Source organism: Hemitrygon akajei, chromosome 11 (genome assembly GCF_048418815.1).
Source record: "Hemitrygon akajei chromosome 11, sHemAka1.3, whole genome shotgun sequence".
NCBI lineage: Eukaryota > Metazoa > Chordata > Chondrichthyes > Myliobatiformes > Dasyatidae > Hemitrygon > Hemitrygon akajei.
Window position 1 is genome coordinate 135165626 of NC_133134.1, and position 121896 is coordinate 135287521.

General features: G+C 39.5%; 2 protein-coding genes across 3 annotated transcripts; one reads left to right on the top strand and one right to left on the bottom strand.

The window, feature by feature from the left end:
* The first annotated feature begins 61643 nt into the window (after window positions 1-61643).
* LOC140736035 (serine incorporator 1-like) lies at window positions 61644-86506 on the top strand. Its single transcript, XM_073061729.1, has 10 exons — window positions 61644-61802; window positions 66703-66864; window positions 70977-71170; window positions 71852-71931; window positions 74386-74523; window positions 76105-76274; window positions 78108-78198; window positions 81539-81731; window positions 82144-82371; window positions 85648-86506. The coding sequence occupies exons 1-10, from the start codon at window positions 61764-61766 to the stop codon at window positions 85784-85786; spliced, it is 1434 nt and encodes a 477-aa protein (XP_072917830.1). The 5' UTR covers window positions 61644-61763; the 3' UTR covers window positions 85787-86506.
* Window positions 86507-90905: 4399 nt separating this feature from the next.
* Window positions 90906-115859, bottom strand: ttpal (tocopherol (alpha) transfer protein-like). 2 transcript variants are annotated; one of them, XM_073061730.1, is made up of 5 exons: window positions 115763-115859; window positions 110329-110806; window positions 104891-105084; window positions 100918-101028; window positions 90906-98710 (listed from the first exon to the last, which is right to left on the bottom strand). In XM_073061730.1, the coding sequence occupies exons 2-5, from the start codon at window positions 110795-110797 to the stop codon at window positions 98432-98434; spliced, it is 1053 nt and encodes a 350-aa protein (XP_072917831.1). In that variant the 5' UTR covers window positions 110798-110806; window positions 115763-115859; the 3' UTR covers window positions 90906-98431. The 2 variants fall into 2 exon arrangements, with proteins under 2 accessions (XP_072917831.1, XP_072917832.1); XM_073061731.1 differs by lacking the exon at window positions 115763-115859 and adding an exon at window positions 114804-114927.
* Between the last annotated feature and the right edge of the window lie 6037 nt (window positions 115860-121896).

The following is a 121896-nucleotide window of genomic DNA, read 5'->3' on the forward strand; positions in this document are numbered from 1 at the left end:
AAAATGAGACAATGTTTTTCAGGACCATGGTGTTACATGACACAGTACAAAAAATTAGACTGAACTACGTAATAAAAAAAAGACACAGAAAAAGCTACACTAGACTACAGACCTACACTGGACTGCATAAAGTGCACAAAAACAGAGCAGGCATTACAATAAATAATAAACAGGACAGTAGGGCAAGGTGTCAGTCCAGGCTTCAGGTATTGAGGAGTCTGATAGCTTGGGGGAAGAAACTGTTACATAGTCTGGTTGTGAGAGCCCAAATGCTACGGAGCCTTTTCCCAGACGGAGCATTTCCTTCATAATGCTGTTTCTTTTGCGGATGCAGCGTGTAGTGTAAATGTTCGTGATGGCAGGAAGAGAGACCCCAATGATCTTCTCAGCTGACCTCACTATCCGCTGCAGGGCCTTGCGATCTGAGATGGTGCAATTTCCGAACCAGGCAGTGATGCAGCTGCTCAGGATGCTCTCAATACAACCCCTGTGGAATGTGATGAGGATGGGGGGTGGGAGATGGACTTTCCTCAACCTTCGCAAAAAGTAGAGACGCTGCTGGGCTTTCTTTGCTATGGAGCTGGTGTTGAGGGACCAGATGAGATTCTCCGTCAGGTGAACACCAAGAAATTTGGTGCTGCTTACGATCTCTACCGAGGAGCCATCGATGTTCAGCGGGAAGTGGTCGCTCCGTGCCCTCCTGAAGTCAACAACCATCTCTTTTGTTTTGTTCACATTAAGAGACAGGTTGTTGGCTATGCACCAGTCCGTTAGCCGCTGCACCTCCTCTCTATAAGCTGACTCGTCATTCTTGCTGATGAGACCCACCATGGTCGTGTCATCCGCGAACTTGATGATATGGTTCATCAAAAGGCACAAATACACACAGCAGGGGGGCGGGGGGGGGGGGTTGCAGAAACTGTGGAACAATGATGGTTGTAGCCATGGACTAGAGCCAGTAAGAAGGCGACCCAGAAAGGTCTGGTGAACTTGAGGCAGTGGGATGGAGATCCATCAGTTCAACGGTTGTGGAACTCTATGAGAGTCAGGAGCTCCAAATATCTAACAGTGTAGGAGAACAAGCATTGCTTTTGAAGAAGACCACGTGAACATGGAGATTTGAATTGGGACTACAAGGAACGCGTGGCCAGCAGCGAAAACTCCTTTTTAAACTGGTATTATATTTTCTATTCTTTGACTGTTCGTGGAAGGTCAAGAAAACTTAGTAGGTGTGCACAGGTATTTGCTTGTATAAGTTCACGTGTTCTTCTGTTGAGACAATAAAGGTAGTTGTCGGTAATTACAGATTCTCTCTGTGCCTCTCTGATCATTATTAAAGGGCTGAATCTTGTAACAATCCACATCCTCTTTAAATAGCCGCAATGTCTAGCCTCCATAATTCTTCAGGGTACAGAATTCTAGAGATTCACTGCCCTGTGCGATAAGTTACTGTGCATCTCTAACACAGTAACTTATCACACAGGGTAGTGAATCTCTTAAGCTAGTGATGTGTGGGACAAAGATAGCATGGGCTTGTCAGTATTTGGAGACAATGGTATATTTGAAATTGTCTGAGGTCTGGTGCTCATTTGGAAAAATGCTGTATTGATAAGAGTCCCTATCAGTCCCACAAAATGATCGCTAGATTATCTTGTAACAACGTTCCTTGTTCAAGAGTCCCTCACAAGTGGAAACATCTTGCTATCTACACTGTCATGCACCTTTAGTTCAAGTTCGAATTTATTGTCATTCAACTGTACACATGTATACAGCTAAATGAAACAATGTTCCTTTGGGATCGAGGTGTAAAACAGTATATATCACTTTATATGTACCATATTATTTATTATTACTGCCTGTTACACTGCTGGCACTTAGCAGCAATGAAGTTCCTCCCATTCTGGTGGTGATCAGGGCTTCCTCCATCATGTCAGTAGCTTCCTCTCAGTTTTTGCTATTGTCAAACATGCAAATCCCGGGTGGAGTCTCAGGAATACTGTCGCACTCAGATTTAGAAGGATACTTCACTGCTGTTTCCATAACAGTTTTGTTTACCTGTCAGGGTTGTTAGCCCTAAGCTGAACCCCCAAACTTGGAGGACCAATGGACCACTGGACCACTCAGTCTGTCCTCTACCCTTTGACCTGTTTAGTATCAGTGATGCTACCAAGAGCCAAAGCATAAAGTCCTGACTCCAGCCAACATAGCTCTCTGGGTCATAGAGGCACGGAAGTCTCCAATCCACAATAATGTTGTGGACCTCTTGGAGGATGTCCACTATATGATCCAACAAAAATCACCCCCCATTCTTCCAAACTCCAACACACATCATTCTCTGTGCACCCCAACGTTCCAGACATGGCAATTCAGCACACTGCTGGGACGAGGGGCTGAATATTCCTTTTATCAGATATTGCAATTTAAACCAGCCACAACATGATGCACTGAGCACTGCTTTTGTTACATTTGAATAGGGTTACCAACCTTCCCCATAAAATCTTAAGTGAAGGCTAGTTGTATTTTTATAAAGAAAAACTGAGTCTATATTGAAATAGACTCAAGTAAAATTGAAGTAGAATGTTGACAGTGTATGTCAAAGGATGTCATTTTTCCCTTGTCGGACAGCAGTGGAAAAATGAAGGTGTTGAGATGGTTAGGAATTGCACAAATGAAAAAGTGTAATGTGAATTTGTCTATATAAATCAATATATCAACCATCTGGATGATGATGTTGTAAAATGGATCTGCAAATTTGTAGATGGCACCAAGAATCGGGGTAGTGGACAGTGTGAAAGACTATTGCTAATATTTAATATTTCAATAACATTTGAGTAATTTTGTTTATATATGTTGATTAAGCATTTTTGTTTATTGAATAATTCATTACACATTATAAGTATAAATACATGAATTACATACGTCATCACACTACCAGGTGATATGTGCGTGCTTCACCAAAAGTAAGTTCGAAATTAGATTCATATCTTTGGACTCCCATATCTTCGTTTGAATTAGTTTAATGTTTTGAAATTACAAAACATAATATTATGCTTACTCAAACAATACAGTTACAATATTACTCAAATACAATTAAAATATTTAACACACAATAGCTATCAAAGCTTGCAGCACGATCTGGACCAGCTGAAAAAATGGGCTGAAAAATGGCAGGTGAAATTTAATGGAGACAAGTGTGAGGAATTATGCTTTGGGAGGACAAACCAGGGTAGGGCTTAAGTAGTGAGTGAAAGGGCACTGAGCAGTGTGGTAGAACAGAGGGATTTGGGAATACAGATTCATAATTTCTTGAAAGTGGCATCACAAGTAGGCCGTGCCTGCTGCATTCCTTCAGCATTTTCTGTGTGTTCCTCTTGAACATCTGCAGATTTTCTCATGTTTATTGAGTCCAAGAGTTGGGATGTTTTGTTAAAATTGTACAAGACATTGATGAGGCCTAATTTGGAGTTTTGTGTCAAGTTCTGGTTACCTACCTGCAGGAATAATATTAATAAGATTGAAAGAGTGCAGAGAAATTTTACAAGGATTTTGCCAGGACTTGAGGACCTGAGTTACTGGCAAGGATTGAACTGGTGAATGTTTTATTCCCAAGAGCTAAGGAAAATGAGGGGAGATTTGATAGAGATATATATAATTATGAAGGATATAGATATGGTAAATGCAGGTAGGCTTTTACCACTGAGGTTGTGTGGGACGAAAACTAGAGGTCATAGGCTACGGGTGAAAAGTGAAATGTTTAAAGGAAACATGAGGGGAAACCTCTTCACTCAAAGGGTAGTGAGAGTGTGGAATGAGCTATCAGTGAACATGATGGATCCAGCTATGATCACAATGTTTAAGGGAAATTTGGATAGATACATGGATGGGAGGGGGACTTAGGACTCTGGTCTGGGTGCAGAACAACCAAACTAGGCAGAGTAATAGTTTGGCATGGACTAGATGTACTGAAGGGCCTGTTTCTGTGCTGTTTTACTCCAGACAGTATAATCCCTAAACAATGCAGTATGAGTGTCCCCGTATTTGTCCTGTAGCCTTTATTTTGTGATCATAACTGGCCCTGCCACATATGTATCAGTTGCTTTGTAATGGCATTCAGCTTTTGTTTTTCAAAACAAAATTGAAAAAGGCTGAATATGAAAGTAAGAGCAACCACTGATACTGGATTTAATTGTTTTTTTTCTGAAATCAAGGACATTAAAATGGATTTCTGAGTTCTAACAGACAATAAAAAGGTTGACAGAGCAAGGGCCACAAGTTTATTTAAGTTCCCTTTAGTATTATAAACTGGCTACCAAATACATTTCAGGGTTTCAAATGCAAACACGAGAAAATCTGCAGATTCTGGAAATTCAAGCAACACACACAAAATGCTGGTGGAACACAGTAGGCCAGGCAGCATCCTGACCAAGGGTCTCGGCCTGAAACGTCAACTGTACTTCTTCCTATGGATGCTGCCTGGCCTGCTGCGTTCCACCAGCGTTTTGTGTGTGTTGCTCAGGTTTTCAAAGAATGAATTTTCCCTTCTGACTTCTTCCATGTTCCCAGCTTTCCAACGGAATGAAAATGCAGGCGGCAAGGCGATGCAAGCAATGCATTACCCACAGTTGCTATCATTACTATTCCAAAGTCAGCCAGCATGAGAAACCTTCAGAACATGCAGCAGCCTGACAACAGTAAAAAGGTAAAAGAATAATGTAGTCTGAGACTCATATTTATGGTCTTCTAGCTGAGAGAAATTTAATAACTTAATAGCCCAAGTGAACTCTATAGAGTGGAGTACATTTAAGATCATTTCAAATATGGTACAGCTGAATTGATTCTAAATACAGATAACTTCATGCAGAGAGAATGTAGCCCTGGGAAATGTAGCTGTACTTTGTGTTAGGAAGTTGATTGCTATTTAGAAACTAAAGCTCAAGTTACAGCAAATATGATGGTGTTTAAAAACTTCTAATGCCCTCATGGTGCCCAAGAACTACTGCCAAGACCCAATGTTTTTAAGGTCAGGAATGTCTTCCATTAACTTGCATAAATACACCTTGTTGCTCAGTTTGTAATTTCCACTAGTGGAAATCTGTACATTTGCAAGTTTCACTAAGCAAAACTCTCACTGCACTAGATAGATATGCATTTTTATACACAAGTAGAATGCAGAGCTGGAAATTAAAAGGTATTTAAAACTGCACAGTGCCCATGGGTATATTTTTCAAGAAATCATTTTTTGCTTGGATCAGTCTTGGAGTTTTGCCCAGTATTTTGTATTCCAGCACAAAATATCATTTCCCAAGGCAATGTAAAACACAAATGCTGAACTATTTAAAATGAGCACCCACAATTGACACTGTGGCCTCAGTTGTGCATGGATTCATCATTCGTGGACAACATTCTGCCTTTTAAAAGGAAAATTCTTATTTTCTTTTCCCATAAGACCATACAATATAGGGTAAGAATTAGGCTAGTTGGGACATCGGGTCCTCATGCAGTCCAATGTTCTCTTCTTAATACATTTTTTACTCATTTGTTCACTCTAATTCATGTTCCTTTCCCCTTGTTCCTCAGCTTATGCTTCATCATTCAAATCTTGAGATATACAGATTTATCTGTTCCTTCCCATGCAACCACATGCCCCAATACTTCATACAAATTATGCAGTATGTCAGATGAGGAAAATGGGAAGATAAGCCTTACTCCAAATAATTGAAGGAAATGTACTCCATTGAAACAGACCAATTTACAATTGAATGCTCTAGCTCAAAAATACTTTGCCGTCCAACATTGATCCATCAGCATACCACGACTGGTTGTTAGCACAATAGGGCTCTGGACCAACCCAACCATATTACAAACAAACAGAACATGTCTATATTGTCATTACAGCATTTCAATAGTAATTTGCTGTATTTGACAAATCTTACAATTGTTCATGTCCAATTAGATTCACATTTTATATTCTGTTTTCACTATTTTTTTCTTGCTTTTTGTGTGATTTCTTTCTTTTTGCACGTATGGGGGAGGAAGGTTTGATGTTTTTCTTTGAACAGATTCGTTCAATGGTTCTTCTTTGTTTCGTGACTGTCTGTGGGGAAGTAAATTTCAGGGTTGAATACTGCATGCATACTTTGATAATAAATACTATGAATGTTGGTCACAGAAAATTTAAGACCTTTCATCAAGTTGTGATGCATCCAAATTAGGAAGGCTTTGCTGAATGCTTCAAATGTTGCATCATAAGTACAAGAGGTTCTGCAGATGTTGGAAATTGAGGAGTAACACAATATACTGGAGGGGAATAAAGAGCCAATGATTTGGGCTGAGATCTTTCTCTGCTGTATGAGAACTTCGGAGCTTAATCTCAGCTGGAATGTGAGTATTAATGTAAACAAGCCTGGTTAAGCTTTCAGCTAACAAATTTTCTTGTCCAATCACAGTCCAAAAACAGTTCTCCGTTTCTATAACATATCAGATCAGAATCAGGTTTATTATCACTGGCATGTGACGTGACATTTGTTAACCTATGTCCAACTCTGGTGCGTATGATACTGTACAGGCCATGTGATGAGTCAAGAGAAAAGAAAAACAGATTAATATGTACTAATTGCAAAAATGCTGCAGCACTACTTGATTTAGAAACATAGAAAACCTACAGCACAATATAGGCCCTTCAGCCCACAATGCTGTGCTGAACATGTATTTACTTTAGAAATTACCCAGGGTTACCCATAGCCCTCTCTTTTTCTAAGCTCCGTGTACCTATCCAAGGGTCTCTTAGAAGACACTATTGTATCTGCCTCCACCACAGTCGCCGGCAGCCCATTCCACACACTCTCTGCATAAAAAATGTACCCGACATCCCCTCTGTACCTACTTCCAAGCACCTTACAACTGGGCACTCTCGTGTTAGCCACTTCAGCCCTGGGAAAACGCCTCTGACTATCCACAGGACCAATGCTTCTCATTATCTTATACACCTCTATCAGGTCACCTCTCATCCTCCATCACTCCAAGGAGAAAAGGCCAAGTTCACTCAACCTATTCTCGTAAGGCATGCTCCCCAATCCAGGCAACATCCTTGCAAATCTCTTCTGCACCCTTTCTATAGTTTCCACATCCTTCCTTTAGTGAGGTGACCAGAACTGAGCACAGTACTCCAAGTGGGGTCTGAACAGGGTCCTCTATAGTTGTAACATTACCTCTCGGCTCTTGACCTCAATCCCACGGTTGATAAAGGCCAATACATGGTATGCCTTCTTAACCACACAGTCAACCTGTGCAGCAGCTTTGAGTGTCCTATGGACTCGGACCCCAAGATCCTCCACACTGCCAAGAGTCTTACCATTAGTGCTATATTCTGCCATTAAATTTGTCCTACCAAAATGAACCATCGCACACTTAGCTGGGTTGAACTCCATCTGCCACTTCTCAGCCCAGTTTTGCATCCTATTGATGTCCCACTGTAACCTCTGACAGCCCTCCACAACACCCCAACCTTTGTGTTATCAGCAAATTTACTAACCCATCCCTCCACTTCCTAATCCAGGTCATTTATAAAAATAACGAAGAGAAGGGATCCCAGAACAGATCCCTGAGGCACACCACTTGTCACTAACCTCCATGCAGAATATGACCCGTCTACAGCCATTCTTTGCCGGGCAAGCCATTTCTGTATCCACAAAGCAAGGTCCCCTTGGATCCCATGCCTCCTTTCTTTCTCAATTAGCCTTGAAAGGGGTACCTTATCAAATGCCTTGCTGAAATCCATATACACCACATCTACCGCTCTACCTTTATCAATCTGTTTAGTCACATCCTCAAAAAATTCAGTCTGGTTCGTAAGGCCTGACCTGCCTTTGACAAAGCCATGCTGACTATTCCTAATCATATTATGACTCTACAAATGTTCATAAATCCTGCCTCTCAGGATCTTCTCCATCAACTTAACAACCACTAAAGTAAGACTCACTGGTCTATAATTTCCTGGGCTATCTCTACCCCCTTTCTTGAATACGGGAACAACATCTGCAACCCTCCAATCCTCCAGAGCCTCTCCCATCCCCATTGATGATGCAAAGATCATGGCCAGAGGCTCAGCAATCTCCTCCCTCGCCTCCCACAGTAGCCTGGGGTACATCTTGGTGACTTATCCAACTTGATGCTTTCCAAAAGCTCCAGCACAGCCTCTTTCTTAATGTTTATATGCTCAAGCTTTTCAGTCCACTGTAAGTCATCCCAACGCCAAGATCCTTTTCCGTAGTGAATACTGAAGCAAATTATTCATTAAGTACCTCTGCTATCTCCTCCGGTTCCATCCATACTTTTCCATTGACACAATTGATTGGTCTCACGTCTTATCCTCTTGCTCTTCACATACTTGTAGAATGCCTTGGGGCGTTCCTTAATCCTGCTTGCCAAGGCCGTCTCATGGCCCCTTCTGGCTCTCTAATTTCATTCTTAAGCTCCTTCCTGCTAGCCTTATAATTTTCTAGATTTCTATCATTACCTAGTTTTTTGAAACTTTTGTAAGGTTTTCTTTCCTTCATGACTAGATTTTCAACAGCCTTTGTGCTCTATGGTTCCTGTACCTTACCATCCTTTCTCTGTCTCAATGGAACGTACCTATGCAGAATCCCACGCAAATATCCCCTGATCGTTTACCACATTTTTTCTGTATGTTTCCCCGAGAACAATTTATGCTTCCAAATTCCTGCCTGATAGCCTCATAGTGCCCCTTACTCCAATTAAACGTTTCCCTAACTTGTCTGTTCCTATCCCTCTCCAATGCTATGATAATGGAGATAGAATTGTGATCACTATCTCCAAAATGCTTCCCACCGAGAGACCTGACACCTGACCAGGTTCATTTCCCAATACCAGATCAAGTACAGCCTTTCCTCTTCGAGGCTTATCTATATATTCTGTCAGGAAACCTTCCCAAACACACCTAACAAACTCCACCTCATCTAGACCCCTTGCTTTAGGGAGATGCCAATCAGTATTTGGAAAATTAAAATCTCCCCACCATGACAAAAAATATTTTAATACAAAGCAGATTCTGTGCATTACTAACCACATCCGGCAAGAGAATGCTTGATCTATGGTCCAAAGTAAACAAAGTTTTCAAATTGCAATCCGGTTAATACAAAGATTGCCAGTGACAGTATGACCATATGAACTGCCTTTGTCCCAGACAGGGCAGCCATCCAAACAAGCTTCAGTTTCAGAGTTACTGCTTTCAGAGGAGTAATGAATTAGGAATTGCAGTTAATGACCAGAGGAAGACGTGCAAGTCATAGCAATTATGGTGTAATTCTTTGGATGTGCATTTCTTTACCATTCTGTTGAGTTTTTATTTTAAATTCCATCTGTAACACGGGCATCACTGACAACCACAGCATTTAATAGCTATTTGTTAATGTCCTTTAAAAGGTAACAGTAAGGTATATTCTTGACCTACTGCAGTTGTTGTGTGTTGAAGATAACAGATTTGATAAAATTAAGTGGATAGGCCATTATAGTAGGAATTTGAAGATTAGTACTACATGTCTGAACAAGTTTTCATCCTCTCTTTTTCTGGTTTCTTTCCTAAAAGGTTTCACTAATCCAGAATTTATTACTTTAATCCCAGATTAACTACTGTAAAAAATTCCCCATCTTCCATTGAGGGATTTAAATTTTACCTGAGTCTTTAATAATATAATTTGGAGATTGGAATTAAGTGATGTGAATGTTTTGCTGATTGATTGTGGTATAGTTAAACAATTTGGGCAAAGAAGTGGCAGATGGAATACAGAGTCGGGAAGTGTACGGTCCTGCACTTTGGTAGAAGAAATATAAGCAAAAATAATTTTCTAAATGCATAGAAAATTCAAAAATTTGAAATGTAAAGAAATTTGGGAGTGTTTGTGCAGGATTCCCCAAAGGTTAATTTGCATTTTGAGTCAGTGATGAGGAAGGCAAATGCGATGTTGGCATTCATTTCAAGAGGACTAGAATATAAAAGCAAGGATGAAATGGTGAGACTTCATAAAGCACTGGGTGAGGCCACATTTGAAGTGTAATGTGAGTAGTTTTGGGTCCCTTACCCAAAAAAGGATGTGCTGACATTGGCGAAGATTCAAAGGAGGTTTACAAAAGTGATTTCAATATCGAAAGGATTGTCAAATGAGGAGCGTTTGATAGCTCTGAGCCTGTCCTCCCTGGAATTCAGAAGAATGAGGGGTGACCTCATTGAAACCTATCAAAGGTTGAAAGGCCTAGATAGAGTGGATGAGAAGAGGTCATTTCCTGTGGTGGGGATGTCCAAGACCAGAGGACACAACCTCAGAATAGAGGGATGTCCTTTTAGAACAGAGATGAGGAGGAGTTTCTTTAGCCAGAGAGTGGTGAATCTGTGGAATTCATTGCCACGGGCACCTGTGGAGGTCAAGTCATTGGGTATATTTAAGGCAAAAGGTTGATAGATTTTTGAGTAGTCAGGGCATGAAGGGATACAGGGCGAAGGCAGGAGATTGGTACTAGGCAATGGATCAGCAGCCATGATGAAATGGCAGAGCAGACTATGGGCAAAATGGCCTAATTCTACTCCTACATCTTACGGTCTTATGAGGGTGATAATTAGTTAAGATAAGATTCTAAGAGGAGGTTAGAATGATGCAGGGTGTAATAATGTGAAGTAATTAATCAAAGATTGATAACAGCAGACAGCTTGCAGCCATTGCTTATTAGTAGCATGGCACATTTCCAGCTGAGGAAGACGCTCACTTCTCATAAGAGTTGTGCAACAAGTAATAGTGCACAGCAGGTGAATGTGTTTGGTACTCTAGTTGACTATATTGAGCTCAGAGAATGCCAGTATAAAGAAAAAATGATGAATGAATCTGATGTTCTTGAACATATACAGATTGGCAGGTAGTGACAACATTCCCCATGATTAGTGACGTCAGGATTTCAGTTCATCTCAGAGGATACCCATCTGACATGGCAGTTACTGTCATCACTGCATGGATTCCACTTCTGTTACTTAAACACTTCAATGGATCCAACCCAACTAATGCACGTCTTAGCCCAGCAAATGTAATGGAATTTCTGGAAATAACATGGTTACTTGCCAAGAGAATGGACATATTCTATTAATGTTCTTTGTGCCTCTACTTCCTCATCTTCAGCAAGCAAAGGGTCCAAGATACATGGTCTTAAGAAAAGGCTGAAGCCTTTGCAAATATGTTCATTTGGAAGTGCCAAACCGACAGTCCATTAAGGCTTCTTCTTGAGATCCCCAACATCACAGACGCAAGTCCCAACGACTTGCACCCAGACCATAGCTTTCTATACTTCTCATCCATGTACCTATCCAAACTTCTCTTATATGTTGTAATTGAACTCACATCCACCACCTCTGCTGACAGCTCATTCTACACCCACACCTCCCTCTGAGTGAAGAAGCTCCCCCTTCAGGTTCCCTTTAATACTCACCTTTCACATTAAATCTATGACTTCTAGTTCTATTCTCACCCAATCTCAAGGGGAAGAAATACCCTGCACATGTTTACCCTATCTGTACCCCTCATAATTTAGCACGCCTTATTCTCCTACGCTCAAGGGAATAAAATCCTAGCCTATTCAACCTTTCTCTATAACTCAGACCCTCAAGTACTGGCAACATTCTTGCAAATTCTCTCTGCACTCCTTCAAGATAATTGATACCTTTCCTTTAGGTAGGTGACCAAAACTGCACACAATACTACAAATTCATCCTCATCAACATCTTATACAACGTCAAGACAACATTTGAACTCCTTTATTCAGTGCTCCAGTTAATGAAGGCCAACATGCCAAAAGCTCTCTTCATGGTCCTATCTACCTGTGATGCCATTACAGCAATATGAATTTGCCGAAGTCAGTGTTTCAACAGTTGGCCAGATTTGTGGGAAGTGATGGCAAAGATTAGGATTTTGCGAATATGAGAGAACGCAGATGTAGCAAACCCACTAGCAACTATTTAGAAATTTCATAGAGCACAAAGTTCCCTTAGTTTCTCAGTGCTTACCCCAGGAAGTCTACAACCTGCTCCAGGTTTAATTTGGCACAGGAATCTTACTGAGAGGTGAATGCTTAAAAGGTTTCCGTAATTTTTAAATTGTAATGCTTTTAAATAAAGTTAAGCAACATACTGATGGAAATATTTAAATTTTGTAAAGTATCTGAATGCTGCAGAACTGTCAGAAGCAGTCATGTTTTAACAGTTTGACAGCCAGCTAAGTCGGGATCATGCCTTTGCAAGCTGTTGCATTTCCCTTCCATCATATCATGGCCAGTACTTGTTCTAGGGGCCCCATTGCCATGAGTTTGAATAGGAAATGCACCACAAGTGGGAATTTTCTGTGGACAGGCTGCTCTTCAAGTGGCTGCACATTCTGGGCAATATAATTGGTAACACAAGATAATAACTACTGAGGCACATGTCATTTCTGCAGGAAGCAAAATGACAATAAAACAATGGCAATCTTTACAAATCCCTAAGCTAATGCCACTTCATATTTACAGTGCTGAAATCCTACACAAATTAAACTTGCTTGTGACAGGAACACAATGCCTTTGACCGAATGGAACTGCACAGGATTCAATAGTGAGCAGACTTTCATTGTGTTTGCTAGGGTGTTTGGATGTATGCTAGGAGGTTGACACACAGCTAATCCAAATAATTACTGAGTTATCTAGAGCTGCAGTTGGGACTTGGCTAACCTTCATAGCAAATCAATATCATAAACAAAACTGCACTTACAATTTTCAAACTGAGCAGCTACTTGGAAAGCAGAAGAATGATGAAATTTCCCTCAAAGTTCTTTCTGCTGATACTAAGGAAACCATCTCTGTTTTCAAAATGAGCAAATCTCAGGTCAACCTCACAGGATTATTCCAATTGAGCAGAACTTTTCAGCTGTTCATAACTTTAGGGATTTGTGATCAATCCACCTACATACTGATTAATTGAACCACCCCTCACTATTGCTTCCAGATCCCATTGAAAATTGGTGGGGTTATTCAAATCAACTAAACTTATTGGAGATCAACCAGTAGTTGTAAGGCTATGACTTCTGACAGGATATGAGGCATACATGCTGCCTATGATTTTCACCAATAACAAAAAAACAAATGTCTACAGTACCACCTTAAATTTGAGAAATTCTTATGCTGACATTATATTTTGCAATGTATATTTCTGTAGGAATGCATCTTTCCACATGCAATGAATCAGTATAGATTATTGATCATGTTCATTTGTGGGTCATGACAAAAGCAGACAGTTAATGATGTGATTAGTTAACCCAAAGGGTGTAACCAGAATTGAAAAGTAATAATGTTATGATAAAGCTGCCTTGAACCTTGACTAGATCACACTTAAGAGCATACCATTTTGGATGCAGTATTATAAAAAGGGCTTCCTTAGGGTTGTTATAGCTGGGGGGTATTAACGGGGACAAGCTCTCACTAGCTGTTAAATGCTCCCAATGGTGTGCACCTCAAATAGCTTCTGACAGCCAAGACTGGCTCCTGGCCTTCACGTGCGGCTTAGTTACCAAGCCAGACAGAACCATTTCTACTGACAGAAGGGGAAAAGATGAGTTATTGACACTTGAAAACCAGTCACTTTGTGCAGATGGGGCTTGTTAGCCATGGTTGGCAGCTTATCTAGGAGAAGGAAAACTCTGATCTCAAACCTCTGCTGCCTTGTGGCTATATCTACTCAAGGGGAAGGCTTTGGGAGAAAACACAGAGAAAAATCTGGAGCTGGAGGCCCTAAGGTAGTCCTACATTGAGTTCAATGTTGACTGGCAACTCCTGTGATGCTGCTGGTACCAAACTGTATCAGTCTCTGCCGTTCCTTTGGGTTCTTCAGTTGTGTGGGGAGCGGGAACTTGCCTCGTGGAGTGAGTTTGCTCTCCATATCGTACTGCTCAGGCTTGCCTATCTAAGCAGCTAGGATGTAATATCCATGGTCAACTCTGACCAACGGAGGTCTCACACTCAGATTATAGAAAGGCTAAAAAGGTAGAGGAAAGAGAGCACAGAAAAGATTTACACAAATGTTACCAGAAATGCATATAATCAGCAAAAGATGAACAGACTGAATTCTCTTTTTCTTAAGACTGAGTGTTCACCCAACAAACATCTGTAAAATAAGAGCTTTGTTAGGGAAACAATTTCCCCTTGTGAGGATGAGCTTAACTAGAGGCTATCGTTATTCTGAAAGGTCTAAAGGTAGATAAGTCAGCTGGACCAAATGGACTACACCCTAGGGTACTGAAAGAAGTAGCTGAAGAGATTATGGAGGCATTAGTAATATTCTTTCAAGATTTACTAGATTCTGGAATGGTTCCTGAAGACTGGAAAATTATGATATGACTCCATTATTTAAGGATGGAGGGAGGCAGAGAAAGGAAATATATAGGACAATTAGCCTGACTGCAGTGATTGAGAAGATGTTGGAGTCCATTATTAGGGATGAGGTTTCAGGGTACTTGGAGGCACATGATAAAACAGGCCAAAGTTAGTATAGCTTCCTTAAGGGGACATCTTGCCTGACAAATCTTTTGGAATTCTTTGAAGAAATAATAAGCAGGATAGAAAAAGTCAGTGTATGTTGTAAACTTGGATTTTCAGAAGGCCTTTGATAATGTGCCGCACAGAAAGCTACTTAACAAGATATGAATGCATGGTGTTGCAGGAAAGATACCAGCATGATACAAGATTGGCTGACTGGGAGGACACAAAGAGTGGGAATAAAGGGGGCCTTCTCTGGTTGGCTGCTGGTGGCTAGTGGTGGTCCACAGGGTCATTGTTGAGACTACCTCTCCAGGTTGTATGTCAATGATTTGGATGACAAATTTGATGAAGTTGTGGCCAAATTTGTGGATGATACAAAGAAAAGTAGACAGGCAGGAAGTGTTGAGGAAGCAGGGTGTCTGCAGAAGGACTTAGTCAGATTGAGAGAATGGGCAAAGAAGTGGCAGATGGAATGTAGTGTATGGTAGTGTTTGGTCATGTAATTTGGGAGAAGAAATAAAAGCTTAGTCCTTTTTCTAATTGGAGAGAAAATTCAAATTCCGAGGTGCAGAGGGACTTGTGAGTCCTCATTCTGGAGTCCCTGAGTGTTAACTTGCAGGCTGAGTTGGTGGTGTTATGATACCAGCCCCCTCCTTTGTGAGAATTGCAAGAGCCCTAGTGAAAGGGGGGTCAATGACCCGAGAGAGACAGGCTGAATGGACACAGGAAATGGAAAGACAGCGACGTGCTGGATACCGCATTCCACTGGGACAAAAGCTGGCGACTGTGGCATTGTTCTCAGGAGACACCTGGGAACTGCAGACGTGCCAACTCGCAGGGACATTGTAAAGCCCTCGGGCAAAGTGGGCTGGTTGAGAGAGAGATTGCATCACCTGCAACCTGATTGACACCTGAGATCCCGTGAGGCAGTATAAAGAAGGGTCTGAAAGAGGACGACCCTCAGACGCACCAAGGAGACACCAAGAAGCACGATACCGCTTCCCGTGGGAACGGGAAGCCATTTTGAAGTAAGCCACGTGCGTTAAATTCCGAATGCGGGGTTTGTGGCTGGAACCAACGGAGGATCGCTTTTAACTAACAACGGGGAAGATCGCTCCCCTGATTCCATGGATGTTTTGGGCAAGTTTTTCCGTTTATCTCTCTCTCTCTCCAACACGTGAAACCAAAAAGGGAAAAGCCTGCAGACTTCAGAGTGACTCTTTATATTTCCAATTGGACTCAGTATTATACCCTAGACAACGAAAGAGCTTATTTCTGAGTGATTATTAATGTACCTGCGTTTTAGATTGAGTATTGACGCATGTTATCTGAATGTTTGTATTAACCTTAATTTTTGTGCCCCTTTATTAATAAAACTTTTGAAAATAGTACCATCGGACTTCAACTGACATATCTATCTTTGCTGGTAAGTGAAACCAGTTACTGGTTTCATAACAGTGGTAAGGAAAGCAAATGCAATGCTAACATTTATTTCAAGGGGACTAGAATATAAAAGCAAGGATGTGATGCTGAAGTTTTTTATGGCATTTATAAGGCACAGGGCTATGTGCTTAGTCCCAGCTCTACTCACTTTACACCTATGACTGTATGGCTAAGCAGACCTCCAACATCATAAGCAAGCTAGCTGATGACACCACTCTTGTGGGCCATATCAAAGGTGGTCAGAAGCCAGCATAATGGAGGGAGACTGAAATTTTGGTGGAGTGGTGTCATAGCAACAACATCTCACTCAGTGTCAGCAAGACTAAGGAACTGATTGTAGATTTCAGGAGAGGGAAACCAGAGGTTCATGAGCCAGTCCTAATCGGAGGATCAGAGGTGGAGAGGGTTAGTAACTTTAAATTCCTGGGTGTTACTATTTCAGAGGACCTGTCTTATACTCAGCACATAAATGAAATTGCAAAGAAAGCACAACAACACTTCTACTTCTTTAGGAGTCTGTGGAGATTCAGCATGACATCAAAAACTTTGACAAATGTTTATAGATGAGCAGTGAAGATTGTATTGACTGGCCGCATTACTGCATGGTTTGCAAACACCAATGCCTTTGAATGGAAAATCCTTCAAAAAGTAGTGGATTTGATGCAGTATATCACGGGTAGAGTCCTTCCAAACACTGAACACATCTACATGAAAGTCTGTCATAGAAAAGCAGCATCCATCAGAGATTCTCACCAACCAGGCCATGCTCTTTTCTCAGTGCTGCCATCAGGTAGAAGATGCATGAGCCTCAGGACTTGCACCATCAGGTTCAAGAACAGTTACAACCCCTCAACCATCAGGCTCTGGAACAAAAGGGGATAACTTCACTCACTTGCCGATCCATTGAGATGTTTCCACAACCAATGATCTCACTTTACCTTGTTATTTCATGTTCTCATTATTTATTGTTATTTATTTATATTTACATTTGCACAGTTTGTTGTCTTCTACACTCTACTTGATCTTTCATTGATCCTGTTATAGTTACTATTCTATAGACTATATGACTGCGGGAAAATAAACCTCAGGGTCGTATGTGGTGACATATATGTACTTTGATAATAAAATTTACTTTGAAATTTGAACATTGATCAGTCCACATTTGGGAGTATTGTGAGCAGTTTTTGGCCCCTTAGCTAAGAACAGATGTGCTGGCATTGGAGAGGGTTCAGAGGAAGTTCATGAGAATGATTCAGGGAATGAAAGAGTTAATGTGTGAGGAGTATTTGATAGCTCTGGGCCTGTATTTGGAGGAGATTAGAAGAATGAGAGGGGATCTCATTGAAACCTATCGAATATTGAAAGGCCGAGATAGAGTGGATGTGGAGAGGATGTTTCCTATAGTCAGGGAATCTCACAGAGGGCGCAGTCTCAGAATGGAAGGATGCCCATTTAGAACAGAGATGAGGAATTTCTTTAGCCAGAGGGTAGTAAATTAGTGGAATTCATTGCCACAGATGCTGTGGATGCAAAGATGGGTATATTTAAAGTGGAAGTTAATAGGTTCTTGATTAGTCAGGGCATCAAGGGTTACAGGGAGGAGGCAGGGGAATCAGGCTGAAGGGGATAATATCAGCCATGATGGAAAGGTGGAGCAGACTGGATGGGCTGAATGGCCTACTTTTACTCCTATGTCTTATGGTCTTATTATAACAGTCATTTGTACCACACTCAGCTCAGGAAAAAAAATTACCCCTTTATCCAAAGAACGATGAAAATTCCAAATACTCTATATGATATTTTTTGCCACATAGAGAGATTTGCAGCAAATAGGAAATGCATAAAGGGAAGTTGGGCAAGCCAACAATGTAGAAGGAATAATAAGAGCTGTGCTGATAGATTCAGATAGGGAAATATAAGAAAAGGTTTGACTGGAGCATTGTTGTGTCTATCCCTTGAGGTCGAGGATGATGGTCTTCGTTCCGTTTCCACAGAGCGAAGACGCCTGTGCGTGTATTTGTTTAACGTGTACTTGATGTTGCATTCCAAGAAGCACACGATACTTCACAAATCAACCAACTGATTCCAATGGCATGGAAACCACGACGACTGGAACTGATGGATTTGTTGCAGCCTTCATCCACCTTCACAGCTGCTGAGTTTGAAGTAACTTCATCCGCCTGTTCCACCATTGAGATCTTGGTTGGATTTTTCTTTGTTAGGGACCTCACCCATGACCTTACTGCCATGGGTGACCCTACCAGGAGCATAGCTCCAGACGGCGTTGCTCTCAGGATCTCAGGACCACACAAGCTTCTCCACCACGACAAGGTGACAATCCACGGAGAAGACTGGAGCATCAATGCTTGTGCTGACTGACTGGATTGAGTGGTTTGTTTCTGTACCATATTCTGCGTAATCATCTATAATAAATACTGCAGCAACTCAACATCACACACCATGTCAATTTTCCCACCTTAAAGGATGAGGGCAGCAGGCAAATCATATGTCACCTACAATCATGTCTTCAAAATATTGTCAGTATTTTTGTTCCTTCTTTAATGCCAGATCAGACTTGGAACTTGCTAACAGTATTATACTTGCACCCTCACTACACAACTGCAGAAACAAGCTCTCCACTATTTCTCAAAGTCAATTAAGGAAATTACAATGACTATTAGCATTGAGAATCTCATCAAGAGAATGGATTATAAAACAAACAGTTGACACAATGGAAGACTGATCTGTAGACCAAAGCAAAAATATTTCCAACAATATATCTCTAATATAATTACCAGGTTCAGTATGCTATTCTGCACTTTTAATGGGAAATCAGTCAATCCCCAACATTTCCAAATCACTTATAATTACTTCCTAACACAAGGTTACTGTTCGCAATACCACATGTCCTCTTTAACTGCCACTGCTAATACACATCCTTTTAAAATGAGGCTGCTAAACAAGATAAGCCCATGATATTACAGAAAAAAATAGACAGAAGATTGTTTGACAGGTAGAAAGCTAAGAATGGGAATAAAGGAGGCCTTTCTGGTTGGCTGCCGGTGACTGGTGGTGTTCCACAGGGGTTGGTGTAGTTTCCGCTACTTATCATGTTATAAGTTAGTGGTCTGCATGATGGAATTGATAGCTTTGTGCCCAAGTTTGTGGATGATACAAAGATAGGTAAAGGAGGTAGAGAGTCTGCAGAAGACTTAAACAGATTAGGAGATTGGGCGAAGAAGTGATAGATGGAATACAGTGTTAGGAAGTGTATGGTCATGCACTTTGGTAGAAGGAATAAAGGCTTAGACTATTTTCTAAATGGGCAGCAAATTCGGAAATCAGAGGTACAAATTGACTTGGAAGTCCTAGTTCTGTATTCTTTAAAAGTCAACTTGAGCTTGAGTCAGTGGTAAGGAAGGCAAATGCAACGTTAGCATTCATAGACGACTAGAATATAAAAGCAAGGATGTAATGCCAAAAAAGCTTATAAGGCATTGGTCTGACTACATTTGGAGTATTGAGAGCAGTTTTGGGCCCCATTCCTAAGAACAGATGTGCAGGCATTGGAGAGGGTCCAGGAAGGTTTACAAAATGGCCTTATGAATGAAAGGGTTAACTTATGAGAAGCATTTGATAGCTCTGGGCCTGCCTGTAATCACTGGACTTTAGAAGAATGAGGGGGATTTCATTAAAACCTGCTGAATATTGAAAGGCCTAGATACTGCACATGGCGAGAATGTTTCAAATAGTGACAGAATCTAGGGCCAGGTGGCACAGCCTCCGAACAGATGGACATCTGTTTATACAGAAAGGAGACAGCGTTTCTTTAGCCAGAGGGTGGTGAAACTGTGATACTCATTGCCACAGACGGCTGTAGAGGACAAGTCATTCAGTGTTTTTAAAGCAGAGGTCGATTGGTTTTTGATTAGTAAAAGTGTCAAAGGTTACAAGGAGAAGTCAGGAGAATGGGGTAGAGAAGAAAATCACATCAGCCATGATCGAATGGCAGTGCAGACTCGATGGGCTGAACAGTCTAATTTTTCTCCTCTCTCTTATGGTCTAACTGTTCATCAATAATATCCATAAACATATTCCAGAAATGGCCCTATCCTAATTACATAAGCCAGATTAACCTACCTCTAAGTACCAGATTTGTGCCCATTACAAATGCAGATCTTCTGTACGTACCATCGCACGTCGTGTGGCATCACTCGATTCCATAAATTGCCTGAAAGTCTCTCTTTTATGTGACTTAATTCACACTGACTATATATTCTTGTATGATGCTGTGATGTAATAATTGCCCTTTGTGACCCAAACTTGACATACAGGTCCTCAACATAGGCATTCCAACCTATTAAAATACACTTGGAAAGACAAATTCTTACAGAGATTATGCTCGTTCATTTTAAATCAGGCATTTATAATGACATTGCATTATGGCAGTCAGTATACCTCATGGCACTAGAAAAATACCACCAACACCAACTCCATAAAAGTCTCCAAATTCGCTGTGAGAGCATACAGACTAACATCTGGGTCTTCAACCTGACCAACGTCACTGCCATTGCAGCCAGAGTTAAAATTAGTCAGCAAGAAATCAATCATCATTCATGTGCCTGACATCAGACACTTCAAACATAAGCTTTAGTCAGAACTCTGCTGTGGGAACCAGGCAAAGGAAAAAACATTAAAACATTTACAAATGTGTTCAAAGCCTCCACAAATTAAAAAAAAAATGCATTGTGCATACTTACTCCTAAGAATCTCTAGCCCATAACTACACAAAGGGCAGAAGGAATATTCAAGCAGCTATTGAGAACTTCAAGGTCATGAACTGGGAAAACACAGAGGTGATGATATGTAAATAGCAAAGGAGCAAGCTAGCTCTTAGCCCATCTGTGGGGAACCTATGCTTCCAAAATGACTTCATTAGCTAGATCAGAGTGAGTGGGAGTTCAGAGTAAAATACAGGTGAAGGCATCCTTGATCTGTACAATTAAAACAGCACAGAACCAGGTCGGTTAACCTCCCCTCATGCAACAAATCTACTATCCCGGGATAAATAAATAAATGCGGTGTACTTTTGCATCATTCCTTCGATCATTTGGTAGAGGTAAATAGTTTAAGGACATATGAGAGACACTTGATAGGAACATGGATGAAACAGAAATGGAGGCCCATGTGAGAGGGAAGGATTAGATTAATCTTAGAATAGGTTAAAAGGTCAGTACAACACAGTGAGCTAGAATGACCGTACTGTTCTGTGTTCTGAGTGCAACCTTCCTTGAGTAGGGAGACTAGAACTGACCTCAATATTCCAGAGTTGGTCTTCCCAGGACCCCAGATAACTGGAGCAAGACACCTCCACTCTTCTATGCAAATCCTCTTTCAATAAAGGCTAGCATACCATTTGTCTTCCTAGTTGCTCGCCATACCTGCAGAATAATCTTCAGTAATTCAAGTAGAAGTGATTCATGCAAATCTCTCTGAACACATTTCAATCTCTGAGCCTTAAAAAAGAAATCTGTTTTCCTAACATCTTTCCACAAAATTTTTTCCCTCTGCCACCTTCTCACCCATTCACCTAACCAGGCTATATCCCCTGATGCCTCTCCACATATCTGCATGATCTACAAAGCCACTATCTTTGACTCAGCAGCACACATGGTATCTTCATCCAAACCATCCATACAGAACGTGAACACCTGGGGCTCTAGAACTGATTATGGAGCCACTAGTTGTGGTGTACAATGGTCTACTAACATATAAAATAGCCTTTTTTAATCCACTTTTGCGTCAGTTAATTTTCAACCTCTATCAGGATACTACAGGGTATTCTAATTTTGTTTAATACGACTTTCTTGAACACCCCATCAACTTGTTCACTATCATCTATTCTGCTAATTAGAATTTCAAAATTCGAAACTCTAACATGACTTTCCTTTCTTAAGACCATGAAGTCACTTGATAATTTTCTAAGTGTCTAGTTACAACTTCATTAATAAGAGATTCCAGTATTTTCCCTATTATTAATCTCAGGCCAACTGATGTGTGGCTTTCCAGTTCCCCCCCCCCCCCCACCCCCACCAAGTCCCTTCTTAAAACATAGTTAACACTTTCTACTTTTTAATCTGTGGGAAGCCTTGTAGATTAATGGAATCTTGGGAAATTACAACACGTGTATGTAGTACCGTCATAATCACTAAAAGTCAGGTCATCAGACTCTATAGTGAGGAAGGTCAGACTAACCAAATATTCTACAGAGAGTTGAATGTTCTATTCTATGTTCTAAACCCTTCCAATTACAACATTTTGTATCACTTGCAACACACACACAGAATGCTGGAGGAGCTCAGCAAGCCAGGCAGCATCTATGGAAAAGAGTAAACAGTTGACGTTTTGGGCAGAGACCCTTCATCAGGACTGGAAAGGAAGAGAAGTCAGAATAAAAAGGTGGGAGGAGGGGAGGAAGAAATACAAGGTGGCAGGTAATAGGTAAAACCAGGAGAGGGGGAGGGTTGAAGTAAGAAGACCGTAATCCAAGGAGCAGAATTAGGTCATTTGGCCCAGAGTCTGCTCCACCAGTTTGATCCATTTTTCCTCTCAGCCCCAATCTCAATTCTCACTAAAGAGCTGGGAAGTTGATTGGTGAAAGAGATAAAGGGCTGCAGAAGGGGGAATTTGATAGGAGAGGACAGAAGACCTTGGAAGAAAAGAAATGGGGAGGAGCACCAGAGGGAGGTGATGAGCAGGTAAGAAAATAAGGTGAAAGAAGGAAACAGGACTGGGGTATGGTGAAGGAAGGGGGCAATTACCAGAAGTTCAAGAAATTGATGTTCATGCAATCAGGTTGGAGGCTACCCAGACAAAATACAAGATGGTGCTCCTCCAACCTGAGTGTGGTCTCATCATGGCAGTAGAGGAGGCCATGGACTTGAGTGTTGGAATAGGAAGTAGAATTGAAATGGGTGGCCACTGGGAAGTCTTGTTTTTTGTGGCAAACAGAGCTAAGGTGCTCAGTGAAGTTCTCTCCCCATCTACGTCGGGTCTCACCAGGTAGGGACAAATGGAGAAGGGACTCACGGAGGGAACAATCCCTGCAGAAAGTGGGGGGGGGGGGGAGTGGAAAGAGGTGGTAAAGATATGTTTAGTGGTAGGATCCCTTTGTAGATGGTGGAAGTTGCAGAGAATATAAATGACCTGGATGAGGAAGTGGAGGGATGGGTTATTAAATTTGCTGATAACACAAAGGTTGGGGGTGTCGTGGATAGTGTGGAGGGCTGTCAGAGGTTACAGTGGGACATTGATAGGATGCAAAACTGGGCTGAGAAGTGGCAGGTGGAGTTCAACCCAGATAAGTGTGAAGTGGTTCATTTGGAAGGTCAAATATAATGGCAGAATATATTAATGGTAAGACTCTTGACAGTGTAGAGGATCAGAGGGATCTTGGGGTCCAAGTCCATTAGACACTCAAAGCTACTGTGCAGGTTAACTCTATGGTTAAGGTAGCATATGGTGTATTGACCTTCATCAATCGTGGGATTGACTTTAGGAGCCGAGAGGTAATGTTGCAGCTCTGTAGGACCCTGGTCAGACCCCACTTGGAGTACTGTGCTCAGCTCTGGTCACCTCACTACAGGAAGGGCGTGGAGACCATAGAGAGGGTGCAGAGATTTACAAGGATGTTGCCTGGATTGGGGAGCATGCCTTATGAAAACAGGTTGAGTGAACTCGGCCTTTTCTCCTTGGAGCAACGGAGGATGAGAGGTGACCTGATAGAGTTGTAAAGGATGATGAGAGGCATTGGTTGTGTGGATAGTCAGAGGCTTTTTCTCAGGGCTGAAATAGCTAGCATGAGAGGGCACAGTTTTAAGGTGCTTGGAAGTAGGTCCAGAGGAGATGTCAGGGGTAAGTTTTTACGCAGAGAGTGGTGAGTGCATGGAATGGGCTGCCGGTGGCGGTGGTGGAGGCTGAAATGAAAGGGTCTTTTAAGAGTCTCCTGGATAGGTACATGGAGCTTAGAAAAATAGAGGGCTATGGGTAACCCTAGCTAATTTCTATGGTAAGGACATGTTTGGCACAGCTTTGTGGGCCAAAGGGCCTGTATTTTGCTGTAGGTTTTCTATATTTCTAGAGTAAAGTATCAGATGGAAGATAGGGTGGTAGGTAAAGACAACTGAATCCTTCTTGCATTGCCAGCAGAACTCCATTGTACAGATTATTCTTCATTTTACATTTTTGCAATAATACCATTTTCAAAAATGGCTGAACATGATATTTCAGAAAATGATATTGAGAAACAAAAATAATAATTTGATGACTGCTTGTGCAAAAAGGCAAGCAAAGAAATTTGAGGAATTTCATACGTCCATGAAATGTAGTTAATAAATGCCTTCAAACATTGAGGAAAAAACAAATCCCTAAATTTGAAGCCAATTTTGCTATTAAGATTTTAAAGTTAAAACAACAAGATACAAATGGATAATCATGCTTAAAATCAATGAAAACTGGGCATGTTTTCAAAAAGAATGACCTAATCTGCTAAGTGGCAAAGATGAAATTGTACAGTTACTTCTACTGGTTTTAAGTTGTCCAAAATGAAATAGCTCTCATGAGTACTAAAACCATGTAATCTGAAAAATAGTTGAAAGGGCTTTTAGAAGAAGTTAATTTGATCACGTCCTTCTTTTATTGATAGACTTTCTCAATGTTCAGATCATTTACAAAAGTACTTACATTTCCAAGCCACTTTCCTAGTTCTTGTTTTGCACATTCCTTAGTGCTCACTTATTATTCTTTAAGTGTAGTGACAAAAAGGAATACACTGTCTTTTTTTAATAAAAGTAGTGTAATGTCCTACTTCAGGATTTTATATTTAATGTTACAAATTTTGTAAATTAAAGCAAAAGTGAAAAGATCTCAGGTAATTATGACATGTATGAACTGCAGGATTTTTTTTACTCTTTTCAGAGATTGTAAATGACTGGCTGCTTTCTGCATCTTTGAACTCTTGACTCCAATTATGTTGGGAAGTCTTTTATTTATTGTTGGCTATTCACCATCAGGAAATAAAGCAAATGTCAGGTGCCTAAACAAAGGGGCTTTAGCTTTTGCAACGGAAGTAACAGTTGAAGCTTCCAGAAATAATGTGCTTGAAGAGCAGGATGCTGCTGAATTGGTAAAACGTTAATCATAATGAAAATGGATGTGGAATAACAGGCCAACTCACAGAAAGGCTGTGCTGACTGAACCACAAAGCAGGCTATTAATACAGCACTCCTCACCTTATGCTCACTCTACCATTATGTAAAGGCTTTATGATTTGAACTGTGACCTTGGTGGTAGCCCAGGCCTAACAACGACAGGTTTGTTAGCAGGTTTAAGTAAATATTTACACAGGAAGGTACAATCTTACAAAAGGCACAGGGAAGTGATGCAAATATCAGAATCAGGTTTATTATCTCCGGCATGTGTTGTGAAATTTGTTAACTTAGCAGCTGCAGTTCAATGCAATACACAATATAGAAGAAAAAGGGGAAAAAATCAATTCCAATATACATATATTGAATAGATTAAAATCATGCAAAAACAGAAATAATATATTAAAAAAGTGAGTTAGTGTTCACGAGTTCAATGTCCATTTCGGAGTGTGCCTTCAGGCTTCTGTACCTCCTGCCTGATGATAACAGTGAGAAAAGGGCATGTCTTGGGTACTTTTGTAGGCTAGTAACCAAAATGGAGCTGACTAGATTTACAACCTTCTACAGCTCCTTTCGGTCCTGTGCAGTAGCCCCCCCCCCTCCCCCAATACCAGACAGTGATGCAATCTGTCAGAAAGCTCTCCACGGTACATCTATGGAAGTTTTTGAGTGCATTTGTTAACATACCAAATCTCTTCAAAGTCGTAATGAAGTATAGTTGCTGTCTTGCTTTCTTTATAGCTGAAACGCTATGGTGGGACCAGGTTAGGTCCTCAGAGACTTTGACACACGGAAACTTGAAACTGCTCACTCTCTCCCCTTCTGATCCCTCTATGAGGATTGGTATGCGTTCCTTGGTCTTACCCTTCCTGAAGTCCACAATCAGCTCTTCCGTCTTACTGACATTCAGTGCAAGGTTGTTGCTGTGACATCACTCCGTTAGTTGGCATATCTCACTCCTGTATGCCCTCTCGTCACCATTTGTGATCCTACCAAAAATTGTTGCTCATATTGTTATTTACATAAATAGTGTGGTTTCATTGCAATGTTCATTGCCTTGAACTCATAATTTGCCACAGCTCCCTTGCAACATCTTCCATGATTACCCATTTGTTAATTTTTATTTAAATCCTCACAGCTATTTCAAAGTAGAGTTATTATGAAAATACATATATGTCACCATGTACTACCCTGAGATACATTTCCTTGTGGGGCTATGTCCCAACAGCCTTCAGCGTTTGTATTTCCCTCCTTCATCATCTATGTCTTACTTTGCTTTTCCACCTGTTGGCCTTGCATCAAGTGGCTCTGAAGTACTCCTTCAGAACCACACTTTCTAAACAATCAATCATAATGCGATAACCCAACATTAACCCTGAATTGCTGAGTGTGTGCCTTCAGGCTCCTGTACCTCCTACCTGATGGTAACACTGAGAAAAGGGCATGCCCTGGGTTTTGGAGCTGCCAATAATTAAAATTATTATTTTAATAATGGACGCTGCCTTTCTGAGACACCACTCCTTGAAAATGTCCTGGGTATTTTGTAGGCTAGTACCCAAGATGGAGCTGACTAGATTTACAACCTTCTACAGCTTCTTTCGGTCCTGTGCAGTAGCCCCTCCATACCAGACAGTGATGCAGCCTGTCAGAATGTTCTCCACGGTACAGCTATTGAAGTTTTTGAGTGTATTTGTTGACACGCCAAATCTCTTCAAACTCCTAATGAATTATAGCTGTTGCCTTGCCTTCTTTATAACTACACCGGTATGTTGGGATCAGGTTAGATCCTCAGAGATCTTGACACCCAGGAACTTGAAATTGCTCACTCTCTCCACTTCTGATCCCTCTATGAGGATTGGTATGTGTTCCTTCGTCTTACCCTTCCGGAAGTCCACAATCAACTCTTTCATCTTACTGACGTTGAGTGCCAGGTTGTTGCTGCAGCACCACTCCACTAGTTGGTGTATCTCACTCCTGTACACCCTCTCGTCATCACCGGAGATTCTACCAACAATGTTTCTATCATCAGCAAATGTATAGATGGTATTTGAACTATGCCTAGCCACACTATCATGTGTATACAGAGAGTAAAGCAGTGGGCTAAGCACACATCCGAGGTGCGCCAGTGTTGATCATCAGTGAGGAGGATATGTTATCACCAATCCGCATAGACCATGGTCTTCCAGTTAGGAAGTTGAGGGTCCAATTGCAGAGGGAGGTACAGAGCTGCAACTTCTCAATCAGGATTGTGGGAATGATGGTATTAAAAGCTGAGCTATAGTCAATGAACAGCATCCTGATGTAGTGTTTGTGATGTCTAGGTGGTCTTAAGCCGTATGGGGAGCTGTTGAGATTGTGTCTGCTGTTAACCTATTGTGACAATAGGCAAATTGCAATGGGTCCAGGTCCTTGCTGAGGCAGGAGTTCAGACTAGTTATGGTCAAGCTCTATTTCATCACTGTCGATGTGAGTGCTACTGGGCGATAATCATTAAGGCAGCTCACTTTATTCTTCTTCAGCACTAGTATAATTGTTGCCCTTTTGAAGCAAGTGGGAACTTCCACCTGCAGCAGTGAGAGGTTGAAAATGTCTTTGAATACTCCCACTAGTTGGTTGGCACAGGTTTTTAGAGCCTTACCAGGTACTCCATCTGGATCTTCTGCATTGCGAGGGTTCACTCTCTTTAAAGACAGGCTAACATCAGCCTCTGAGACAGAGATCACAGGGTCATCAGGTGCAGCAGGGATCTTCACAGCTGTAGTTGTGTTCTCCTTTTCAAATTGTGCATAGAAGGCGTTGAGTTCATCTGGTAGTGAAGTATCGCTGCCATTCATACTATTGGGTTTCGCTTTGTAGGATTTAATGTCTTGCAGACCCTGCCAGAGTTGCTGTGCATCCGATGTCGCTTCCAACCTCATTCAAAGTTGTCTCTTCACTCTTGAAATAGCCCTCTGCAAATCATACCTGGTTTTCTGGTACAGACCTGGGTCGCCAGACTTGAATGCCACAGATCTAGCCTTCAGCAGACGATGTACCTCCTGGTTCATCCACGGCTTTTGGTTTGGGAATGTACAGTAAGCCTTTGTGGGCACACACCCATCCACACAGGTTTTAATGAAATCGGTAACAACTGCAGCATATTCATCCAGATTCAAAGATGAATCCCTGAATACAGTCCAGTCCACCAATTCAAAGCAGTCCTGTTGGTGCTCCTGTGCTTCCCTTGTCCATACCTTCTTGGTCCTCACTGCTGGTGCTGCAGTCTTCAGTCTCTGCCTATACTCAGGGAGTAGAAGTACAGCCAGGTGATCAGACTTCCTGAAGTGAGGGTGTGCAATAATGCATTAGGCATTCTTGATGGTGGTGTAGCAATGGTCCAGTGTGTTGTTTCCTCTGGTATTGCAAGCGATTGATTGATGGTAGTTGCTTAGTGATTTTTTTTCCAGACTGGCCTGGTTAAAATCGCCCAAAATGATGGTGAAGGCATCATAGGCATAGACATCAGATTTCCTACTGATGGGGAAACTGTTCAGCCTCAGGAGGCTCCAAGCAAAAGGTAAAGTTATAACAGACATCATCAGAGACTTCCATTTTGCTGATGACTGTGCCCTCACTGCTGGTTCAAAAGTTCATATGCTGATAAGTTTTCTGTTGTGAGTTCTAACTTTTGGTTTACCATCAACACCAAGCTGACTGAAGTAATGCATCAGCCAGTTCCAGGGAAGTCACATGTTAAGCCAAACATCATAATCAACAATCAAAGACGCAACCCAGTGAACAGGTTCACATATCTTTGCAGCACACTGTCCCAGAACATCGTCACTGATGATGAAGTAACTGCCAGGATCACCAAAGCAAGTGTAGCCTTCAGCTGACTTTGTAGCAACGTCTGGGACAGAAGAGGCACAAGTCTACAGATGAAGCTGAATGTGTACAGGGCCACAGTACTTCCCAATATGCTTTACGCCTGTGAAACCCGGACAGTGCTCTAACGGCATGCTAAGAAACTGATCCATTTCCAGACAGTCTGCCTTAGAAAGCTCCTCACGTTAAGTGGCAAGACAGTATCCCTGACAGGGAGGTATTTACCAAGGCTGGCCTGTCCAGTATCTACACCATTTTGATGCAGTCACAATTACACTGGGCCCATATGCCATACCATTGGCTGCCTAAGAGGCTGCTTTACGGCAAACTACAGAAAGGAAAGCGTTCGCCATGGAGGCCAAATGAAACACAATAAAGACACCCTGAAAACTTCACTAAAAGCCTTTGACACATGGGAGCATATCGCCAGGATCAGGTTGGCTTAACACTCCTTCCTTCACTAGGTGCCATGACCCGAGGCAGAAAGGACATTTGCAGCAAAGAAATGAAGGCTGGCCAGGAAGGACCAAGCCAGCAATCCCCAACCCAATGAGGCTGCCATCTTTTGAAGTTGCTGAACAGTTAATGACAATAGACAATAGGTGCAGGAGTAGGCCCTTTGGCCCTTCGAGCCAGCACCGCCATTCACTGTGATCATGGCTGATCATACACAATCAGTACCCCGTTCCTGCCCTCTCCCCATATCCCTTGACCCCGCTATCTATAAGAGCTCTATCTAACTCTCTCTTGAATGCATCCAGAGACTTGGCCTCCACTGCCTTCTGGGGCAGAGCATTCCACATATCCACCACTCTCTGGGTGAAAAAGTTTTTCCGCATCTCAGTTCTAAATGGCCTCCCCTTATTCTTAAACTGTGTCCTCTAGTTCTGGACTCACCCATCAGCAGGAACATGCTTCCTGCCTCCAGCGTGTCCAATCCCTTAATAATCTTATATGTTTCAATCAGATCCCCTCTCATCCTTCTAAATTCCAGTGTATACAAGCCCAGTCGCTCCAATCTTTCAACATATGACAGTCCCGCCATTCCGGGAATTAACCTTGTGAACCTACGCTGCACTCCCTCAATAGCAAGAATGTCCTTCCTCAAATTTGGAGACCAAAACTGCACACAATACTCCAGGTGGGGTCTCACCAGGGCCCTATACAGCTGCAAAAGGACCTCTTTACTCCTATACTCAATTCCTCTTGTTATAAAGGCCAGCATGCCATGAGCTTTCTTCACTGCCTGCTGTACCTGCATGCTTGTTTTCATTGACTGATGTACAAGAACACCTAGATCTCGTTGTACTTCCCCTTTTCCTAACTTGACTCCATTTAGATAGTAATCTGCCTTCCTGTTCTTGCCACCAAAGTGGATAACCTCACATTTATCCACATTAAACTGCGTCTGCCATACATTTGCCCATTCACCCAACCTGTCCAAGTCACCCTGCATTCTCATAACATCTTCCTGACATTTCACACTGCCACCCAGCTTTGTGTCATCAGCAAATTTGCTAATGTTACTTTTAATCCCTTCATCTAAATCATTAACGTATATTGTAAACAGCTGCGGTCCCAGCACCGAACCTTGCGGTACCCCACTGGTCACAGCCTGCCATTCTGAAAGGGACCAGTTAATCGCTACTCTTTGTTTCTTGTCAGCCAGCCAATTTTCAATCCACATCAGTACTCTGCCCCCAATACCATGTGCCCTAATTTTGCCCAGTAATCTCCTATGTGGGACTTTATCAAAAGCTTTCTGGAAGTCCAGGTACACTACCATCCACTGGCTATCCCTTGTCCATTTTCATAGTTACATCCTGAAAAAACTCCAGAAGATTAGTCAAGCATGATTTTCCCTTCATAAATCCATGCTGACTCGGACTGATCCTTCTACTGCTATCCAAAGGTGTCGTAATTTCATCTTTTATAATTGACTCCAGCATCTTTCCCACCACTGACGTCAGGCTAACCAGTCTATAATTCCCTGTTTTCTCTCTCCCTCCTTTCTTGAAAAGTGGGACAACATTAGCCACCCTCCAGTCAGCAGGAACTGTTCCTGAATCTATTGAACATAGTCATGGAAATAGTGCCACTTGCTGGTTCCTCTACAAGTTGCACATCTATCCAACTAGGAAATGCAGTGCCATTTCTTAATTGCTGCAACTCAAACCTGGTACATATTCCTTCCCCAATTGTACTACGTACAGGGGAAAACTTCACCAGAACTACTGCAATGGTTCAAAGTAGTAATTCACCATCCTCCCCTCAAGTACAGTTTGGGGGAGGGAAGAAATTCCGGCCTCCAAGTTTACAGACAGACAGACAGACTTTATTGATCCCGAGGGAAATTGGGTTTCATTACAGCCGCACCAACCAAGAATAGTGTAGAAATATAGCAATATAAAACCATAAATAATTAAATAAAAATAAGTTAATCATGCCAAGTGGAAATAAGTCCAGGACCTGCCTATTGGCTCAGGGTGTCTGACACTCTGAGGGAGGAGTTGTAAAGTTTGATGGCCACAGGTAGGAATGACTTCCTATGACGCTCAGTGTTGCATCTCAGTGGAATGAGCCTCTGGCTGAATGTACTCCTCTGCCTAACCAGTACCCCATAGCTTCAACAAGTGCTTCCAAGCAACTCCCAGATGCAGAAAAATAAACAATAATTAAGCTCACTGAACAAAATACACACACCTAAAAAAATCAATTAAAAGCATTTGAACATATTTAAATAAAATCTCCCAAAGCCTTTCCTCTGGCAAACAATTTTACCCATTCATACTCTAAATGGAGCTGCTGCATGTTGATTAGGTTTAAGTTCACAATGGCTCCGTGGCAAGATTTCATACGTTGCAGTACACGGGCAGCCCGCATGACAGAATGGAAGATATGCTACTGGTTTACACGCATACTGGAACAAGACACCAGAACTTCTGCTGAGAAACACTGGCAGATCTGGGGGTGTAAGCATTGGTGATGACATGTCACATTCTGAATTATTGAAAAAGCATGCAAGATAAATTTCATATAATTGGAATCTCCAACAGATGGCATCAGAGACCAAATTATAGGTTCCTCAAGGGCCATAACTAGTCAAGTGACAGATTTACAATTTCTGCTTTATCAGACAATTACATTTTCTTAATAATTGGAGTTAACTGAAGGATATTGACATTTTAAAATTCTTGTCTTGAGCTAATCCTAACAGATTAATGAATTAATTTTACGTGTTATTCCGGTAATGTAAACCAATTTTTTCAAATCAATATGCTGAAAGTACTGAAAATGTTCAGGTCAGGCAGCATCTATGAAAAAGAAAGTTAACGTTTCATGTTTAGGATTCATTGTCAGAATGAGTATATGTAAACTGTTAAAATATGTTTTTCTTTTCTTAGCTGCTGCTGAGTTTTTTAAACCAACATTTTCTGTTTTTACATCAGAAATTTCAACATTTAAGGAAGTTTAAAAAACAGATTAAAGTGGATACTTGTATACTTAGTATTTTGCAAAATGGATTTCAGAAGCAACTACAAAATATATACTGTATAAATAAATACTATTGTTTTTAAGAATTACAATCCACAGATTTGTACTAAGAAACTATTAGCAGAATTTCTCCTTCCCCACCACACTACTTCATTCTTAGAACCAAATGCTAGTCACTGGATGTGTCAAACATGATTCAATGTGCCAGCTTAGAATTCCTGACAAGTAAACTCTGTTGATATGCTAGGTAAATTACTTCTCCAAAAGCACAATTTTGTTTGAGGAAACAGGATTCTCATGGCCAATTTATCCACTCCACTATATTTCTAGATTTCTTGTAACCTTTAAAACTTAATTACTAAAACCACTTTGCCTAGTAAGCCAAGCTTGACATTTCATAGTAAAGCTGCCTATGATGCCCTGAAGGAACGGAAATAAAAACAAAAATATGCCAGAAATACAAAGCAGCTCAGGCGTCATCTGCAGAGAAAGAAACAACATTTCAGTTTAAAAACATTTCACCGAAATTGGACAAACAACAAGAACAGGGGGAGGAAAGGCAGTGAGAAATCTAATATTATAACAGGATCAACTGAGGAAATGGGCCTTGGAATGCTAGATGGAATTTAACTCAAACTAATGCAAGGTTTTGCATTTTGGCCAGCTAAACTAGGACAGGACTTGTACAGCAAATGGCAGGGCCCTAATGACTGTTGCTAGACAGTGAGACTTGAGGTATGGGTACATAGTGGAGGCAGAGATAGAAACAGTGATGAGCATGGGGTCTGGCATGCTTGCTTTTATCCGTCAGGGCCCTGATGCAAGGTTAAACTAAGGCAACACTTGGCGTATTGTGTGCAGTTTTGGTCATCCAGCGATAGGATGGAGGTTATTAAGCCAGAAAAGGTGTAGAAAAGATTCACAACTTGTGGTGAACTATGTATGCCTGTCTGGACGCGCCCCCCCCCCCCCCCACTGACTGCTCCTGAGGGTCCTCCCACGGACCCCGGTTTAAAGGCGATTGGGGCCTGAGCCCTGCCTCTCAGTCTCCAGGATGTAGCATGGTGGTCAACTGCTGCTTGTTCTTTCTTCCAGTCAATAAAAGCCGATATCTCGTCTCACGTCTCAGAGAGTTATTGATGGTGCATCACAACTATTGTTACCAGAACAGGAAGTCTTGAGTTAAAAGGCTGGGCTCTCTTTCCTCTGGAACATAGCAGGTCAATGAGTGAATTTTAGGAGGTATATGAAATCATGTGGGGCGTAGACAAGGTGGGTGGTCAGCCTTGTGACAAACATCAATTAAAAATCTACAGCTCCCACAGTTATCTTCCTAAATGTTCTCCACCCTGGCTCCTGCCTAGACTATTCCCTTCTCCCCCTTCTTCCATCTCCATTATCTCTGCTCTAATGATAAAAGTTCCCATGTCGGTTCCTCTGAAATGACCTCCTCCTTTCTAAATCACAGCTCCCCCTCTATCAGAGAGACAGAACCCTTGACTATGCTTTCTTCCTGGATGAAGCAAGGACAGAATTGCCTTTTGCCTTCACTTTCCAGCCTCTACAGTCAGTAGATCACTTTTTTTTGCAATTTCTGCCCCAACGTGATTTTACCCTCAAACACATCTTCTTCTACCCTTCCTTATTTTGAAAGGGCCATACTTTTATTGACTACCCGGTGCACTCTTTAGTCTCCACCAAATATTCCCACTTACATGGCACTTTCCCCAAACAATTAGCTCCTCACTTTCCAATGTCTGGAATCTTAACAACTTGGGATTTTCACATTTGGACACACACAGTCCCAAATCTACTTCAATTTATGGAGATAAGTGCACAAATACCCACTTTTACCAGCAAGGCATGTAGTCGTACCATCAGCAAGAATGCGTAACCCATGGTGAGCTAAACTGATTAAAAATGAACTGAAATTTCTATCCCATGATGCCTTGGGGAAGCCAGTGTTAGAGCTGAACTTTACAATTAGGCTGAAAGTTAGAGACATTTCTGAAGCATTTCTTTGTATAAATGCAGGCTTTCCTTCTAGATCCCTGTAACATTGCAGAAGTTACAAACCATCACATAGATAACATGGTGGTTCTACTGCATTTAGGATTGTCCTCAACTGATGCTAGTAAGCTGAGGTATGAGAGACAAAGCACATAAATATATTTTAAGACTATTGACAAACTCAGGCCATTTCTTCTCAGAGTTTTGCTGATGGTTGGTTGGCAATCATTCCTCTATTGAACAATTCATAACTTTATAGCATTAAGACAGGATGAAGGTGGTCCAATAAAAATGGTCCAATGTTGAATCAAATTGTCATAGTTGTTAGGACCTACGACTAGGACCACGGCTGTGTGGCTAGCAGTTATGCCTCTAACAGCACAATGGAGGACAGAAGCAAACCTTACATGAGCCTCAGGTTGTCTTGAGCAGAGAAACAAAATAATACAAGGGTTACTCGCAAAGAGTTAAAAACAATCATTCCAGACCACAAGGCTGGGCAGTGCATTCTGTTTGAACAAGCAAAGTATATTTAATTGTCTTGTAAAATTCTTTGAAATGTTTCAAGACATTGATAACAACTCAAATAGAAGGGTGGTTTCCAGTACTTGATCACAGAATTACAAAAGGAGGAACTGTCCTGAAAGGACACCTTTTGAGATACAGATTGAAACTGGATGTCCAGGACAATGTAGTTGGAAAGGAGTTTTTTTTTTAAAAAGACACATTAGTTTTGATAGGGAGTTGCCCGTCTTTGATGTCAACCAAGATCAAGACGACCCAAACTAAAACAGAACAGAGGCCATCTAGAGGCAGTGAGATAAAAAACAATGGGTTGGCTCGCTCTGAAACATCTCTCATGCATGAAAGGCTTCAACAGCAGACAAAAGAGCTAGTTGTTATTGTAATAAACAGGTAACTAGATGCCTAGCTTTGACAAAATGGAGTTTCTTAGACAAATAGCACCAGCGACCAATGAAATAACTACTTTTACTACTACTACTACTTCTTTCAAATATGATTCTACTACTAAGCTGCGTGTGATTGGAGCCTGTAATTTACATTTTGATGGTGCGTTTTTGGGCCAATTGATCGATCTGGTGCTTTGCTCTCTCTCAGAGTAAGTTTGGGTAGGTTGGGAGTGAAGTGTGTGACCTGGAGGCCTGGAGGAAGGGCGTATGCCCATCAGAAGTTGTGGATGTGACCCAGTCCATCCTGGGTAAAGCCTTCCCCACCACTGAGTGCATCTACATGGAGTGTTGTCACAGGGAAACAGCATCCGTTTTCAGAGACTCCCAGCACCCGGGTCATGCTCTCTTCTTGCTGCTGCCATCAGGAAGGTGGTACAAGAGCCTCAGGACCACACGACTAGGTTCAGAAACAGCTATTACCCCTCAACTATCAGGCTCTTGAACCAGCGGAACAACTTCATGAGTCCCGTCACTGAACTGTTCCCTCAACCTATGGACTCATTTTCAAGGACTCTTGACCGCATGTTCTCGATACTTATTGCTTATTATTTTTTCTCTCTCTGTGCATTTGCACAATTTGTCATCTTTTGCACATTAGCTGTCCACCCTGTTGGTGTGGCATTTCATTGATTCTATTATGGTTATTGGATTTATTGAGTATGCCCACAAGAAAATGAATCTCATGGTTGTACATAGTTACATATAGACTTTGATAAATTTACTTTGAATCTCTATGCTACATATGAGGCCACTGCACGAATTAAGGTTTATGGAGGTATGTTAGCATGGATTGAAAACTATAGAAAACAAAGAGTTGGAATAAAAGTATCCTTTTCAGCTCATCAGATATAATAAGTGAAGTACCCCAGGGATCAGTTCTTGGACCTCAGTTATTTATGTAACACCCTGGGAAAGTTTCACAGCTAATGTAATGGTCTTTCTGGAGAATCAGTGTTTGGGTTATGGTTACAGATAATGAACACTTTGGGATGTGAGCTGAGTCCTTTGTTTGGTGGGAGATGAAGAGGGAATTATCTGAAGAGAACCGATTGTAGGGTTCAACCCGGTGGAGGACCATGATTCGATGGAGCAAAGTGCAGCAGTCGACTGAACATCAGTGAATATGACTTTTGGAAAAGTTGAGCTCCAACTTGTGCACATTTGACTGTCTAATTATAATGGCCCTTTTTGTTTTTTTCTTTATTTTCTTTACTAATCCTTTAGTTAAGATTCATAAATATAATTCCTTTAATTGTATGCAGTGTGCACTCTGTTAACTCTTGGCATGGAGTTGTAACAGGGCAGCAAAATTTGCTGTTGATATGAAAATAGGAGGAATGGGATGTTGTGATGAGTGCATTGCAATTCTGCAATGGAATACGGATAGATTGAGTGATGGGGTGAAAACCTGGAAATGGAGTTCAAGAATAAGGAGTACAAGTTGCAGTTGGTAAAGTAACCCATGGAAAACAGTGTACAGTTTTGGTTCCCTTGCCTTAAAGTATTTAAGAGCAGTGGAGGGAGTCCACCAGAGATTCCCCAGAATGTAAAGGTTATCTGACCAAAAGGAGCTGGACAGTTTGCATCTGCATTCCTTGTAGTGAAGAAGACTGATGGTGATCTTATTCAACACAGGGCTTTACGGGGTAGATAACAAACATTTTCATAAGTGGGAGAGTCAAGGGGGCAATTAACTAAAACTGAGGTGACAAGGGATTCCCTTTCTCAGAGAGGAGTTCTCTGCTCCTCAGGGTAACGGAAGATAGACTATTCGATCTACACCAGGAAGAGATAGTTAAATATTTGAAAGATCGAGGAATTGAGGGTTATAAGAAACTGCCAAAGAAGAATTGAAGCCATCAGAGATCAGTTATGATCAAAATCAATAGTGGGTAAGCTGGAGGGGCCCAGTGGCCTATTTCTGCTCCTATCTCCCTGTGTTACAGGCTAAATGTGTGATGTACCTACATGAGAGAACTTGGCCATATGAGCATGTGGAGAAACTATCAGGAGCAATTAATTCCATGCTCGTGTATCTGATTGGCTCTGTTCTGTTTGAGAATCTTCAACTTCTGGAAAGATCAGTGTAAATACAGAGAAAAGGAACAATTTAGTACCTCGGCAGTGACAACTCTGGAGATCAGAAGTTGGAAAGAAAGAATGAAGCAACAGTTAGAAGCCTTGCAATATGTGGCTTGCTCAGAAACAAGTGGGTAACCCTTAACACACCACATCAGACTATAGCAGCAATTTGTTTAAGAGAATTAATAAAACAGGGTTTGGAATAATCCATGGGATCAAGTGTTTTCTCTGGCTGACCAAAAGAAAGAGGCTTATGATCATAAAGAAAGAGAGCTTAGGAAGATATAAGCAACTCACATGTAAAAATAGAACTTTTCCACATTCTAAGTAGTCACCAGCATGGGTTGTGTTGTTTAGTCAACAAGAATTAAAGGTTAAGTAATATTTACTGAGGCAGAGAGAGAGAGAGTTCACTAACACTGTAAGCAACACACACACACACACACACACACACACACACACACACACACACACACACACACACACACACACACACACACACACACACACACACACACACACACACACACACACACACACACACACAATCAATGTTGGAGCGACTCAGCAGGTCAGGCAGCATCGATAGAAAAGAGTACAGTCGATATTTTGGACCGAGATCCTTCAGCAGGCCTGGGAAAAAATAGATGAGGAGTCAGAGTAAGAGAGTGAGGGGAGGAAGAACCACAAGAAGTAAGAAACAGTCCATCCTGACGCACTTTGAATTACAGTCTTGTTTGAAGCAAACCCTTCCCAATTACCATCAGCATATAACCTGTAGCACCAAAGTCCCAGCACGCTAGATCACTGATAGGGAATGCCTTATGGTGAAAGATGAAATGGGGGGCGGGGGGAAGTTATGGGTTAAGTAAAGAGCTGGGAAATTAATTGGTGAAAGAGATACAGGGCTGGAGAAGGGGGAATCTGTTAGGAGAGGACCCAAGGGCAAGCAAGAGAGAAAAGGGGAAGGAACACCAGAGGGAGGTGATGGGCAGGTAAAGAGATAAGGTGAGGGGGGGGGAAATGGGAATGGGGAAAGGTGAAGGGCTGGGGGGGTGTGCATTACTGGAAGTTTGAGAAATCGATGTTCATGCCATCAAGTTGGAGGCTTCCCAGGCAGAGTATAAGGTGTTGCAACTCCAACCTGAGTGTGGCCTCATCACAGCGGTAGATGAGGCCATAGACTGGCATGTCAGAATGGGAATGTCAGCTGTACTCTTTTCCACAGCTGATACCTGGCCGACTGAGTTCCTCCAGCATTTTGTGTGTGTTGCTTGGATTACCAGCATCCGCGGATTTTCTCTTGTTTGTCATTAACACTATATGTCATTATTTACAGAATTTATACAAATTATTTTAATTGTGGTACTCAAATAACTTTCATTTAATGCATTAACTTAAAATCTCTAATCTGAAGATTCTATAATGCAGCTAGCCTGTTTCTTTTGGCAAACAGGAGCTCTTCCAAGCATTCCAACATTTCCATCTGTTCCCTGACCACCACCTCCCATCCACCAAAGGAAAAACACTTCCTTCCTTCACTCAGGAAATCTGCAGTAGACAACACTTCAAAAATGTAAACCCTGCTCAAGAAATTAAAGTTGCATAATCCCAGGTTTACAGATCAATGCAGCTGCATCACCACCCTGCATTCATATCTCGTCCACAACACAGCAAAAGCAAAGCTCCAGGGAGCTTATCGGAAGCACTTTCAAACTAAATTCAATCCCAACCATAATCAGGGCAAATGGCCAAAAGCTTATTCACAGGGAGTCTTTCAGAAAGTTAAAAGAAAATGTTGCTGATAAAGAAAACTTTAGGAAGGGAATTCCAGAGTAGATGCCCATACTGGAGCAAATTAAACCAAGTGTGCTTTAGAGGTCAGAGCTGGACAATTAGAAAAATCTTAAGAAGTTGCACAAGAATGAGAAGAAAAAAGTTAGCAAGGACCATGGAAAGGTATTGAAATGTGAATGGGAATATTAGAACGGAGGTGTTACTAAATTGGATGCCATCATGGGTCAGGAGTTTTGACTAACTGGTGCATGTCTGATATTTGTTTTCTTAAAACAACACATTAGAATACATACAATTAATTCAGTGTTTAAAATTACAGACTCCTTGGAACCAAATGGGGATTGGGTAGTTCATTTACAGAACATTTTCACTAGACCACACAGATCCCTGTTACCTTCAATCAAATTCTCCAAGAGCAAAATACTCATTCCAGCAAAGGGTCTTCAACCCAAAATGTTAACTCAGTTTCTCTTTCCACAGATGCTGCCTGATCTGCTGAGTGTTCCCAACATTTTCTGTTACTATTTATACTTCCAGGTAGATCAACACAGGGGAACAGAAAATCTGCCAAATCAAATATTTCAAAATTGAATTGCATTATTTTGTACCTTAAGTCTTAGAATGGTTTGCAGCTTATTAGAGTTTGGATCTCCACTACACTGGAGAAACCAAATGCGAATTGGGCAAGAAGTGTTTAAAATAGGAGGCAGAGATAAGGTGGATGATGAGAGTTTTCTTTCCCCCGTGATGGAGGAGCCTGAACATAGGTTCAGGGTGGGAGGAGAAATAGGACATAAGGAGCAACAGGGTGATGAGTATATGGAATGAGCTGCCAGAGGCAGATACAACAGTACTATTTAAGAAGCACCTGGATAGGTGGGGCTTGGAGGAGTATGGGTCAAATGCAGAAAATTGGGACTATTGGGTGGGCACCATATTTGGCACAGTCACTTCGGGCTGAAGGGACTGTGCTTATTCCTCTATGATAGCTTTGTGGAGCACCTGCTTTCAACCCACAGAGACAATCCTGATCTTCCTTTTGTCTGTCATTTTAATTCTCCATCCCACTTGAAGCTACGGGTCTGTGGCTCCCTGCACTGTTATGTTATGCCTGCAGCCCCCTCCTTTGTGAGAATCGCAAGATCACTATTGGGTTGGGTCAGGGGACCCAGGAAATGAGAGAGAGACATGCAGAATGCCTCGTTCCCCGGCGATGTAAAGCTACGGGACATGGCCATTGTCTCTTGGAGACACATTTGTGGATTGAGATGCTATGCTACGTGAACGCCCTCAGGCAAAGTGGGCTGGGTGAGAAAGAGATTGCATCACCCCAACCTGATTGACATCTACAACCCTGCGAGTCAGGATAAAAGAGGGTCTGTAGGAACAGCCCCTCAGACGCACCAGAAGAAACGCTAGCGATCCCGTAATAGCAGGAAGCCATTTGAAGGAGGCCACGTGCGTTCAGTTCCGTTGCTTGGGACTGGTGGCTGGAACCACAGAAAACGGCTTTTAGCTAGCAACAGGAAAATCAACTCTCCCGACTCAAAGGACTGGCATCATAAAAGACCTGGGAAAGTTTAAAACCGTCTCTCTTAAACCCAAAACGCTGCAGCTTGAACGAACTAACAGTGACTGTTATATTTCCATCGGACAATACATTATCCCCTAGACAATGATAGAGCTATTTCTTATTGGTTATTATTATACCCGCGCTTTTAGATTTAGTATTGATGACGTATATTATCTGTATGTTTGCATTAATCTTATTTTTGTGCCCCTTTATCAATAAATACTTTTAAAAATAGTACCATCAGACTTCAACGGACCTCTCTATCTTTGCTGGTAAGTGACCCAGTTACAGGGTACGTAACAGTTACAATGAGGCCCAAACCAAGCTTGAGAAACAGCAGCTCATCTTCGGTCTGGGCACACCCCACCCTCTAGATTCAATGCTGAATTCTTGAAATCTCTGTCAGTATGAGTCATCAATCTATGATACTAACTCCTCTTATTCTTTCCCTCCTTTCGGAGTGGAGGACAAATGCAGCCTAACTTAATGATCTTGTGCTCTTGCTCTATATTCTTTTAACCATGTTCTCACTCTCTAACTACTCCCATTCAGCCATTACCCAGATAGCCTTGTTTATGGCCAAACCCTTTACGTTCTCTGAAACAACCCCTTCCCCACCCTCTCTGCAGCTTAAAGAGATCCTCTTTTCTCCTTCACAATTTCAACAAAGGGTCTTCAACCTGAAATATCAGCTCCATTTCTCTTCCCACAAAGCCCAGCTGACCAGATTGTTTCTAGCATTCTCTTGCTTTTAGTTTAAACAGTGGTTTATCTGAAATGATGACTTAAAGCCATTGGCATTAACTATAACTACCAGTAACATGATGAAGGTTACTGTTCTCAGTTTTGAGAGAACTGTTGCAAGGACTTTCAGACATCTAATGTGGTGGCAGGTGGAAGCTAGAGGCAAAGCATCTAGTTCAATGTAGATCAACAATGGCACTTATACAACATTCTATTGTATGTATAAGGCTTAAAAATATTTAGTACTAGGCAAAATATCTAATAGCCTTCGAACAAGTGTTCAGAAGCTCAAAGCCTCTGTATTCTTCCAGAAGGTGACTTTTCTCAAAAATTTGCAGTGATCACTTCCATTGCAGACAATATCTTCAAATTCCAATTTATCCATGCTTTCATCATTCTGTGAATTCTGATTCCATGGGATTTGCTTCCTGCTCCATCCACAAAGATCCGCTCCTTCCCTCTAGTAATCTATTCTCCACCTGGCTCCTCTGATCTCAGAGAGAGATTACTTCACTTAGAATTAAGCAATATGTATAACCATACACCATGTTATGAGTGTACAGGGAGAAGTATTAAACTGAAACAACTAAAAGAATTTTACGCCATGAGATTATTTGTAAACCCGTCACAAACAAGTCTTGCTTCACATTTGTTTACATGTCTGATGCCATTACGTACGAGGATAAGTGGTAACAAAAGGAAATCCAGGGCTTAGTACTAGCCTAGAAGAGCATCAAGTTCCATCCACAGTTTATTTCCCCATGAGCAACTGATTGAAAATACTTCATAGTGACATCAATTTATTGGGAATGCAAAGAAATAGCTGAATTTGCCAGTGCTCGTCCCCTAGGTGAGAAGCAGAAGTGTTCTAAAATGTCAAAGTATATTCATAAATTAGGAACAAAGCAAAAAAATGTCATTAATCTGATACAAAAATAGAAGACGCTGGAAATTCTCAGGAGGTCAGGTAGCAACTGCGGAGGGAGAAAGGAATTGTGTTTCAGTGCAATGACCCTCCATTTGAAGAAAGGTTACTAACCAAAAATCTTAACTCTTTCTATCCCCATCCACATTGCCTGAACATTTGAAAAATTATATTATTGTTTGCCAAACTGCAGAATTCACAGACAGAAAATTATTTCAGCTGCCAATATGCTTTACTGAGCACATGTTGAATTTCTCTGCAGTAAACAAACTTGACACACAAAATAGCCTTTGTTTTCCAAATTTAGCCTAGTCAAAATGCTCCAATTCTCAATGACATACATTTTCCATTTTCTAACAACATTTCCAATTAATTATGATTCCTTTCCACTTCTTGAACAACATTTCATTCATCCCTTAATATATTTGAAAAACTACAATGTCAATCCAAGCACAGACATTGCCTGTACATACCAGTTTGCAAAGCAGGCCTGGTGGGCATCCCACTGGTATTCTAAGTTAATTGCATTTAATTATTTGTGAATTTAATAGGCAAAATTGAAAGCAAAAATTGATTCGTCAAAATGTTTGACTTTCTGCCATTCTATTTCCAACAACACTGTAGAACTGAGATATTTTAGAAAGAAAAGTATAAAGTAAGAAACCATCACCTTTAGCATTTTACATTTTTGTTTTGAAACAAGAGAACAATCAAACTTGGGAGACGCACGAGGGATCAAGGGGAAGATAAAATATCCAAATGATTTTTAAAAGAAATACATTTTTAATGAATTACTATCCACATAAAATTAGTTTTTTCCCCATTTGCGTTTCGTATTTTAATTGGAAATATGTTCCGATTTGGGGAAAATCAAATACAGTGGGTTCTGGTTAATTAGAACATATATGGACAGAGATACATTTTGCCCAATGAAACAGCAGTGCCAATTAGCTGAAGTGTCATGGAAATAGATAAACTACCATTTAACCAATCAAAAAAAATGTATTTAAATGAACTATAGAACAAATTAGAACATTACTGTTATGTATTTAATATTTCAGTAATATTTGATTAATATTGTAAATGTATTGTTTGACCATTCTTAGCTGTTTACATAATTCATTACAGATTATATGTATGATGTACGTAAATACATAAGTCATTATACAACCATATCATATACGAATCCCTCACTAAAGTGTCACTAAAACATGTTTTCCCAGGCCACTGTGTATTTCTTTTGGAGTTACAAAATATAACTACCAGTATTACTACAGTAATATAAAACTGTTTATTAGTTCCTAATAGTTATCAATGGTGGAATCTATCTAGTGTACACTGCTGTGTTCTTTTTATTGACAGTAAATAAATAAAGTCAATGCAGATACCTAGTGTAGATAATGGACTGCCTACATACGATGCTTTTGATAATTGCATCCTTCAAGGCTTCATTTTCATTGTAATATTCAAAATGAGTGTCATTTGTTTCAAATTCTTTATAGTTCTCAACTTGTTGAAGTAATAAAGTTGTTTTGTTTCTTTCTACCAGTAGGTAGGAGACTACGATGCATAAAAACAAGAACAGTCAGAATGAGAAACAGTTTCTTCTCCCACACCATTAGCCTTCTGACCTCCCTGCTGCATAGTATTCAAAGAGTTACTGGTTAATCTGTTCTGTACCTTACAATATTTAATATTAAAGCACTTTAGTTTGTTAGTTATGTGAGATTCATCTATAGATTTTATCCTTACCTTCATAAAGTTATCATGTGTTATGTGTGCTACTGTGCTTTACACCCTAGTTCAAATGAAACATTGTCTCATTTCTATATACATTGTATGATTATATACATGCATATAGAATCTAGAACATAGAATAGTACAGCACATTACAGGCCCTTCAACCCACAATGTTGTCCCAACCCTCAAATTAAATGACAATAAACTTGACTTGCGGACTTAATTTTCACTCCCCACCATTTGTGACATCTTCAAGCCTGAATGTTTGAAACCACAGTGAGCAAAACGGTTCTGAATTGTCTTGCTGCTTATTTCTCTGTAACTATCAGTGACAAAAATCACTGCTTTTTGAACACAACCACATGCAACTGATGCTATTTAAAAACTGCTCGCCCTAAGCACAGTGTAGTGTCTAACGGCCACACAGGTGTATGCGATTCACATTACTTAAAAACTGTTCACCATCAGTCCCCTGTCCCAATTAAACAGCATGGTGTCCCAAATAAACAAAGAGAATCACAGTTATTTTCTCAATTAATTTCTGTTAAGAATTGTCCCAAAGAAGCAGCTGTCACAATTAACCAATGGTTTAATTTACCGGAATTCACTGTATTTAGTTTTTGAGCTTATCATGTCTAAATAACTGGCATTGGCTGCCCTGATTAAACAATAGCCCAAATAACCAGAATCCACTGTACTACCAGGAAATTCTGCAGGTTTTTTTTTAAAAAACACTTAACCAAAACCTTAGTTTCTTTTCAAATGGTCCAGAAACCTCAGTGTGTCACATAATATGGAGGACTGTCAGTCACATCTGCTTGTACAAGCTCTTTAACCCCACACACCAGCTTGCCTCTCGACTAAAATTTACCCATCTTCATTTTTCTTTCCCAGATTCAATTAAAAAAAATTCAAAACCCTGATCAAACATTACCATTTCCTTCTCAATGCTTAATTTCGTTTGAACATTCAAATGAGGACAGCTTCTCCACTTCCTTTCACTTTCCAGTCTGCATACATACCCTGTTGATGGATATGAAAACATGTACTGGGAACCTATCTCAAGTAGTTTACCACTAAGTAATAAATTCATTGCAACAAATCTTAATTTAGGTCATGACGGAAGAAAGTTGGCCTTCAAGCTGAAACTCTTGCCCAACTCAGATCATATCCTGTGTCCACTCTGCATGTTTAATGGTCTTTGCTGGCTTCTAAACGAGCAGTGCTTTGAAATAAAAAAAGTCTTGTCCTTGTATAAAAATCTGTACAGTCACATCCTTGGACAATTGCAATGATTGTCCCCTTGTACATTGGATATTTTTGTTGCTCTACTATTAATAACTATGTACTCAACTCCCAGGGCACAGAAATTGCAACACTAGCCACTTTGTTTCTCTTTTCCTTGAAGACGTCCCTTCAAAGTGACTTATACGAGTTGTTCTAATATTTTATACATTTCTACGAGGGGAGATTGATAAGTTCGTGGCCTAAGGTAGAAGGAGTCAATTTTAGAAAACCTAGCACATTTATTTTTCAACATAGTCCCCTCCTACATTTGCACACTTTGTCCAGCGATCATGGAGCATACCGATCTTGGACTTCCCGAAAGTGTCCACAGCAGTTGTGATTGATGAGTTTGTGGCCTAAGGTAGAAGGAGATGAGTTATACAGCTCTCATTACATGGACATGCTGTTCAACTCTTTGAGTGATTATGCAGAAAGTTTTAAGTTAATAACTCATCTCCTTCTACCTTAGGCCATGAAGTTATCAATCACCCTTGCTGTGGTCACTTTCTGGAGGTTCAAGATCCATTTGCTCTACGACCGCTGGACTAAGTGTGTAAATGTAGGAGGGGACTATGTTGAAAAATAAATGCGCTAGGTTTTCTAAAATTGACTCCTACATTAGGCCACAAACTTATCCATCACCCCTCGTATAACAAACTATGTTGATAACTCTGTGTTAAACATCTCAGGATACTTAATTATATTGAAGACACCTTATAAAACATACTTTGCTGTTGCCGCTATACTTTATAAAATGTCGTTATGCAATTTTTTTCCCCAAGGCAGGGAATAATTGGGTTCAAATCACTTTAGTATCAAAAATCCTTGGGCTTGACTGGCTAATTTTATACACAGATTTTTGAGTTTTAGTTTCACAGCAGTGAACACATGAACCAGCAGGTGCTGAGGGACTCTTACTACTCCCAAGCAAAGAACCGTACTTTATATTCACAGTGAAGGCCCCTGCTCTCCTGTCTCTACATAACCTCCTGTTTTTATCATCTCCTGAAGAAGTGGTGACAACTGGTTCACATCTCTTGGTTCACTCAATTCACTCTCATCATAACAACAGCCCAGATATGGCCCTCATCTGAGCCCTCTAAGGCAGGAAGAATAACAAGGACTTCCTCTGGCAAGCTCTTGCAAGATGCCCTGCACTGGAGAAAGACTAAAGCCCATTATTTTCTTGTGTCCCTCTAACTAATCTGCCCGACCTTTGCAGTGAAAGTCTGAGAGAACATTGTGTTATGTCAGATATAAAATAGAGTTTCTTCCACACCATCACTCCCTTCATTAGACTTCAATGTCCCCTTTAGCTCCACCCCTTCCCTAGGAGAGGAGGCCTGAACAAATGGCCTAAATATCCCTTGGCCTGCAAAGGAAAGAACACTTACAAAGCTGCAGCCCAAACAGTAATAATGCAGAAGATGAAGTAAGCCTATAGCATAAGTGCCCAAGACGGCCACATAAAATTTTGTTGGAATGTGTCATGCAGTACTACGCCTTGATTCTTCAAATTCCACCCATAATAAAAAGATTCATAATGATTATCTCTACAGTCGAATGAAGCATCCAATGGTTTTCTTTTTACAATCCAAGAGCAGTGAGATATTTTATAGAAAAGTTCTTGCACCAGCTTGACGGTTTAAGAACACATGACATTGGATGATACTTTGAAATCTTCGCTGACCTGGTGTAGACATCAGTATTTGGACAGTAAACGGTTGGGCCAGTTGGCAGTGAATATTAGATATTCAGTGATGATAGTGACAAATATGTATGTGCTATAGTTTAGCAGCACTATGAATATTCACGTGAGTCAGTGTTTTCAGTGGTGAGCACGGTTAAGTCTAATTATAGGAGTAGACTTAATGATGAAACTGGTGCTACATACATAGCTCTCAAATCAACCAACTACAAGCCAGATATAAAATATTTGTCATTATTAGTGCAGAAACAAAAATTTCAGTGAGCTAAGGTCTGTTTACTTTCCTTGATTGTTTATGAATATGCACCACAACTTATAATTTCACAATTCTTATGAGGTACAGTAACAATCCCATTTAAAATATTACTTTTCAATTGTCCTTTTAAAGTATTAATAATTTTAATAGGTTTTCTAAAATGCTTAATTTATTTTGATCTGTTTCTGTTATATTTTTATTAACAGTAAAACAATGACTGCATGTAAATAAGCAACAGGACATCCTTTTCCTTAAAAATAAGACCATAATTATTCTCTGAGTTATCTCTGAAAATTATCATAGCACACAAGAAAATGTTTTAAGATAATCATCAATTTGGGCTCACATTCTCAAAAGATTTGCCACCCCTGCATAAGAGGTGGGTCTACAGCTCACCTTGACATATCTAGTTGGTCACGAAATTCCTTGCAGCATTTCTCACACAAATGGTCAGCACACATACTGCCAACTTCACCCCCAGCTTTCGACAAGATATCCCTCTGAGTCTCCATATCTAGCAGCAGGACTTGAGTAAACATTAGAACTGCCTCCTTTTTCCCTGTAACCCATCCCTGCAGTAACTGTGTCCTGCTGTGGGAATTGCTGAAGTGTCTGCCATAATGCCAAGAGGAATATGGGCTAAGCAAGAACTGCACAGATCTCCTCTCACTGTGTGCTTCTGGCTGTAAATCAACAGCATCCCCTTTCAAACTTCTTTAACCGATTAGGGGACTGGATTTGGAAATGGTGGGGCAATGTAAAGGCCATTTAACACACCTGAAAGGTGAAATCAAATTCCTAGGCTAAGGCACCAAAAAAGTATTCCTACATTTTCTTCGTCATTGATACAAAAGTTTGAATTCAGTGATTAACTATTTTAAGCAGTTCTTACAAGGTGCATTTGGAGTCTGCAGGAAGACTTGGCCAGGCACTAAGAGACTGGGCAAAGAAGTAGAAGATAGAATACAATGTAGGGAAGTGTATGGTCATGCACTTTGATAGAAAGAATAAATGTGTAGACTATTTTCTAAATGGAGAGCAAATTCAGAAATCGGAGGTGCAAAGGGTCTTGGGAATCTTAATGAAGGTTACCTTAAAGGCTAACCTGCAGATTGTGTTGGTAGTAAAAAAGGGAAATGCAATGTTAGCATTCATTTCAAGAGGATAGGAGTACAAAAGCAAGGATGCAATGCTGAGGGTTTATAAGGTATTGTAATGCTGTAAACAGTTTTTGCCCCATATCTAAAAAAAGGATGTGCTAGCGATGGAAAGAGTCCAGAGGAGGTTTACCAGAATGATCCAGGGAATGAAAATGGTTACTGTGCCAGTTATGTTTGATGGCCCCTTGCCTGTACTTGCTGAGATTTAAGAAAAGAAGAGGAGATATCATTGAAACCTACCTATTATTTAAGTGGCTAGATAGAGTGGATGTTTCTAATCATGAAAGCCTAGGACCAGAGGGCACAGCTGCAGAATACATCTCTTTAGAACAGAGGAGGAATTTCTTTAGCCAGAGGGTAGTGACTCTATGGAATTAATTGCCACAGATGATTATGGAGGCCAAATTATTAGATATATTTAAAGCGGAGGTTGTTAAGTCATTGATTAGTAAGGATGCAAAGGCTGTGGGGAGAAAACAGGAGAATGGGGTTGAAAGGGGAAATAAATTGTTCATAATCGAATGATGGAGTAGACTCAATGAGCTGAATGGCCAACTTCTGCTCCTTTCTGATGGTTCAGGAAGCAAAGACCAACTTGGGACCCAACATGTCAGCAAGTATATCAATTCTTATGATTAAAACAATTGCATAAGAGCACCAATTATAAAAGAATATTTACATTGTCACTAGTAATCAATTTTCCTCAAAATTCTTCAAATCTTCTTTAAAAGTGAAGAATATTATACATACATTTTTCACGCTGCATTCAAATACTTTCATTCCTATTCTGGACGTCCATTTTATTGCAGCAAAGATCCTTGTTTCAGTGTCCAGAACACTGGATAGTTATAAATCAAATCAAGACAAGGAATAACAAAGAAAGTGATAGCACAAAGGAATTAAACAAATGGAAGGAAGCAAATCAGAATTCTCAGCTGACATAATATAATCAATAAGTTTACAAAGAACATCTATAAATTATGGGAGCTTTCATTGTACTACACTTTTGCTTTTACTCTGGGATATTAACCAGTTTCATGTGATGGGTGGAATAACTCACAGGAAGTTAGGATAAGGATTACCAACAGTTAAAAACAATCAGAATACGGTAGTTTAAAAAAAACGTTAGAATGTCTTGCATTTATACGCGAACTATCAAGATATCCCAAAGTATTTTACAATTAGTAAAAGCTATTACTAACACCTTAACTAAACTGTAGTGTTTTCTTCCTCCCTCTACCTGGGCTTTAAGCTGAATTCATGGAGTGGACAGTGTATTTAGAGGTGATAAATATAACCAACTGAACCGTAACTGGCATTGATTCAAGGCCGCTAACAAAATACCGTTACATACCTTAGGCAAAAAGAATGCATCCTCCTTCACAAAATATTTTCTAGATAAGCAAGTGGGCGGGTAAAAAGCGGGGATTTCAGACACCACAAGCGTTGAATAACATCGGGACTCTTAAAGGAACACATTTTAGGGAAAACACTTAGAAAATAAATTAAAGAAACTTTCTTACATACCAAGAGTTTAGCTGTAAAGAACAATGGTTTAAGTGTTGGATAATGTCACGGCCTTTCACGCCTTTACCGAATGAAGAACCCACAGTTTGCAGCTTCTCGCAGACTGGTTTGAAGGAAGAAAGAATTTGTGTTCCTTCCAGCAGCAACAACATCAACTCCAACCCACAGGATGTGGGATTGTGATCTAATCCTCACAAGCTCCAGAGTTTGGCAGATTCCCAAAGCCCCTGGCAGCACCAGACCTGCTTCACAGCGCCGTAAATTCCCGTTGATAAGCTGCGCCGCTGAAATAAGCCTCCGAATCCCCCTTGCCGTTTAGCTCAACCAGAAAGAGAAACGGCCATGTACACGACAGGAACGATGATAACGGCGTACAGTAAAGAAGAAAACGGAGCGGGTGGAAAATGATTTGAAAGAGGAAATTTTAAAAGTACAGAAGTGTGCGGGAGAGAAAAAAAAGGGAACCAAAATGAGAGATTATATTCAAGTGTGTGAATTGCCTACTTTCGCAGGCGATTGCATCTCCATCCCAATGTTGATGTGATCCACAAAAAAGATGCAGAAAATACAGATGTTTATCCAGAAAGCAGAAAATTGTTGATCCACAGACATAGTATATTTTTCAGTATTTATATTTGAGCTCTGAATTTCTCTGGACAGGCTAGTAGTTAATATGAATCTCTAATTACTCTTAAGAGGATGGCAGTGAGGTATTTTCTTGACCACTATGGCACTATCACATTGTTAATGGACGATGCATTCAAAGATTTAGATCAAGGGGTGAAGTAAGACTGATACATTTGCAAGTTAGATTGGTGACTTGGAGGAGAACACACAGGTGGTGAGATTCTACTTGGTCTATTGCCCTTGTCTGTCTAAATAATAGATTGCAGTTTCAGGGTTGCTGTTGGAGTGGCTTGTAGATGGTATCTATTGTAGCTACCATGTGATGGTCATGCAGGAATGTGATTGATGGGGTATCAATTAAGTGGGCTGCTTTGTCTTAATAGTTTTGAGCCTAAAAGTAGTTGTCACTGTACTTATCTAGGCAGGTACAGAGGGTTTCACTATTATGCTCATTTGTGTCTTAGAAATGGGGGAAAGCTTTGAGATAGCAGGAGAAAAGTTCCTCACCACAAAATACCCAAACGCTGAGCTGCTCCTGCAGCCACAGGACTTACAGCAACATGATGATCCTTAGCTACGCCTGACCCACTGAGTTCCTCCAGCAGTTTATTATTTGTTTCAGATTCTAGCATTGACAGTCTCTTTATGCCTCCAGCTGCAGTATTTATGTAGGCTAATCCATTTAATTAAAATAAAGCTAGGGATTTCAGAATAATGAAAGGAAAACAGAAACTGCTGGAAAAGCACAACAATTACAATAAAGAACTATGCAAAAATCGTGGGTGTGTGTGTATATATAGAGCTAAGGTGCCTAAGAATCTTGTACAGTACAGTAGTAATTTCATGTATTTCACTGTACTGCTGCCACAAAAAAACAAAATTTCATGACATATTTGAGTGATGATAAACCTGATTCTGATATGGGTCTTTATTGTGGACTGAGACTGGGAAGGGGCAGAGGGGAAACGTGGTTGGGAAAAAGGGGAGGGGGAGGGAGCAGGAAGCAGCAGAGAGACATTCTGTAATGATCAATAAACCAATTGTTTGGAATCATGACTTTGTCTAATGTCTCAGGATTGGGTTTATGTGTATCTGCACCTGCACCACCCTCCTCCCACCTCTGGCTCTCCTCCTCTGCCACCTGTCCCAAACCCTTCCCACAGAGCTCCATCCTCACCATTCCCAACACTGCACTGTATGTAGAAAGAGAAGCAGTTAATGGTTTGGGTTTGGATTCCTTCCAAATGTGCCGAAATATACATTGCCCAATCCTGTCTGACCCGCTGAGTTTGTCAAACATTTTCTGTTTCAGATCCAGATGAAGTTTGATCAAATGGTGGCTCTCACAAGGTACTAATGGCAGTGATGGCAATATCAATGAATGGTAATGGGATGTGATCAAAACACCACTTAGACAATAGACAATAGGTGTAGAAGTAGACCATTTGGCCCTTTGAGCCTGCACCGCCATTCTGAGATCATGGCTGATCATCTACTATCAATACCCGGTTCCTGCCTTGTCCCCATATCCCTTGATTCCCCTATCCATAAGATACCTATCTAGCTCCTTCTTGAAAGCATCCAGAGAATTGGCCTCCACTGCCATCCAAGGCAGTGCATTCCAGACCCCCACAACTCTCTGGGAGAAGAAGTTTTTCCTTAACTCTGTCCTAAATGACCTACTCATTATTCTCAAACCATGCCCTCTGGTACTGGACTCTCTCAGCATCTGGAACATATTTCCTGTCTCTATCTTGTCCAATCCCTTAATAATCTTATATGTTGCAATCAGATCCCCTCTCAATCTCCTTAATTCCAGCCTGTACAAGCCCAGTCTCTCTAAACTCTCTGCGTAAGACAGTCCGGACATCCCGGGGATTAACCTCGTGAATCTACGCTGCACTTCCTCTATAGCCAGGATGTCCTTCCTTAACCCTGGAGACCAAAACTGTACACAATACTCCAGGTGTGGTCTCACCAGGACCCTGTACAAATGCAAAAGGATTTCCTTGCTCTTGTACTCAATTCCCTTTGTAATAAAGGCCAACATTCCATTAGCCTTCTTCACTGCCTGCTGCACTTGCTCATTCACCTTCAGTGACTGATGAACAAGGACTCCTAGATCTCTTTGTATTTCTCCCTTACCTAACTCTACACCGTTCAGATAATAATCTGCCTTCCTGTTCTTACTCCCAAAGTGGATAACCTCACACTTATTCACATTAAACATCATCTGCCAAGTATCTGCCCACTCACTCAGCCTATCCAAGTCACCCTGAATTCTCCTAACATCCTCATCACATGTCACACAGCCACCCAGTTAAGTATCATCAGGAAGCTTGCTGATGTTATTCTCAATGCCTTCATCTAAATCTTTGATGTAAATCGTAAACAGATGTGGTCCCAATACCGAGCCCTGTGGCACCCCACTAGTCACCACCTGCCATTCCGAGAAACACTCATTTACTGTTACCCTTTGCTTTCTATCTGCCAACCAGTTTTCTATCCATGTCAATATCTTCCCCCCAATGCCATGAGCTCTGATTTTACCCACCAATCTCCTATGTGGGACCTTATCAAATGCCTTCTGAAAATTGAGGTACACTACATCCACTGGATCTCCCTTGTCTAACTTCCTGGTTACATCCTCGAAAAACTCCAATAGATTAGTCAAGCATGATTTGCCTTTGGTAAATCCATGCTGGCTCTGCCCAATCTTATCACTGCTATCTAGATATGCCACTATTTCATCTTTAATAATGGACTCTAGCATCTTCCCCACAACTGATGTTAGGCTGACAGGACGATAGTTCTCTGTTTTCTCCCTCCCTCCTTTCTTAAAAAGTGGGATAACATTAGCCATTCTCCAATCCTCAGGAACTGATCCTGAATCTAAGGAACATTGGAAAATGATTACCAATGCATCCGCAATTTCCAGGGCCACCTCCTTTAGTACCCTAGGATGCAGACCATCTGGACCTGGGGATTTGTCAGCCTTCAGTCCCATCAGTCTACTCATCACCGTTTCCTTCCTAATGTCAATCTGTTTCATTTCCTCTGTTACCCTATGTCCTTGGCCCATCCATACATCTGGGAGATTGCTTGTGTCTTCCGTAGTGAAGACAGATCTAAAGTACTTATTAAATTCTTCTGCCATTTCTCTGTTTCCCATAACAATTTCACCCAATTCATTCTTCACTTGTTGAAATTGGTCATTGCTTTGCACTTTTGGGGCATGGATGTTTCTTGTTACTTATCAACCATGCCTGTAAAGTCTTGAAGCATGTGATGTTTCATTTGCAAAGGTGTTGCAAATAGAAATGAGTATTGTGCAATTGTCAGCAGACATCTCTCATTCTGATCTTATGGCCTGCTGCAGAGCTTCACCCTGATAAATCAATAATCCCTTTCCTCTGACAAATGCTTCTTGATCCAGTGTATTCCTCCAGATGACCCTTTGTTGCTCCAGCTGAAGATAGTTGTATCTAGAACACTGTTCTGAAGACCTCCTGCATTGATGTCCTGGGGCTGAAATGATTAGCCTCTAACAAACACAATCATCTTCCTTTGTGTAAAGTTCCAACAGAGAATAGGTTTTCTTCTGGCTTTTCTGCCTCCTTATAGGAGAAATGAAAACACAAAAATAGTTAGGCATAATCCAATCAATATTTAGGAAAAACCCAACAGTACAATAATTATAAAATGTTATTATACTTGGTGCCTATCAGTCTGAACCACAAGCACTCGTTCACTCTCCCCTAATGCTGCCTACCTTACTGAGTATTTTGATAACTTCTATTTTTATTCCTAGTGATAACTTGCTTTAATAACTGTTTCACTCTATCCCAGTATAATTCCTCCTGAGTGCAAATACTCTTATCACTCTAGTACTGAGGAATAAACTTTGAATATTGAACCCAGTCTCTTCTTGTTTCAGAATCAGAAGCAATTTTGTTAGTAACGTTAAGAAATTAATTGTTTTGTAAGATTTTAGGAGTTTTAAAGATTTATGTCACAGATATGGTTGAAGAATTAGCCAGTAGTGCTGTTTGTAAGAAGTTTGGACATTCACCCTGTGACCACTTGGGTTCCCTCCCAGTGCTCCAGTTTCCTCCTACATTCCAAAGATGTATGGGTTAGTATGTTCACTGGAACATGAGTGTAATTGGGTGGTGTGGACTCGTTAGGCCAGAAGGGCCTGTTACTGTGCAGTATCTCTAAATAACATAATAAATAAAATTTATTGATTAATTAAAAGGATGGCATATACAGATAAATATATTAATTGCATATGACCTGACAATTACTATAGTAGTAACAACAGAAGGAAAGAATTCCAGAAGAAAATAGATCGCCAATATTGAACTGTAAGGCCAGGATTCAGGAAGTTACCTGAGCTATGCGGTACTGACTCTGCAACTGGTATTAACAAAATAAAATATGTTAGAACCATAAGCGTCCAAATTTATCAATATGTAGGGAAGAAAGAATGTCAGTAGGTGCTGGTTTGTGTACCCATTAGATTTCAGTAATCTTAGAACTCCAACAGTAAATAAAGTTCCAAATAATTAAAAGAGACAAAATATGAACAAATGCAGACAAAACTACTAAAAATATGAACAGAAGGCTGAATTCACAGAATCTACATTCCGAGTGGGAGGCCATCCTCAAAAGGAGCAGGAGTATCAGATTATCCTGTAGTGCCAACTCTCTCACCCACGCACCTTCAACTATAACTCTATGCTGGAAGTTTTGAATCAGTGAATTTATCAAAGAAGTAATACAGAATGAAGGTGTAAATTCATGTATGGATTGCAAGATTCAATTGGCATATTATATTAAATGTAAGGAAATAAAAGATAAAACTAAGTGAATTGCCCATTGCATGCTTTATTTTTGATTCCCATCACACATACTAAGTTGCTGCAAGAGTTCTAGATTTAGAGAGATGCCATTGTCAGATTAAATGCATTTTAGATCTAGACATCACACAGTCGAAATGTCATACTGGGCCATAATGTGTTATCTTGAAACAGCTTATTATAGCCAATTATTGACTTCAGAAGGAAACCAGAGGTCCAAGAGCCAATCCTCAATAGAGGATCAGAGACGTAGAAGGTTAGCAACTTCAAGTTCCGGAGTGTTATTCTTTTGGAGGACCTGTCTTGGGCTAGCACAGAAGTGCAATTACAAAGAGAGCAGGGCAGTGCCTCTACTTCCTTTGGAGTTTGCGGAGATCCGGCAGGACATCTGAACTATGACAAACGTCTATAGATGTGTGGTGGAGAGTATGTTGACTGGTTGCACCACAACCTGGTATGAAAACACCAATGCCCTTGAATGGAAAATCCAACAAAACGTAATGGATACAGCCCAGTCCATCATCGGTAAAGCCCTCCCAACCATAGAGCATATCTAACATGAAATGCTGTTGCAGGAAAGCAGCATTCATCATCGGGGACCACCACTACCTAGGGCATGCCCTTGTCTCGCTGCTGCCATCAGGAAGAAGGTACAAGAGCCTCAAGACTCTCACCACCAGGTTCAGAAACAGTTACTACTCCTCAACCATCAGGCTCCAAGAGGATAACTTCACTCATTTTCACTTACCCCATCATCGAAATGTTTCCACAACCAATGGACTCACTTTCAATAACTCTTCATCTCATGTTCTCAATAGTTATCGCTTATTTATTATTATTTCTTCTTTTTGTATTTGCATAATTTGATGCCTTCTCCACTCTGGTTGAATACCCTAGTTGGGCGGTCTTTCATTGTTTATGTTGTGGTTAATTTTCTATAGAGTTATTGAGTATGCCTACAAGGAAATGAATCTCAGGGTTATATATGATGACATATGTGTACTTTGATAATAAAATTTACTTTGAACTAATTTCATAAAATATTTTAACTGGTATGGTATAACACAACCTGGTATGGAAGTTGTCCTGCCCAAGAACGGAAGAAGCTGCAGAAGATCGTGAACATAGCCTAGCACATCACACAAACCAATCTTCCATCCTTGGACTCACTTTAAACCACATGCTGTAAGAACAGTGCTGCCAGGATAATCAAGGACAAGACCCACCCAGCCAACACACTTTTTGTCCCACTTCCCTCTGGGAGAAGGTTTAGGAGCATGAAGATTCGTACAGCCAAATTTGGGAACTGCTTTTTTCCAACTGTGATAAGACTGATGAACGGATCCTAACCCGGATCTGGGCTGCACCTTCCAAATATCTGGACCTGATTTGCACTACCTTACTTTCCCCTTTCTATTTTCTAATTATGATTTATAATTTAAATTTTTATTATATTTACTTCGATTTGTACTTCAGGGAGCGCGAAGTGCAGAAACAAGTATCACTGTGATGATTGTACGCTCTAGTATCAATTGTTTGATGACAAAGTAAAGTAAACTCAATCATCCAGCTCACCTCAAACTTCCATACAGCATAGAGGCATGGAAGGACAGTTTAACAAAAATATCAAAAGAAATCCATTGCCAACTAGTTTTTAATTCCTCTACACTGCCAACTGTTCTCTATGTCAACCAAATGAAAGAGCAATAGTAAATAAACATCCACTGGAGATGAAATCCCCAAATCTCATCTACAACTAGGCCACATGAGACTTAACAGTGATACTGTACATTGAAACATGGGATCCAGGCATTTTCCAAAAGCATATCTTTCAGCCTTAACTACACAGTGCTGATTTATACCCTTCTGATCCACATGTTTAAATGTTGACAATCCAATTTAAAGCTGATTCAGCGTACTTCACATAAAGCCAGATTGCAAAAGCCTTGCACAAGGCTGATAGGCAAAGTATATTCAAAGTATATCCACATAACTCAAAGCAGCTCAGGATACTAGAGCCCCGATGGAAAACCAAAACCTGCCCAATCTGTGACTAGAGAATGCATGGAATAAATAAATAGTCCCGTGACCAAGTCACAATAGTAGACATCCCAAGAAGAAAACTTTAAAAAGGTCTATTTCTTCAAATTCTTGTTACTTGAAAAGATAATGCCATGTGTTGATAGTTATATTATTTTAAAAATTAATTTGTTACTTCATCAAGTGAAACTTTTAATGCCTTTGATTAATATCCAAGCAATTTTAGTTGATTCTCTTTTTTACATGAAACCTACTTAACCAGTTGTTTTCATTTTGCGGGACCAACCTTCATTTTTGCATTCCTGTTGTTGATTAGGGCTCAAAGAAACACAGAAATCAGTATGTGATCTGTGTAGTTCATACATTGAATAGATATTAATGGCAGTCAGTACTATAAAGTCAGGTTTAGTTCAGAAGTTCAGTGATCGCTTTCAGAACTGAATATTATTTTTCTACCAACAGCACAAGGCTTAAAGAAAATCTGTTAGAGGTGTTACCGAAGAATGTGACAAGTCATGCTAACAATTCCTTTATATTTTAATTTTAATATAGATTACTAATAATTCCAGGCACCAGTGAGAAACATGATTATAATTCAATTGAATTACCCCCACTATGCAATATATTAAATTACAACGAAAACTGAAAAAAATGCAGATGCTGAAAAAATAACAGAAGATACTGCAGTAAATCAACAGGTCAGGAAACTCCTGTGGAAAGAGAACAAGCAAAAACTTTCAGGCTGACTATCCCTTGACAGAATGGGAATGAGGAAAAACAAGTTCACTTTAAGTTATTGAGAGGGTGGCAGAGGAATGGACAGCATGATTGGAATGTTACTGATGGCAGCACTGACATGGGGACAAGCTGCAAATGATGTTATTCTGTTTATAGATTAATGAGGGAGAAAGCACAACCAAAGAACTGAAGGAAGCTAAATGGCAGAGGTCATGTCTGGGACCTCGGAGATTCACAAGCCAATAAGGTTGATGGATGTTGGAGAGAACCTCTGGGATTGGAGGTTGGAGGTGGGAGGTGGGTCTGCATCTCAGAGCATGGTGACTGGGTTTTGAGATTAGTGGGTAGAGGTGAGAAAAGATGGAGAAAAGTTCATTGCATCGCACATTAGAGGGGACAAAAGGATCAAAGTTAAGCAGGGGACCACACAGTCTACCATCAATTGTGATTGAGGCTGTTAAGTACCTGGTCAAATTTCTAGAGTGAAATGATACAACCTGTAAGGAGTCATTTTCTCCTTTTCCTCCAGGGTTGGTTGGTGTGGCGGGGTGATTAATTTTCAAACGTATGAAATAATGTTAGATGATTGCATTTCTAGGCCGGTATGCTTCAGGCAATGAATTTTTGCATCACATCTATCTACTTGGGCAGATTTTTTTTTAAATCGGAGAAGGGGTATCTTTTAAAGCAGTCTGTTGACATTGATTGTGGGGTCAGAATTAATATAACGAGAAAACAGCTGTATTGAACAAAAGATACAGCAAGATGAAAGCGGATCTGGCCAAAAACTAACATGACTGCAAATGAAGTGAGAATATTCCATTTACTGGTCTGTGCAGCATTGATACGCCTCAAGAAGAATTAGAGGAAACCCTTTATAAAGTTGGACTTCCTTCTTTTATGCACTCGTGTATTTTGCAACGACAAAGTTGCTGATATTAATAATTTTGCCTTTTTTTCCAACCTTACTGAGAAAACAGATGCAACATTAATATACCTTCCTCGAGTATTTGACAGTGTATGGGGAATACGACTTTGCTGAAGCTGGTGATAGTGATTTAACACAGACAACTCGTCATGAAAAATGCATTTCTAGTAAACAACAGATTGGGGAGAACTCAATTAGCAGCAAGTAATGATGGTTTCTTCAGGGAAATGCTCTTTCTCCCATTCTTCTTATCCTGTATGTCAGTAATATCTTGCTAACATCATCTCATGAATTTATTTACATAGGGTGATAGTGCATTAAGGCAATGAGTTTTCAAAATGACCTGTACATCCTAGAAGAGTACTTTTCAAACTTGGTTCCTGGAGACACAAGGAACTAGAAATGCTGGAACCTAGAGCAACACACAGAATGCTGGATAAACTCAGTGGGTCAGACATGTCTACGGATAAAACTGGACAGCCAATGTTTCGAGTCAAGACCCTTCATCTGGACAGAAATCTAAGGCTCTTGAAATCTAATGAATCCAAAAGAGCAAGTTCCTAATTTCACCACAATAATTTTCAAACCAATAAAATATCTATGGAACACTAAAAGTGCACAAAGAAATCAGTCTTACCTTTTATTGCTCTAGATTGAAATTTCAGTTATTGTCGTCAAAAGAACATTTACAGTTAAAATATAATTCTTGTCAAAAGACGAAGGATTAACATTTTTGAAAAGTTTTATTGGAAGATCCCTGAGAAATATATTATTCTTACTCTCCATGGATTAATTCATGCCCTGGATTGCACTCTAGTGTAATCAATCATTGCCTCACTCTTGAGATGCCAATACAGAGTAACACCATACAAATAGTAATAGCTTTTCTACATCGTGACATACCCTGAGCTATTACTTTGTATATCACTGAGTATGCATTGTTATCAAACATTGCTGCTTTCCTGGGGAGAAAGGTCTTGTTATATTTTGAGACTATGTAAATATCATTTTTGACTCTGAACTATCACTATTTGAAAATATCAGCCCAGTAGAAAGAAGGAGGCTTAGGTTCAAGAATTTTTTGTGGTTACAGGAAGTCCAATTTTATTCAAAATGTTGAGAACCAATGAAGCAAAATCTGGTCAGCAATGCATCTCCAACAGATATTTTATCAAAGGTTGGAACAATAAGATTTTGAGTTTCTGTCTACAAAATAAGAATTTGGCTACCTTGAACCACATTTGCATGTGAGTGTGGAAAATTTGTTCACTAATTGACCAAATCTGGTTGAATGGTGCCACAACATCAAACTCTCACTGAAAGTCAAAAAAACCAAAGAGCTACACACACAAAATGCTGGAGGAACTCAGCAGGCCAGGCAGGTAAAGAGTGCAGTCAATGTTTTGGCCAAAAAGCTGATTATTGACTACAGAAGGAGGAAACAGGATTAAAAGGAAACAGGAAACATCATTAAAGAATCAGGTGGAAAAGGTCTTGAAATTCCTTGACGTTATCATTTCAGAGTTTATGTCCTGGAACCAGCACGTAATTACTAATAAATATCAGAAAATTATAAGTAACAATATTGTTTTCCTAGCAACACACACAAATTGTAGGAGCTCAGCAGACCAGCTAGCATCTTTGGAAAAGAGTAAACAGTCAACGTTTCAGGCCGATCATACCCTTCATCTTTTGAGTTCTGATGAAGGGTCTCAGCCCTCAAAGGCCCTTGCTTGCTGAGTTCCTCCAGCAGTGTGTGTGTGTGTGTGTGTGTGTGTGTGTGTGTGTGTGTGTGTGTGTGTGTGTGTATGTGTGTGTATGTGTGTGTATGTGTGTTTTCCAACATCTACAGGTTTTCTCTTGCTTTTGAATATTGTTTTCCTCCCAGCGAAACACGTTGAAGCACAGACTCCCAACCGTGCATCACTTACAACACTGCTCACCAAAACATGCCAGTGTCCTTTTTTTTAAAAAAAATTATTCCCCTGTCAAGCGACACAAGCTTTGCTCCGCAGACGCTGCTCGGCCAGTCACAGCTCCCGACCAAGTATTTTGTCCTCTGTCAATCAAAACGTGCGGCCGCGTCACGTCGACGCGATGACATCAGGACAGACGCCCCTTTGTCCGCTGCCGGGTAACGGGGCTCTAATTTGGGGAGGTGCTTGTGGTGGACTTGACGGCGGAGGGGGGCTTCGGTTGGGATCCTCTCTACTGCTAGAAGATGGGCGCCGTTTTAGCTGTGTGCTCCCTGGGCAGCTTGGTAAGGAGGAAATGCGACGGGCTGTACCCCTCAGGGCTGGTTAGGCCTGCTCACGTCTCTCACGGTCCGCTGTGGGCCACGGCCTGATGTTTACTCGCTCACGCTGTTGTGTTTGAAGGCGTTCAAAAGTTTAAGCCGTCGTCATTAACTCAGCATCTCCCTTTTGGAAGAATGCTCAGAATGTGCAGCTGCGAGGTAGCTTCGCTTGCAGTCTTAAGTCCAGAATTGGAGGGTGTCATCGAAAACTTCTGAATAGGGGCTACCTTCCCAAAGAGCGTTTTATTGTGTTTAAGAAGATCCTGTTAAGGGTTTATAGTTTACCGTTATCATTCACGTGCATAGTCTAAAAAAAGTCAAGTAAAAAAATTGTTAAATGTTATTTCGTTTCAAAGACTTAATGTTTGAATGACTATCTAAATTTGTGTTATGGACGGAGTCTTCATAGTTACGTAGTGTTGATTAATACAGAAGCAGCCCTCCATTCTCTATGTGCATGCGGACGACTTGTTCCGTTTACACTAATCCCATTTGCCCACATTATGTCCATATCCTTTTGCATCTTGTCTGTTCAAGTGACTGTCTAAATGTCTTAAAGCGTTGCGACCGTGTTCATTTTCATCGCCAACCTCTCTGTTGAGAAAACCATCATGTCCTCTTTAAACCCTTCTCACTCACTGCAAACCTATGGCCATTTACTTTTGTGAGTATCTACCTATGTTTTTCGTATTGTATAAGGTGACCTTTGTCTCCTTTGCTCCAAGGAAAACAAGTCCTCGGAAAATATTTCCTGGTAACTAAAGACTTCCAATCCAGGAAGCATTCTGGCAGATAGCCCCTCTCTCCTATACAACTACATCCTTCCTAGAATATGGTGACCAGAACTGTATACATTATTCCTTGTGCAGTACCAATTGATGAAAGACAAAGGGCTGGTGAAGGGGGGATCTCACAGGAGAGGACAGAGGCCAAGGGAGAAAGAAGAAGAGGAGCACTTAGTACAGTTGCCATAGAATGGCTTAACTTTAGTATTCCATGAAGGCAAGCATGCCATATGTCTCCTTCACCACCCATCTACCTGTAATGCCACTTTTAGGGAACTACAGATTTGAAACACGAGGTCTCTGTCTATCAACATTCCTTAGTGCCTTGCTATTTATATATACATAATATTCCTCTCTTTGACTTCCCAAATTGCAACACCTTGTACTTATTGAGATTAAATTTCATCTGCCAACACTTTATTCAACTTTCTATACAATCTATGTATGTTTGGAAGACAATTCAAGGTGAGGCAACACTTCACCTGTGAATCTGTTGGGGTCATTTACTGTATCTGGTGTGGTCTTCTGTATATTGGTGAGACCCGATGTAGATTAGGAGACTGCTTTGCCAAGGGCTTATGCTTTGTTTGCCGGGAAAAGTGGGCTCTCCTGGTGGCCACCCATTTCAATTCTACTTCCCATTCCCATTTTGACATGTCAGTTCATGGCCTCCTCTACTGCTGTGATAAGGCCACACTCAGGTTGGAGGAGTAACACATTTTATTCTGTCTGGGTAGCCTCCAATCTGATGGCATGAATGTTGATTTCTCGAAGTTCAATTAATTGCCCCGCCCCTCTTCACTTCCCCATTCCACCCTCATCTTATTTTCTTACCTGTTCATCACCTCTCTCTAGTGCTCCTCCCCCTTCTTTCTCCCATGGACTTCTGTCGTCTCCTGTCAGATCCCCTCCTTTGTCTTTCATCAATCGACTTCCCTGCTCTTTACTTCACCCCTCCCCTCTCCTAGTTTTACTATCACCTACTACTCTGTATGTCTTCCTCTCCTCTCACTACCTCCATACTCTGACTTCTAATCTCTTTTTTTCTGAAAGAGCTGGTGCTCCATGATCCACTTATGCCTTTCCAAATGTAAATAAATCCTGTGGCTAGAGTTTTCTCCAGTAATTTCCCTACCGGTTTTATAAAGAAAAAAAGTCCTGAAGAAGGGTCTCAGCCTGAAATGTCAACTGTTTACGCTTTTCCGAAGAATGTGCCTGGCCTGCTGGGTTCGTCCAGCATTTTGTGTGTAATACTTTGATTTCCAGCATCTATAGATTTTCTTTTGTTTATTTTTGGAAGATGTTCCTTGCTGCCCACTACACCAGTAATTCTCATGCAATCTATAAGCTTATGGACCATTCCTTTTACAGTCAGATCCACATTGTTGAAATATATCACAAACAACATGTATCCCAGCATTGATCTCTGTTGTACATAACTGGTCTCATACCTCTGATCAGAGAAATAATCCTCCACCAGCACTCCCAGCCTCTCATCACCAAGCCAATTTTGGATCTACATGGTCATCCTGCATTAGATCCCATTGTGCCTTCACCTTCTGCATTTGCCTGCCAGGTGGAGCCTTGTCAGATGCCTTACAAAAGTCCATGTAGACAACATCTGCCATCATGCCTTCATTAGCTTTCTTAGTTACCTCCTCCATTACACAATCAAATTTACTGAGGCACCATTTGCCTCATACACAGCCATGCTGGTGCTCCGTGATCCACTTATGCCTTTCCAAATGTAACTAAATCCTATGGCTAGAGTTTTCTCCAGTAATTTCCCTACTGCTTTTATAAAGCTCACTGTCTTTGTGAAGTGCATATTAAATTAAAACCCTTTGTAGTGAAAGTTCTTTAAGTGACTTAATTAGGGAAGACGTGCTAGCTGTGTACGTTTTGTGTTCATAAATGTTTCTAGTGTTGAAGAAACTGAACTACTGTATAAACAATAGTTACTGCTCATGTATTTCCAAGTACAGAGTATAATCATGTTTTAAACAATTGTGTTCAGTACCCTGTTGCCTAGTTGGAATAATTACCCCAACCAATATTATTATATTAATAATTTCTATAACTTTTATTAAAAATGTGAAATTATGTAATAACTTTCTTCATCTTCATTGAATTCGTTATGGGATCTTTTACATTGGTATCAGAGGACATTTTATTTTCTCTTGAAAGAGTATATCAGTAATGTACAGTATTGCAAATTTCAGATTTGCAGATCTTAATTGACACCGTAGTTTCATCTTAATTTTTCTGTTTTATCAGACACTGATAAATTAATTTGATATGATCCTAGCCTTCAGAATGCACTCAAATTTTAACATGCTTGTACATTGATACCTTTTCAATCTTTTGAAAGTGTAAATTTAATAACTTAAGACTAGAATTGATTAAAATAGCAGATACAGTTGTAGAAAGAAAACAGCTGTTGATTATAAGTCTGCATAACAGCAGTGTTCCATGTAATTGGATTTTGAGTCTTGTGAGTTAACATTGTAGAGCGGTAACATTACGATTTCCTCCGTAAATTGCAACTTTGTAATAGTAATTAACTCTTTAATATGATTATTGGCATTAATTTTGCAGAAAAATGTACCTATTTTGTTGTTTTAATTCTTTTTGAATTGAGAGAATGTGTTACCTTGATGTATTGTGGGTAGTAAGTATGGCAAAAGATAGCTGGGTAAATTATTAGCCATGTAAATTGAGTAGGAAAGACCTATTTTTTGTGGAGAAGTCGGTCGCTGGGGACTTAATTTTAAGATAATGAGATAAATCTTCTTATTTGACAGGATTTAATGTATTTTTCCAAAATGTTGTGATGTATCTCCTGCTTTTCAAAGTAATTGAAACAGAAGCCCTCTTAATGATGCAAAATGCAAATGAGCATTTATTCTGCCATGACATACAAATAACAGACTGGGAGCTGGATTGGAGCTTTATATAGTTCTTTAAATTTTCTCAATTCCGTTTTTGAATTAACTAAGTAAATTCAGAAAAAATATGTTTTAAAATGACAGTTGGAATCTGGTTTCATTCTCAAGTTGCCTAGCTAATATAGCCATTTGGACTGACTCTGAATTCATAAGGGTTGATAGATGCAAAATAAAATCTTTCTGTTCGGTAAGCTTTGAATGGCAAAAAAAGTCTTTTGGTATTGCATTGTGGAAATTGAAGCAAACAAGAGTTAAAATGTGTGCTAACCGAAGAGTGCATCCTTTCACTGTGTGAAAGCTCACTAAGGCAACAAGTCAAGATGATAAGCTGACAGACAGTGTGCAGGCATAGTGTAGTTACTACCCAGGCTGACATGACCCTTGAAAGTCTGTTATACAGCCTTTGTGGGGGAACCAAGGTCAATGAGCATTCTAGGACAAGATAATGAAACAAACAAAGGATCTCTATGGGAACACTTGTAATTGAACAGTTAGTTTACTAATTCTCATGTATTATTGTTCTTTATAATGGACATTTAATTGGTTATTAACACCTGAAATTGGTACTTAACTATGCTAATTATGGGATTCAGAAGTGTACTATGTTTCTATTGGATCAATATTTGTATACAACTAGACAATCTCAGTATAAAGATAGCATTTCTTTGTCCAAATGTCGGAGCAGCATAGTTACAGAGGCCATGCTGTTTATCCTTTACAAAAGTAAATAAAGTGTGATTGATGAAATAGTGTAAGTTGTCAAAGTCTAATTAATTAGTGCTGACAGCATAAGTATTCATTTCATTCACTGTAATGATTTTATGTAAATTCTGTGCAACAAATTTGGCTTATGCTTTGGATGCACCATTGATTTTTTTTGATAACTGCTGGGCCATTGTCATTTTGGAAATGCACAAAATAATTTTCAAATGATTCAGTTTGCTGTATTAGATTTTGAATTTTGAGACTCATATCTCCACATTATGACCCATTTAGTTTTGGGTGATTGTCCTGTAAATTGCAAATGCTTATTGATGAAACTTAAATGCAGAATTATTGTTGGACCTTGAATTATTGTGAGAAATTATTCTCTCTAGACAAATCAATGTCTTTTTGTAATATTCCCTGTAGGTATCATGTCTGTGCAGCAGTGCTCCTTGTTTGTTATGCAGCTGTTGCCCCAATTCCAAAAATTCTACGGTAACTAGATTGATCTATGCATTCATGTTGCTTCTGGGAACTTTTGTGGCTTGTATTATGCTGGCTCCAGGAATAGCAGTACAACTAAAAAAGGTACGTCTTATTTAATTAATCCTTAGTATGTTTAACGTGACGGGAATAGAACTTTCACTTCCCTCAATGCAAATCGTTACTTTTATTTTTTCTAATTTCTCCAAAGAAGTAATTACATTTCTGTTAAGTAGATAAGATATGGAAATCATATTGATCATTTTCTTCCTATTTTCACAATCAGCTTCGAAAATTCTTCAATTTCTTTGATTTACAACATGTACATTGGCTTGTATTATGGTTCTTCAGTTATTTCATTTCAGTTAAGTTAAATACAGTATAGACCATAAGATACAGGAGCAGAATTAGGCCATTTGCCCCATCAAGTTTGCTCTGCCATTTCATCATGGCTTATCCATTTCCCTCTAAGCCCCAGTCTTCTGTCTTCTCTCTGTATCTCCTCGTTCCCTGACTAAATAAGAATCTATCAACCTGTGAATGAAATATACCCAGTGACTTTTCCTCCGCTTCTGTTTGCAGCAACAGATTTCACAGGTGCATCACTGTCTGGTTAAAGAAATTCCTTCTCATCTCCATTTTACATGGACATCCCTCCATTCTGAGGCTGTGTCCTCTGGTCTTAGACAAGCCACCACAGGATACATCCCCTCCATGTCCACTCTGTTGAGGCCTTTCAATAGAGGGGTTGCAATGAGATCCCCTCTCATTCTTCTGAATTCCAGTGAGTATAGGTCCAGAGCCACCAAACACTCCTCGTATGATAAGCCTTTCAATCCCAGAATCATTTTCGTGAACCTCCTTTGAACCCTTTCTAATATCAGCACATTCTTTATTAGATAAGGCACCCAAAACTGCTCATAATACTCCAGGTGTGGCCTTATAAAGCTTCAACATTACATCCTTGCTTTTATGTTCTAGTCCTCTCAATGAATGCTAACATTGCATTTGCCTTCCTCACTACCGACTCAACCTGCAAACTAACATTTATGAAATCCTGCATGAGGACTCCCAAGTCCCTTTACAGCTCATATTTTTGAATTTTTTCTCCATTTAGTAAATGGTCTGTGCTTTTATTTCTTCTACTAAAGTGCATGTCCATACATTTCCCGTCACTGTATTCCATCTGCTGCTACTTTGCCCATTTTCCTAATCTGTCTGTGTCCTTCTGTAGTTTCTCTGCTTCCTCAATACTACCTGCCCCTCCACCTATCTTCGATTCATTTACAAACTTAGCCAGAAAGCAGTTAATTCCATCATCCAAATCATTGACATTTAACATAAAAGGAAGTGGTCCCAGCACAGACCCCTGTGGAACACCATTAATCACCAGCAGCTGACTAGAAAAGGCTCCCTTTATTCCCTCTCTTTGCCTCTTGCCAATTAACCAATACTCTATCTGTGCTAGGTTCTTTTCTGTAATACCATGGGCTCTTGTCAAGTAGCTTCATGTATAGCACCTTGTCATCCGGTTCTCCTTTGTCTATTTTGCTCGTTATTTCTTTAAAAAATTCCAGCAGATTTGTCAGGGAGGATTTTCCCTTGAAACCATGCTGATTACAGCCTATTTTATCATGTGCCTCCAAGTACCCTGAAACCACATTCTTAAAAACTGAATCTAATGTCTTCCCAACCACTGAGGTCAGACTAACTGGCCTATAACCTCCTTCCTTCTGTCTCTTCCTTTTTGAAGAGTGGAGTGACATTTGGAATTTCCCAGTCCTCCAGAACTATGCTGGAACCTATTGAAATATATTTGTAGATAAACGGGTAATTCTGTGAACTAATATAATTCATTTATGTAAATCCATTCTGAAAAACAGTTTAGCAATTTCATAACAGTTCTTCAGTGGGATATTAACTCTGTGGGAAGACCACCAATGATGATAATTGTTAAAGTTAGAAGGAAGTGGAAAGTGTCTCGTTTTCTTCAAGCTTGGAAAAAACAATGAATATATCTGACTGTGGTTTAGAGTTCATCTAATTTCAACAACATACTTATTGTTATCTGGAAAAGCACATGTTTCCCACACCTCCGGAAACTGATATTGAGTGACAAGGAATGTTGCCATCAAGCATGAGTTTTCCTTGACTATTTGGTTTACAAAATTACCACATGAGTATATATTAAATTCGGTAAAACAGTTTTAGCCTCTGTTTACTTTTGAAATCTATCCAACTGATGATTATCATTTGTATAAAGAAGTTCTGTATTTTAACACGTCCTCATTTCTTATCCCAACAAACAATATGCTGGGCTTCAGCAATTCCTTTCCTGTCACAGAAGCTGTTTCACCTGCTGAGTTCTACTAGCAAATTGTTTTTTGCTCCAGATTCCAGTGTGTGCAATCTCTTGTGTCTCCTCATTTCTTACTCTTTGGTTAAACTTGTAATCCCATTTTCACATCCTGTGACGAATCACAATAAAGGTTGCAGCATTTTAGGAAGAATAGTGCATAGAGGATGTAGTTTTTAGTTGGTGCTGCTTCATGTAAAGTATGAATATGACTGGAGAGTTTCAGACATATAGCAGGAAAGCTGGATGTGATTTGATAGGTGATAGTGTAATCAAGGATATAGGGAAACAAGGGAATTTTAAGGTTTGTAAAGTCAAAGGTACCCTTTTTTAAGGGTAGACTGATATTGGTAATTTCGAGAATATCTACAACCTTCAAACTTCCTATAATATACATTCAGTGGTCACTTTATTTAGTATAGGAATGTATGATAGGTTCAAAAGGTACGTTTAATGTCAGAGAAATGTATACAATATATATCCTGAAATTCTTTTTCTTCACAAACATCCACTTAAACAGAGGAATGCCCCAAAGAATGAATGACAGTTAAATGCTAGAACCTGAAAGTCCCTCCATCTCCCCTCCCCACACACAAGCAGCAGCAAAGCAATGAACCCCACCTCACCAGCACCCTCCACTGAGCACTCAAGTGTGCAGCAATAAAGACAGACTTGCAGTACCTCAAAGACTACTCGTTCACCTGGTAATTCTCTTCTCCCTAATAAGGGAAAAAGAGGTGTCCCTGTATCACAGTGAGAGGGGAGACATAACAAACAACTTTCTGATATATGATGTTAAAAAGTCTGTTGCGTCACTTTTTCCGAGCCCTGCGACCAGAGAATCGGTCCGGGAAAGGCTCAGGTCTCTGGACACAGCTGCCAGCTAACCCGCTGCTTCTGATGTTCTGTGTTCTTCCATGATGCCTCAAGGATACCAGCCTTGAATCAACCCATCTCCAGAGTCATGCAAATCCAGCACCCTGAAGGCGTGCTACTCTTCCAGGCCACGTCCTTGGGATATCAAAAAGTGGCCGGTCGTGAGGCCATGAGAGAGGGTCCCATTCCTGCAAAGAACCAAAGCCAGAGTCTTCAAAAGAACCTTGAAAGGGAAAAAAGAGATATCAAAGATAGAATTAGAGCTGTTTCCAAAGATGCAAGCAAAAGAGTTGCTGTTTAGTGCCATCTTGACTTTGCTCCGCCCTCCGTTCCCAATAATTGGCAACTGAGTGTTTGCTCATGGTTTTTGGCTGCTGTCACAGATCTATTTCAAGGTGTTATGTGTTCAGAGATGCTCTTCTGTACACCACTGATGTAATGCATAGTTATTTGAGTTACTGTCACCTTCCCATCGGCTTCAATCATTTTGGCCATTATCCTACCTCTCATTAATAAGGTGTTTACGCCCTCAATGCTGCCACTTGCTGGTTATTTCTTTCCTGGTTGTCCTCATTTTGTGCAAACCTGCCTTCTGCTTACTCAAGAAAAACAAGGATCAAAAGATCACTAAAATTAAATGACAAAAACAAAGAAAGAAACTAAGAGAAGAAAATCTATTACATGCAGGTTTCATTGACAAAGGATTGATAATTATTCCATGAAACAATTTAGGGCATCAGAATCAGACTCTGGTTTAATATCACTGGCATATGTTGTTTTGGAATAGCAATACATAGCAATGCACAAATTAAATTAGTGCAAATTGAAAGCAAAAATAGAGGAAAAAATAGTGTGAATTCATTGTGCATTCAGAAATCTGATGGTAGTGGGTCATAACAAAACTGAGTGAGTGGCTCGTGCAATAAAAAATGTAGCAAAGCATTTGATCTGTTGTAATTCATGAATTGATTATTTTTCCCAATAGATTCCAGGGTTTTGTGAAGATGGCTTTGGTACTCAGCTTCCAAATGTTCACGGGGTTGTGAACTGTGATGTACTAGCTAGTTACAAGTCAGTTTATCGTATCTGCTTTGGATTTGCTGTCTTCTTCTTTCTCTTCTCTGTGCTTTTGATCAATGTGAAAACAAGCAGAGATCCCAGAGCTGCAGTACATAACGGGTAAGTGCTGAAAGTTATATTATTGGTTTATAATTTAGAAGTAAAATAAAGTGGTTAAAGTTTTTAAAAATCTTGAATCATTTTTTGTTATTGTTTTCACTGATTCTATTTCTAGTCTTGCCTAATCCGTAGTAATATTATAACATTGTTCTGATGTAGGTTGACAGGAAGGTTCATGTATTTATTAATGAAAATTGTTTTTTAAAAAAAGTTGTTCCTGGTTAAGTGTGTGAAGTGTTCTTGAATGTTTTGAAGAGCATTCAGGAGTGCTGTTAGTGTTAACCAGACTTGATGGAGACAGGCTGTCTGGATAGTGGAAGTTGGGCAAGGTGTGCTGTGTTACTTTTAGCAAAATGTGACAGATTCATGACATGATTCAGTGGGGTGGTAATAGGTGAGAAATTCACTTATCTGCCTATAGATCATCTCTGTCTTGGGCTGTCAATTTTCACAATGTTGGTAAGTCCTGGAGCTTCTTGGTTATCCTTTCTCCATTGGATTTGAAAGTGGTCGTGTGGAGTTTAATGCTTTTAAACACCTACAATCTCATCTGCCTCCAACCCTCCCCCCCCCCCCCCCCCCACTGTCTTTCAAAGTTGTATTTGTGTTTATTTTCATGGTGTATCTAGAAAATCTGAAGTTATTCTACTAGCCAATTTTACTTGATTTTGCTTTTGACAGATTCTGGTTCTTCAAAGTAGCTGGCACTATAGCTATTGTAGTAGGAGCCTTTTATATCCCTGAAGGACCTTTTACAAAAGGTAAAGAGCACTCTTGGTGAAAAATATACTAGTTATTTATACTTTATTAAGTCGGTTGTTAAGATAAACAAAATAATGTTGTCTTACATTAAGAGTGAAGTTTTAACTTAAAAAAGGCTTTATATTACAATTAATTATAATGAATTAAGATATCATTTCTGATGAGTTCAAAGATATATTTGTTCATTGTTTAGAACCACTAAACAATAGAATCATAGAGTTGTGTAGCAGTGAACTGCGACTATGGTGACCTTCATGTCTATATTAATCCACTTACCTGCACTAATTCTATATCCCTCCATGCCCTACTCATTCATGCACCTATTAAGTTGCCTTTAAAATTTGAAACTGTTCCTGCCACCATCACCTCTGGCAGGTCAATCCAGGTGCCAAATATTTTGTGTGAAAAAGATTATCCCTCAGATTCTCTGTAAATCATCTGCCTCTCACTTTATACCAATGGCCTTTAGTTTCAGGTGCTTCTACCAAAGGCAGCAGACTCTGAGTACTTACCCTTTCTATGTTTCTCATAATTTTACATATTTATAATGATTCCTGTATTGGAAGGAGCGTTCTTATTTATGTCAGATTAGTGGAATTGATGAGTTCCATTAGAAGTCCGAGTGCAAAATAATTGCACATTTTCCAATCTGTCAGTAGTTTTCTTTACACATTTGCAGCCTTTTTCTCCCTTCGCTCCTTACACTCAGTAGAAAGAACTGGAATATTTAAATTCATTTGTGGTGTTCCACCCCTATAATTCAAAAAATTCTGAACGTTTGTAGCTAGCTATTTAGAGCTTATGTACATCAGCTCATCTGATATCCTCCCCAATCAGATAAGCAGGTGTATACCAAGCTTTACAAAACTAAACTTTATAACTCAAGATTTTAACTTGTCCTTTATTGTTGATCTTTCTTGTTAACTGCTCTTTTTCACTCCTCCGTGATGTGTCACCTTGACTTCTTTGATCTATCTATCTCCCCCCCTTCATCTGTCTTTTCGCTTATTGACCCTTTTAATTGATTGTAACATCTATTACTTCTCAATACCTATCTGTTAAACTTGCAGATACTTTTTCTTTTTCTTGGTTACGATCTCTGAACTTTCATAACTTCCTGAGCATCAGACCACAATCAGGAAGGACAGGCAGCAACACCTCTGTCATGATTATTCTCAACACTGGCACCCCACAAATTTGCATCCTCATCCCCCTACACTATTCCCTGTACAGTTATGATGGTGACCAGATTCTACTTGGAATATGCGGATGATGCCACATTGTTGGTTGTATCTCAAATAATGAGTCAGAGTACAGGAAGTAGACATAGAGCCAAGTGACATGGAGCCATAACAGCAATAACCTTTCCTTCAATGTCAAAACAAAAGAGCTGGTCATTGACTTCAGGAACAGTGAGGATGCATATGGTGTTGGGGTCGATAGTTTCAAGTTTCTAAGAGTGAACATCACCAATACCCTGTTCTGGTTCAACCACATTGATGCCATGGTCAAAAAAACCTTACCAGCACCTATCCTTTCTCAGGAGGTTTAAGAAATCTAGTATCCCATTTGACCCTCCCTGATTTTTTTTTTTATTGATTCATCATAGAAAGCAACCTCTTTGAATGCATTACTGTGTGGTATGGCAGCTACTCTGCTCATGAGTGCAATAAACCGTAGAAAGTTATGGACACAGCTCAGCACATCACGGAAACCAGCCTCCCCACCGTGGACTTTGTCTAGTTTTCTTGCTGTCTTAATAAAGCTGTCAGCATAGTCAGTGATTTCTCCCACCCTGAACATTCTGTCTTCTCTCCTCCTCCTTCCCCCTCCCCTCCCCCCATCAGTCATCGGGCTGAATATACAAAAGACTGAAGGCATGTGCCACCAGATTCGTGGACAGCTTCTATCACGCTGTAATAAAACTATTGAATGTTTCCCTAGTATGATAAGATAAACTCTTGACCTCATCATAATCTACCTTACAGTGGCCTTGCAACTTGTTAGCTACTTGTACTGTGTTTTCTCTGTATTGTAATCCTTTATTTGGCACCGTGATATTTCTTTACCTTGTACCACCTCATTGCACTTTTGTAATGAATTGATTTGTATGGGTGGTGTGCAAGACAAACTTTTCATTGTACCTTGGTACATGTGATAATAATAAACTAATTTACCCGTACTCCTCTGCCCGTTTGATGCCTAGTGTGTTCTGTCCCCTGGACCCCAGTTGCTGTCTTACTTCATTTGCAAGACTACTTTTGATAATATGGTTATCAAGGTTTTGATAACCTTGTGCAGAAGCACAAGGATTACAAATAAGAATTAAGGGAAGACAAGTGCAACTCAGTAAGAGTGAAAGTGAAATGAGAGAGGCATGAGGGAAAAGGTGAAAAGAAAGACTTCGATATTGAGCTTTCAATTCATTAAATTTATTTTTCTCTCTCCATTAGCATTATTTGTCATTGGTACATGTGGTGCATTCTGCTTCATACTGATCCAGTTGGTTTTGCTGATAGATTTTGCTCATTCTTGGAATGAGTCATGGGTGGGAAAGATGGAGGATGGGAATTCCAAATGCTGGTATGCAGGTATGTGAATGAAAATCTATTTGCAGTGAACAGTTATGAATATTTGTTTAAAGCTTTTTTTGGCATTGGCATTTGATGAGTGGGGATTATCAACAGTTCATGTAAAATAATGTTTGTTAATGTAGATAAATATGACTGCAGGCAGATGGAAAAGGCATTAAAAGAAAACACAAAGTACACTGCAGATGCTGTGGTCAAAGCAACACGTACAACAAGCTGGAGGAACTCAGCAGGCCGGGTGGCATCCGTGGAAACGAAGTCAACGTTTTAGGCCGAGACCCTTCATCAGGACTGAAGAGGGAGGGGGCAGGGGCCCTATAAAGAAAGTGGGGGGAGGGTTGGAAGGAGAAGGCTGGTAGGTGCCAAGTGAAAAACCAGTAAGAGGAAAGATCAAGGGGTGGGAGAGGGGTTAGACAGGAAAGGTGAAGAAAGAATGTAAGGGGAAAGCACTATGTAGTAAAAGAAGGCAGACTCATGAGAGGTGATAGACAACTGGAGTAGGAGGGAGAGGGAGGGAATTTGCTTCCTCTACTCTCATGATGAGGCTAAACTCAGGTTGGAGGAGCAACACCTCATATACCGTCTGGGTAGTCTCCAGCCCCTTGGTATGAACATCGAATTCTCCAACTTCCGGTAATTCTCTCCTTCTCCCATCTCCCATCCCAGTTTCACTCTGCCTCCTCCTCCAGCTGCCTATCAGCTCTCTCATGATTCTGCCTTCTACTATTTGCTTTCCCCTTACATTCCTCCTTCACCTTTCCTGCCTATATCCTCCCTACTTCCCCTCCCCCACCTCGTGATCTTTCGTTATTGGTTTTTCACCTGGCACTTACCAGTCTTCCCACCCTGCCCCCACCTTCTTTATAGGGCCCCTGCCCCCTCCCTCTTCAGTCCTGACGAAGGGTCTCAGCCCGAAACGTTGACTGTTTGTTTCCACGGATGCTGCCCGACCTGAGTTCCTCCAGCTTGTTGTACGTGTTGCATTAAAAGAAAAACTCCTTAAAGTTCCAAAAACTATATGATAAAAATTTCAATGAATGCGTTCACAGTTAATAGTGCTAGTGTGAACAAATAGTTTATTTTGTCATCCATTTTATGTTATCCACTTCAAACTTAGTTAGACCTAATAAAATGCTGAGTCCACTGTACAAGTTGTGCTAGTCTTACAGAAAATAAATTGTTGTCAAGTCTTAAAATTGTAAGAATAGAATTCAGTTTAAAGCCATAATGAGTTAGAAAATTGAGAATTTTTCATTTTACTTTACAAATGTTGCAACTTTAATAACAGCTCAATCTAGCCTGTTTTTTTCTCTATTTTGCTACATGAGCTGTTTATCTGAAAAATTCTCAATTCTCCTTATCTGAGGATTACTATATTAAAAAAAGCCTTTTGTTTACTTTTTTGGTATATACAATTAACATTGTAATGTACAGTACTATTTCAATCTTGTTTAATTATTAAGGAAAAGCAATGATGGTATTTCCCTCTTGGATTGAAATTTACAATGCATCCTTTGGTTGAACTGAATTTTAATTTTATTTTGTTATAATACAATTTGCTTCTCGGTTTTATTTTTGCAGCTTTGGTCTCCATTACCGGCCTGAATTACATTTTGTCTTTCATTGCAATTGTGCTTTTCTATGTATATTATACCACACCTGGAGGATGTGTTGAGAACAAATTCTTCATTAGCATCAACATGATATTTTGCATTGCTCTTTCTGTTGTTTCTATTCTTCCAAAAATACAGGTAAGAATAAGCATGTTCTGTTTGCTTGTGTAGCATCTTGTTAACCTGCTGCACACTGTGACAGTCAATGCCCTGTTTTTTTTTATCCTTAAGTTAACTGCTTCAAAACTCCTGAGTGAATATCTTTGCCCAGATTTTCTTTATCTCAAATTCAAAGTTGGACTGAGATTTTTTTTGAGAAAAGTTCTTGAATTGAGAACCATTTGGAACATAATCGGACATATCCACAAAGTGAAGTATTCTTGGAGCCAATTTTAACATTAGGTGAATTCTTAGAGGTCCAAAACATTATACAAAGTGGAATTATCACATATAACACTCACAATTAGTCAAAAAATATTCCCAATAGTTTGCATAACATAGAATTTTGCTTGATATATTTTATTACTCGATTCCCCTGTGTAGTCTGACGTATGTTGGTCATCTTTCCTCTTCCTGAAGTCAACAATTAACTCTTTAGTTTTGCTGATGTTAAGTTAGAGGTTGTCTTTGTGTCACCACTCAACCATCTTAGCTGTCTCATCGTCACCTGTGATTGGTCCAGCGTGTCATTGACGAACGTGAAGATGGCTTTGGAGCTGTGCTTAGCCACGTACACAGTTGTGTGTACAGAGAGTAGAGCAAGCAGCTAAGTAAGCTATCAGGGTCGATAAGTGGGAACCAGTGGATATAATGTATTTGGATTTACAAGTTAGTAAAATTAGAACATAGGAATACAAGGTAATATATAGGTATAAATTGAATATTGATTGATGAAATAGAAGAGTAAGCTTGTCAGTGTTTGATTAGCTTACTGCTGTGTGCATAAAGGATCAGTAATAGAACACTAGCTATTAACAATAATGGATGAAAAGGTTAAATATAAGGTATCCAAGTTTTCTGATAATTCAAAGCTGATGCTAGCCTTGTGTCTGGATATGCATGGAAGCTTCAGGAGATGTAGCCTTGGTGACTAATTAGAAAAGGGCATGATATATCAAATCTTAAGATGGATGAAAAAATAAGCAGAGAACTTTTTAAAAATTGAGAGATTGAAAGGTAACTGGCCGTGGGATTTGTACACTGATTGCTAGAATTAAATATGCAGATACGGCAAGTCATTTGGAAGGCAAAAATGTTTATCATAATATTGCAAAGGTAAAAGCCTTTTGCTCCATCTATATAGAACTGGAATACTGTACATAAATCTAGTCAACCTACCAAAGCAAGAGTGTTCTTGTGATAAGAGAATGTCCAGCAAAGATTGTTTTCTGGGTTTATACTTGTTCTTTTAAAATTAGATCTATTCTATTCAGAGATGAGAGGAATGTGATGATCTCATTGGAACATACTGGGCCTTACAAGGTGGATGTTTCTTGTCTTATCCCTGGACACAATAAGTCTGATTTTAAAAGAACAAGTACTATTGTGTCTAAAACCACAGGTCATAATAACAAAATATGGATCAACCATTCATAAAATCAATAAAATGTCTTTGCCCACAAGGCAAGTGTACCACCAAGGTTCATTTGCTGAGTGTATTCCAAATGGAGGTTGATAGATTTTAATACATCGATTGAATTGAGGATTAATGTAGGAAAGTAGCCTGAGAGATAAAAGGTAATCTATATTGTTAATGAATGGTAGAGCAAGTACAAGGGTCAAATAATTTTCCTTGACTTCTACTCTTTAAAGTTCTTATGACCTGTTGCAATTTTCCATTTCTTTGGATTAATATATCTTCCAAGGATTTTTTAAAATAAATTGAATTTATTCTGTTAGGGTTTAAAATATTTAAGCCATATTTTGAATGTCTTTCTTAATTATTATTGCTGTTGATTTTTTCATTTGTAGGAAGCGCAACCTCGGTCTGGTCTTCTTCAGTCTTCAGTCATTACCCTGTATACAATGTATCTCACATGGTCTGCAATGTCAAATGAGCCTGGTAAGTGCTTGTGTGTTTTGCCAGATAATGATTCATATGTTTTTAATTTGTAATATTGAATCTGAAATTTATGAATGAAGATGTTTTCTTTGTGTTGGCATTACAAATTCAAATGTGCAAAATGCATTATTTAAGACAGGAAAAAGATTCAAATAAATAATTTTTATTAAAATTCAAACCAAATTTTAGGTATAATAGTTTTTTTCCTGTCTGAGTAAGTATCAAATATCAGTTTTTTCTGAAGATTATTTTTCTATGTTCATCTCTGGAGGTTTCAACATGATGGACTTAAGTATTTTCCTCATTAATGTATCCTGTATGATGCATGTCCCCCACACTGCACACTGAAAAGCGTATGCTTGATCTTCCTGTGCTTGTGATGTCAGAATGGTAAACACTTCTTGCTCCACCTAGGAAAATGTTAACAGAGGTGAAGTTGTCTGGGAAGATGTAGCTACTCTTTTCTGTCACTGACCCCTCAGGGCTGGTGTGTTCCCCTGACTTCCCCATCCTGAAGTCCACCTTGGATTTCATAGTCTTGCTGATGTTGTGCTACATTATTGTTGTGATTTTTAGTAAATTTTTGACAGCTTTTGGAATTTTTCCTTTGATTTGACATGATGCACAATGTTCTGTAGATTACCTCAAAAATTGTATTTCAGTATCTTTTAAATTAGAAAATGAGATGGTAAAATGTGAAAATAATTGTGGGGGCTGAATACTTTTTCAAGGCACTGTAGATGGTATTTGAGATGTGCCTAGCCACGCAGTCAGGAGAGTAGACAAAGTAGAGCAGTGCATTAAACATGCATACTTGAGGTATGCCTGTGTTGTTTGTAAGTGAGAAAATATTGATACTGATCTGCGCCAACGTGGGTCTCTTGATAAGAAAGTTGAGGATCTAATTGCAGAGCAAGGTACAGAGGCCCAGAATTTGAAGTTTTATTACTGAGGGGATGATACTGTTGAAATACCGAGTTGTAGTATATAAACAACAGCCTGAAGTATGTTTTGCTGTTGGCCTGATGTTCTAGAGCCAAGTGGGGAGCCAGTGAGATTGTGTATGCTGTAGACCCATTGTGATGGTAGGCAAATTGCAGTGGATCCAGGTCCTTGCTTAAGCAGGAATTAATTTCAGTTGTTGTGGCAGCTCACCCTACTCTTCTTGGGTACTGGTATAATTTATGCCCTTTTGAAGAAGATGGGAACCTCTGGCTGATTGAAAATGTCCTTAAACACTCCAATTGGACGGCATAGATTTTCAGTACCCTGGCAAGTACACATTTGGGGCCTGTGACTTGTAAAGGTTCACCCTCTTCAAGGATGTTCTGCTGTTGGCCTTTGAGACAGATCATAGGGTCACCATATATTAAGGAATTTGCACAAGTGTAGTGTTATTTTTCCTTTGAAAGCGTGCATAAAAGGCATTGAAATTGGGGAGTGAAGTATTGTTACTTATGTTGTTAGGCTTCTGCTTGCAAGAAGTAATGGCATGCAAACTCTCTCACAGCTGTTGTGCATTCAGTTGTGTCTCTAACTTAACACTGAATTGCCTTTTCACTCTTACATACATCCTACATACTTCCTTCAATAACTTGGACTGTTTATTTATGCACTGGCCTCTTGTATGTCAAATGAAGCTTTTTTTTTTGTAAATTTAAAAATGCTATCTATTAACTTTCCTTTTAAAATTCTCAAAGGATTTGAGGAAATTTGTCAAATATGATTTACCTTTCATAAAACAATGTTGACTAGATTTGATTATATTTGGCTTTTATGTGAATTACTGTGCTGCTCCTAATACTGCACCTAAAGTGACAGGTAAGACCATAAGAGATAGGAGCAGAATTCGGCCATTTTGGGTCATCATGTCTGCTTTGCCATTACATCGTGGCTGATACATTTTCCCTCAGAATCCCATTCTTCTGCCTTCTCCCTGTAACCTTTCATGCCCTGACTGATCAAGAACCTCAAATAAACCCAATTACCTGCCCTCCACAGCCGCCTTTGGCAAAGAATGCTGTATGTTCACCATGCTCTGGCAAAAGAAGTTCCTGCTTCTCTCTGTACAAATGGATGTCCCTCTATTTTGAAGGGGTGCCCACTGGCTCTCAAGGCCTTTCAGCAATTGATTAGCTTCAGTTAGATTCCCACTCGTTCTTCTAAATTCATCGCATACAGACCCAGAAACATCAAAAGCTCCTCATATGATAACCCTTTCATTCCCAGAATCATTGTCGTTAACTTCTTCTGAACCCTCTCCAATGTCAGTACTTGTTTTTAGATAAGAGGCCCAAAACTGCTCACAATATTCCAAGTGAGGCCTCAGAAGTGCCTTTATAAAGCTTCAACAATGCATTCTTTCTTTTATATTCTCGTCCTCTTGAAATGAATGCTAACATTGCATTTGCCTTCCTCACCACAGACTCGAGTTGCAAATTAACCTTTAGGGAATCCTTGTGCAGGATTCCCTGCTCCTGACACTCTTGACCTCCAGTATACTGCTAGTGTCTTCCACAGTGAAGACAGATGCAAAATACTTATTTAGTTTGACTGTTATTTCCTTGTCCTCCATTACTACTTCTCTAGTGTCATTTTCTAACAGTCTGATGTCTACTTTTTCCCTCTTTTACTTGTTATATATCTGAAAAAAAAACTTCTGATATCCTCTTTGATATTATTCTCTAGATGTGATTATATCCTAGGCAGAAAGATCAGATTTACCTTCAACACTATACATGTATTTGCCAATGATTTTGTGACAGAGTTCATGGAGCTACTGATAGCAGAGACTTTTTCATTCAAATTTGCTAAATATAGTTAGTCATTTAATCCACATTATTTGGGTCTTTTTAGCTACATCAAATAAAGAAAAAATGCTCTCAACTGTCATTACAGCTTGATGGTCAGTAGGTGTAAAGTTAATGTAAAACAAGATTTTCTGGTGTTGTGGACCAAGCATTCTTTTACTGTAGTTTCATTTGAAAGCTGTTGTGGCAGCAATATAGAAGGATAGGTATGTTAAAATTGTCTTTGTTCCAATGTTTTAATTTTGCTGCTTCACAATTATGTGAATGGCCTTTTAAATTTTTATATAAGTAGCTGCCACTGTGTCAATTGGGCAGGGAAGGAACTTGGGACGTAGCACTAATGCTAAAATGGGAGGGTGTTGTAGAAAGTAACTGGCAGGTATGCTGGCTGAGGAGTTGGACTGGTTAGTAGTTCGATAGAGGCATCTGTTGCGCCTCTGCTAAGATGCCTTATGGCTCATTATACAGTACATGTAGACAGCAACATATTTTAAATTGTTTAAGATTGTGATCTTGTGTTTATTTTTCAGATGGAGAATGCAACCCCAACTTTATGGGCCTCATTAAAAATTTGGTCTTGCCCTCATCTGTTCCGGTCAACAGAACGGAAAAATCATCTGTAGATCCTTCATCTCTAACGGAACCTCCAAGTACAGTGCAGTGGTGGGATGCACAGAATGTTGTTGGACTTATCCTCTTCATTTTATGTCTTTTATATTCAAGGTAAAGTTTAGGTTAGAACTTCATTTTAAATTATTGGTTTACTTGTGACCTCTGTCCATTTGCAGGGTCCTTAATTTGTGGGAATAGAAAGCAGTAATCAAAGTTGGAATATCCAACTTTTCTGAGAACCAAATGAAAAAATAAGATGACAGAATGAGGAAAATTGATATGGGTAAAAGAGCCATTTGTGGCTGAAAGGAAGAAAAGGAAAATAAAACATATCTAGTTTGTTAGATTTTTAATGGAAGATGAGATTAGACTGGATAAATCCTTTGAGAAATACAGACATGGTTGAGCCAGGGGCCAAGTGTTTTCTTGGTTCTTTGAAATTGATTTAGTTTAATGAAGAGAATATTATTGAATACAATCATGAAATGGTCCACTGTTAATTATAGTAATTTTGTCTTCATAGCATTCGTACCTCAAACAACAGTCAGGTGAATAAACTTGCATTCTCAGCCGGTGAAGCTGTGATGTTAGATGATTCATTGTCTGGAAGTGCTGTTGATGAACAGGGAAATGGCACAAGAAGAGTCCAGGATAATGAGCAGGATGGAGTCCAGTATAGTTATTCCTTCTTTCACTTCATGCTTTTCCTGGCTTCACTCTATATAATGATGACATTAACAAACTGGTACAGGTATGTAATTGCAAGGCAGCAAAGGACTTCCATTTTTTTCAACAGGTGAATTATTTCTAACCAAGTACTTTTGATCTGGCCTGTTTTAAGTATTGGTGCGAGAAGTGATTTACAGATGATTTTTATGATTGTCCAATTTAACATAATATGGGACTATATATTCCACTGGCAGATGTCCATCAAAGATTATCCATTATAGTTACTGGAAAGACTTATGAAAACATTGTTAGCCTTTCAGTTCAAAGCAAATTTATTTTCATAGTAGATATATGTCACCATATACATCCTTGGGATTCATTTTCTTGTGGGCATACTCAATAAATTCAATAGCCATAATAGAACTAATGAAATACCACACTGACAGGGCGGACAACCAGTGTGCAAAAGATGACAAACTGTCCAAGTACTAAAAAAAATTAAAAGATAATAATAATAAATATCGAGAACATGAGACTAAGAGTCTATAGGCTGTGGGAACAGTTCATTGATTGGACAAGTGAATTTGAGTGAAATTATCCCCTCTGGTTCGAGAGCCTGATGGTTGAGGGGTAATAACTGTTCCTGAACCTGATGGTGTGAGTCCTGAGACGCTTGTACCACGTTCTTGATGGCAGTAGTCAGAAAAAAGTATGGCCTAGGTGGTGGGTGTCCCTGATGATGGATGCAAGGTAGTATTGAAGCGAAGCCCTGTTTACCTGTGTCACTTGATCTTACTTTGTAAGAGGTGATAGCATCCAAGCCCTGCCACAGCTGTCGAGCGCCCTTCGTTGATTCAAGTTTAGTCTAGAATTGATACTTAACCTGTGAGTTGGCTTTCTGGAGATTCTACCTGGACTACTTGTAACTTTCTTGGTCGCCAGACTTGAAAGCCTCTGATCTGGCCCTAAGCAGATTGTAGATCTCGTGATTTATTCAGGACTTCTCGTTAGGAAAGAGTCTGAATGATTTTTTGGGGACACAGTAGTTTATGACAGTTTTTATGAAGTCTGTCAACCGTGGTGTATTCATTCAGACACACAGCTGAGTCTTTGAACACTGCCCAGTCCACTGACTCAAAGCAATCGTGTAGCTGCTCTTCTGGCTCCTATGCCCACCTCTTTGTTATAGACTCTGCCGCTATGCAGGTCTGGGAAAGACCAGGAAGTGATTAGATTTCCGAGGGCATGGTACGGTAGACATTCTTTTTCTTGGTATAGCAGTGGTCTAGTGTGTTGGGACCTTTGGTGCTACAGGTTATATGCTGATGATAATTGGGCAAGGGTTTCGTCAAACAAGCCCGATTGAAATCCCTGACTACGATTTAAAAGGCATCAGTGTGGACTGTTTCTTATTTCGTGACCAGCATCGTGCAATATCTCAAGTACTTGATTACAGTTGGCTAAAGGTTGTATGTAAACCTGCAGTCAAGATTATGGAGGAGATTTCAGTTGGTAAATAGGATGGTCGGCATTTGATAGGTGTTCGAGGTCGGGGGAACAGGAGTACGAAAAACTGCCACATCGGATCACCACAGAGTTTATCATGAAATTGCCTTTTCTAAATCAGCAGTTCAGTCCATCCTTTGTATCAAGAAGCCTTCGGGTCTGATAGTCGTATCTGGCATACTTTGAGTAAGCCATGTCTCAGTAAACTACTCCACAATTTTTCATTTGTCTTCGATACAGCAATCTGTCCTCTTGTCCTCTCTTGCAACTGCACATTTGCTAACGATGCTGGCTAGAGGAGGTTTCATACCTCAGCATTTCAGCGTGGCTTGGAGTTCCCCCCCCCCCCCCACCTGCTTTGCTTCTGGCCATGGCAATTAACCTTTGTCTGCTTAAAGGCGCTGTACCCTGTTTGCTTGAGAGATGTCCAGTGAATCCTTGAGAGGATTGTAAAATCTGTAGTTCATTATGTTGATTGAAAAATACATTGCTTAAAAGGAAATTATACGCTACAGATTGCAGTGAGAGTAATTTAAAAGGGGTATATTTAGAAGTATTGTACATGGCTTGCAAAATGTCAATGCAGTTCTCCAGTGCCACCTGTCAAATCTGTGGGCCTCAGATTGGTCTCTTATTCTGCTTCTCTCTCCATCCTTCCCCAGAACACCTCTGTTTCTTACCTTCCCTATTTCCTCTCTCTGCCATTCCACTACTCATGGGTATTTCTTGAATAATTGGACTTAACTGTGTCACAGGTTGCACAGTTTTTCTCTATAATGCCATGGCTGTAAACCAGTAATGGTAGGCCTTAATTGTGTATATTGCTCATTTCTGTTCAACTGCTCAAAAGACCACTGAGAGACCATGTATGATTTGGCTAGAACTCCAAAATGAAATTGAATTCAAGGAAAAAACACCCTCTCTTAAAATATCAAATGAAAATGCAATTCCAGTATTTAGTTAGACTCTATATTTCCAGGAGTTTCATGGAAGTAAATTAGATGTCTGCCCAAAATACACACACAGTGCTGTAGGAACTCAGAAGGCCAAGCAGCATTTGTGGAAAAATGTAAACAGTCGACGTTTCGGGCTAAGACCCTTCATCAGAACTCATGGAAGTAAAATAAGATGGCTACCCAAAATATTTGGCTCAGCTTACCAAATTAATTGAAGATATGAGGCTAGATATTGTTTCTTTCCATTACAGAATAAGAGTAACTTCATCATACTAATTTCCTTTAACCTAGTCTCCAGAATCTTTATTAGACTCCTAAAATTTTCAATGAATTTATGGCTTTAAACACAAAATAAATATTGAATAGTTGGTTTATTTTATGAACTGGAGCTGTATTTCAAAAACCATTAAAATAATAAAAAAAACTTTAAAAATGCATATTTTGATTAGCTATAGCTGGAAATTTATTGCATCTTTTAAAGATCTCACAACCAGCAAAGTTTCTCATGCAATTTACTTTGAAAACTTTGATGTTAGGAAAAATACACAGATTTGTATATTGCAAACAGGATTAACAGAAAGTAGGTTGTACTTGGCCAAGTACTTTTTAACCTGAAATTTTCCAAGATGTTCATATTTTATGTAAAGTTTGGCAAATAATGGGAAAGAATATTGAAGTGGGTTATGATTATACTGAGTTTATAATTATGACTAATTGAAGAGTCTACGAGAAATTGTGTCCATGCAATTGTGTGTGTTTTGAAATCTTGTGATAGATGATGTTTTGAGGAATAGACTGGAAAAGCTTTCCTCCTTTGGTAGTGACAACTTTTATGGAGTGATTGAAAAGTTCTTGCAATTTTTTAATCATTTGTTTTTACCTCTCTTCCTCTGTAGTCCCGATGCTGACTACAAGACAATTACGAGCAAATGGCCCTCTGTGTGGGTGAAAATCACTTCAAGTTGGATCTGCCTACTTTTGTATCTGTGGACTATGCTGGCACCTCTTATTCTTACTAACCGTGATTTTGAATAGCACAGTGTAAACATAGCTGTTGAATTAAACAAGTCCATCAAACCAGAAACCAAATGATATAGCTTTTGTTTTTTCAAAAAAAGCTCACAAGAACATTCAAGGGGCCAATGCACTGAATTATTGCTTAAATAAGAAATATGCTTTTAGCCTTAATGTTGTTTCCATATGATTAATATGCACTTTGTATCCTTTTAAAAAGAGATAAGTGGAATTGGATGTGAAGAAAGGATTTAAAAAATGTTTGATTTAGCTTGTATATATCATAAATAGTAAGGCAATATTGTTCAGAAGCGCATTTATTTCCCTTTATAGGTGCTTAATACTGTGTTTTATTTTAAAGCTTTCTATTACTTTGGATGATTTCAAACTCTAACATTTGATACTAAATTGAAGCTATTAATGCAGAATTGTTTTGTCTTGAATTTTGAGCATTATGGAAGTAGATTATTAGTAGACATGTTGTTATTCCCCTGGTTTACAAAAAATAGTGTCTTTGACAACTTTTAATGTCTTGTATGGCTGATGGTGGGCATGATGGTTGGCCATGGGCCACTGAAAGATTGAGATTTATGGTCTGGGCGGTAAATGAAGCCATGTCCAAATAATGTTGTCTTTAAAGAGTTTGTATTAATTATCTGGAAAGCAGGAATGCTAAAACATCCTATTCAAATTTGTACTATTAAAATTATAATAAAATTGTGTTAATGTACAAAAAATAAATGATGTATGTGGTTGTGCTTTTTCTTCCAGAATTTATAACTGAACAAACTTGTTAAACAAAAATAGAGACAAAAAAAATACTTGGATTAGATTGTTTTTTGATAGAAAGAACTGTCAGTAGTTTTGTAAGATTACAAGGATTTAGTGAAACAATTGCTTTTTCAATTCAATGAGTGTGCGCTGATCATCAAGCACCCAATCACTCTAATATTAGCCTTGTTTGTTTGTTCTGCCCACTTTCTAATATGCTTGCCCTAAATTCTGCCATCTACCTCCACTATCAGTGCCAAATTAACCTACCAGCCAGCACATCTTTCGGCTGTGGGAAGATACCCATATAGATAGATAGATAGATACTTTATTCATCCCCATGGGGAAATTCAACTTTTTTTCCAATGTCCCATCCACTTGTTGTAGCAAAACTAATTACATACAATACTTAACTCAGTAAAAAATATGATATGCATCTAAATCACTATCTCAAAAAGCATTAATAATAGCTTTTAAAAAGTTCTTAAGTCCTGGCGGTAGAATTGTAAAGCCTAATGGCATTGGGGAGTATTGACCTCTTCATCCTGTCTGAGGAGCATTGCATCGATAGTAACCTGTCGCTGAAACTGCTTCTCTGTCTCTGGATGGTGCTATGTAGAGGATGTTCAGAGTTATCCATAATTGACCGTAGCCTACTCAGCGCCCTTCGCTCAGCTACCGATGTTAAACTCTCCAGTACTTTGCCCACGACAGAGCCCGCCTTCCTTACCAGCTTATTAAGACGTGAGGCGTCCCTCTTCTTAATGCTTCCTCCCCAACACGCCACCACAAAGAAGAGGGCGCTCTCCACAACATCTTCAGCATCTCACTACAGACATTGAATGACGCCAACCTTCTTAGGAAGTACAGTCGACTCTGTGCCATAAGTCATAAGGAGTTACAAGTAATCTTTTTACTTCGTTTGTGTATATTCTTGACTTTGACTTTAGAATTTCTAACTCCCCATAGCACCAGAGGTAAGAATATGAACTCAGCTAGCGATTCCATCTCACATTTAATTGAAAGTTAACATTAAAAAATTGCCCTGCCTTAAATTGGGAACTTTTAAAAATATTTTAAATTATTCAGTGCACATTGGCTTAATGCTGTTGAAAAATTGGGTAGTATGGAGGCCCAATTTGTTAAGTACTATTAAATAAGCTGCATTGCAAAGAATCTTGTTTGCTTTGATCATACTTTTGTCTGAGCTGAGGAAGGAAATAAAGTGCAGGAGGGGGATTTCTAGAATGCTTATAAGATGGCTTTTTAGAGCAGCTCATGGTTGAGCCCCCTAGATCAGATGTTCTGGATTGGGTGTTGTGCAATGAACCTGAATCGATTAGAGAGCTTAAGGTAAAAGAACCCTGAGGGGAAAATGATCATAATATGATCAACTTCATCCTGAAATCTGAGAAGCTAAAGTCAGATGTATCAGTATTATAGTGGAGTGAAGGGAATTAGAGGTTTCAGAGCAGTGTCGGCCAGAATTGATTGGAAGAGAATACTGGCAGAGCAGTAATGGCTGGAATTTCTGGAAGCAATTTGGAAGGCACAGGATATATGCGTCCCAAAGAGGAAGTAGTATTCTAAAAGAAGGATGGCAACCATGGATAACTAGAGAAGTCAAAGCCAAAGTGAGGGTGTATAATAGAGCAAAATTCAGTGGGAAAGAGGATTGGGAAGCTTTTAAAAACCAACAGAAGTAACTACAATGTCATTAGGGAGGCAAAGATGGAATGTGAAAGTAAGCTAACCAATAATATTAGAGGAAACCAAATGTTTAATTAGATACATAAAGTGTGAAAGTAGATATCAGACTGCTGGAAAATGATACCGGAGAGATAGTAATGGGGGATAAAGAAATGGCAGATGAACTGATTAAGTATTTTGTGTAAGTCTTCACTGTGGAAGACACTAGCAGTATGGCAAAAGTTTCAGGGGTCATGAAGTATGTGAAGTTACCATGACTAGAGAAGGTTTTTGGGGAAACTGGAATGTCTGAAGGTAAATAAGTCACCTGGACCAGATAGTATACAGCCCAGGGTTCAGAAAAAGGTGGCTGAAGAGATTGTGGAGGCATTAGTAATGATCTTTCAAGAAGCACTAGATTCTGGAATAGTTCCAGAAGACTGGAAAATTGCAAACGTCACTCCACTCTTTAAGAAGGGAGAGAGGCAGAAGAAAGGAACTATAGGCCAGTTGTTTGACCTCAGTAGTTGGGAAGATATTGGAGTCAATTATTAAGGATGAGGTCTCAAGGTATTTGGAGGCATGTGATAAACTGGGCCATAGTCAGCATAGTTTTCAAAAAGGAAAATCTTGCCAGACAAATCTGTTTGAATTCTAGAAGAAATGACAAGCAGGATAGACAAAGGAGAATCGGTTGATGTGTACATGGATTGTCAGAAGGCCTTTAACAAGGTGTCACACATGAGGCTGATTAACAATCTATGAGCTGATGGTATTACAGGAAAGATTCTAGCATGACTAGAGCTGTGGCTGATTGGCAAGAGGCAAAGAATGGGAATCAAGGGAGCCTTTTCTGGCTGGCTGGCTGACTAGTGGTGTTCCACAGGGGTCTGTGTTGGGATCGATTCTTTTTACGTCATATGTTAATGATTTGGATAATGGAGTTGATGGCTTTGTTGCAAAATTTGCAGACGATATGAAGATAAATGGAGGGGCAGATAGTCGAGAAAATAGGACTTAGATTAGGAGAATGGGCAAAGAAATGGCAAATGGAATACAGTGTTGGGAAGTGTATGATCATGTACATTGGTAGAAGAAATGAATGTGTTGACTAATTTCTAAATGGAGAGAAGATACAAGAAAATGAAGCACATAGGGACTTGGGAGTCCTTGTGCAGGATGGCTCTTGGAGTTCAGAAGAATGAGGGGTGACCTCACTGAAACCTATCAAATGGTGAAAGGCCTAGACAGAGTGGATGTGAAGAGGGTGTTTCCTATGGTGGGAAGAGTCTAATATTCTCTATAAAAACACTGGGGCAGAACTTGCAGGGCTTTGTGTCCAGATGTGAAGTATACAAAGATACTACTGATTCAGGGTCAATGGGATATTCGTCTCCACACAGGACCTGGAAGGAAATTTTAAAACTGTAGAATTAATGCATGTTATACAATTGCTTGGGTTTTTAATACTGTCTTTAGGTAAGAATAATGTTTCATAATGTAAACCCATTTTATATCATTTATCCTTATTCTAGGTGTTTTAAAAGGTGGGTGGGGGGGAGGTGGAACTAAAGACAGTTTAAATATGTGTTCTGTGACCTGTGAGAAACTTCAAATCCAATAGAAATCAAATATAATCAACAGATACATCAACTTGCAAAAAGTTGCACATTCTGATACCATCCTGGCAAGGTTCCAGTATAAGTAAATAAGAACAGGGTAATTGGTAAGTGGAATTTTGTGAATTTCATTGCAAAAGATTGGATAAGTTGGAGGTACGAAAGATTCAAAATTGGAAAGGAAGATTCTTTTGAATTTCTGAGATTGATATCAAAGGTACCATCAAGAACGATATAGGTGAATGTGGAAAAAGTTGAAATTAATATTTGTAGTTTTGATGATGGAATTAAAATCCAAAGCTTGCAAACTGATTGTGTGTGATAATGGGTAACTGGCAATGTCACATTACCTTAGGTGAGGGATAGAGCTGACAGATTTAATTTCCCAATGTTGAAGCAGAGAAGTTTGTGACATTGATGCAGTTGAATTGGGAAGTGAACAGGTAGGACCAGGTACTGTTATCAGACGTGACAATTCATCCCATTCTTGTACATGAAACTGCCAAAGGATCACACTCTTAATTAACTTTTACGAAGGCTGTGATAGCCAATGAAAGTTTTTGTCCCTATTTTTGCATTTTTGTCTTCATGTAGCATTATTATTTTATATTGTTCTTCCAGTTTCCTGCATATTTACTCCTTGTAATTCTTGTACAGAATGTGAATGTCAGTGGCTGGATCAATATTTATCAATGGTCCAGTATCAGAATATCAATCAGGTTTACTATCACTATCATGAAACCTGTTGTTTTGCAGCAGCACTACTATGCAATAAATTTTTTAAAATACTGCAAATTATAAGAAGAAATATATTTTTAAAAATGAGTGCAAAAAGTGACGTGTTCGTGGGTGCATGGTCCATTCAGAAATCTGATGGCAGAGAGGAAGAAGCTATTCATTAAGAATTTGAGTGTGTGTCTTTAGGCTCCTGATGCTAGCAATGAGAAGAGGGTATGTCTTGGATAAAAGGAGTTCTTAATGATGGATGCCACCTTTCTGAGCCATTGCCTATTTAAGGTGTCCTCAATGGAGGAGAAACAAGTGCCCATGATGGAGCTGACTGAACTTACAACTGTCTGCAGCATTTCTTTTTATTACAGGAAGTTTCAAACAAATAACCTGTACATAAACATTGCATGTTGACTTCCTCTCAAATGTAAACTGAGATTTTGAAGATGCATTTTACGGACAGTTTTAACAGGTAACCTACTAATGACATGTTCTTATAGAATTCCATTTAGAAATGTTCCAAGACTTAGACCTGTTTAAAGTTATTTTGGCTGAACATGACCTAAACAATATGAATTGCATAACCCAAGAATTTCTTGGGTAACACAAAAAAGACAAACAACAATATAAAACATTCATTTATTAAAATAAGTATTTGTTCACCTTCTTTCCTTGGAGGCATTGTTGAAATTTTCCCAGAGCATAGATATATTCATTTTCCACCCTAAATAACCTAGAACAGTTGCAGATACTACAAATGGAAAGTCAAATTTTGGAACTGTACTACACACATTTTTAAATATTATTCCATATTAAAAAAACTGACAATGTTTATATTTCTAGATTGATTTAGCTATATAGCATAAGGTAATATGCTATGCTGGTATCAGTAAAATAAAAGATATTTTATACAGATGTAAAACGTAACTGTTTCACCATTGTCCCTGATTTGTGAGCCACAATAAGATAATAATAATTGTTATTAATAATAACAGTTTGGCACTTTTCAATATGATGGGCTAGTAAGTATTTATGGTATCAAAGACTTAAGAATAAACAAGTATAAATAGGAACAGGAGGAAGCCAACTGGCCTGTCCAGCCTGCTCTGCCATTCAGTAAGGCTATGGCTGATCTGGCTGAAGACTGAGCTCCACAATCCTTCCTTTACTCCATAAGCCTTAAATCCCTGACTATGCAAAATTCTATAACTGTGTCAAATACGTATTTCACAAGTAGTCTACTGCCTCTTTGGGCACTGAATTCTACAGATTCACTACTCTATGGAAAAACAGTTCCCTTTCATCTCTGACCTGAATCTACTCCCCGAATCTTGAGGCTATGTTCCTTAATTTTAGTCTCACCTACCAGTGAAACAACTTTCCTATTTGTATGTTTGTATTTTGTAAGTTTCTGTCAGATATCCTTTCATCCTTCTGGATTCCAATGACTTAATTTCTCCTTGTAAGTCTATCTTTACTCAAGTAAGGAGAACGGAACTGCACACAGCACTTCAGATACAACCTTATCAGTACTGTACACAATTGCAGCACAACTTCTCTGCTCTCAAATTCAATCCCCCTACCAACAAAAGCCATCATTTCATTTGCCTTCTTGATAACCCACTGCACCTCTGTGGTTCATGCACTAGCACTCCCAAGTTCCTCTGCGCAACAGCATACTGCAATCTTTCATCATTTAAAAATAATCTGATCTGTTTTACCTTCTAAATGGATAACTTCACAGCTACCAATGTTGTACTCCATCTGTCAGGCCTATTACCCACTCAGCTAACCTATCTAAATTTATCTGTAGATTCTTCACATCCTCTGCAGAGATTGCATTTCCACCAAATGTACTGTCACCAGCAAACTCAGATACCCTACACTTATAGTGCATATAAAAAGTCTTCACACCTTTGGAAGTTTCATGTTTTATTGTTTTACAACACAAAATCACAGTGGATTTAATTTGGAATTTTTTGACACTGATCAACAGGAAAAACCTCTTGTGTCAAAGTGAAAACTGATCTCTACAAAGTGATCTAAATTTATTACAAATATAAAACACACAATAATTGCTTGTACAAGTATTCCACACCTTCAAGTCAGTATTTAGTAGATGTACCTTTGGCAGAAATTATAACCTTGAGGCTGTGTGGATAGATCTCTAGCAGCTTTGCACATCTGGACACTGCAATTTTTACCCATTCTTCTTTACAAAACTGCTCTAGCTGTCAGATTGTATGGAGATAATGAGTGAACAGTCCTTTTCAAGTTCTGCCACAAATTCTGAACTCTGACTTGGCCACTGCAGGACATTAACGTTGTTGTTTTTAAGCCATTCTTGTGTAGCTTTGGCTTTATGCTTGGGGTTATTGTCTTGCTAGAAAACAAATCTTCTCCTAAATTGCAGTTCTTTTGCAGATTGTATCAGGTTTTCCTCTAGGATTTCCCTGTATTTTGCTGCATTTATTTTACCCTCTACCTTCATAAGCCTTCCAGAGCCTGGTGCAGCATGAAGCATCCCAGTATGATGTAGCTACCACTATGCTTCACAGTGGGGATGGTGTGTTTTTGATGATGTGCAGTGTTTGGCTTATGCCAAACATAGTGTTTAGGATGATGGCCAAGGTGCTCAATTTTGGTTTCATGAGACCATAGAACCTTCTTCCAGCTGACTTCAGAGTCTCCATATCCCTTCTGGCAAACTCTTGCCAGGATTTCATGTAAGTTTCTTTTCCCCCCCCAGTGACTTTCCCTTTGCCACTCTCCCATAAATCTGTGACTGATAAAGCACCCAGACAACAGTTGTTGTATGCAGTCTGTCCCATCTCAGCCACTGAAGCTTGTAACTCCTCCAGAGTTGTCATAGGTCTCTTGGGAGCCTCTCTCATTAGTTCCCTTCTTACAAGGTCACTCAGATTTTGAGGACAACTTGCTCTAGGCAGATTTACAGCTGTGCCATATTCTTTCTATTTCTTTATGATTAACTTAATTGTACTCCAAGGGATATTCAGTAACTTGGAAATATTCTTGTATCCATTTCCTGACTTGAATTTATCAATAACCTTTTTGCAGAGTTGCTGTGTGTTCCTTTGTCTTCATGGTGTAGTGTTTGCCAGGATACTGACTCACCAGCAGTTGGACCTTCCAGATACAGGTGTATTTTAACTACAATCAATTGAAACACTTTGACTACACACAGGCAATCTCTATTTAACTAATTATGTGACTTCTAAAAGCAATTGGCTGCAGCAGTGATGATTTGCTGTCATATTAGAGTTGAATACTAATACAATCAGTTATTTTGTGTTTTATATTTGTAATTAATTTAAATCACTTTGTAGAGATCTGTTTTCACTCTGACATGAAAATGTCTTTTTCTAACGATCAGGGTCAAAAAAGCCAAATTAAATCCACTGTGATTCAATGTTGTAAAACAATAAAACATGAAAACTTCTTTTTAAATTCTTTTTATAGGCACTGTGATCTCCTCTTCCAAATTGTTAATGTATATTGTGATCAGTTGTAGCACCAGCATCATCCTTCTTAGCACTGAATGCTAGCTTGAGAAATAACTATTCATCCCAACTCTGCCTACTAGTGGTTAACTAATCCTCTGTCCTTGCTAACACAGTAACCTAAATTCCATGCATCCTTATGGACAAGTCTTTTATATGGCACCTTATCAAATGTCTTCTGGAAATCTAAGTATAGAACAGCCACCGGTTCACCTTTACCCACTGTGCTCATTATACCTTTGAAGAACTCTAGCAAGATTATAAGACAGGACCTGTGCTTCTTGAATCCATGCTGTGTTCAGTTGCTGGAACCATTTCTATCTAGATGGCAATTTCTTATTAATGGTAACTCCAAGCATTTTCCTGACTACAGATGTAGTCTATAGTTTCCTGCCTTTTGCCTACATTCTTTATTAATGGTGTGAAATTCACTGTCTTCCAATCTGATGGGACATGTCCAGAATTCAGAGAATTTTTAGAAATGATCATACATGTCCCTGTAGCTTCTGTCAGTTCTTTCAGTAGCTTGGGATACATTCCATCAGGACCAGGGAACTTATTGACCTTTAGGCCCACTAGTTTACTCAGCACTATCTCTTTAATGATAATGATTGTATCAAGGATCTTACCTCCCATAACATCTCCCTTTGACATGCTAGACATGTCCTCCATTGGGAAAACCAATAAAAAATAGAAATTAAAAGTTTTGGCCATTTCAGCATAACCCAATAATTCACTCTTCATCTTCCACGGGACCTACATTCACTTTAGCCACCCTTTATTTTGCTTTGTGTAGTTATACAAAGTTTTACTATCTGTTTTTACATTTTGTGCTCATTTGTCTTTATAATCTATCTTCTCTTTATTGTTTGTTTAGTAGTACTTTGCTGCTTTTTGAAGTTTTCCCAATCTTCACGTTTCCCAGTGCTATTGGCGAATTTGGATGCATGGCCTTTTAGTTTGAAGACTTCCTTAGGTATCCAAGGCTTTCTCTCTCCATCCTTACCATCCTTGCTTTTAACTGGAATATACTTGTTAAGCATTGTGAAAAATCTCTTTGAAAGTCTTCCACTGTTCCTCAAGAATCCATTTTAATCCTTGTGCTCACCAAAAAACAGGTGCCTACCATACTGCAACTAGGCACTTCTCTATTCCCAATGTTATTGTGCAAAGTTCCTCACGGATGGACAAACGCATGGTTTGTCCTCTTAAATTTATGAGATGTTTGTTTGCTTTAAGTCCTCAAGTAAGGAGACTTTACCCTAATACTCCAAGGGATCTCAATTATTGTATATTTCTAACCAAATTTGATAGGGATACGGTCATGGTGTTTCTGCCAGTTAAGAGTGGTTTGCTGATTATTACAGAGGATTAAATAGTGCTCCTTTCAGCCTTACAGTAAGTTCATGATCTCCAAAGCTCCACACTTCTATGGTTTACCTAGTTTCTGGCAGCCTTCTTTAAAGGATGTTCTGCTGTTTAAAAGTTATTAAAAATAATTTGATTACATGAGCATTGAATAAAACCAATTTTACTGACAATTTGAACGTCAGTTTCTATCTTTGCTTATCTCTGAATTTATATGTAAAATTTTAAAAAATGTTTAATTATCCAATAGATACCACAGGCTAAACATGAAATTCTCCAATGCCAAATTAAGCTATAAACTGCTTACAAAGCTGCCTTCCATTTTCAAAGGATCGTCCCATATTTCACTTTGATCAAAATTAGACTATGGTAAAATTAACTGGTAAACTGATAAAGGAATTGTGAACCAAATATTGTTATTGGAACGTTCAGAAAAAACAGCAAATTTCCCGTTAGCCACTGCAAACTCCAGCTGAGTTAATGCAAACACTAACATGCAGGGCAGTGTGGTCAGGAATTTTGCCAGCAGCAGACAAAATAGTGATTCAGATTTAAGAATATTAATTTAACTTTCAAGTTGTTCCTCTTCCAAATGACATGGGTAAAACCTTCAGTAGAAATCAAGATCCTCAAAACCACAGTGAATCCTTCGGATTGTACTCTCTCTCGAGAAAAGGAATTTTGACTTTTGAGGGGGTTTACTAGTTAGAGTACCATCACATAAGTTACACTACTAAAAAAAGACATCTGCCTATTTCGAGCAATAAACAAAAATCACTGTCAGTTTTACACTTATTGAACCTTTCTGCATTCCCATCTACAAATGTTCATATCAATACGGTGCTAACCTGCTGACAAGTGCCGATGACATTGGCCAAGATATTTTCTTAAACTGACAATCAGTAATAGAAGTTAGCTCTTCACGCTAGAGGAAGGGACTAACATCGTGAACCTGTAGAATGAAGTAGGCAATGACCTTCAGGCTGATTAGCACTGTACTGCCTTACTGAAGACTTGTTCTACCCATCCCTATAATCATATTTCAAAATGGATACACTAAGAGCTGATCCTCCACATACTATACATTGAGCCATAAGTACACTAAAAAAGTCAGTAGTTACTATTATGTCTAATTACATTGTAAAAATAATTGTTAAAATAACAATTTTCAATTTTGTACACATAATCCATTTCTACGTTGATAAATACAACAGCTCTTTGAACACAATACCATAACATTGAGTAGTGACTCTCAGCAATTAAGAAACTTAAAATGTTGAGAGTTGAAACTCTCCCATCAATGGGTTTTACAATTTAACACAAAATATGAAAAAATAAATGAACCAGGGTTAGCTGAATCCCAGTCACAATACTATTGAATACTTATGCCCTTTTTCAATACATGTCTGTGAATCTGACAATATTAGTAGAAACAATAATTTTGCACTTTTCTATAATTTGCACACATTTGGTGAGCAGCAAAGGAATTACAGATGTCAATCTTTGATACTGTTTACTTTCCTTCAGCATGTTTTGCTATTTAGGCTTGGAGGGGGGGGGGGTTCATAAATGTAACAGTTTGATCCAGTTTATACTTTGTACTTTAGTACCTACAGTTCAAATGCAGTGACAAGAGCACTGCATTCTTGCTTCTTACATAATCTGTAACATTAGATACTTTAAGGGGTAAAATAAAGTTAATTATACTTCTGAAAACTGAGATAAATGAATTCTTTTGGTAAATTACTATATGATGAATTATAAAATATGGAACTTAAAAATAATGCCAATTCAATCTTAAGTTTTTGTAATTATATTGCTGAAACTATATATTACTGATGACAATGGTCACACTCCAGGCCTGCCTGAACCATCTATACAGTGCAGCCAGGTCAAGATGGAAGAGATATGGCAAACTTTACATTTTTTATTTAGTAATACTTAATCAATTTTTGAAAAATCCACAAGCTAGTATATTTTAGTCATCTATCTGGTGTGCAACTGACAGTAATGCAAATGAAAGATTAAATACTACTGGTTTTTTTCTTTTTAGTTTTATCTTGAAATGGGGTTTAAGTGTGGTAAGGCAAGGAAATGGATTTTATTCATTCATGGCATTTTGCTAATAGAAAATAGTGCCTTTGGAAATAATTTTTTGCTCTATTACAGATTGAATATAGCAACTTCTCTTTTGTTAAACTTTATATTCAATGTACTCTTCAAGTAAATGCCTATTAATAAATACAGTACTCTCTATAATAGCATTGTCCAGAGCAAAACTTTAGAATTTATAATTACTGAATGAATGCTATGGATATTAATAATTTCTTTGACTCTAACCACTTTCTTGCAACACTTACCTGTTCCTGGTTGTTGATGAAACTGGATGATGGAACCAACTGAGTGTTGTATTAATTTGTAGAGTTGTTTAATTTATGATTTGATTAAAAAAAAAATCAGACTTTAGACTTACTACAGCTCTGAGATATCTAGCTTCTAAACCCCAAAAAATCCCTATGGAGAGCATGTACTTGGTGTTCAGTGTCTGATGTTACAGAATTAGATCTGGGAAGTGGGATCAGGCAGGGTAGGTTGTGAATTTTGGTTTTTCATTATCAAAGTAAGATAAATGATGGCAAAAGATGACAAGGACTGCTGAAATTCATGAAATTCTGACAGTATAGCAGCTAAGGCTTTCTATAAAGTTGTTAATAAAAACTGGCAAAAACATTATAGAAACTGCGAAGGATTGGGTTCTTTATAATTGTTAGCTTATTATTGTCTATCAGCACCAATTTTAATGTGCTGAATTTCTGTAACCGTAATGTAGGTGAGAAACCTAAATGGTAGTCTCTCCAAAGCCCAAAATAGTTACATATTTTAAGTGATCACACAATTAATTTGTATAAACACTCCACCACCAAATATAAAGACAATCTTTCAGGGAAGGTATCAAACAATGAGTCTTGTTAATAACAGTAATACAACTGTGACCTCACTCCTCTAAAGGATTCATCACACTGTTGACCTGACTGCTCATTTGGCCCATCTGCAAACTGAGCATGTGAATTATCCGTTGGTGAATGTATCTGACCAAATTCTGCAACAAATTCTTCCTCAAATGCCAGCAATGACTCAGTCCAGGCAGTTGTGTTGAGTTTTCCCATTGTACCTCCATACTCTTGAGGAAGGATGTTCGGTGGAATATCCTTGTGAAGAGAGCTCAGGTCTGAACCATGAAGAACAAACTAAAATGGAAGGAATATACACAGATCTTTTATAAGGAATAAAAACTGCATGCTAAACAAATTTTAAATTTGGTAAGATTCATTTCTGTAACATTTGATTTTATGAAGGCAAGTCAGACAAAATAAAAACCTTCCATAGTCAATGTGAAGAGGTGAAATTATGCTTCCAAAATTAAATGATGGAATTGCCCAGATAAATGAATAATTTTCATTAGTACATCCGCTCCCTGTTCATAGTCTGTTTGTCTTATTCAAAAACTTATGGAGATGTTTCAATATGATCTTGCCAACCAAGAAATGGCTCATTGTTGTAAGTGAGAAGCAAACTTACTTCACAAATAGAACTCCCACTGAGAAATTGCATAAATGTGTTTATTCTGAGCACTTTATGCTTCCTATTTCCAGCAAGCCAAGATCAAGCCAGTGAGAGAGACATTTACCAATGAAATAATACTTGTTCCATGCTTACCCACTAACAAGTGCATGTGAAAGAATCAAAGAGTAGATCAATGTATGGATTTTGAGAATTATATCTGACCCAGGTCTTCCAAAGGGCATGCCTCTCTCCTAGCTTTCCCCAAAAATTCTATTATGCTCAAATAGTTATCCCTGCTCTTACAAAAGAGATGTACTGTGGCAGTTAATCATATTTCCTGTAGAATGCTTTAACTTCTTTTATTAACATTATATCGGTATTTCTGATTATGGAGTCTTTTAATCATGGAAAAGTTGGTAAGCCCTTCATAATTTAAAAGATAAAACATAATTTTGGGGACTGTGAATCCTCTTATTTAATTATCTTCATCTTCTCAGTTGTGGAGCCACACAGAGCATGTATATAAAACACACTGAGATAAGGGCGAGCGAGACAGACACTGTGTAATGAAAAAGTGAGATTTAATTAAGACAACAATATAGGCTCCCATATTTTGTTTGCACAAAACATTAAATCAGACAAGTTTAATTTTTTGAAATTTGAAAACACAACAGTAATATCGTCAGAATAAAGTATTTTCACACAGACTGATAACTGCCAAGGACATTGCTGAGTTAACAGAAACAAACTAGCTAATCCTGATAAACAACCTGAACTTCCAAACTCTGTAGTCAAATGTCTGAGAAGCTAACAGGACATGGAGTAGGAGAGAAAATGCTTTTGGAAGGCAGATGTCTTGGTGCTTTATGTTCCCCGGTAATTGGACAACTCAAATTAAATGCCCATGGATTCACCAGCCCAATACATAGATTATATGGATAGCCAAAGCTAGGGAGGATAATAGCTTATGAAATGAGAGGGATTGTGCATGTGCCTGAGAGTGAGAGAGAGATTGCATGTAAGAGAGAAAAAGAGCAGAATAGTGGATAAGGGGGTGTGTGAGTGGGGGAAGTAGAAATGACCAAAATGTTATCAAGCAAAGAGATGGATGCTCTCACAACCAAACTCGCCAGATGACAACTGCACTCTCTAAAGCACTAGATGATAGAAAGAATGCAGCCCATTAAAATTGTCCCTCAGTGTGTAACTCAGTGTTGGTTTTATATTTTAACCTCGCATTTGATTGAATGAAACTCACTGCTAGCTGCAATGGTATTCTCACACAAGCCCGCGATGTTAAATGTACATAACTTATTGCACATATAACATGCACAATAACATTGTACAATGACTGCCTTTTCAGCATAGTGGTGCTAAAAATCAGCACTTCACCAGCTCCAGTAATCTGGGTTCAATCCTGACCTCTGACGTATCCATTCTCTACATGACTATGCTCTCATATCCAAAAATGTGCAGGTTGGTAGGTTAATTGATCATTGTAAATTGTCCCTTGTGTGTTGATGTCTGGTAGAATTGGATGGGAGGAAGAAAGGGGAGTGCTAGTTGGAATTTGGAGAGAATGAAATAGATAAAAGTAGAATAAGTGTGTTATTGATGTCATTATAAACTTGGTGGGCCTATTTCTGTGCTGTATCTTTCTTTGATTCAATGACTAATGGGAAGCATCTTAAAAAACATATGCATAGTATTCAAATGCTCTATACCAACATACTAATGGCACATTTTACATTCTGTTAGTTTTATTGCTTAACCTTAGTTGTCATTAGCTTAATTAAATTTGCACAACATTGATGATTATTCCTGTGCTGTACTGATCAATGTTTTTTGTTTCATGTTCTAGTGAAACACAAAATTAATCCAAGATACATACCCTTTCAGTCATTTTCTCCTTCAGAAAAGGTTTTATGATGGCAAAAATACCCTTAAAGATAATGGGCTCATTGATGATATTGACAGTTTTTATTCTCATTGGAAATCCATCCTGTGAAAAGAATTAATTCATGGAATAAGCTAATATTGTACTTGTTTAAGAAAACATTACACCCTAGTAATGGACAATAGAAGCAGCAAACCTAAGCAAACATTTTCTTATACTGATTCATACATCACATTCACAGCTGGCTGTTTGACGTGAGTGCTAGATAAAAGCTGTGATATTTATAATTTCAATGATATTACATGTTCTACCAATGGACATTTGAAGGAGTGTACAGACACATTCAGTATACATTCTGACAATATATGGTTTGTTATCCACATTTCCAGATTTTTCTCATTCTTTTTCACTTTTTTTTCCACCTGCTGTGTCACATACCTCTTCATTTATAATAAATACCACTTTAGCCACTAATTTATATTCTATACTTAATGACACCAAGACATAATTGAAGAATTTTGTAGCAAGAGGAAAATTGGTTGAATTAATGGTAATTTGTGATTATGTATTGGCTAGCTTTGTAATTATTAGGTTTCATTGAGCAGCAGATACTTCGGGTCAACAGCAAAATTTCATTCAACATGGATCAAATGCAGCATTCAAAGCTAATGAAATGTGGTTTCCTTGGGAACGGTTGCTGAGTAACTACAAAGAACTTAAAAAATCCATAAATTCAAACTTATTCAATTTCTTTCTCTTTATGGTCTGCTTTTATTTTTATTGTTGAAGAGTCCTGTTAGTCAGACCTAGATCCAGAGGATATTAAGAAACATTTGGCTGCTTTGCAAGTAGTTAAGGCTGTGGCCCCTCACAATGTCTCAGCTTAATTTTTTTTTTTTTTTAAATTTGCTTGTTTTTGTGATCTGGGATAACAAGCAAGGTAAATGTTATTGCCCATCATTAACTGTCCTTAAAATAGGTATCTAGCTGAGCTATTTCAGAAGCTATTTATGAATCAACCACACAAGTTGGTCTGGAATCATAAATGGGCCTGACCACATAAGGATGGAAGATTTCCTTCCTTGGCATTAGTGAGGCCAGATAACCTTATGTAACATTCCAGCAGCTGTGTTGCTCTCAATACTAATATCTAGGTTTTTTTTAAAAAAAATTCCAGATTGATTTTAATTTCTGTCATAGTGGGATTTGAATTGTTTAAGTGTAACAATAACTATTTGGGCAGCATGGTAGTGTAGTGGATAGTATAATTTGATTACATCATCAATGACCTGGTTCAGTCCCACTGCTGTCTGTAAGGAGTGTGTACGTTCTCCACATGACCACATAGGTTTCCTCCCACATTCCAAAGACACGTGGATTAGGAGATTATTTGGTCAAATGGGTGTAATTAGGCAGCATGGGATCGTTAAACTAGAAGAGACTTGTTACCATGCTGAATCTCTATATAAGATAAATGAAAATAATAACCCTGGAAACGTTTCTTGGTATATCATGTTCAAAAATCAAGACTAATTCAACCAAATACCTCCCATTGGTCTCTCCTTCAGGATGTGCCAAGATGGCAATGTTGAAATCAACAATGCCACCAAATTATAATTACAGATCATCATGTATTCATCTGCAATCTAATTGGACTCTCGCAGAATCTCATGACAGCTATGGTCCAAACATGGACAAAGCCATTCCCAAAGGGGAGAACAGTGATTACTACACTGGGATGGCAAAGCACCAAATGACTTCAACATCAAATCACTGGGGATCAGGACAACACTCTCCAATGGCTGGTCATACCCAGCTCAAAGTAAGTTTACTGGAGACCTATTACTTCAGCTACAGGCCATCAACACAGAATCTCCTCAGGGCTGTAACATTTACCCACCATTTTATTAGCTATGTCACCAATGACCGATATTTTGTGATAAGGTCTGAGGGGAATGTTCCCTTAAAGCGTGTCAATGTTCAGTTTCACTTGCAACTCCTGACATAATAAAGTGGCAACTAATATTCACATTGTATAAAGGCCAATAAATCACTACCGGTCTACCACCAGCATGTGGGAGCCTATCAGCATTTCCATTAACATTCAATGGCACAACTGTTGCTGATTCCACATTGAGGGCCTGGGGTCAACCCCAATCTTAAATGGGTAAAAACAGTGAATGCAAGAATTTAGAGCCTAGATTATCTGTGACAAGTGACTAACCTCCTAACTCATTATCAGAATCAGGTTTAATATTACCGGCATATGTTGTGAAATTTGTTGCTTTGCAGCAGTAGTACAATACAATATGTAGTAATGAAAACTATAAAGTGCAGTAAGTAGTAAATATTTTTTAAAAACGCAGTGCAAAAAGAGAGGGGAAAAATTACTGAAGAAGCGTTCATGGATTCATTGTCCATTCAGAAATTTGATGGTGCAGGGGAAGAAGCTGTTTCTGAATCTAAAAGTACAATGCAGGAGTGTGATTAAAAAAAAAGAACTTAGTTACAAAAATGGTGAAACAACCCAAGTTAGTTGGTATTCCATCTTAAACAGCAACTCCCTCCTCTACTGATAGACCAAAGCTAAAGAGTAACACATCTACAAAATGCATTTTAGCAGCAACTCAACTATAATTTTAACAGCAGCTCGTGAATCTTTACCATCCAGAGGACAAGGCCAACAGTTGCATAGGAATGCCACCATGTGCACATTCCATTGCAAGTCAGTTTCTGATTTGAAAATGCATTTCTTCATCATCTCTGGTGCAAACACTGACAGTCTCTACCCAACTGAACTGAGGGAATACCTTCATTACATAGACTCTGGAGATTCAAGAGAATGGTTTGCATAATCTAAGATTAAAGGATGGATTTAAATATTGGTCTTGCCAGTAATGCCTGGACCCAGTAGACAAATTTAAAAACATCAAATCATATTACAGGATCCATGTTCAATACTCTATTTGAAAAGGGGTGAAAATAAGCTGCAACAGCTATACACAAAATGCTGGAGGAACTCAGCAGGCGAGGAGCATCTGTGAAAAAAGGAGTCAATGTTTTTGGCCAAAACATTGACTGTACTTTTTTCCATAGATGCTGCCTGGCCTTCTGAATTCCTCCAGCATTTTGTGTTGCTTGGATTTTTTTCTCTTGTTTGCAGCAGCTCTATATACCTCTGTATTGACCTCATTTAAAGTATTGATAATAGTTCCAATCAGTATACAACAGCAAAGTCGTCTTCTAACAAATCTTCAGTTCTTATGCCCAGACAAATTGCATTGATTGATGTGAAATAAATAGATTGAAATCAAACACAAATGATTATGTGCCATGGAGAATACTGCCATACTTTCTATCTATTTAAGTTCAAAATTGTGACAGTTGATTTGTGAAGGCCCTCTCCACCTCATTTCCCTACATGTACTAACGCCAAGTGATTTAATGTCCTGGGATGGAAGAAAAGGGAATTGCTTTCCGTTACTGTAGAAAATTTCAGTAAGGATTAACATAAGAATGAAGTTTAGATTATGAATACACAGAAAGTTTATATTAGCACAAAGGTAACTCAGGATTTTTATTCAAAGTAGTATGACAAAATTGAATCTGAATAAATTATCAAAAGCAATTTGACTGCAATTAAATATTCCAGTCACAGAATCACAGAGACTTACAGAGTGGAAATAGTCCTTGGGAATCTTATTAAACTTTGCATTAATTTGAAAGACTTGGTCTCTGATTTTAAAGAAATAGGTAGGAACTTTTAATACAAAATAAGTTCAAGACCTTGATTACCTCCGAATAGAATGATGGTTAATACTATGGTTAATGAATGTCTCAAGGACTACATTTTTATATGCCACAATCATAAGGAAAGAGAAATTCTATGGATGCAATGCATTAGGAACTCAGTTAGCTTTGCCTAATGCTGGAAAAATATCATACCCCTGAAAAGATCTATGTTTACCTGAAGAATTCCAATGACCTTTTTGGCCATGAATGGACCAAGTTGTGCAGCCTGAGACAATGTAACTCCACTGTAGTCAGCAAGAATGACAATTCCATTCACTTGATTCTCTTCTGCCTGAACAAGCTTCTCTAACGTTATATAAATGGCACGAATGTTTTCTGTGATGGGATAATCAGAAATTTTCCACCTTCCTGGAATATCAGAACACAGGTTTTTAGTGATATAAATTATCACATTAACACAGTTTCCCATATACACTAGGTGTTCTGCTGGTGCTGGAACTCTTGAGCAACATGCACAAAATGCTGGAGGAGTTCAGCAAGTTAGGCAGCATCTACGGAGGAGAGTAAACAGTCATGCTGCTGGTGGAGACTCTTCATCAGGGCTGGAAAAAATCAAGCCAAGCCAAGTCAAGTGAAGTTTATTGTTAAGTAACTACATACATGTATATAGAAACGAGACGACGTTTCTCTGAACCAGGGTGTAAAGCACACGTAACACGATAACTTATGAAAGCAAGGACAGATGAATCACACATATATAACAAACTTGTGTATAACATTAAACTTTGTAAGGTATGGAAGATTAACCAGTGACACTTCGAATACGATGCAGCCAAGAGTCCCAAGCCTAATGGCCTGGGGGAAGAAACTGTTTCTCATCCTGACTGTTTTTGCTTTTATGCATTGTGGTCTCCTGCCTGAAAAGAAGGGGGAAGAATCCAGAATAGGAAGGTGGGTGAAGTGGAAGGAGTACAGGCTGGCAGGTTATAGATGAAACTACTTGAGGGGAAAGGTGAACGAGTGAGGAAGGGGGGGGAAGTAGTAAGAAGCTGGGAAGTGTTCAGTGAAAGAGGTAAGAGGCTGAAGAAGAAATCTAATAGGAGAGGAGAGTGGACCATGGGAGAAAGGGAAGGAGGAGGAGCACCAGAGGGAGGTGACGTGCAGGTGACGAGAAGGGGTGAAAGAGGAACCAGAATGGGAATTGTAAAACAAAAGGGGAGGGGTAAGAAATGACCAGAAGTTGATGCTTACGCCATTGGATCGGAGGCTACTTAAACAGAAAATGAGGTATTGCTCCTCCAACCCGAGTATGGCCTCATTGTGGCAGTAGAGGAGACAATGGACAGACATGTCAGAAAGGGAATGGGAAGTTGAATTGAAATGGGTGGCCATCAGGAAAGCCCACCTTTTGAAGCGTTTGGAGCAAAAGTGTTCGATGAAACAGCTCTCCATTCTACACTGGGTCTCACCAATGCAGAAGAGGCTGCACCGGAAGTAAAGGATACAATAAATGGCCCTGACAGAGTCGCAGGTGAAGTGTTGGCTCTGCTGGAAGGACAGTTTGGAGCCCTGAATAATGGCGAGGGAGACAATGTAGGAGCGGGCTTAGCACTTGCCATGCTTGCAGGGTTAAGTGCCAGGAGGGAGATCAGTGGGAGGGGCTGAGTGGATAAGGAAGTTACAGAGAGAGCAATCCCCGTGGGAGGTGAGGGAAGAGAGAAATTTGCTTAGTGGTAAGAACCCATTGCAGGTGGCAAAAATTATTGAGAATGATGTGATGGATATGGAGATTTGTGGGGTGGTAGTAAGGACAAGGTGAACCCTATCCCTGTTATGGTGACAGGAGATGGAGTGAGGGCAGGTGATAATTTTCATTTCATTAACGCATTTAAATGGAGGAAGTGCAAGTCAGAGCAGCATTGATAGTGGTGGAAGGGAAACCATGTTCTTTGAAAAAGGAGGAGTCCTCAGATACTCGAGAATAGAAACTTCATCATGAAAACAGATGCCATGGAGTTAGGGGAACTTAGAAAAGGGAATTGCATTTTTAAGTTCAAGTCTACTGTCATCTGGCTGTACATGCTGTATAGACAACCAAAAGGAACAGTGTTCCTCTGGACCCACATAACATATGTCACACACAGCACATAAACCAAAATGTTATACTCTCAATAAGTTAATGAAATATAATTCAAAAGGTATGTAGTAAAGAGCAACACAAGTAAATGTAAATGGTAGAGAAAACAGCTCGCTGTCCCAGTGACAAGACCTTGCTGATGGCAGGATATTCATTCGTCTCACAGCTCGAGGGAAGAAGCTGTTACCCAGTCTGGCAGATCTAGTCCTGATTTTTATAAGTGACAGGGTGGGAAGGGGCACGATAAATGCAAGAGTCAGTAGGTTTGTTAAATACATTAGTAGATTGCCTGTCTCCAAAGAGGGAGATGGAGAGATCACAAAAGGGGAGAGAGGTGTCAGATGGGTCAAGTAAATTTGAAGGCAGAGTGGAAGTTGGAGGCAAACTTGATGAAACTGACAACCTATAGTTTCTAAGCACATAATTTCAGAAACAAGTCCATAAATAATTTTTCTGTTGTTCATGTGAAAAAATAAAATGGGGAAAATACCTTCCAAATCTGGAATTACTAGCTATGAGATGAATTGCAATTAGTGCATTCATATTTGTAATAATACTTCATGTAATAAGAAAATCAGGTATAGAGATGTTTTTTGAGACCAAATCTTTTGCTGTTCACTGGACACCTAAAAGCAGAAAATCTGGCCAAATTATCAGCTGTTAAAATGTGTTATAGAATATCTGAGAAGATCTTAAGATATATAGTGTGAAATATGTGTAGCCAATCTAGAATATAGACAAATAAACTTTATTTTTTCACACTAAGGTGATTTGTGCATAAATACCCAAAAGCCCGGTAGACCAAACAGCATGACAGATGGTAAAAAAGCAAAGGTAGCGTGCAGTCAGATTGTCAGGAAGGGAAAGCAGATGATAGGACAAAATTGCAGCCAGCAGGGTGAGTATCAGTGTATTAGGGACACAGAATCAAAAAGAGTAGCAAACACAGTACTGTACTCAAAGTGTTATATCCCAATGCACGGAGTGCAAGTAGTAAGCTGGATGACCTTGTTGTACTATTGTCAGGTATGATGTTGTGGCCATCACTGAATCATGGCTGAAGAATAGGTGTAGTTGGGTGCTGAATAACCAAGGTTACACATTTTATCGCAGGGATAGGAAGGCAGGCAGAGGAGGTGGCATGGCTCTGCTGGTAAAGAATAGCATTAAATTGGTAGAAAGATGTGACAAAGAATCAGAAGATGTTGAATCCTCGTGGGTCGAGTTAGGAAATTGAAAGGGTAAAAGCAGTTATATACCAGCCTCTCGACAGTAGCTGAGATGTAGACCATAGATTACAACGGGAAATAGAAAAGGTGTGTCAAAAGAGCAATGTTATAATTGTCATGGGAGATTTTAGCATGCAGGTCCATTGGGAAAAGGGTGGTAATGGATCTCAAATGAGTGCGTTTGTTGAATGCCTACCATATGGATTTTTAGAGCAGTTTGTTGTTGAGCCTACTCGGGGATCAGCTATCAGCTTTTTAAAAAATATATATATATTATATCAGCTAATCATGGTAAAATTCTCCTCTGGTTAAACTTCTGGTTCTAAATGGAGAGTAAACAGAAAAGTTAATTTTAGTGAATTGTCTCTAGATTGGGACTCTAAAATTGCAAATACTTAAGTGCTGTTTTGAACAAAGATATAAGGATAATTAAGATAAATGTAGATCTGGCAATTTAAACTCATCAGTGGAGAAAAACTGAAAAGAGTGATTAGAGTCAGAATTAGAAGTCATTTACATTGTGATTTAATTAGAGAGAATCTGCATGAATCTGTTAAAAACTAATTCTGTCTTATTAATTTGGTACAGGTTTTGACAATGTAGTAGAGAAGATTGCTGAGGGAAATGTGGTTGATCTAATATATACAGACTCTCAAAAGGTTTTAGATAGGATGCCATATACTTAGCTTGTCACGACAATTGAAAAGCACAGAAACAAAAGGTGGGTTTTGAGGGTTGGTTTGGCAACATGATAGAAAATTGGATACATGACATAAACAGTGGACATTTCTCCAGGCATATAAAAATCCCTACAAATCTGACAAGTAGATTTCTAATTTCACTTACAACCATTTTGTAAGTTCACATATTTAATATATTTTGATTTGCAAGCACTTTCTGAAATTAACAGCATTGACCAAGTCCTTTGAAATTCTGAAAAAAATTTGAGGAAATACTGAAGAAAATAATCAACTCTTAAAGTGTATTAGAGAATGCCTAAGAAAACCACCTGGGGTAAAGGGTACAACATCCAGGGTAAAGACACTTTTTTTTTCTTTAAGGCCATTGGCATGGAGCATAATGGATATTTTTTTTTAGACTGAAGGAAAATGTACTTCAGTGAATCTAAGATCACTACTTTGCTTAACATATACTAACTCCTTAAATTTGGGCACACAGTGCAATTTATAAGCCTGTTAAAGACACAAAATATGGAGACAGTGAACTGAAAGGAGGATAATGATAGACTAAGGACATACAGATAAGCTGGTGGAATGGAAGTTAAATGAGAGATTAATTTTAATACAGAGAAATGTGGAAATCACATTTTGCTAGAAAGAACAAGAGGCGATATGGACTAGAGTGCAGAGTTATTAAAGCATACAAGAATGGGAATATCTTGGAGAACATTTTACAGAATTTGTTGACAACTAGGAGGCAGAGAGAAAAAGTAGTATTAAAAAACCCATACAGAATTATTGGCTTTATGCAAAGGGTTTAAAGTAGAAGGGCAAAGAACCACCATTAACCTTTATAACAGTGGTATAGTTACAAAGTTTATTATGACTAGTTCTGGGTGTCACACTTTAGATATAACAATGTTGGAGAGGGTCCAAAAGAGATTTCAAGGATCTTTAGCTATTGTTCTGCTTGAAGGAAATTAAGTTGTAAAAGAATATAGCTAAAGTAGTTCAAATCATGAAGGATAAACAGATAGAGAACCATCGGTTCCATTCATGGACCCTTCATGAACCACAGAATATAACATGAATGTGTTTGAAAGAAGAATCAAAAGTAATATGAGGGAAAGGAAATATTTTATGGAATGAGGGAGTGGTTAGGGTCTGGATCCACAGTTTGAAATGGAACTGATACATATGTAGACAGAACCAGAAGAATTTTGCTAGGCCAGGTGGCCTTCTTCAGTCTTGTAACAATTGTAGGATTCTGATTTACCGGTCTGCTGCTAAACATTTTCATCAATGAATGTTGGCTAAGATATCCACTGATCTGCAATTAACAATCTTATGTTTTTAATTATGAAAAAAAGGTTTCTTCAGTTTGCAGAAATGTCGCTAAGGTGCTCCTCTGTTTCAGCACAAAGATTCTCCCTTTATATCTATGACTAGAATCCTGCTACCCTTTCTAGTTTGGAAAGATTTATACAATCTTGCCAGTGTACATCTTAGATTTCTACTCAAATTTAAAATTATGATGAAGATGTTTGCAATTTAACATTGAAACCTCCCTCACATTTTTCAAAAGTTCTCAGTTTTGCTAACTTACCTGGTCGAATTACCAAAATACGCCGTCCAAGTGGATCAGGGTAAGGCAGGACAGTAAGAAATCCAGAATCCAACACATGCTTTATTGCAGATGGCCTCAAGTTGGCAAACACTTCAGGCCATGTCCTTTGGTTTGCATGGTAATTCAATAGAAGCTTCAATGCCCTGTCATAATCAAACTTGCGTGCTCTGAGAAACCGTAGTAAGAAGGCATCATCCAAACGGGTATTTAGGCTTGGAGCTTCCTTCAAAATCATATCTCTCAGGGCTTGTGCATCACGAAGTCTCCATTCCGGTTTCTCTTGAAGCTCTTCTTGTGCCTTGGCAATCAACTGTGGACTCAATGTGCACACATATGCCTGTGGTTTGGCAGAGGCTTGTAATTGAAGGTCTGTTGGCAATGAAGTGGCATCCCCGTTGTAGGAGGCATTCTCTTCTGCTTTTGCTAACTTATTAGAGTCTGCCTCCATTATAAAATGCTAAAAGGAAAGAAACAAGTCAAAAGAGTTGTTTTCACATTACTTAGCATACTGTATTTCAACACATTGCAATTAGTGATAAAGGTGGTCTCCCTCCTGCTAATAAGTGGAAAAATTACACCATCAAATTATTTATAGGAACTCTAGAACTGATGTTCACAGGTACATATTCAAACCTTGCATCATGCTTTCCTATGCTTCCTAAATAGCTGCAGAGGGCTCAGATACTCCAATACTTTGTCTAAGGTCTTTGCTTCTCCTTTTTATTAGCATTAACAGATAAGCTTACAAAATCGCCTGAGAAAAAGCTGTTCTAATATTTATTTCAATGTTCTGAAAATGGAAGGTTAGTTCCAATCGACTAACGTTGTGGGTGTTTTAGTATTGCTTTGCTAAAGCAATTAAGTAAATCTGTCTGGATTTTCATATTACTGTTCGCATGGCCAGTTTTAAAAACAATAGTTCCAAACATTAATTGCAACAACTGCCTAGACATTGCATGAGAATATAGTTATTCTATTTCAGATAATTATCACCTTTTATAATGTATGATAGTTTTTCTAAGGGATAAGTAGGCTTAGTTAGATTAGTCCCCTACCCCAGAAGGAATCTCTTTTAATCCCCATTGGCATCAGCTATAACCAGCAATCTCCATGTTGTTTCAAGTCTGACCTTGATGTAAATCCAGTATGATGTCATCAAGCAGGCCAAACAACCAAACACTGAGGAATTCTGGCAGCCAGCATACCAAGAAACGAGCAAGTTTTCTAGCAGAAAGTTAGATAAAGACCTGAATGCAAAAAATGTGTTTTAAAAAATCCAAACTAATTTAACAAAAGAAACAATATGAAATTTCTATCACAAAATCAAGAATTTCCAAATATAGAAGAGTTTCTGAGGCAAAAAAGGGTTTGGGGGTTTTTACAAAGTCATTTTGATCTGGTATGTCACTTGCATTCCAATCAACACCACAAAACTTTTCAAAGTGGTTTTAAAATGGTAACAGTAGAAATAAAAGTTTAGTTATCATCAGTTCATGACAAAATTATTTCCATCTGAAAGGATGAAGATATTTGGATTAAAAAACACAAAATGCTGGCAGAACTCAGCAGGCCAGACAACATCTATGGGAGGAGGTAATAATGACGTTTCGGGCCAAAACCCTTCATCAGGAGTGAATCTTCTGTGTTTGCTAGCAGTCATTTCTTATGTTTCTTGTTTCACTTTTTATTTCCTCTTTGAATATTTCATGACCAGCTTAAATTCCACTAGAGTTATGTGTTTCATTAACCTCATGTTACCTTGTGAAGCACTGATTACTGGCAGACCCACAGGTTTATGCTCCCTCACTGCAGCTTCATGCCAGGGTTGCTTCCCTCTAAACTCACCTGATCATCTGTGAAGCCAAATACCATGATCATGCTCAGGGGTAGATTGAATGATTAAGAAGGATTATGGGATACTTGCCTTAATTAGCCAGGGCAAAAATAAAATTAAGAATCGGAAGATCAACACAGCATTTCTTAGACCACAAATGGAGCTCTATATGTAGTCCTGAAAAGACTACATGCAAGATCATGTCTGGAATATTTTCAGTTATGAGGAGAGATCAATAGATTGGGTTATTTTCCATTAAGTGGTTAAAAACAAGAGGAGAAACTTGATGGAGGTGCACACATTAATGAGCTTGTGATTTTTCCCCCTTTAGCAGTCTATAACTGGAGAGCACGAGTTTCAAAATCAGGTGCAGAAGTTGCAGAAGCATTTTAGGGAAGACTTTTTCATCTTGTGCAGCAGAAATTTAGTGGTGGGTTGGCAAGTTTGCAGATGACACAAAGGTTGGTGGTGTTGTAGATAGTGTAGAGGATTGTTGAAGATTGCAGAAAGACATTGGTAGGATGCAGAAATGGGCTGAGAAGTGGCAGATGGAGTTCAACCCGGAGAAGTCTGAGGTGGTATACATTGGAAGTACAAACTTCAAGACAGAGTACAAAGTAAATGGCAGGATACTTGGGAGTGTGGAGGAGCAGAGGGATCTAGGGATACACGTCCACAGATCCCTGAAAGTTGCCTCACAGGTAGATAGGGTAGTTACAAAGCCTATGGGGTGTTAGCTTTCATAATTCGAGGGATGCAGTTTAAGAGTCGCAAGGTAATGATGCAGCTCTATAAAACTCCGGTTAGGCCACACTTGGAGTCCTGTGTCCAGTTCTGGTCACCTCACTGTAGGAAGGATGTGGAAGCATTGGAAAGGGTACAGAGGAGATTTACCAGGATGCTGCCTGGTTTAGAGAGTATGCATTATGATCAGAGATTAAGGGAGCTAGGGCTTTACTCTTTGGAGAGAAGGAGGATGAGAGGAGACATGATAGAGGTATACAAGATATTAAGAGGAATAGATAGAGTGGACAGCCAGTGCCTCTTCTCCAGGGCACCACTGCTCAATACAAGAGGACATGGCTTTAAGGTACGGGGAGGGAAGTTCAAGGGGGATATTAGAGGAAGGTTTTTTACTCAGAGAGTGGTTGGTGCGTGGAATGCACTGCCTGAGTCTGTGGTGGAGGCAGATACACTAGTGAAATTTAAGAGACTACTAGACAGGTATATGGAGGAATTTAAGGTGGGGGGTTATATGGGAGGCAGGGTTTAAGGGTCAGCACAACATTGTGGGCCAAAGGGCATGTACTGTGCTGTACTATTCTAAGTTCTATGAAATTTGGAAGACACTGCCTATCGGTGGTGGTGGAGGCAAGTACTCTCACAAGATTAAATATTTATAAAGAATTAGCAAAGAAAGTACCAGGCCAAATACTGGAAGATGGTATCAGTATAGATAAGTCTAATGGCCAGAAAATGGATGAAGTGGTGGAAGGGTTGCTTCCATGCTGTTTGATGGCATTAAGTGGAGGCCTGAATGGAGCATAAACGCTAGCATTGGCTATTCAGGCCCAATGACCGGTTTTTCCAGTGATGTATAGCTTACGCAGAGCATTTTGAAACCTTCATTAATGTTTCTAGTCAAACATCTTCCATTAGAACTGAGAAAAATCATTAATCAAATAAATCAGAATACAAGAGACTGCAGTTGCTGGACTGTGGAACATGAGCTCAGGGGGTCGAGTAGCATCAGTGAGGTGAAAGGAACTGACGATGGTTCAGGTTGAACCCTGCATCAGGACTGGATTATTAATCAGTCAGTTGAAATGTCTCAACCCAAAATGTCAGCTCTCCGTTTCCCTCCAATGATTTGACCCAAAGAGTTTGTCCAGCAGTTTATGTTTCTTTTTCTCCAGATTCCAGTATCTCCAGTCTCTGGTGTCTCCAAACCATAAATCAAACATGATTTAAGTAGCAGTGAAGGGGTAGGAATGGAGATAACTGAGAGAGGATGAAGACAAGAGAGACTGACTAACACAGTGAATAAAGATGGCACTGCCCAACAGAAGGTGAAAAAGGCTGGTTAACTGCAGAAGTTCAGTCTGGAGGAAAGAGGACACAGTAACACAGTGAGCACAGATTGTCGTTTGATTCCTGCCACGGTCTGCAAGGGTTTCGTATATTCTCCCTGAGACTGTGTGGGTTCCTCCCACATTCCAAAGACACATGGTTCGGATGAGGATGGGTAAATTGTAGACGTGCTATGTTGGTGCCAGAGGTGTAGTGACACTTGTGGGCTGCCCCCAGCACAACCCTTGCTGATTTGATTTGACAAAAATGACGCATTTCGCCTTATGTTTTGATGTACATGTGACAAATAAAGCTAATCTTTAGGGGTGAATGAAAGCAAAGGAACTGAGAAAGCAAAAGAACTGAGTGTTGGAACTGAGATACAAGACTTTGGGGGAAAATAAGTCACCGTAGATGCTGCAAATCTTAAACAAGTTCACTGGAATACAATAGGAGAGGTACATGTGGAAAAATTACAAGAGCCAACCTTTCAACTCAGTTGTGTTACAAAATGGGCTGATTAAATGAACAACTTGAGAAAACCACGTACTCTAGCTGTAACAGAATTGAAAGTTCATCAACTTGATTTTCTTTCTTCAAAGATACTGAGTCTTTTGCAGCATTATCTGCCATTGTCTGTTCTTTGCTTTCATGTTTTTCAAGGTTCTTCCTTGTTACCAATGGCTCCCTGACCTCAAAGTGACTTGACATTTTCCCAGAGATCTGCCACACCTTAGTGATCTTGCCCTCCACAGGCACCCTATTTCCTTTCCGTGGTTTGCGAGCATGGAGTGACCTACCACCACTCTCCTGACCATTTTGTTTATGCTCACGCCTCCTAGTTTCTACAAAATCTTCTGTTCCTTCGGTTCTCGGAAGCCTGCTGTCCAAATTTTGCGATTCCCCTCCCCCGTGGAATTTACCGTTTAGACAACACGTTCTATGAGACTTCCACAGAAATGAAAACTTAATTGGTGCGGATTTTCACCTTCCTAAGGATAGGAAGAACAATGAAACAGAACAAAACCACCGTTCTACAGTGTGGCGAGACCAAGCAAACGTGCAAATGGCAGTACGTTTTGGTTAAACACCCGTTGAGTTTGTTAAAGGCCTCCGAAATTCCCTGTAGCTCCGACTGGCTATCGGAATGATCATGCGACATTGTTAGGGGAAGGGCGTACCAATAAGGCAGTTTGTGACATACACTTTGCCCGATAAGGGTAAGCTAGTTAATAAATGCACAGGATACGGTCATTGGGCCACAACCGGGAAGTATTTGCGTTTCTCGACATATTACATTTGTGGCGTGGCAGAGCAGGAAGCGAAAATATTACATGGTTCCAGTACTATCATTCAGCCCTGGCGTCTGATCCTGGGTGGGAAAAGGTAGATTTGTAATGGAACAACGAAACAAAGGTGACTTGCGTCCCTGGGAGAGCCGGCCTGCATATACAGGGCCCGGGGAAGGGCGAGTGGTTACATCAGGTGAAGTGGACGCGCATCACTAACCTGGTCGGGGTGAGGGTGACAGACTCCACAAACAGCGGGGAGAGGAAGACTGACAGACGGGAGAGAGGTGCTACGCTGCACTGCTTCGCCTTCAGCCGCAACTCTGCGGACAGCGGCGCCCCCAGCAGCTCATTCAGAGCAGCGCAGACCGGGGCAGGGGCCGCGCAACAACCGCGCGGGTGACTCGGCGTCAAACCAAATAATGAAGCATGAGGACGTAAAGCCAGGCCGTCACTTACTGTCTTTTTGAAATCAAGGCTGAGATTTCACTGGGGGGGGGGGGGGGGGAAAGCAGAGCAGTTTGCCAGCCTATTTAAAAACAGAAAACTGTTCATTTTAACATAAAAATGCATCTTGAGGTAGAGCAACAAGTGAACTGGATAGGCGGATATGCTTCACAGATTAAAGGGTGTCATGATCTTTAAATTGATGAAAAGTTTTGACGGGATAAGAATCTAGAAGATATTTTCACATTTAGAAATTTGTGGTGAATGGGAGAAGAGGAGGAGACAAGGAGACACTGTGTTGCATACACACCTGGACAAACTAGTTAGGGTAAATTGCTAAATTCTGATCTTTACAATTCACTCAATAACGAAAGCACAATGCCATTAAAAGGTGGGAGTAGGAGGCAGCCTGCTAATCTGATCTTCATCTTCACTATCTTGCCTGTTTCCCGCAATTCCTCGCATCCTTGTATACCGCTAATAAAAATCTATTTCAGCCTTCAGTGTGCTTGACAATTCACTCTCCTCAGCAAGCTCATAGGAAAAAGGAATCCTACATATTCAAAGCACTCTAAAGAAAAAAATTCTTTCATAATTGGGTCTCCCTATATAATGAAACTGATTTGTAATTCTGGGTCACCCCGAAAGGAAACACCTTCTCAGTGTCCACATCATCAAACCCTCTCAGCGCAAAGAGTTTCACATATATAGGACCAAACAGGTGTGATAGTGGAAACGTGCATGGAGTTGGAGGGGCTAGTGGAGGTACTTAATGAATATTTTGCTTCAGTATTCACCAGGGAAAAAGACTTTGACAATTGTGGGGATGACTTACAGCAGACTGAAACACTTGAGCATATAGACATTAAGAAAGAGGATGTACTGCAGCTTTTAAAACCATTAAGTCAGATAAGTCGCTAGGACCAGATGAGATATACCCTAGGTACTATTGGAAGTGAGGGAGGAGATTGCTGTGCCATTTGCAATGATCTTTGCATCATCAATGGGGACAGGAGAAGTATTGGAGGGTTGTGAATGTTGTTCCCTTGTTCAAGAAAGGGAGTAGGGATAACCCAGGAAATCATAGACCAGTGAGTCTGACTTCAGTGATGGGCAAATTGTTGAAGATCTGGAGAGGCAGGATTTATGAGCATTTGGAGAAACATAATCTGATTAGGGATAGTTGGCATGGCTTTGTCAAGGGCAGGTTGTGCCTTATGAGCCTGATTGAATTCTTTGAGAACTTAACAAAACATATTGATGAGGGTAGAGCAGTGGATGTAGTGTATATGGATTTCAGTAAGACATTTGATAAGGTTCCCCATGCAAGGCTCCTTCAGAAAGTAAGGAGGCGTGGGACCCAAGGAGACCTTGTTTTGTGGATCCAGAAGACAAAGGGTGATTGTTAATAGTTCGTATTCTGCATGGAGGTCAGTGAGTAGTGGTGTTCTGCAGGGATCTGTTTTGGGACCCCTCTCTGTGATTTTTATAATTGACCTGGATGAGGAAGTGGAGGGATGGGTTAGTACGTTTGCTGATGACACAAAGGTTGGGGGTGTTGTGGATAGTCTGGAGGGTTGTCAGAGGTTACAGCGGGACATCAATAGGATGCAGAACTGGGCTGAGAAGTGGCAGATGGACTTCAACCCAGATAAGTGTGTAGTGGTTCATTTTGGAAGGTCAAATTTGAAGACAATATAATATTAATGGTAAGACTCTTAACAGTGTGGAGGATCTGGGAGATCTTGGGGTCCATGTCCATAGGACACTCAAAGCTGCTGCACAGATTTAGAGTATTGTTAGGAAGGTGTATGGTGTGTTGGCATTCATTAACCATGGGACTGAGTTCAAGAGCTGAGGGGTAATGTTACAGCTATATAGGACCTTGCTCAGACCCCACTTGGAGCATGGTGTTTAATTCTCACTACAGGAAAGATGTGGATACTATAGAGAGAGTGCAGAGGAGATTTACAAGGATGTTGCCTGGATTGGAGTGTGTACCTTATAAGAATAGGTTGAGTGAACTTGGCATTTTCTCCTTGGAGTGGCGGAGGATGAGAGATGACCTGATGGAGTTATATAAGATGGTGAGGGGCATTGACCATGTGGATAGTCAGAAGCTTTTTCCCAGGACTGAAATGGCTAATGTGTGGGGACATAGTTTTAAGGTGCTTGGAAATAGGTACCAAGGGGATGTCAGGGTAAGTTTTTCACAGAGAGTGGTGGTGGTGGTGGTGGAAGTGGATACAACAGGATTTCTTAAGAGCCTCTTAGATAGGCACGTGGAGCTTAGAAGAGAGGGCTATGCGCTAGGGAAATTCTAGGCAGTTTTTAGAGTAGGTTACATGGTCAGCACAACATTGTGGGACGAAGGGCCTGTAATGTGCTGTAGATTTCTGTGTTCTATATACGGATATACAAATCCCTCGGTCGTCTCTCTCCATTTAAACAATATTTTACTTTTCTACTTTTCCCACCGAAGTGGATAACTTCACATATCAAAGTCAAAGTACATTTATTATCAAAGTATGTTTGCAGTATACAACCCTGAGATTTGTATTCTCAGACAGCCATGAATCAAAGAAAACCATGGAAAATGTTCAAAGAAAAACATCAACTCCACATCCAGCAAGCAAAATAAAACAAATCATGCAAACAGCAGAAAACCGCAACAAAATACAAAACACAACATTGAAAGAGTCCAGGCATATTCAGTTCTGCTCAGTTCTAGTTCAACCTTGTGCTGAGTTCTTCATTATCTGCAAGCTGCCCCAATCAAAATAGCAACAAAATTGAAGGAAAGGAGCGACCAGAAACCGGAAACACATCACAGGGTGAACCGCAGAGTCCAATCCACAAACGGCGTAAATCAAACTTGTTCAAGAGGCAGGTCTCTGGCACTATCCTCTGATAGCATTGAGGGAGAGAGAGAGACCATTTGAATGCAGGGACCTTTCTCCAGGATCAGAGAGTGAAACAGAGACCATCACATGCAGACACCTTCCTCCAGCAGCAGCAAGCGAGAGGCTGCTCGATGGCACTGAACACCCGCTTGTTTCACCATATCATAACCCTAATGCCAAATATTTGCCATTCACACAACTTGTCCCTGCAGAATATTCATCTTCCTCATTTAATCTTTGTATCATCAGCAAATTTAGCTACCATACACTTTGTCCCTGTTGTGATGGAAATAACTGGTTCTTTGAGTCTCAACAGTAGAGGCCTGGACACACACAGTTTTAATAATAAGGAATTTATTATTAAAGGGGAAGTCAGGTCAACACAAGCAACTACAATACACAGGAAGCGGTGTGGGGACAGGGTACAGTTACACATACAAAGAACAAGGGAAAAGCACTACAACAGCTATCCCCCTTGACCTTGGATAGCTGCAGCTCCCTTACCAGGACAAACGATAGACCTTCCCAAACATAAATCAATGCACTTACCTTCAATGAGGTGGTCTGTAAGAGAGACCGAGCCAGGGACAAGTCTCACCTTTTATAACATGGGGCTGGGCACGATAATCCAATTAAGGTGACCAATAATTTAGGTGTGCATTGATTAGTTGGGAGGGACCAAATGTTGATTGGCATGTGGTGTGTCCTCCGACCAGCCAGGTGGCAGTGCATCTGTCACGTGGCCGGTATCTCTGGATTAAGTCCCTTCATCTAAATCATTAGTATAGATTGTAAGCATTTGAGACTTCTATTATGCTTCATATTAACCACTGTGACATGAGCTCTCAAGGTGCAGTAAACTTTCAATGTATTAAATGCCTTCTGGAAATCCATAAGCCTGGTCTGGCAGTTCCTCTTTATCCTTCCTCCTCATTATTTCTTCACTGGATCCTAATAAATTTGTCGAACAAAATTTTCCTTTTGTAAAACCCTATTGATTCTTTATGGTTATGTTGTAAAAAGTTAAATGTCCTACTGCTATTTACTTAATAGTGGATTCCAGCAGTTTTCAAATCAGATACGGCAAGTTAATTGGTGTATGTTCTTCTGCTTGCTGTTTCAGTCCTTTCTTGAGTAGTGTCATTACATTGGCTGTTTTTAATCTGGTACTTTCCTAGAATCTAGGAAATTTCATGTGATGGATTTTCAGGCCCCGAGAGATTTATTGCTAAACTTAGCTTTATAGCTTGGTGGCATGACCTTTCCAAAGCGTTATTGGTGCTAAAGCTAAATTCTTAACAAATATTCTTTGCTCAGCTTTTAGTTGTAAATGAGAACCAGTCTCCAGTTCTTAATGTAAATTGCAAGCAGCAATCAGTTTGAAGTTAGAGGCACAGCTTTGCAAAGTGATCAGGAGACTTGTGTCAATTAGCACAATGCAATGCAATGGGGATATGGCACACAGGTCCTCAAACATGGTTACAAGTTGGGATATTTGTACTCATTGGGTCAGCCTCACAGCACTAATTGTGGATATTTGCAATCTCTGTTGCCCAAAGCTTTTAAGGCCATCTGTGTGAGTTAATTTGTCCTAGCAAAGGACTGGAAAACATCACATGCAGATGGTGACTTCTATAGAAAATAGTAAAAATATCAGAAGTATAGGGGTTGTTAGGAATAACAAAGAAGATGACAGAAAATTGGGGTTAAGAAAGAAAAACTAGAATTCATTCCTCAATCTTCAGCTTTTGCAACACATTGGTCCTTTTACTACTTCATAAGAATTGTACCTGTGTTGGAAATGCTTTGTGGTTTGTATTTCTTTAGTAATTTGAAATTGTTATAGATCAGAAATCCTCTGTGTGTGTTAAAATGTGTGTTAAGAACTATTTGTTACATCTAAACATCATGTATCACTAAAAATAAAATAATCTGTGATTAAACTACTTTGTTAGCTGGAAGTATCTCCTTCTTTGTAGGGAGAGTGGACCCATCACTTAACCAATGAGTATTGTAGTGTTTTGTAACTCCAAAACACAAAACTAATCAAAATAAAAACACAGAGCCAGGGATAAAACTGTACACTCCTAGTTTTACTTTTAGTGAGGCCTGCACATATGCTGTGGTGGTGTAATGACGTATGCCATTCACATACTTTTACATTTAACCTGTATGAATTATGTAAAAAACAAAGAAAGCTTAATCAAGCAATATACAGTATTTACAATGTTACTCAAATATTACTGAAATGTTAAATATACAATACTCCTCCCTGCTCAGTTATAAATCCAACTCAATATAGAATGCATCTTAACTCAAATATGTAACATATTGCTCTCTAGCCATCTAAGAAAATATATATATACATATATACTCAATGTTAAATTGTCCCATTCAGGCCTAAAGATGTAATTGGTGTGGAGGATTTCTTACTCTTGTGGGATAACATCCTTCCCGACAATGGGGTTACTCCGCTTGGTAACTGAGACTTGTGGCTGTATCAATCCCAGGTTCTAGGGCCTCCTCTGTGGTGGTTGTAGTAGTTGACTCTGAGTCTACAGGAAGTAGCGCTGACAGCTCTGGCCACCTTTCTTCTCTACAATTGACTCTGCTCTTTTCAACTGAATGATGTGTTGTCTCCAGATGACATCAGATGCAATCTCCAATGTGTAGGAGAGTGGTTCAGCTCTGTCGTTAATCTTTACAAGTACCCTCTTTTGATCACCTCTGTAGTCCCTCACCAGGAATGCTTGCCCAGGAGTGAAACATTAAATCTCCATGACTGAGGAGCCCTCAATTTGTCTCCGCTCTTTGTACTGCATACCCCTTCTGAGATTGGGTTTGAGGAGATCCAAGTGTGAACGCAAGGGACGAACCAGGAATAGCATTATAGGTGAGTTGTTGGTGGAGTGTGTTACATTGTGTTTTGCAGGGAGGAAACTGGAGAGCTTTTGATTCAGCGTTAGTGTTGTGTGTTCTGCTGACAGTGCTTGAAGCGTGTTCT

What these genes read in the sequence shown, in the direction of transcription:
- LOC140736035 (XM_073061729.1), top strand. Translation starts at nt 61,764, where the DNA reads ATGGGCGCCGTTTTAGCTGTGTGCTCCCTGGGCAGCTTG. An exon ending in AGAGCTGCAGTACATAACGG is followed by an intron (nt 71,171 to 71,851) that starts GTAAGTGCTGAA and finishes TGCTTTTGACAG; the next exon opens with ATTCTGGTTCTTCAAAGTAG. An exon ending in TGCAATGTCAAATGAGCCTG is followed by an intron (nt 78,199 to 81,538) that starts GTAAGTGCTTGT and finishes TTTATTTTTCAG; the next exon opens with ATGGAGAATGCAACCCCAAC.
- ttpal (XM_073061730.1), bottom strand. Translation starts at nt 110,797, where the DNA reads ATGGAGGCAGACTCTAATAAGTTAGCAAAAGCAGAAGAGAATGCCTCC. An exon ending in AGGTCATTGGAATTCTTCAG is followed by an intron (nt 101,029 to 104,890) that starts GTAAACATAGAT and finishes TTCTTTTCACAG; the next exon opens with GATGGATTTCCAATGAGAAT. An exon ending in AGGAGAAAATGACTGAAAGG is followed by an intron (nt 98,711 to 100,917) that starts GTATGTATCTTG and finishes CTTCCATTTTAG; the next exon opens with TTTGTTCTTCATGGTTCAGA.